Source organism: Mytilus californianus, unplaced genomic scaffold, assembly GCF_021869535.1.
Source record: "Mytilus californianus isolate M0D057914Y unplaced genomic scaffold, xbMytCali1.0.p SCAF_12, whole genome shotgun sequence".
NCBI classification, from domain to species: Eukaryota; Metazoa; Mollusca; class Bivalvia; order Mytilida; family Mytilidae; genus Mytilus; species Mytilus californianus.
The window spans coordinates 18571897-18686607 of NW_026262604.1; the positions used below are offsets into that span (position 1 = coordinate 18571897).

Consider the following 114711-nt stretch of genomic DNA (forward strand, 5'->3'; position numbering starts at 1 on the left):
CAGAGAAGAAGATTTTTGTAAAAGTAAACGACGACGGACGACGACGACGACGACGACGACGGACGTCAAGTGATGAGAAAAGCTCACTTGGCCCTTCGGGCCAGGGGCCAGGTGAGCTAAAAATGAAAGACAAGAACGCGGGTGGATTTTATAATCTTACAACGGAATATAATGTTTTTTTCGTTAATAAGTTATTGTATCACATTTTCAGACCTGTAAAAGTTTTGATACCCTTCTTTATAATCAAATGTAATATATTATAGGATTCAATATATATGTAACATTGCCATTCAATCGATTTGTAGACTAATTTATTATTGACTGCCTAGTATAAGCCACAGCGACATATATCAAATGGATCTACTAGACATATTCAAAAATGTATACAGTCAAAAGTGTTGATAAAAAAAATCAATCCATAACAACTTTATAAAAAATGAGTACCATATGATGTTATAATTATCATCACCCCAATGCTAACACTTATGTATACAAGTCACATTGTACATGAAGAGCTGTGAAAACAATAAAAGCGCTAGTAAATGTGATGAATTGAATCTGTTCTCATCTTTAATTACGCTTTCACTGCTTTCATTATTTCATAATTATCTTGCTTTCCTTCACCTATATCACCCTGCTCAGTCGCCCCATAATTCTCGTATTACGACTTTGAAACGTGAGCTGAACTTATCAGCGACGTCAACATGTCTGAGGAAAAGGTATCAGCGACATCACAATGTGTGAGGAGACGTTAACAAGCTTAAGTTCATCAAGCGTAAAATTTTCTAAATATAGAATAAAGAGGTGTTGAAATATAAAGAATAGAGAAAAATGGGTAAAATATATAACGAATAAAGAAAAATGGTCTAAAAAATAAAAAATTAAGAAATTAAGGACCCCATCAAGATCCTCACCAAGGACAGCAATAAGCATAAAGAGCAGACATATAGCACTATGAGGGCTAGATAATAATTTTTTGAAAATTTTTATATAAATGTATTGTAAGTTGCGTAAATATATTTATATGATTGAGTATACTTTAAGCACCTGCCTTTGTGATTCCTGCATTTGGATAACTATAATATCTATATAGAATAATGGCATTTCTGTTTTTGATACTGACTTTATCAGCAAGAATATTTTTTCCGTTTATTCTGCACTTTTTGCCCATTATTTTCACACGGGGAACTTTATACAAGAATTTACGACAAAGGAGACGATTTTTCTTTCACTCTTGTTAATTTTCTGTTTTTCGACAGTAATGTTCCTTTGGTCTCTTCTTACCGCATGTATATTTCACATTTTGTTCGCTATGCCCGTGTCTGTAATCGCGTTTTAGATTCCAATATTTTCAATAAACGTAATTTATGTAAACAGGGATTTCGTTACCACAATTTGAATAAAAGTTTTACTAAATTCCTTCACAGCTTCAAAAGATTGGATTTGGAATTACCTGTAGGGATATCACATCCTTATTTCTACGGTGACGTTAATAAAGCCCGTAAAATTCAGAACAATCTATGTAGATTTATTGACCTATTCTTAAGGGTTGCAAACTTAACACCGTGGTAAAATTTTTAAATGTTGCTTTATCTATATTAACTGATTTTGTGTTTGATAAATTTTAAACATTGATAAATATGTATTGCTACATATCATTAGTTACATAGTGTGCTAGTGACCTAATACGATATATATAGGGTAAGTAAATTCCATATGGGGTGATGGCGAACCTCGAACCCCATATGGAATTCACTAACCCCATAATTATATATCGTATTAGGTCACTAGCACACTGTGTAACGAATTTATCTTACCGACTATCTTAACATGTGGCATTTACACTAGTGGCCTATCAAAGTGATCAAGTCTTTAACATAAAGAATCTACTTTCATTTGTCTATACAAAAACAAATGCCAACAATAACAATTTGTTATCTTTTAATGTATTTTTTATGAATTTATTTCAATCGTTCATCATCCATTTCTTCATCTGTTGTCTGGGTGAAACGTTTTAGATTTTGCTTCTATGCCGAGTTGTTTTTTTTTTATATAAAAGGACGTAACACATTTACTAACCGTGTATTAAAACAAGCCACGCTAACTTATCCCATATAAAATATACACGGTATCCACGCGGTCGCTTTTAACCAATGATATTCCTCGAAATGTATAGGAGGTAAGATAAGTACAGTTATGTGTACGCATGATCCTTCATCCCATGGATACTGTTTATTTATAGTTTAGCATTGCTCAAGGTCATACTTTTCTCAGATTGTTTATGACGTCTTGACACTAAATTCTGATTGATACTTTAGTCTGGGAAAACATGATGTATAGTCGAGTGACATTAACTATAATATTTCAGTTTAAATGAACCCACCTAACATACGTTTTTGTCCGGTCATCAAATATTTTTACGTTGCAATTTCTGTCAAATCACGATGAAATGTCAAGGACGGACAGTTTCTTATTTTAGAAGGCATAGCATTTTTGCATATTCTGTCTTCTAAATGATAAAATACTGCATGAACATATGATGAACTTTTAGAACAGAGACTATAAGCTAATTATCAACCACACTTTAAAATATTAATGACGTATTTTTTTATAAATAGCGCCTTGTTCCAGAAATTCCAGTGAAATGATAAAAATGAGTGGAAACCAAAATGTTTGTCTCTGATTCAATTGTTAATCCCCATAAAACCTAATAACATATTTTATTTAGTGCTAAGGAAGTTTTTGACATCATCAAATAACTGCAATCACGCTTCTTGCTAATTACACAACCAATCATGACAACTCATACAGTTGCTCAAAATACCACCATCTGCAAAAAAGATAGCCTTTTAGCTGTTGTAGGTTAAAAATATATGTACGTAGTTAATATTAGGTTGAAGAAACACATTTAAAAGACGCAAAAATATTTGAAGGAAATAATACACGCTGGACTTATGCTTTTAAGGGGAATTTAGGGAGCTAAACTTTGATATTTGAATATGTAGTTTAATTGCCAGCCTGTCAAAAATATTTTGTTTGTAATTTATAATGAATATCATGAAAAGAAAATGGACTTTATATATTAAAATATTAAGCTAGCCTCAAAACTAGATACATGAATAGATAATTACATAGTTAGTAAGTTGATTAATGAAAAGTTGAATTTCAAACATTTCACTTATACAAATTAGAAAATAGTGCATTAACAAAATAGTAAAAACTATTATATTATAGACACTAAAAACGTTCTTTGTGCCAGTCCGAAGTAGCAAAACCCCATCAAATTACGTTATTTTCTTGTAAAAGATGAAATATTGCAGTTACATGCTGTTGCATGTTGTATTTGGTAAAACCTTTCGGAATTTTTGGTCCTCAATGCTCTTCAACTTCTTACTTTATTTGGCCTTTTGATTCGAGCGTCACTAATGCGTCTAGCGTACAAATTGTAAGCCTGGTATATATGATAAGTTTATTTACAACCTATGGGTAGGTGCAACTGCTGGTGGAGGTTTTGTCCCCGAGAGTATCACTAGTCCAGAAGTCAGCACTTCTGCGTTGACATGAATTATCACTGATATTGTCATAATTATAAATTAACTGTTTACAAAACATTGCAATTTTCAAAATGCTACGGATTTTCTACATTAGGAATAGATTACCTCAGCTGTATTTGGCAAAACCTTTCGGAATTTCGGGTCATCAATGCTCTTCAAATTCAGGTTTTTTTTTTGCCTTTTTTAACTTTTTTAATTCGAGCGTCACTGATGAGTCTTTTGTAAACGAAACACGCGTACAGGATTTTAAGCCTGGTATCTATGATGAGTTTATTAACATCAACTTACTGTGTCTGTATCTTTTGATTTGAAAATTCTAGTAATCCGAAATAATTATAGTTATAATCAAACTTTCTAAGCAGTTAAATTATTGCATGTAGAATGAATAATTATAAAGAAAGAAACTACTGTGTAGGTGTTAGACCAAAAATTCTACCAATCATCACCTAGAACATTTTGTAAAAGTAGGCAACCTGTGACAAACCATAGCATTGTTCATATTGCCCGTTAGGCCCTCTGTTGTTGACCTGGCAGCGATTGTTTGTCGATTTTCACACTTAGTTTTCGTATTAGAAAAGAAGAGGTTAATTCTATTTTGCGTTTTTTTTTCTAATCACAAATGTCGCGTATACTAAATAAATTAGTTGCCAAAATTAGTTGGTCTAAAGTATTGTCTTTCAAAAACTAAATTATAAAGAAAACCACTAAAATTTTATCCAAACACTAACATGAATAAGTAAAATGGTTTTTTTTCACATTCCAATGCTTTGCATGCTATAATCTGTTCGTTTGGTTTTCTCATGGTGCGAAGATCTCGTAACTGCAATAAATGTCTAATATTTAATTTATATGACATAAACAAAAAACATACAAAATGGTAAGTTTGAATGTGAGAAAAACAAGTATTAAAATGAGACAACTTAAAAGCAGGAATATATGTAATGGTGAATTTAAATTGCTTGCTATTTAACTCTATTTGAATGTGTATACCGGTGGTGATTGAAGTTACTCAGGCAGGGTAAATAATCTTCCATGATATCAATTTTCAGTCATATTGATAAATAAAAAACTAATTTAGTATGTATTAATGTGCTAACATAAAATAAAATACTCGGATTTGTGATTATAAAGCTCGTGGTGCAAATAGTATTGATTCGAATATTAAATGATTTTAAACTTCAGATCTTAACACGTCTTCCACTTTTGACATTGACAAATCATTTTTTTACTGTATATACCTTGTATGTTCCATAAGCACTTTTATCACCCCCTTTTAAAAATGGTAAATTATTTTCTCCTAATATTGACATCAATGGATGTGTTATATCTTAACAATGAAAAACAAAATGAACAATATTTGTAGATGTTGGTACTGATGGCAACTGCAAAAGCTTTATAAGAAGGCTGATTACTGGCCATTATTATATTAAGGATGTTTGCTACTCTGTTTCAAAATAACAAGCTTTTTAAAAGACTGTCATAAACTGATAGTGTATAAATAAATGAACTAGAAAAGCAGAAAAAAATCAAGGGTCCGTGTGTTTGTTTTTGACATATAAGCCATTGCAAATTTGACGGGAAATAATTCTCTTCAGATTTTTCATATAGTTAACATTGGCAGCTTTTTTATTTTAAAAGCAATGCAAAAATAACAAGGATTTTATAAGATTTTCAAAGACGGCTTTAGAAACTATATGTAATAAGATTATGAAAAGAAAAGTAGGGCTTACTGGGCAAAAATATCTAATGGCAATACATGGATAAAACAAGAGAATTCCGAATAACTGACAAAAATTCAAAAACAAGAGGAGCCAACATCCTTAATTGCAGTTTTCAATGACCAAAAAAAAACCTTCATCTATTAACGACAAATTAATTTTATTGTTGACATATAAATATTGATACCTAAAAATATTTTGCTTTTAGCGCAATTTTGTCATTTTAAAAGGATATTGTAAGAATTACCGTTTTCTGTAAATATTGCGCAATTAACTTTTTAATGTGCATTTTGATTTGGAATTATGGTATTCTGTTTCTACGATGTTCATATGATTTGAAAAAAATCTCATATAAAAACCATCAAAGGGAATCTTGTTTAATTTATGCGAAATTTAGGAAAGTTCATTCTTGACCTTTGACCTACATTTAACAAAAACTGCACCGTGCGAATTATTGATGACCGGGCAAAACAGAAAGTGGAGATGATAAGGTTTCGAATGATATATAATATAGCCGTATGTTAGGTGCGTGCATTAAAGTCGTTTACTAAGCGTATTTTTGGAAAATGTCACTCACCTTTTATTTATTAGTTGTAATTGTCTTTGAACTAGCTTTAAGTAACTTTGAGTACTCTTATAATATCTCTAATTTGTGTCTATTGTTTTTGTTTCGTATCGATCTATTGAGTAAAGCCATTTGCAACTGATTTTTACAGATTGTTCTTATGTTGTGCTGTAATACACTTGTCCAGGGGAGCCCGCCACATTATGCATGTGCCTTACCCAAGTCAGGAACCTGTAATCCAGTGGTTGTCGTTGGTTCATGTCTGTCATATTGTTTTTCGTAAATTGCATTGTATAAAATAGGCGTAAGATTTCTCGTTTGAATTGTTTCACATGTTTCATATCGGGACTTTTATTTTCGTCATTTAAAGTATAGTGGAGAGTTGTCTCATTGGCATTCATACCAAATTTTCTTATTTCTATAATAATCCTACAGGTAAAACTAAACATCACGTTTGTTTGTTGGTACACTATTCTATCCTTTGAGTAATTTCATCTCTTGATGATAGATTTTCTGAAGTCTCTGTTTAATCTAGTCAGAACTGGTTTAGAACATAGTGTACGTGCGATTGAGACACGTGGTCATTGTTCAAAAATCTATTTTGAATTATTTTAGATGTATTTTCCTGTTATATTTGTGAAATGTCTTTTTCGTGTCATGCTCTAATACTGGTATATAAAAATAAGGAGATGTGATTAAGATAAAGATAAAGATAGTTCTATTCCATTTGAAGGGACCATGATGAGCAAAGTAATTTATTACAATGATTTTTTAAAATTGAAAGAAACAAATAATTTTGACAAGCATATATAAATATGAATATAATCCAATGTGATATGATTGCCAATAAAAGATCGAACTATCCACAAGAGACCTAGAGACAAGGACGAAAGCAACTATAGGACAAATTACGGCTTTCAACAATGACGAAAACTCATACCGTGTAGTTAGCTATAGAAGGCCTCGACATATGATTAAATGTAAAACAATTTAAAGGGGCATTAGTTCATTGATTTTACTCAAATTCTCATATTTAACTTATAACATACTCAAACGTATATCAAAATTATAAAAAGTCTAAAATTAAACAATAAACGATGCATTGACTCGATACTATGTGAGTTTTTTAGTCTAGCCGCATCTAATAAACCATCGAGGTGACTCAAATGGTTTACCATTGTTTCACTTTCAATGTTGACATTCTTTTCCATTAAATAGCTGAACGCCTAGCTGATGCGTAACCAATCTATAGCTAAGGGGTCAAATTGAGGGTCACATGAATACGGATTCAATGAGGTTGAATTTTTAACTTGCAAGTGAATAATTCATCAGCGATGTTTCTTCGCTCATTTCGGTCAAACTGAACCAAACTGGCTGCTAAAAGCGAATTATTATTTCACTATTTCTCTTTCATTAATGATTGAACCAAAAAAAATCACTTTGTGTATATCTCGTAGCTAATGCCCCTTTTAACGAAAAAACCAACGGTCTAATTTTAAGACAAAACAAACACAACCACTGAATACAGGCTTCTGCCTGGCGCATTAATAATTTTGTAAGGTTAAACATGTTTGCGAGCGCCCAACACTCCCCTTAACCCGGGCCAGTGGTGTAACAACACAACATAGGAAGAAACTGAAAAATAAATTGGAAATTGCTAAACTCAAATGAATTGTACGAGGCACAAAAAATAACTGACATAAAAACTAAAGACACACAATACTGATTTAAAAATAATCGCAGTTACTTAAAGCTAGACTAAAGCCATGCAATTACAACTATTTGCTCTCATTTTAACATAACAATATATTCATACAGATTGTAGCTACTCATGTTAGAATAGGTATATAGCATGACATTTCAATTGTAGTAGGAAAAATTCTTTCGAGATGATGCGAGAACATAAAAAAAAGAGTTTCATGATTTGAATTAAGTGTAGAAATAAATAGTAAACTTTGTTTTTAAAGAACTTTATTGAATTGAACACAGAGTTAAAGGCTCAAAAAGTAAAGAATAGAGACAAATGGTCCAAAATTATAAAGAATAGAGTATGAAAGGGAGCAAAAATATAAAGAATAGAGAATAATGAGCTAAAAAAAAAAAGAGAATAGAGAAAAATGGCATCAAAATTAAAGAATACAGAAATGAAGGACCCCATCCATACTCCCTATTTTAATCTCTTGCGTGTTGTCGTTCAGATTACTTTTGACATTACATATTCAATTGTGACATCAAGAACGTGAAAAGTAAAATCACAAAAATACTGAACTCCGAGGAAAATTCAAAAAGGAAAGTCCCTAATCAAATGGCAAAATCAAAAGCTGAAACATATCAAACGAATGGATAACAACTGTCATATTTCTGACTTGGTACAGGCATTTACTGTTTACTTTTGGGTTTGTTTTTTTTCTTTATCAATCAAAATAGTTTTGTTTACTAAGCAAAAGGAGATGATCATATTATAACTTGTTTTAAATTAGCCGTGCAATTTGATCTCGTGTACTTTATATGTCTTTTTAATACGAAAATAGTTTAGTTTACAACGCAAACGGAAATTGTCATTTTAGAACGTGCGTGTAATTGATCTCTTTTTATTCACACAAGTGTGACGCTAGTAGTCAACGGACTAAAAAAAGTGACTTATCGTATTAAATTAAACCATTTATTTTTATTTCTCGCTGTAGCAAATTAATCAACCAATGCAAATTAGGAATCAAATTGACCTGAGTGGGAAAATGTGTTAATTGAAATATGACGAAAGTCCTTAATCCCAAATATTTGATATGCATTTTCTTTGCTCACTATTTAAAAAAGTATATAAATTGATGTCAGCTCATTCCATTTATTCAATTTATCATATACCCGTAACTGATCTGAGATGAAAACATCTTTTTTTGTTGGTTTTTATTTGATTCTGCTTTCGTTGATATTTGTGCAGTGCCAACACAGGCCGCTCTTTGATGCTTTAATAAGAAAGAAAGTTGGCGGTAAGTTTTATTTATTATAAACAAATTATCTTTGTATCTTTCTTGCATGGGCTTCGGTGACCGAATGGTCTAAGTAGTCGAATCCCGCACGTGGCAGGTGCGCTTGACTCCAATTTTAATTGACTAGGATTGTCAGTGTTCCTACCGTAGGTCGGTCGTTCTCTGAGGTCACTCCCTCACCAATAAAAACTGACCGCCACAAAATAGCACAATAGTGCTGAAAGTGGCGTTAAACACCAATCAATCAATCAATCAATCAATATATTTCCTGCTTAGCTTTCGAGCTTTTTAGAGAAATTATTTAGAAGAAAAATAATCATTCTAGAATTTATCAGTTTTAATCGAATGCGGAATTGATTTCATTTGATTGTTTTATTCAAAAGGTATACCTAGATATAGAAAATTAAATACCTTTACCTACCCATAGAAAAATCAAAGATAAAGAGGGTCATACGACTAAGGCTGTGCGGGATGTATTATGACAAATATAATATACATATACAAACATGTATAATCAGAATTGGGACGTTAAATCTGATGCCTCATGTAGAAAGAGTGCAAAACAAAACTCTGCTCGAGATAATCAAAACTCTCTATTGGTCAGTATATATAGGTGGTTTGTAGCGAGTACACATTTCTGTACTCTACACATATACCTTTACAGACGGACAGATTTCAAAAGTTAGTAGTAGCAGTGGTAGTAAAGTTAGGGGGCAGCTAGATATTGTAAATTGTTGTGAATAAGAGCAAGAACACATTTAATAAGGGCACATAAGTTTAATATTACAGAAAATGTAATATAAAAATCTTAAACGCCAAAAGAGGTATTATCCTTGCGCCAGTGTTTATGCTTTACCTTTGTAGGTAACAGAAAAAAGATCTTACGATAAAAAAATTATACTGAAATGTTCAGGACTTACGAGTATTTTTTATAAATGAGTCGCAGGACAGTTTGTTATAAGTTTGTATGAATAAGCGCAAGAACACATAAAATAAGGGGAAATAAGTTGAAAAAAGACGACTTAATGTTAAAAACAATCCTGCTTTAAAAAAAAAGGATGATCCATGACCAAAGCGCATATGATTACATATTTTTTTCCTTTGTAGATACCATAGTTAATAAATTCATCAAAATGCGAAATACTGGTGAAAGTATAAAATGTCCTCTAGATTTGTCCACTGGAGAGTGCTTCCATCAGTTGATGACAGTATGGATCAGACGTATGATTTTAACACATAAGCAGAACAATAACACGTGGCAGACCCGAATATTATAAACACTTGACCTTATGAAGACAGGAATTAATTCAACGCTGTACAATCAGCATACTCTTCAAAACCCATTGTGAAGAGCAGTATATCAAACCAAAACTAAAGTAGTAAAGAAACGTAAAGACTTGCGCAAAATCAAAATGGCCGCCTCCTGCTTGACAAACTTTTTCACATCACCATATTTATATGCTCACCAAACGCCCTCAGGATACCCACGAGTCGACCGTGCGAGGGTTTAATAGCTAGTCAAGCTCGTTAAACACCCCAGTAGAAGTATAAACATTAGAGATGAATACAATAAACATTTGCAATGTTGTGGCCCGAATATTATAAAAACGTGAGCTGAACACTATAAGCATTTGCAATACTAGTACTGTGGTATTTCATAAAAACATTTACCATTTGTTGCTTTTTTACGTCATGTAAAGTAATCATTCAAATAAAAAAATGATACAAATAAATAAAAAATACTTTATAAAGAAGCTTTTTTTTTCATTTACGAGTCAATTAATATTATCCTGCAAATACCTATTGCAATTCTTTGGCATTTTTTATACTATGTGAAATATTCATTCGATATAAAATAAGGAGATTTGGTGTGATTGTCATTGACAATAAATGAGACAACTATTATCCAGAGTCTGAGATTCCAACTTTACATGTGCACGATTTCAGTAGGACTATTTACTTTTGTCCCAGTCCTAACATTGCATGGGTGGCCAATCCCCAAGGCTTTTTCCATTTTCAAAATTTTGAATCCGCAACTGAATGAAATGGCAGTTTTCCTGTCGAAGATTTGTGGTTCTCTCCGCTTACTTCCATTAATAAAAACCTGCGGCCACGATATAGTCAAGAGTACTGAAAGTGGCGTTAACCCCTTCACGTATCCATTGGTACACTTGTACCGATAGGTTAAGTTATCGGGCAACTAGTTTGATTTAAGTCTTGATCTTTGACATTTTTTTGTACGTGCAGCAGTGGTTGAGGGCTCAAATCAATACTCTATATAACAGTTTTGTGATTCAAAACACAAAAAGTCGGCACTCACCGCAAAAGCTAACCAAACCTTTAAACAGACTTATTCAGAAGGGATATAGTTACGATACTGTTGTCAGGTCATGAAAGATGGTATATTTTGGTATTAATATTGATTCACTCATAGGGTCTTTGCATCGGAAATAAACACATTTATTCTAGAACCAGTTGTTGGCATGGTACGAGTTATGTTCTTCTCATATATTTTATGATGGTATGATACTAAACCCCTAACAGGAGGTAGTGTGCTTGATTTTCATATGATGAAGACATAATCTTCATTCAATATAAAATAATCTTTCATGACCTGACAACAGTATCGTAACTATATCCCTTCTGAATAAGTCTGTTAATTAATGCATCATTGTCATTTTGCTTAGTTTCTTCTGTTACCTATTCTGACATCGGACTTCTTTTAAACTGAATTTTACTGTGCGTATTGCTGTGTGTTTGTTTATTCTTAATTGGCTAAAGGTATAGGGGAGGGTTAAGATCTCACAAAACATGTTTAACCCCGCCGCATTTTTGCACCTATCCCAAGTCAGGAGCCTCTGGCATTTGTTAGTCTTGTATGTTTTTTAATTTAAGTTCATTTATATGTTTTGGAGTTTAGTGAGACGTCCATTTTCACTGAACTAGTACACATTTTTATTTAGCGGGATTTTCTCGCTGTGTTGAAGACATATTTGTGGTCTTCGGCTATTTTCTGCTCTATGGTTGGGTTGTTGTCTCTTTGACACATTCTCCATTTCCATTCTCACTTTTATTGTGCCTTAAACTTCTATGGAGTACTGTTTGATATTGAATTGCCTCTTATTCACCGAGCGTAAAATAAGGTTTTCCTGTGTTAAAATAAGCAAAGAGCAGGATACTTCAATTCTAATAGGACAATTCTTTCGAGACGGACGTATAATTCACGTTAAAAACACAGCCATTTTGATTTAACGAAGCAAAAACCTAAAAAAAAAATTTCTCGATTTGAATTAAGTTTACAAATAAATAGTAAACTTTCTTTTTAAAGGGACAATAACTTTTCAAATTCATGTTCACCGATTTAACTCAAATTCTCACATTTGATTTAAAACATGAAAACATATCAAAACGTATATGCAAATTACAAAAAGTCTGAAATAAACGATTAACAATGCATGGACTCGATAATATGCATCAGCATTTTGTGTGGATTTTAGTCTAAACGCCATCTTATTAACCATCAAGATTACCTCCGAAGACTATCTAAGGTCATAGTATCCGATATAAACATAAATATTAATATAAGTAGATAGCGACCACGTGCAATTGGATTTTTCTATGTCTGTTTGATTTCATGTTATAGGTTTAAAGAATATGTTAATCGTCGTTTTTGCTTGAATAGGAATCATTTTTGTGGATCGAATCAGTCAATCAAATGGTTCACACTTGTTTCACTTTCTTTGTTGATTTTTTTTCCTTTTAATAACTGAACAGGTCCGAGTACACAGTTATTTCGTAGTGCATTTCTTTTAGACAATAAATGAAAATTAAAAAAATCCAACCTGCGCTTTCTCAATAATATTTTTACAGTGTGTTGTACTACTTTTGGGACAAATTAAATCAAAATTATAGAAAACTTCATCGGCTCTAACTCAAAATATGGACAATTTCATGTTAAGGGGGTCTTCAAATCTTTTGACAGCTTCCGAAGTGCTAATTTTTAACATTTTTCAGCTGGACCAAATCACTACTTTACTTTAAAATTCATGACCCAAATTTTTTTACAGTGTCATTTCACCCCCCCCCCCCCCCCCCCCCCCCTACTTACTATTTGAGTCATAAAACATGGAGAAATAAATTTGGAAGGGGTATAAAAAAAATCGACAAGTAACACACTGTCCACACTAGGGACTATATTCGTGGACAACGAAAATCAAAGGACGATAACTGTGTACCCGGACCTAATAGGGTAGAAAAAGTTGACCAATCTTAATTAAACTTGGTATGACCAAAGCTTATTGAATTATAAGACTGCTTACAAAGTTTCATGGCAATAGGATATATATTATAGACAATATGACTAATTCTATATTCAACTTTGCGTCTTAAATTTAGACGTTAAAATTGAAAATTTTCAACTATCAACATTTGGGGCTTAAAAAATTAAAATATTGCAAAAAAATACTTTTGAAATACCTTACTATATAATATATTATGTATTAAAAGCAATAGAGTACTCATTTGATTTATCAGACTTATCATAGTTTATATGAGCCTGTGGCTAAAAATGGAGGTTTTCCAATGAAGGGGGGCCTTACATGAAGATGTAATATTTTCAAACAATTTTAAATTTGTAAAGCTTTTTGGTTATAAATAATCCTTACATATGTATTAAATGTACTTTAAATGGAAAGAAAACTTGCAAATAACATATCACATTAGTTTAAAAGGGTCTTAGGCCAAGTAAGACTGAAAATAATTTAGGGTCAATTTAGGCCGTATCACATATTTACATTTAAAAATGCATATTGAAGCTATAGGAAATAAAATTTTGTGTCTTTTCTATCATTTCTATACTCAGGTGACATGATACAACAAATCTTAGCACAAAAAAACTCTTGCATTCAACTTTTTTTGCAGACAGTATGGTCTGATACAAAGATTTTTCACTTTTTAGTGAAAAACATGCATGCAATTTTAGTCTCAACAGGTTTATATTTGAACCACTTGCTATTCTACAGAAGAAAAGAAAGATATTATGTGACATAAAACAGGTACAAAGGACATTATTAAGTGCTTTTTATACAAATTTAGTGAGGTCTTTATAATGGACTTCAACTTTTATGTTCCAAGCTCCTCACATTTAACTTGATCCAAACAGGGCGTTAGACGAGGATCATATATACAACACATTTTTCACATATTGTCCGAGATAATCTTCTTTTCTGTAGATTCAGAGTTCACAAACAAGTAATACAACTGGATTGAAGCATAGAAATACAAATATTGACACATAAAAACCTGTCAGATAGAAAGTCAGAATGCCACTTATGCATCAAAATTGAAAAAGCTATGAAATGCTTATTTTGACCATAAAATGCCAAAATTGGTCATTTTTTCAGAAATTATATCAAATAAAAGTTTAAATCCTTTAGTTTTATGCTATTTGATAAATTGACACCATCAAATCATTCAGGGAAGTTGCCAAAGTACAGATTCTATATTTCCTGATTTCGCCTCTTAGGTCCGAGTACACAGTTATTTCGTAGTGCATTTCTTTTAGACAATAAATGAAAATTAAAAAATTCCCACCTGCGCTTTCTCAATAATATTTTTACAGTGTGTTGTACTACTTTTGGGACAAATTATATCAAAATTATAGAAAACTTCATCGGCTCTAACTCAAAATATGGACAATTTCATGTTAAGGGGGTCTTCAAATCTTTTGACAGCTTCCGAAGTGCTAATTTTTAACATTTTTCAGCTGGACCAAATCACTACTTTACTTTAAAATTCATGACCCAAATTTTTTTTACAGTGTCATTTCACCCCCCTACTTACTATTTGAGTCATAAAACATGGAGAAATAAATTTGGAAGGGGTATAAAAAAAATCGACAAGTAACACACTGTCCACACTAGGGACTATATTCGTGGACAACGAAAATCAAAGGACGATAACTGTGTACCCGGACCAACACGCCAAGTATATGCGTAACTCATCTTCAACAAAGGGGTTTAATTGAAGGCCGTCACATGAATACGAATTACAAGAGGTAAAATTATTGACTTGTAATGTTTTTGAGCTTATTTTGACAAATATGGACCAAAATGACTGCTTAACGAAATATTATTTCAAAATTCCGCTTTTATAAACACTTGAAACAACAAGAATTGTTATTTAATTATTTGTCAAAATCGTAGATAATGACCCTTTTAAGCTTTTCTTGTCGAGATCTGAAGTTACATATTCAGTTGAGACATGACGAATGTGAGTTACTGTGTACTTTGTGTGGGTTTGTTTTTTGTTTTTTCTTTTTTAATCAGATAAAATTGAGAATGGAAATGGGGAATGTGTCAAAGAGACAACAACCCGACCAAAGAGCAGAAAAAAGCCCAAGGCCACCAATGGGTGTTCAACACAGCGAGAAAATCCCGCACCTGGAGGCGGGCTTCAGCTGGCCCCTAAAAAATGTATACTAGTTCAGTGAAAATGGGCGTTTCAGTAAACTCCAAAACATATAAATGAACTAAAATTAAAAAAACATACAAGATTAACAAAGGCCAGAGGCTCCTGACTTGGGATAGGTGCAAAAATGCGGCGGGGTTAAACATGTTTTGTGAGATCTAAGCCCTCCTCCTATACCTCTAGCAAATGTAGAATAAACAAACACACAGCAAAACGCACAGTAAAACTCAGTTTAAAAGACGTCCGAGTCCAATGTCAGAAAAGGTAACAGAAGAAACTAAGCAAAATGACAATGATACATAAATTAACAAAGGACTACTAGCAGTTACTGACATACCAGCCCCAGACCTCAATTAAACTGATTGAAAGATTATGTCTTCATCATATGAAAATCAAGCACAGTACCTCCCGTTAGGGGTTTAGTATCATACAATTATAAAATAACACATACCATGCCAACAACTGGTTTTAGAATAAATGTATTTATTTCCGATGCAAAGACCCTATGAGTGAATCAATATTAATTCCAAAATATGCCATCTTTAATGACCTGACAGTATCGTAACTATATCTCTTCTGAATAAGTCTGTTTAAAGATTAGGGTAGCTTTTGAGGTGAATGACGACATTTTTGTGCTTTGTATAGAATATTACCATAAAAGATTGGATGTGGAATACATAAACGTATAAGATGTCTGCATGTTGGTTAATATTTACGAATGATGTCCTTGTACCGATGATAAAATTTAGTAAATGTTTTGTCTAGTTTGTGATATCGAAAACCCTGGTGTAATAATTTTTCAATGATACAGATTTCTTTCGTTAAAATCAAAACGTTGTTACATACACGAGCGAATCGAACAAGTTGAGATATATAAACCCCATAAGATGGTGACAACATCTAAAAATGGATAATTAACAATAAGAAATGAAAAATTGTCTTTTCTATTGTAAATTTTGATATTAAGCTTCCCGTTCAAGATAAAGATATCAAGATCCAGGAAAGGGCAGTGTTCATTGTTAGTATTAGCTTCATTTAAAGTCAGTTCAACAGGATAAATCTCTTTAGTGTACATACTGAAGTCGTTATCATTGAGAGCCAATATATCATCCAAATATCCAAAAGTGTAATTAAAATTTTGTATCAGATGTTGTTTCGATGGATCTTTGCTGATTTTAGTCATGAATTGTAACTCAAAACAATACAGAAACAGGTCCGCAATAAGTGGTGCACAGTAAGTCCCAATTGGAAGTCCGATAACCTGACGATATACGGAATCTCCATAGCGAACAAAAATGTTTTCTAGTAAAACTTTAAGTGCAGTTATCGTATCAAAGCAGGTCCAATTGACATAGTTCTTTTGTTTGTTGTTACTAAAAATTGACCTAAAACAGTTTGAACATATATATTCGCATTCTGACTTTTTAAATGCCCGTTATATTAGATGTGTGAATTTTTTCTTAATGAGATTATGTGTCAAAGTGGAATATAGTGTAGAAAAATCAAAACTTTGAACAGATTCGAAATCATCAGTATAAGCATGCAATTTATCAAGTGCATTCAACGAATTTTTGACTCTCCAAAAGTAATTAATTCCACTAGTTTCAAATGCCTTATTTGAACAATTCATTACCAGGTTTTTGACTGTTCCAATTGTACTACTTACATGTAGTAGAATAGACAGTTTAGTAGTGGAACAATGGCTTGAAGACGAAATAAATCTATATTTGTAAGGTGTTTTGTGCAGCTTCGGAAACCAGTACATAGTTGGAACTTTCATTGTATTTGGTTCTGCGTGTTAAGAGGTAGCTAAAAGTTTATGTTTGTTACAGATGTCATTTTCCGAAAATAAAGTCAGTTTAGATGTTGATGAATTCGTGATTTTCTTTTGCAGAACCTCAATGCAAAATTTACGTCAAACAATAATGATAATATTGGCAGCCTTATAAGCCGTGACAAAAACAAATTTCTTGGCGAGTTCTTTTAGCTTATGTTTGATACGAGAAATTGGGCTATTATGGTTGTTGTTAGGAGTAAAATGTTCTTTAAACTGTTTAATACGAATATCAACTATGTTCATTACTGAATTAAAAAAAACATCTAAGGATTTTTTGTCAGCTTTTTCTCGTTTATCCATTTCGTGCAGTAAGTACGGAGTGAGTCGTGGATGATGTTACGACACTCATTCTAATTAATAATTGACGGGGGACGATATTTAGGTCCTTTGCTAAAGAAAGATTTCAACTCCCAGCCTTGGACGATATTAAGGTATCCTGCTATAACATGGGAACTGGGGCCATAAATGTATTTGGAATTACTGCAATTTCATGACGTAGGTGTATTGTCACTGATATCAACATCTTTACACACCTCGCCATAATTAAACACATATTTCCGGGTAGATTTTTTATAAACATAACAAATTAGAGGGAGCTCAGTATTATCAAAATAACCAGGAATTTGTTCTTTTACGGAATGGTCATTAAAAATACCAGCAATATTTACAAAAGCAAAACCTTTATTGACATATTCGATTTTTATGAAATGTTTTTGTGGTCTTCAGGGCGATCAATTTTGAACATAGTTTTGCTTACAAAACAAGGAGATGGTCATATGAGAACGTGTTTAGATTAGCCGTGCGATTGATCTCGTATACTTTATATGTCTTTTTTTATCAGAAAATAGTTTCGTTTACAATGCAAACGGAGATTGTCATTTTAGAACGTGCGTGTAATTGATCTCTTTTTATTCACATGTACGATGACATTAATGGTCAATGGTAAAAAAATATGACTTGTCTGATTGAATTTCAGCTTTTTTTTTAATTTCTCGCTAATTTAACTACCAATGCACTTCATTCGGTGGGAAAATGTGTTAACTGAAATATGCGGAAATATCCTAAATCCCAAATATTTGATATGCATGCATCGATTCCAACCTTTTTCTTGAATCATTATTTAAAAGAATGTATAAATTGATGTCAGCTCACTCCATTGATTCATTTTATCATCAACCCGAATCTGAACTGAGATGAAACAATCTTTTTTGCTGTATTCTATTTGGTTTTGCTTTCTTTGATATTTGTGCAATGCCAAAATAGGCAGTTTTTTAATGCCTTACTAATGGAGAGAGTCGCCGTTAAGTTCTATTTACTATGAACAAATCATTTTGTACATTGTATATTTCCTGCATATATTTAGTGCTTTTTAGAGAATTATCTAGAAGGGAAAAAATCATTCTAGAATTTTTCAAGCTTTTATCGAATTGATTTCATTTGATTGTTTTGTTCTAAGGGTTGACATGGATATAGAATTTTACTAATCACCTTTGATTTCTCCCAACTCAAAGATAAATCAAAGATAAAGAGGGGCATACGACTTCGTCTGTGCGGGATGTATCATAATAAATATGATATAATAATTATATAATCGAAACGGCGACGTTAAATCTGATGCTTCACGTATAAAGAGTGCAGTAGCAAGTACAATTATCTCTCAATGACATATACATTAAAAGACGGGCAGATTTCTAAAGTCAATAATAGCAATAGTAGTAAAGTTAGGGGACAGCCACCGTGATTGTCAATTATTGTGTGGGTAAGAGCAAGAACACATAAAACAAGGGAAAATAAGTTGAATATTACAGAACATTTTATATAAAAATCTTAAACACCATAAAAAGGGGAATAATCCTGGCGCCAGTGTTTATTATGTTTTCCTTTGTAGGCAACAGAAAAAACTCTTACGATAAAAAATGATCGTATTCTATACTGAAATTTTCAGGACTTACCGAGTACTTTTTCTCGTAAGATTTTTTGTGGAGTAATGTAGCAGGATAGTTTGTTATTAGTTTGAATATATAAGAACAAAAACACATAACATAAGAGGAAATAAGTAGACAACTTAATGTAAAAAGAATCCTGCTTATACACACAAAAAGGGGGATCCATGACCAAAGCGCATACCTGTTATTTCATATCTTTTTAATCACATTGCAATGGATAATGCTCTACTTGTATTTTCAAATCTGTCTGATACTGAAAGACTAGTAGTCCTGATAAATCCTTCAAATATAAACCAAGTGAAGAAAAAAAAACAGGACGGGGAACTCTTAGTTATTTTTCCTTATATATATATATCTATATATATATCATAAGTACGCCTGAACCAGTGACAACTCTAAAAAAATTATTTTGTGAACATGTGATGGATTCAAACATGTAACTCAATTGTATTTCTAAACGTGGTTTATGAGAATAAAGATATATATGTTAGCGGCAATAAGTGAAATTAGGCATTAAGCTTAAATCCTAGGCAATAAGCTAATGCATAGGCAGTAAGTCTATTGCTTAAATAGTGTTAGGCATTAATCTAAAATCCTGAAAAATGTGCCCAGGCAGTAATCGTAATGCCTAAAATGTAAATGTGAGTAGATAAAAAATTAAAAAAAACATTTGTTCAAAATTAAAACACATTTTAGTACATAATAACATGATAAGAACTGAAGTTTAAAATGTCAACTACTTCAAATAAAGTAACCAGATCTGGCCACTTTATTTTTAAACTCTGGTATAACCAAGCTGTAAATTCACGACCATTGTGATATTGCACTAAAAATTAAAAATATTAAAAACATGAAACCCTTAATTAAAACAAAAGTCATCTTTATTTAAACACATATTGACGTACAAAATCTAATGTTGAAAACTTTTGTTAGTTTTTGGTACACTATAAGACATTTATGGGTTCCATTTTGGTTTAATTGGAAATCCATTAAATCAACCTGTCCTCTACTGTTGAACTCTTTGGATAAAATGGGTTTCACTACTTTCCCTTCCCTAAATAATTTTTCTTCATGTTACAATTTTCCGAAGGTGTAAGACATTGTTCGACGGAAATATTTGCGTTGCCATTGAATCAGAAGAAATATTTATATTGACATTGTTGTATTCTTGTCTTTCATTTTTGCTTATGTACTTTGTCTATAAAGTTTCTATATGCCAATTTGTTTTTCATTGTTATTATTTTTATAGTGATTTAGATTATAACACAATGTTGACTGTTGTACCCCCATTTTTGACTTTTTTACCTAAATGTCTGTTTTGCTCAAACATTGTTGTCAATATAATAGAATTATATGCCACTGTCATACAAGTGAGAGGATTAGCTAGCTGTTTAACAAGGTTCAATCCATCATTTTCTACATAAGGAAATGACTGTACCAAGTCAGGAATATGACAGTTGTTTTCCTTTCGTCCTTGGAGCTCGGTATTTTTTGTTATATTACTTTTACAGAGTCACTACGAAGTTGTTTGAATCATACGGTCTCTGTCGCTATGACCTGTTTATATATTTAAAAAAAAAGGAGATGTGGTATACTTGGCAGTGAGACAACTATCCATAAAAATTCAAATGAAGTTGATGTAAGCAATTATAGCCAACACTACAGTTTTCAGCAATGAGAAAAACCTATACCATATAGTTAGCTATAAAATTAAGGCCCAAACATGAAAAATGTTGAATGTACCTTTTCCAAAGTACCACGATAAAGAAAAAAAAATAAATTGTTATTTTTTTCTCATCATTCTCCTTTACTCTACTTATCATTATTTCTAAGTCCCCTAAGGTAAAAAAAATGTCATTCTTTTTAATTGTAGTAGTCTATAGTTGCCGTCTTTTATGGGGATTCTAAAAGTAAAAAGTAAAAAAATATCATTGTAAAATCTGTTAAATTATACCAAGTGTATATTAATATTTGGAATATAATTTAAAAAATAATTTAAGTCAAGAATATTTTATTAATTGTATATCTACTTGGAAGATAAAACAAAAATCCCAAAGTTCACTTTTTGCCTGAAATGATGTTTGGCAATATGTTGAATAATCATCATTATATTTCAGGAAATAAGCTTAATGCCTGAAAATGTCAGGCAATAACTTAATGCCTAGGCGTTAGCTTATTGTCTAGGATTTAGGCTTTATGCCTAATTTTACTTATTGCCGCTCACATATATATATCTCTACCAAGAAATTTGTTTTACATGCACACGTATAAAAATTGCGGTTTTTATCCAACGCAATCATAGGTTTGAACGTTGTTTTCAATTTAGACTCGTTTATATTTTTTCGTTTGGGCTTGTATTATATTTTCCTTCGGGTTTATATGATCCGTTCATCCTATTTCGACTCTTTAAAATTCAAGAGTCTATCCTAAATTGAGGTAAATTATATGGTCTTCCAAAAACCGTTTCGATCCTTAACATCACTGAAGAGACATTAATTGTCGAAATCCGGATATGGTGTACAAAGTTTTGCACCTCATGTTTGCGGTATACCATCTTCTCCGCAAGTTTATTGTTTTCTGTTTTGTATTAAATTAAATATAAGATCCATGTTACATCTGGTGATCAATTTATTTGGCAATCGTCAATGGCAGTCAGCAGGGTTTAAGAACATCAGTTGTTCGACCTGTTAGTCAAATGCGTTTTGTTAAAATATACTTTTCACTGTTTTGGTCTTTTGGAAAATGTTGTTTGTGCTGTATCACGGCCGTCACTCGGCTAACCGAGAGATTGGTCGGTTAATCTATATTGAGTATGTGGCTATATCGGCGGTTGGTCTGTTAATTGGGTTGGCTAAAGTCTGTTAATCAGGTGTTATCGAGATAATACTTGCAAGTTCAGTATGTTTCATTGTGTAACTTTTTAAATATATTTTTTATCATAAAAATTATTCATGTCTGACAAAACAATGCAATGTACTGAATCCAGTGGTGTAATTATTTTTTTTCTAGCTTCGATAAACAATCAATAAAATGAAAAGGCAGGTTACACACCAATAAATTTATACACATTTTACACACACAAAATGTACACAAAATGACAACTTGGCTGAATTTACTTGCATGCAATATTTTGAACATCGAAAAAAGACAGGCATTATGTTTGTTAACCATATTAATATCATTGTGTGAAAAATCTACACGAAAATCTGTATTTTGGTGATATTAATCAATTTTTATTAAAAACCTGGTCTGTTAATGGGTCGGATGTATAAAACCCGGTCTGTTATTTGGTCTGTTAAGAGTTATGAATGGCAATGAAAATATAATTTGATTGCTTTATGGGGAGTTATCGGATCAAATGGGTAGGCTCAAGACGAGTGGCTAAAATATACGGAAACAACACATGAACAATGAAACATATATTTAGACAATGGAAATTGGAAATTGATAAAAATGGTTTCAAAAGTGTAATATTAAAGTAATATTAATTTCATTCAAGAATGGTCGCATATATCATGTGAATTCTGTTTCGTTGTTATGAATGACACCAATTTGTCATCTACATTGGTAACCAGTATATACATCATTTTTAAAGTTCGTTCTTATATTGTACTGTAATACCACTGTCCCAGGTTAGGGGAAGGTTGGGATCCCGCTAACATGTTTAACCCCGCCACATTATGTACGTATGTGCCTGTCCCAAGTCAGGAGCCTGTAAATCAGTGGTTGTCGTTTGTTTATGTGTTACATATTTGTTTTTCGTTCATTTTTTTTTTATATATAAATAAGTCCGTTAGTTTTCTCGTTTGAATTGTTTTACATTGTCATTTCTGGGCCTTTTATAGCTGACTATGCGGTATGGGCTTTGCTCATTGTTGAAGGCCGTACGGTGAACTATAGTTGTTAATTTCTGTGTCATTTTGGTCTCTTGTGGAGAGTTGTCTCATTGGCAATCATACCACATCTGCTTTTTTATATCAGAGATAAACGTCCTAATGTAACTAAACATCAGTAAGTAAAAATATATTGGGATGCTAAAATATAAAGAATAGAGAAAGAATAATGAGAAAAATAAATAAAATGTAGAGAAAAGTGACATAACAATTTAAAGAATTACAGAAATAAACAACAACCCCAATCCGGACCCTCATGGTATACACGAGAATCTGGATGGAGACGCAGAATATAGAATAATAGATAAGGACAGTAGAGAGTGATGCATTGCTAAAAAAGAGAGAAAAATAACAATTGTTTAAGAATACAGACATGAAACACCCCTTTTTACTATTTAGACCATCCAAGATGATTGTTAAAACAATTTTGGCATTTATTCCACATCTCCTTATTTTTAAATTAATAGTATAGACAACGATATCTATATAGATGCTTTGCAATTTTTTTACTGTATATCACTTTATGTTATTTGACACTGGAGTCCGATAAACATTGGCCTCCTGTCAACCGCTGAATCTGATAGCTCAGTAAATATTGTAAAGTGCAAACAAAACAAAATTTTAGGGGGAGGGGGTGGTTGAAACAGTAACGGATTGCGATGTACTCAAATTGGTGACAAATGCTAGAATTTAACAAGCGCACAACTGCAGTCCTCCTCTGCACTTATGTAGAAAGGAACTAAACGGAATAAAATGAATTAAAACTTAAGATAATCAAATGTAGCTGCATTCGCTTCTTTCCATTTACTTCTTTAGAATGTTTTGTAAACAACATATGATTAAGTAATAGTCTAAGAACAAAAGAACCAATTGGATGATGCTGACGAATTAGGGTTTAACGTCCAGTGGCAAATATAATGTCCATATGAGAACGACAACACGTTAAATGTACCCGGTGTTGTATAAGACAGACACTTTCAGTCGGATTTTTGAACGTGCTTCTTTGAACAGACACAAAAATCAAGGCTGATTGAAACCGTTAATAATAAATGCATGCATATTCCAGCGGCTAATCCATATCACACCTTTCAATAAAATGCAAAGAAAGTCAAAATAAAAATGCTCTTACTACAAGGATACTGTTGCACCGTATTGTCATTTTTTTTTTACTCAAGTACATCTCATTCTGTACTTTTATAATGGGAAATTATAAAGGTAGCAAAACTATTGTCGTGGCTACATAACTCTTAACTGACACAATTTTAATTGTCCAACCCATTAACAGACTTTATTCCCCTAATAGTCACTAAAACGTGGTATTACTCATTTATATTACAATTATGAAATATTTACTAATGTCAATTTATTTTTAGAACCAAAGTACTATTTTGTGTCCTTTAAATGATATCTAAAATTGTTTGTTTCGCCTTTTATTAAAACAATTGCTATGCGTATAAGCATAAATACCACATACTTGCGCGACGCCTTTTAGTTTTACTGAAGTTTGCGCAGACTATGAAATGTTTTTACAGGTGGAAAATGTTCTATGATAGATATCATTTTGTCAGACACTTTTCTTTTTTTTATTTGGTTCTCATAATATGCCAAAAATCTGTATATTTAACAGAGTTGAACATTTAAATTGTGCGTTTTACTCTTAACAGACGTATAACCGACCCGATTAACAGACCAACCGCCCATATAGCCGCATACTCAATATAGATTAACCGACCAATCTCTCGGTTAGCCGAGTGTCGGCCGTGTGTATTTAGACCCCTCTACCAAGAAATTTGTTTTACATGCACACGTATAAAAATTGCGGTTTTTATCCAACGCAATCATAGGTTTGAACGTTGTTTTCAATTTAGACTCGTATATATATATATATATATATATATAATTATATATAATAAAGGCCAGAGGCTCCTGACTCGAACAGCGGTATACTACTGTTGATTTATTTGGGACAGGCGCAAAAAATGCGGCGGGGTTAAATGTGTTTTGTGAGATCTCAACACCCCCCCCCCCCCCCCCCTTAATACCTCTAGCCAATCTAGAATAAACAAACACACAGCAATACGCACAGTAAAACTGTCCGATGTCAGATTAGGTAACAGAAGAAACTAAGCAAAATGATAATGATACATAAATTAACAAAGGACTTCTAGCAGTTACTGAAATGCCAGCTCCAGACCTCAATTAAACTGATTGAAAGATTATGTCTTCATCATATGAAAATCAAGTACAATCCCTCCCGTTAGGGGCTTGGCATCATACCATCATAAAATATACAAGAAGAACATAACCCGTGTCATGCCAACAACTGGTTTTATAATAAATGTATTTATTTCCGATGCAAAGATCCTATGAGTGAATCAATGTTAATTGCTATCTTTAATAACCTGACAACAGTATCGTAACTATAAAAATAACCCTTCTGAATAAGTATGTTTAAAGGTTTGGTTAGCTTTTGAGATGAATGACGTCATTTTTGTGCTTTATATAGAGATTGAATGTGAAATACCTGAACGTATAAGATGTCTGCACGTTGATTTATATTTACGAATGATGTCCTTGTACCGATGATAAACTTTAGTATATTGATTTGACAAGTTTGTGATATTGAAAACTCTGGTGTAATAATTTTTCAGTAATACAGAGATTTCTTTCGTTTAAATCAAATAAGTTGTTACATACACGAGCGAATCGAACAAGTTGAGATATAGAAACACCATAATTAAGATGGTAACAAGGGAACGTCACCATCTAAAAATGTATATATTTAATGTAATGTTATTTCTTAACGTGAACTCTTCTAGAACGAATGAACTGGAACAAAACCATCAATTTATTTAAGATAATTTAAAAAAAAAACATGAAAAATGTATGTTTAATTGTTTAGATGTATTTTTCTGTTTTATTTTAAAAAAAAAATATTGTGTCATGTTTTATATAAAAATACGGAGATGTGGTATTGATTGCCAATGAAACAACTATTTGAACCCACGACCTCCCGCAATCGAAGCGAACACGCTACCACGAGAGCGCCGAGGCGGTTCCAAATGGCGTAGATGTAAGCAATTAAAAGTACAGCCTTCAAAAATGTGCAATACCCATACCATATATATTTGATATAAAAGGCACCGACATGACAAAATGTGAAACAACTTAATCAAGCAAACCAACGGCCTGATCGATGTACAAAACTATTACGATAAAACAAATATGCAAAGAGCAACAAAGACATCAACTGGATAACATACTCCTGACAGGCACAATAAAATATGACGGCGGTCGTTAGTTAAACATGTTTGTCAGCGCTTAAACCTCCCCCTAACATTGGACAGTGACGTAACTGCACAAAAAAAGAAATAAACTGCAAAAATCAGTTGGAAATGCTTAGCTCAACAGATCGGTACAAAGTAGAAAAACAACTGACATCAAAACAAGCCACAGAGAACCGATCGAAGATAGTCCTGCAACATATGACCTCGGGGCGATATTTTCTTTTTCTGCTTGTTTTATGATATTGTCTCCTTGATTGTTTTGCTCTTTGATTTTTTTTTGATTTTCTTTAACTGAGACATTTTTACTGACAATGTGCCTCCCGAGTTCACATTAGAAAAAATGACAAATGAGAATATCAGTATAAAAACGTTAAAAATGAAAAAAAAGTATGCGAAATCATTTGTTGTAGGACAACGATCTAAGAGTACTTGCAAATCTGAAAGCTAGTTTAAAGCCCAAACCCTTATTATGTTCATTTTAACAAGTAAATATATTTTTACCGAGCTTAAAATAAGGTCTTCCTGTGTTAAAATAGGCATAGAGCAGGATATTTCAATTCTAATAGGAAAATTCTTTCGAGGCGGACGTATAACTCACGTTCAAAAGGCAGCCATTTTGATTTGATGAAGCAAAAACTTTTTACAAAAAAAAAACTAGTATCACGATTTGAGTTTAAGTTTACAAATACATAATTAACTTTCTTTTTAAGATATATTAATAATTCTATAGCGAGCAACTCCCACATGAGTGACTATTTTGATCTCTTGTGTGCCGTCGTTTTAATTACATCTGACATTGCAAATTCAGAAGATAGTATCGTTTACAAAGCAAAAGGAGATGTTCATATAAGAACGCGTTTTAAAATATGCTGCTTATTTGCGGATCTTTTGTACTTTATGTGTTTTTTAATCAGAAAATAGTTTCGTTAACTTTACAAACCAAAGGAGGTGGTCATATAAGAACGTGTGTGTAATTGATCTCTTTCTATTCACACGCACGACGAACTTAATAGTCAACGGTCTAAAAAAAGTGACTTGTCTGATTAAATTTCACCTTCTTTCATTTCTTGCTATAGTAGGTTAAATAAAAAATGCATATTAAGAACTGAATTTATCTGTGTGTGAAAAATGAGTTAATATGACAAGTGGTAAATCTCACAGCATATCACCAGCATCGACGCCTCCCATTTTCGTGGGTGACTATTTAAAAACAATTTTTAATAAATTGAAGTCAGCTTCTGCGATTTATTCATTTTATCACATACCCGACACTAACCTGAGATGAAGAAATCTTTTTTTGCTGTTTATTATTTTGTTATGCTTTCGTTGACATTTGTGCACTGCCGAAACAGGCCGCTTGTTGATGCTTTAATAACAGAGAATGTCGGTGGTAAGTTTCATTTATTAATAATTACATTACATGTATGTTTTATAACATACTATGTGGTTTTTTTTTCTACATTGACAAGAGGTATAGGGGGAGGGTTGAGATCTCACAAAACATGTTTAACCCCGCCGCATTGTTGCGTCTGTCCCAAGTCAGGAGCCTCTGGCCTTTGTTAGTCTTGTATTTTTTTTTGTATTTTAGTTCATTTATATGTTTTGGAGTTAGTGTGACGTCCATTTTGACTGAACTAGCACACAATTTTATTTAGGGGCCAGCTGAGGACCACCTCCGGGTGCGGGATTTTTTCGCTGCATTGAAGACCCATTGGTGGCCTTCGGCTGTTGTCTGCTCTTTGGTCGGGTTGTTGTCTCTTTGACATATTCCCCATTTCCATTCTCAATTTTTTTTATAAGAATACGTACTTTTGAATGACTGAAAACAATCGATAGGCATTCTAAAATAAGATTGACAGTGTCCAAAACAATCGATAGGCATTCTAAAATAAGATTGACAGTGTCCAAAACAATCGATAGGCATTCTAAAATAAGATTGACAGTGTCCAAAACAATCGATAAGCATTCTATAATGAGATTTACAGTGTCCAAAACAATCGAAAGGCATTCTAAAATAAGATTAACAGTGTCCAAAACAATCGATAGGCGTTCTAAAATAAGATTGACAGTGTCCAAAACAATCTATAGGCATTCTAAAATAAGATTTACAGTGTCCAAAACAATCGATAGGCATTGTAAAATAAGATTGACAGTGTCCAAAACAATAAATAGGCATTCTTAAATAAGATTGACAGTGTCCAAAACAATAGATAGGCATTCCAAAATAAGATTGACAGTGTCCAAAACAATCGATAGGCATTCCAAAATAAGATTAACAGTGTCCAAAACAATCGATGGGCATTCTAAAATAAATTGACAGTGTCCAAAACAATCGATAGGCATTCCAAAATAAGATTGACAGTGTCCAAAACAATCGATAGGCATTCCAAAATAAGATTGACAGTGTCCAAAACAATCGATAGACATTCTAAAATAAGATTGACAGTGTCCAAAACAATCGATAGGCGCATTCTAATCTGAGTTTGACACTGTCCAAAACAAGCGATAGGAATTCTAAAATAAGATTGACAGTGTCCAAACCAATCGATAGGCATTCCAAAATAAGATTGACAGTGTCCAAAACAATTGATAGGCATTCCAAAATAAGATTGACAGTGTCCAAAACAATCGATAGGCATTCTAAAATAAGATTGACAGTGTCCAAAACAATCGATAGGCATTCCAAAAAAAGATTGACAGTGTCCAAAGCAATCAATAGGCATTCAAAAATAAGATTGACAGTGTCCAAAACAACATTTCTGACAATTAATGTCTAGAAAAACAAATGGAAAATGTGGTATAACTCGTTATTTCACGATTGTAGCATAAAAATGAAATATTAGAATTAAATGCTTTTTTGGTAATTTTATAGGGTTTTAAAAGCGTTAAAAGCTCCTGCTCTTCATACAGAATGTGCTTCGGTCAACGCTTTTACACCCCAATAAAATCACAAAAGAAACTTTTAATTCTTAATGAACAACTAATCTTTGTATACCTTCTGAATATATATAGATCTCGTGCGTTTTAGAAAAGTTATTAAGAAGAAAACAAATCATTCTAGAATTTTATCAGCTTTTATCGAATTGATTTCATTTGATTGTTTTGTTCTAAGGGTTGACATGGACAGAAACAAATCAATCACCGTTGATTTCTCCCTTCTCACAGAAACATCAAAGATAAAGAGTGGCATATATATATATAAACAAGTCTAAATTGAAAACAACCTTCAAACCTATGATTGCGTTGGATAAAAACCGCAATTTTTATACGTGTGCATGTAAAACAAATTTCTTGGTAGAGGGGTCTAAATACAGCACAAACAACATTTTCCAAAAGACCAAAAAGTTAAAAAGTATATTTTAACAAAACGCATTTGGCTAACAGGTCGAACAACTGATGTTCTTAAACCCTGTTGACTGCCATTGGCGATTGCCAAATAAATTGATCACCAGATGTAAAAAATGGATCTTACATATTAATTTAATACCAAACAGAAAACAATAAACTTGCGGAAAAGATGGTATACCGCAAACATGAGGTTCAAAAAATGTGTACATCATATCCGGATTTCGACAATTAATGTCTCTTCAGTGATGTTAGGGATCGAAAGAAAAATATAAACAAGTCTAAATTGAAAACGTTCAAACCTATGATTGCGTATATACTAGTATATATTCTACATATAATTATTTTCGTGAATTATTTTTTTGTAAAATGTTAAAGAAAAATAGACGTGTATCTAGCTTCACGTAGCCTATATGTCTGCCTATGTGAAATGACAACTGCAAATTATACCTTGTCCATCGGATTTCTTATGATTAAGAAATACCGGGCGTTAGAATATGTATAAAGTGCCTATAGAAAATCAACCTAACGATGTGAGAGTAGATCTGTTTCTTTACTTCCTCCCCGTACTATATTTATATATATACATATACAAATCTAAATTGAAAACAACGTTCAAACCTATGATTGCGTTGGATAAAACCCGCAATTTTTATACACGTGCATGCAAAACAAATTTCTTGATAGAGGGGTCTAAATACAGCACAAACAAAATTCTCCAATAGACCAAAAAAGGTGAAAAAGTATATTTTAACAAAACGCATTTGACTAACAGGTCGAACAACAGATGTTGTTAAACCCTGCTGACTGCCATTGGCGATTGCCAAATAAACGGATCACAAGATGTTACAACATGGATCTTTTAAAATTATTAATTTAATACCAAACAGAAAACAATAAACTTTCGGAAAAGATGGTATACCGCTAACAAAAGGTGCAAAAATTAGTACACCATATCAGGATTTCGACAATTAATGTCTCTTCAGTGATGTTAGGGATCGAAACGGTATTTGGAAGGCCATATAATTTACCTTAATTTAGGATAGACTCTTGCATTTTAAAGAGTCGAAATAGGATGAACGGATCATATAAACCCGAAGGATTTATATATATATATATCATTTTGTTTTATAATATGGAATACATGCATCCTGACAAAATTTGTGAATAATATTGGCAGTAATGATTATTTTTTAAGTGTTATTGTATATGCATATATAGTCAGATGATCACTCAGAAACTTGTTCATCTTGCCGTTCCTCCTATTTATCAATCTAATTTGACTCAACGCTGCATAAGCAAGATAAACCAGAAAAGGCAAAATTATTTATTGATAGGGTATCGGATCAGATGTTGAATATTCATATTGTAATTTTGTTCGTATTTAATATCTTCTCCTATCCTGAACATGTTCCCCCATTTTCTATCTCTTTCTATCTAATAGAATCCCGCAACCAATGATAACCGATATGTGTTACGTAATAATTTCAAGATGGCGTGAATATCGTATGAAACTAATCGAAACGGGGACGTTAAATCTGATGCAGGAACACATAAAATAAAAGAAAATAAGTTGAATATTACATAGATACAGGAAGATGTGGTATGAGTGCCAATGAGACAACTCTCTACCGAACAGCAAGCTATAAAGGGCCCCAAAAAAACATTTAAGAACATTTAATTTACAAAAGAACATTTAATTTAAACAAATTAAACACAAAACAATCGGGGAATAATCTTGGTGCCAGTGTTTATTATGTTTTTCCTTTGCAGGCACCAGAAAAAGATCTTACATGAAAAATTATCGTAATGTATACTGTAATGTTAAGGACTTAGATTTCTCTCGTAAGATTTTTTGAGAATTGAGTATCAGAACATTTTGATATTAGATTGAATGAATAGAGCAAGAACACATAAAATAAGAGGAAATTAGTAGAAAAAAGACAACTTAAGGTGGTACCTAACACTACAGGGAGATAACTCTGTAAAAATCAGCTTAACGTTTTAATTACGTTGTAATGTTAAGAAAATATTAAGCTTCTCAATGATCAAAATTAGTGTTTGTCAAACTGCTATATAACCAAAGAAATTTTTCTGATAAAGTGGTTGGTTCAAATTTTTTGAAATTTTTATATTTTTGTCAAAGGGTCAAAGTAAACATTTTGTCAAAATTTTAGGAAAATTAAACGAGCCAAATTAATATTAGTCAAGGTGTTGGGTACCACCTTAATGTAAAAAGAATTTTGCTTAAACACCCAAAAAGTGGGGATCAATGGCCAAAGCCAAATGATTACATTATTGTTTATTCCTTTGTAGATAATATAGTTACTCGTTTCTTTGAAAAGCAAAATATTGGTGAAAGTATACAATGTCATCCATATATGTTAAACAGGGAGTGCTACAACAAGTTGATAACAGTATGGATCAGACGTATTATCTTAACACATAAGCGGAAAAATAACAAGTGGCAGACACGATTATTATAAACATGTGACCTGAATACTATGTAAAGTAATCATTAAAATATGAAAATGATAAAAATAAAAAAATAAAAATATACCGAGTTATCTTTTACGACCGGGTACCTTTCAATCTATTACGATGCTATTTTCATTTTCAAGTCAAGCTGGGACATACAATAGTGCCGCAGTCAAGTATTGGTATCTTGCAAATACCTATTACAATCTTACGGCATTTTCATACAAAAATATACATTTAATATAAAACAAGGATATGTGGTATGATTGTCATTGGCAATAAATGAGACAACTATCAACCAGTCCAAAATGACGTGGATTAAAGCTAGGACATAATATATTAAAGTATAATAGTCCCAGATTAAAGCAACCTCACTTCTATTCCAACTTTATTTATATGTGCACGATTTCAGCGGCCCTATTCGTTTTAGTCCCAACTCCTAACGTTGCACTCATTTGGTGGCCAATCCCCCACCTTTCTTCATTTTCAAAATTCTGAATCCGCAACAAAATAATTACCAGTTCTACTGTCGAAAGTCTGTGGTTATCTCCGGCTAACTCCATTAATAAAAACTGGCCGACATGATGTAGCCAAGAGTATTGAAAGTGGCGTTAAACATTAACAAATCACTCAATCCTTTTACAGAAATGTTAGTGTAAAAACTTCTGGATACTCAATCCCTCTTTTTGAAATTTTCTAGAAAGATCAATACTGATTCTGTCAATGTTGCAAATCTGGTTATAGATGAGTAAATTAAATAATATGTTCTTATCTAAAAACACTTCAACAAATATCTACTAATACAGCGTGGCTTTTTTTTTCTTCTTCAGAATACTTTTGGTAATTTTTTAAGTGTTAAAAGTGTACATTCCCGAAGAATATCTGTTCTTCATAAAATCGAGTTTATTGATAAATTTTCAATAAATGACTGTACAAAAAGGACATGAACACCAGGAATGTGTAGAAAATTACAATAGAGATGGAGGTCATACGTACGTCAATGAGACCAAACTTTGCAAAAAAAACCAAAAGACCTATTTATAATTGCTTACATCCACGTTGTAATTTGGGCCTCGGTAGATACTAGTAGATGACATTTTTGGAATTATATCGCGACAGGCGCGGTTACAAACCCTTGAACACCATGAAACGTTTACAGAATTAAAAAAAAAATCGAAAAAATTGTTCAACCCCGCCGGAACACCCCCTTGTATCCGCTAATGCGCATTTCCTTATTACTGTACGTAAACATAAGGCAACTAGAGCTAAGACACGGGTGTCTTACAATACGTAAAACTCTTGAGGCGTAAAAGCTATATACAATTTGAGGAACTTAATGTTTTATTATATTCAGGGTTGTTGATCTGTTCAATATTAAAACTGTCAAAATATTTATATGAATGTATGCATGTTTTGGCGTTAATATTGATTCACTTATAGGGTCTTTGCATCGGCACTAAACACATTTATTTAAAAACCAGTTGTTGGCATGACACGGGTTATGTTCTTCTCATATATGTTATGATGGTATGATACTAAACCCCTAACGGGAAGGATTGTGCCTGATATTCATATGATGAAAACATAATCTTTCAATCAGTTTAATTGAAGTCTGGAGCTGGCATGTCAGTTAACTGCTAGTAGTCTGTTGTTATTTATGTATTATTGTCATTTTGTTTATTTTCTTTGGTTACATCTTCTGACATCAGACTCGGACTTCTCTTCAACTGAATTTTAATGTGCGTATTGTTATGCGTTTACTTTTCTACATTAGCTAGAGGTATAGGGGGAGGGTTGAGATCTCATAAACATGTTTAACCCCGCCGCATTTTTGCGCCTGTCCCAAGTCAGGAGCCTCTAGCCTTTGTTAGTCTTGTATTATTTTTAATTTTAGTTTCTTGTGTACAATTTGGAGTTTAGTATGGCGTTCATTATCACTGAACTAATATTTGTTTAGGGGCCAGCTGAAGGACGCCTCCGGGTGCGGGAATTTCTCGCTGCATTGAAGACCTGTTGGCACCAGAAAAAGATCTTACATGAAAAATTATCGTAATGTATACTGTAATGTTAAGGACTTAGATTTCTCTCGTAAGATTTTTTGAGAATTGAGTATCAGAACATTTTGATATTAGATTGAATGAATAGAGCAAGAACACATAAAATAAGAGGAAATTAGTAGAAAAAAGACAACTTAAGGTGGTACCTAACACTACAGGGAGATAACTCTGTAAAAATCAGCTTAACGTTTTAATTACGTTGTAATGTTAAGAAAATATTAAGCTTCTCAATGATCAAAATTAGTGTTTGTCAAACTGCTATATAACCAAAGAAATTTTTCTGATAAAGTGGTTGGTTCAAATTTTTTGAAATTTTTATATTTTTGTCAAAGGGTCAAAGTAAACATTTTGTCAAAATTTTAGGAAAATTAAACGAGCCAAATTAATATTAGTCAAGGTGTTGGGTACCACCTTAATGTAAAAAGAATTTTGCTTAAACACCCAAAAAGTGGGGATCAATGGCCAAAGCCAAATGATTACATTATTGTTTATTCCTTTGTAGATAATATAGTTACTCGTTTCTTTGAAAAGCAAAATATTGGTGAAAGTATACAATGTCATCCATATATGTTAAACAAGGGAGTGCTACAACAAGTTGATAACAGTATGGATCAGACGTATTATCTTAACACATAAGCGGAAAAATAACAAGTGGCAGACACGATTATTATAAACATGTGACCTGAATACTATGTAAAGTAATCATTAAAATATGAAAATGATAAAAATAAAAAAATAAAAATATACCGAGTTATCTTTTACGACCGGGTACCTTTCAATCTATTACGATGCTATTTTCATTTTCAAGTCAAGCTGGGACATACAATAGTGCCGCAGTCAAGTATTGGTATCTTGCAAATACCTATTACAATCTTACGGCATTTTCATACAAAAATATACATTTAATATAAAACAAGGATATGTGGTATGATTGTCATTGGCAATAAATGAGACAACTATCAACCAGTCCAAAATGACGTGGATTAAAGCTAGGACATAATATATTAAAGTATAATAGTCCCAGATTAAAGCAACCTCACTTCTATTCCAACTTTATTTATATGTGCACGATTTCAGCGGCCCTATTCGTTTTAGTCCCAACTCCTAACGTTGCACTCATTTGGTGGCCAATCCCCCACCTTTCTTCATTTTCAAAATTCTGAATCCGCAACAAAATAATTACCAGTTCTACTGTCGAAAGTCTGTGGTTATCTCCGGCTAACTCCATTAATAAAAACTGGCCGACATGATGTAGCCAAGAGTATTGAAAGTGGCGTTAAACATTAACAAATCACTCAATCCTTTTACAGAAATGTTAGTGTAAAAACTTCTGGATACTCAATCCCTCTTTTTGAAATTTTCTAGAAAGATCAATACTGATTCTGTCAATGTTGCAAATCTGGTTATAGATGAGTAAATTAAATAATATGTTCTTATCTAAAAACACTTCAACAAATATCTACTAATACAGCGTGGCTTTTTTTTTCTTCTTCAGAATACTTTTGGTAATTTTTTAAGTGTTAAAAGTGTACATTCCCGAAGAATATCTGTTCTTCATAAAATCGAGTTTATTGATAAATTTTCAATAAATGACTGTACAAAAAGGACATGAACACCAGGAATGTGTAGAAAATTACAATAGAGATGGAGGTCATACGTACGTCAATGAGACCAAACTTTGCAAAAAAAACCAAAAGACCTATTTATAATTGCTTACATCCACGTTGTAATTTGGGCCTCGGTAGATACTAGTAGATGACATTTTTGGAATTATATCGCGACAGGCGCGGTTACAAACCCTTGAACACCATGAAACGTTTACAGAATTAAAAAAAAAATCGAAAAAATTGTTCAACCCCGCCGGAACACCCCCTTGTATCCGCTAATGCGCATTTCCTTATTACTGTACGTAAACATAAGGCAACTAGAGCTAAGACACGGGTGTCTTACAATACGTAAAACTCTTGAGGCGTAAAAGCTATATACAATTTGAGGAACTTAATGTTTTATTATATTCAGGGTTGTTGATCTGTTCAATATTAAAACTGTCAAAATATTTATATGAATGTATGCATGTTTTGGCGTTAATATTGATTCACTTATAGGGTCTTTGCATCGGCACTAAACACATTTATTTAAAAACCAGTTGTTGGCATGACACGGGTTATGTTCTTCTCATATATGTTATGATGGTATGATACTAAACCCCTAACGGGAAGGATTGTGCCTGATATTCATATGATGAAAACATAATCTTTCAATCAGTTTAATTGAAGTCTGGAGCTGGCATGTCAGTTAACTGCTAGTAGTCTGTTGTTATTTATGTATTATTGTCATTTTGTTTATTTTCTTTGGTTACATCTTCTGACATCAGACTCGGACTTCTCTTCAACTGAATTTTAATGTGCGTATTGTTATGCGTTTACTTTTCTACATTAGCTAGAGGTATAGGGGGAGGGTTGAGATCTCATAAACATGTTTAACCCCGCCGCATTTTTGCGCCTGTCCCAAGTCAGGAGCCTCTAGCCTTTGTTAGTCTTGTATTATTTTTAATTTTAGTTTCTTGTGTACAATTTGGAGTTTAGTATGGCGTTCATTATCACTGAACTAATATTTGTTTAGGGGCCAGCTGAAGGACGCCTCCGGGTGCGGGAATTTCTCGCTGCATTGAAGACCTGTTGGCACCAGAAAAAGATCTTACATGAAAAATTATCGTAATGTATACTGTAATGTTAAGGACTTAGATTTCTCTCGTAAGATTTTTTGAGAATTGAGTATCAGAACATTTTGATATTAGATTGAATGAATAGAGCAAGAACACATAAAATAAGAGGAAATTAGTAGAAAAAAGACAACTTAAGGTGGTACCTAACACTACAGGGAGATAACTCTGTAAAAATCAGCTTAACGTTTTAATTACGTTGTAATGTTAAGAAAATATTAAGCTTCTCAATGATCAAAATTAGTGTTTGTCAAACTGCTATATAACCAAAGAAATTTTTCTGATAAAGTGGTTGGTTCAAATTTTTTGAAATTTTTATATTTTTGTCAAAGGGTCAAAGTAAACATTTTGTCAAAATTTTAGGAAAATTAAACGAGCCAAATTAATATTAGTCAAGGTGTTGGGTACCACCTTAATGTAAAAAGAATTTTGCTTAAACACCCAAAAAGTGGGGATCAATGGCCAAAGCCAAATGATTACATTATTGTTTATTCCTTTGTAGATAATATAGTTACTCGTTTCTTTGAAAAGCAAAATATTGGTGAAAGTATACAATGTCATCCATATATGTTAAACAGGGAGTGCTACAACAAGTTGATAACAGTATGGATCAGACGTATTATCTTAACACATAAGCGGAAAAATAACAAGTGGCAGACACGATTATTATAAACATGTGACCTGAATACTATGTAAAGTAATCATTAAAATATGAAAATGATAAAAATAAAAAAATAAAAATATACCGAGTTATCTTTTACGACCGGGTACCTTTCAATCTATTACGATGCTATTTTCATTTTCAAGTCAAGCTGGGACATACAATAGTGCCGCAGTCAAGTATTGGTATCTTGCAAATACCTATTACAATCTTACGGCATTTTCATACAAAAATATACATTTAATATAAAACAAGGATATGTGGTATGATTGTCATTGGCAATAAATGAGACAACTATCAACCAGTCCAAAATGACGTGGATTAAAGCTAGGACATAATATATTAAAGTATAATAGTCCCAGATTAAAGCAACCTCACTTCTATTCCAACTTTATTTATATGTGCACGATTTCAGCGGCCCTATTCGTTTTAGTCCCAACTCCTAACGTTGCACTCATTTGGTGGCCAATCCCCCACCTTTCTTCATTTTCAAAATTCTGAATCCGCAACAAAATAATTACCAGTTCTACTGTCGAAAGTCTGTGGTTATCTCCGGCTAACTCCATTAATAAAAACTGGCCGACATGATGTAGCCAAGAGTATTGAAAGTGGCGTTAAACATTAACAAATCACTCAATCCTTTTACAGAAATGTTAGTGTAAAAACTTCTGGATACTCAATCCCTCTTTTTGAAATTTTCTAGAAAGATCAATACTGATTCTGTCAATGTTGCAAATCTGGTTATAGATGAGTAAATTAAATAATATGTTCTTATCTAAAAACACTTCAACAAATATCTACTAATACAGCGTGGCTTTTTTTTTCTTCTTCAGAATACTTTTGGTAATTTTTTAAGTGTTAAAAGTGTACATTCCCGAAGAATATCTGTTCTTCATAAAATCGAGTTTATTGATAAATTTTCAATAAATGACTGTACAAAAAGGACATGAACACCAGGAATGTGTAGAAAATTACAATAGAGATGGAGGTCATACGTACGTCAATGAGACCAAACTTTGCAAAAAAAACCAAAAGACCTATTTATAATTGCTTACATCCACGTTGTAATTTGGGCCTCGGTAGATACTAGTAGATGACATTTTTGGAATTATATCGCGACAGGCGCGGTTACAAACCCTTGAACACCATGAAACGTTTACAGAATTAAAAAAAAAATCGAAAAAATTGTTCAACCCCGCCGGAACACCCCCTTGTATCCGCTAATGCGCATTTCCTTATTACTGTACGTAAACATAAGGCAACTAGAGCTAAGACACGGGTGTCTTACAATACGTAAAACTCTTGAGGCGTAAAAGCTATATACAATTTGAGGAACTTAATGTTTTATTATATTCAGGGTTGTTGATCTGTTCAATATTAAAACTGTCAAAATATTTATATGAATGTATGCATGTTTTGGCGTTAATATTGATTCACTTATAGGGTCTTTGCATCGGCACTAAACACATTTATTTAAAAACCAGTTGTTGGCATGACACGGGTTATGTTCTTCTCATATATGTTATGATGGTATGATACTAAACCCCTAACGGGAAGGATTGTGCCTGATATTCATATGATGAAAACATAATCTTTCAATCAGTTTAATTGAAGTCTGGAGCTGGCATGTCAGTTAACTGCTAGTAGTCTGTTGTTATTTATGTATTATTGTCATTTTGTTTATTTTCTTTGGTTACATCTTCTGACATCAGACTCGGACTTCTCTTCAACTGAATTTTAATGTGCGTATTGTTATGCGTTTACTTTTCTACATTAGCTAGAGGTATAGGGGGAGGGTTGAGATCTCATAAACATGTTTAACCCCGCCGCATTTTTGCGCCTGTCCCAAGTCAGGAGCCTCTAGCCTTTGTTAGTCTTGTATTATTTTTAATTTTAGTTTCTTGTGTACAATTTGGAGTTTAGTATGGCGTTCATTATCACTGAACTAATATTTGTTTAGGGGCCAGCTGAAGGACGCCTCCGGGTGCGGGAATTTCTCGCTGCATTGAAGACCTGTTGGTGACCTTCTGCTGTTGTCTGTTCTGTGGTCGGGTTGTTGTCTCTTTGACACATTCCCCATTTCCATTCTCAATTTTATGATAGACATTTAATAAGATCTATAGTATAAAATATTTGAATATTTATCTCGAATAATGACTCGGTATATAAAAATGTTGGGAAGGATATACAAACTCATACAGAAAGTGATGGGTATTGGTATCTTAAACTTATTATTCACCTTATTTGTTAAGGATGTACACGTCTGAGGAGCCAAAAATTTCTTGAATTAAACTTTTTTGCTTAACCTGATTTTTGGGTTTATATGATTGTAACAAAGTAATTGATGAAGAAAAAATCATATGGTGGTGAACTTCTTTTTTTGCTACGGCCATTTGAAAGTACGCAATTTTTGATGATTTTCCAATTTTTCATCAATCTTTACTCCATTTTTTGGGCTATTATCATGAAAAAAATCATAGTTTCCCAATTAAACTTTTCTTCATACTTTCACTAAAGATGAAGAGGACCAATCTGAATAAATTTAACCTACAAAAACTATAGGTTGGTGTTGATATTAGAAATTTTTATAAAACTTTGTTGCTTTTTTGTGTCAAATTGATCATGCTGTCAATTTTGTGAACTTTGGGATTTTTCTATTTTTTTTTAACAAAAAGCATATTATTTCAACTTCTTTGTTATAAATGATTGAAAATATACATATCTTAGAATTTTGAATGGAAAGAAATGATATGGGATGTACAAATTTTTGGTAAAAATCATTTCTTTGTACCCTCACCCATTTTCTCAACATTTTGGCTGATGACACTGACCGGATTGGTTATAAAATTTGAAAATTTTATTACTCAAAAACTACTTATTGTAAGTATACAATTTTTTCAAAAAGTTTAGTTTGATTATAATATTCTTTAAATTCATTGATATTTTCCCCTTGTATCACATGTTTTGGAAATAATTCCCGAACGAAATTTCAACAAGACTGAAACATTAGAAAAATACATCCTTAATGAACTGATTTTGCATATGTGGCGATTTCGCCAATAACACAAAAAATAGGGACTAAATTTATCGGGATTTAACCCTTTTTCATAAGTGGGGAGAATTGGTAAACAAGAGGGGTGAGTTGGTGGAAATGTGGGGCGATTTGGCAGTGGGGCGAGTTGTCTTGCTACCGTCGTTGAACAAATAAATATGTATAGTTAACCTATACCAATTTAGTATCCAACAAATAATGAATCCTCAGTAAAACGTTTTTCAACATTTTACATATTTAAAAAAAAAATGAAAAAGTTACTCACAACAACATATAAGAGTTGAAGGCATTTTGATACAAAATTGCAAATTTTACATGTTTTTTTAATAATTAATTTTGCATTAAAGAACATTTCTAACTAAAATCTAATAAATTATGGGACAGGAATGTGTTAATTACAATTAGACATATCTGTCGTCAGCTGTGAATAAGATAGTCCATAACAAAAATCTATTTTTGTTGGCTTCCGTAAAATTTTCGAAGGGATTACCTCAACTTCTTCACTGTGGACTCTTTGGTTTAATAGCTTCCTTGTAAGCAGCAACCTAGATTAAGGAAATTATGGTAGGATATGAAAGCTCTTGAATATCATATGAAATGGGAGATATATACTCTAAAATTTTGAAATTAATGTGTGCATTTATTATTGTGAATCCTTGACCTTGATAAATGCGAAATCTATTAATGCGATTGCAAAAGTATTATGAAAGAAAATCACTACTGAAATTATGAATGCAAGTTTTTATTATTGGGAACCTGATACTGTCTCACTTTTCGCATTAATAAAAACATTGCAATAATTTTTTTTCTGAATTGATAGTACTCCATATGCAGGTTCTGCTGGAATGGTGCTTCATAGAAATGAACAATTGGAAAGCTGAAATCATCTATTTGGTCATAAATTTTTGTCAATTGATACAACTGCAGAGGTTGAACCCTGAACAGTTGGGACGTGTATGGACACTAAATTCAAGCCTGATACAGCTCTGAATTTAAATTGTGATTTAATATTTGACACAGCATAGGTTTCTGACACAGAATGAATGTGGTCAAAGAACTGAAAATTTTGAAATTGGACTTTTACCTATCATGAATGCTTCATCATTGTCGCCGTCGCTGGAAAAGCAATCCCTATGACTTTCATCGCAGGTGAGACAAAAATTGCTTGTTTTTTTATCCTTTTCTCCCCTAATTCCTAAGCGGATACAGCCATCACCCCCCAATCCAATCTTCCTTTTGTGGTATGGTACCTTGTGGTACAATTTCATACAAATCCATACACTTATACTCAAGTTATGTCAGGAATCCAGAAAAGTGTTTACTTTTGGCCCAAAATTACTACACGGTTAGGACCATAACCCCCTAAATCAATCCCAACCTTCCTTTTGTGGTATAAACCTTGTGGTACAATTTCATACGGATCCATACACTAATACTCAAGCTATTGACTGGAAAGCAAAAGTCTACAGATGAGGACATCGCTGTACCATTATACAGCCGAAAATTTTGCAGTCATATGAAAAGGAATGAATTACAGAATGAACTTTATTTTATTCAAAAAAGTATAACATCTGTGCAAGGTAAATATTCTTCAGCTGTTAAAGTTATGTCACATATTCATGCAAGATAGTCAATTTTTGTGTTTATATCCATTGTTATATCTGCCTGTGTGAGGTTTCATCCAAGTCGATGAAAATTGATTCGATTCTATCTATAGCCTCTTGTAACATGGAATAGCCCTACAATATACAAATTAAAGATTTAAATAAATATACAGAAACAAATCTTAAAACAATCATAAAGTTAATTAAGAATCCATATATCCTTAAGGGAGAGTCATTGGTATATATTTCCTCAGATAGAATTTTCTTATACTCTGCCAGAATGAAGATTTTTCCATGCTTTTTTCAAAAATATAATAAAAAGTATGGGTCACTGTGCTATTTTTCAAGCTACAAGTTGTGCAAAATTGCCGAAATTTGCATAGATTGTTCATGAAATAACACTTATGGTGAATAAAAAGAAATCTATGAGATAGCATTTGGAAATAAAATATGAGAAGATAGGTTTAAATATATGCTTTAAGAAAATAAAAATAAAAAATGGTGTCACCCACCTTGTTTTCTTGCTACAAGTACAAACATTTGTTATATGATAAATCAGTCTGAATAATGCGATAAATCACTTATTTTTCTTAATTCCAATAAATAGTCTGGACCATTAATTGTCAATCTGTCTCAAAATTTTCAGATTTAAACAAAGAACTAGACCTACTAATTTTCCCTGTAAATTTACCTGCATGTATATATTTCCTCGTAATTTTACCTGCATGTATAATTTTCCCTGTAAATTTACCTGCATGTATAGCTTTTCCCTGTAACTTGATAGTTGTTTAGGCGATGCTGTTTCTAAAAGTGGACTAAAACTTTCCAATTCCACATGGTGTGGAGGGAGAGGGATTGGTATAGGGGGCATAGAATCTTTCTGAGGGGAAGCAGCTCCTTTCTTTCTGTTTTTCGATGCTGAGGTGGCCATTTGCCTGCCGTGTGAGGGGGATAAAGTATTCTTCTGTTCATTCTGAAAAAAGACATTTTGAGGGTCTGGATAGGGTTAACAGAATAGAGAATAATGAGATACTTAAATGTAAAGGATAGACAATAATGAGATACTTAAATGTAAAGGATAGAGAATGATGAGATACTTAAATGTAAAGGATAGAGAATGATGAGATAATTAAATGTTAAGGATAGAGAATGATGAGATACTTAAATGTAAAGGATAGAGAATGATGAGATACTTAAATGTTAAGGATAGAGAATAATGAGATACTTAAATGTAAAGGATAGAGAATGATAGGCTAAAATATAAAGAATATATAAAAATGGCCTCAAAAATTTAAGAATCCCCTATAGAGACCCCCTCACTAAACCTCCATATAATGTGTAATTCAAAGTATCAAAAAACAGGTATCAAGTATACTTCAGAATGTAAGAAAATTTAACATGAAAAACATTCTATTGTCAGTGAAGTTTTTTTTTCTTTTGTCATAGAAATCACATATCAGTAAAATCTGGATTTCAAAATGGTTAGTTACAGACGGGTAGATTGAGAATTTTATGCTGGTTGGGGTTTCCATTCAATCAGAATTATGGATACTAAATTATTACAGTAGAATCAATTTATGAACTTTTATGCTGAAACAACATGTAGCTTGTATTCAGGGAAAGTATATGTTTTTTGGAAAGAAGACTATGGATTTTTATGCACCTGTCCTAAGTCAGGAGCCTGTTGTTCAGTGGTTGTCATTTGTTGGTGTGATTCATAGGTGTTTCTCGTTTCTCGTTTTTTCATATAGGTTAGACCGTTGGTTTTCCTGTTTGAATTGTTTAACACTAGTTATTTTGGGGCCCTTTATAGCTTGCTGTTCAGTGTGAGCCAAGGCTCCGTATCAAGGGTCCGGAAACGGTCATATATGCCAGACATGACCGATTTGGAAACTGAAAAGACCGAAATGATTTATTGGGATTTAGGTCTTTTTTTTTTTTTTACAGAAATAATTTCGGTCATTTCATTGAGATCAGGGTTTTATCGGTCGCCATTTTGAACTTATTTTTGTTTTCAGGTCATCAAGAAAAATAGATTTGTTTGAGACAAAATAAAAATTTTATTGATTTGTGTTAGTGATTTAATAATATTGATCATTAGTCTGTTGTTTATTCTATAATGTAAGTGAAAACAATGTACAGGACTCTGTCGAGTCACACCGTGGGGTAAGTCTGGGTTCAAGCCACTAGGTTTGTTTACATAGTAATTATCACCACTTGAGGATAGTAATCAATGTCCAGGAAGTTTGAATTCGGCTTGGGTGTCGTTATTGTCTTGATTAAAGCCATAAAGGCCATGTACACAAATCTCACCTGTAAACACCTGTTAAGCAATAAAAACAATATGGCGATTTGCTGTGCATCAAATTTAACGTTTTAACCATTCTGACCTAGATTTTCCCAAAAAGATATTATTTTATTCATTAAAGAAGTCAAATAACACTGTTGACTCGAGAATCTGTCCATTTTTATCCAAATAAAACATATAATCCATTTATAATCGATCAGCTGATTTGGTCAACGTTTGTTAAATATAGATTTATGTTTACTGAGTTTGCGCATGGAAAATGGGGATCAACATGGGTTAATTGATGATCTTATTTGAAAGATCGATTTTACTGTTAACTTTTCGGTAGGAAATGGCAGATAAAGATATTAATAGATTTACAAAAGTGGTAAAGCGTATAATTTATAGGAATGCAGAATTAAAAAAAAATGTTTAAAAAAGGAATTAAAACTAAATAACGTAATTTAGATTTGAAGCCATACAGCCTATTTAAGAAATATACTCAGCGAATGAACAATCTCGATTTCTTTTTGTTTTTTTTGCACTTCCGATTTTTTGAAACCATCTTACTCACAGAATGTAATGGGCGTTTTCCTTTCTTTTGTTTTCCTGGCTAAACTTCCGATTTTTACCCAAGTGAAGCCATACATTCTCTCTGGACTGTATTACAATGCAATTGTTTTTCATTGAACTGTTGTAATTGTGTACAAACTTCTGTTCAGATAAATTATTTATTTATTTAAAATCATGAATTTTATTATTAAATTCAATTGTTATCACTATACCAGACTTGAGTTATTTATTCAAAGAAAAGTTGAATCATAGTTTCCCCTTTTTGATCCTCTTATCGTAAACCAGGTGAATACACATTATCTTGTTGTGTATTAGGTAATCACTTACACTCATCCAAACAGCAGCAATTTGAACAATACAAACGATATCTTGTACATGCAATAAGAAACTCAACACAGTTTATTAATTGGTTTACATAACTTTATTTCAAAATGATGAAACATGCCGTAATTATTCCTCTTTTAATTTATGCAAATTTAAAGGGTTATGCATACGACCTCAGTGATGCAATACACAACAACAAAACTTCTCCTCGTGTAGTTTCTAACTCAGAGACATCACTGTTACTGTTAGATCAGGGTACAGTTACACTTGTTTGACCCAATACTTCACAAAAAAGGACTTTACTTGTCCATGTGCAAGACTTGTCACCCTCAGAAAAATGCATTATTGTGCATCACGATATTATTACATCACAAAAAAAAATGACCGAAATGACTTGGGAAAATTTCCGGATCCTTGCTCCGTATAGAAGGCCGTACTTTGACCTATAACTTTTTATACATTGTGACTTGGATGGAGAGTTGTCTCATTGGCACTCATACCAGATCTTCTTACTTGTATGAAGCGCATTTATCCTCAATATCTAATGCAAAATCATGGACAGGTAAATTTTTGTTCAAAATGGTCTACATAAATTTTGCTTTCACCAAAAGGTTCATTTCTGCAAATTTGTTTGTTAGTTTAAGCATTTGTTAAGTAAACAATGACATCAAAGTACTATTTTTTGTCAGGGAAGGGCTACTTTTACATATGTTCTAAATTGAAGTGAGTGAATTGGTGGTCTGACACCTTCTCTGGGAGAATATATCTGTCATGGCTATGTGCTTCCTTAAACTTCATTTGTATTTCACACTAGTTGAGGATGACAGCCGATAACTACAACTTACCCCTTTCTTTTGCTTTGGTAGTATAGAATTTCTCCTCTTGCTCTTTTTATCTGAAAATGAAATTTAGAGGTCAATTCTTAGCTAGAAGCATAACAAACAAACCAGATTCATTAAGTTTTCATCAAAGAATTCATAGCTCAATAAGTTTGTATCATACCTGCTAATTGTTTTTAAGGGATAAACATTTTTAAGTAATTTTCACATGTTTTTTTTCTTCAAATAGTGTCATCTCTTCATTTTTCTTTTTGATGATCAACTGGTTGTTTTATTAAACTGTAAGAATCTTGTACTTCTTAAAATTGTCACAAATTTGGTAAATATGATTATCTCTCAACCAATAAAAAACTCAACTTGACCTGTTAATTCTAATTGATTGATTGGTGTTTAACGCCACTTTCAGCACTATTGGCTATTTAATGGCAGCCAGTTTTTTTTGGTGGAGGAAGCCAGATTTCCCAACGCGAACCTACCACCTTTGGTATGAAAGCTGACAATACTAGTCAATTAAGATTGTAGTCAAGTGCACCTGCCACATGTGGGATAAGAAACTCACAACCTCAATGTTGACAGGCTGGTCAATTGGAGTACTTAGACCACTCAGCCACTGAGGATCCTGTTAATTCTTATGATATGACTATATTATACAAAATATGGAATCAATTCATTCATACATAACAGGGTAAAGTGCAGAACACTGATATATTATTTTATTACCTTTCTAGTAGGGCCACAAATTCTGCAAATATTGCTAAAGCATAAAGAAAGTCAAATTTGATCACTGAAACCTCTGATGATATGACTATAACCAAAATACCTACTAGTAATCAATCCATTCATGTTTACTGTGGATTCATTTATTTTCGTGGGCATGAATTTTTGTGGATTGAGGAAAATTTGTATTTTCGTGGATATTTGATTTTGTAGTTTTGCCAATCATGCATGCAAAGCCTATATAACATTTGTAATTCATTGAACATTTGAATTTGTGGGTCACCCGTGCCCACGAAACCCACTAAATTTGGTATCCAACAAATAATAATGAATCCACAGTAGCAGAAAAAGAGAGGAAACCGGTATTTTCAAAAGCACAAACAAGCACAAAGGCACAAAGCTTTCAAAAAGCTGCTCAACCAGACCAAAATTCAATCAATATATATGTTTCTTCCTAAGATATGACTTTATACAAATAATTTTTCAATGGGTTAAGGCATTAAAGAAAATATGTGTGGAAAACAGAATTTTTCTAGCAATTTGTCTGTAAATGGGCCATAATTTTGCAAAAATCCCTCAACTGGAATGGATTTAATGACAAAGCTCTAAACAATTAATTGCACCAAGATTTCAGAAAACTAATATTTTTCAGCAGATTTCTTATTCCAATACCTACAGCTTCTGAAGAAATCACTCAACCGGAATAAAACTGAAAATTAAATGTATCACAATGGGTTGTGTTTGAAAGCCTCATCACTTGGATGCCTATATATCACATACCTCTTTTTTCCTCATTATTTTCCTCTGGTTCCAGTGGATTGACAGGAAAACCAGTTTTGTAAGCCATTATAAAGGCTGAATGGGTGAAACTTTCTATCATCTCATGAAGCACTTGTTGACTGAAATTGATGAAGGCAAGCATCTAAAACATGTAAACCCTACCACATTCTTTATGTGTCTATTTCAAGAACAGGAAGTTGTAATCTGATGGTTGTTGTTGGTAGCTGTCTGCCATATTTGTTTTTTGTTCATTGTTGAAGTTTAAATCAGGCTTTTATTTCCTTTTTTAAAATTGTTTCACATTTATTCATACAGGTTTCTTTTATAGCTTTCTGTACAGTATGGGTTTTGCTCATTACAGAAGGTCATATGTTAACCCTCGAGTCTAGAATAAGTCATATTTTCCAGTCATGACCAATTCTTAAAAGTCCTCTGACAGAAATATATTTAAATGCATAAAATAGAAGCAGGATACAAGGAGTTTATATTGGAGGAATTTATGCTTTATTTGTTCCGTAGTTAATTCATGATGCATGTGAAAATGTATGGCACTGCCGATTGTTTATTTTCGTGGGTACCAATTTTCGTGGATTGAGGAAAACTTGCATTTTCATGGATTTTTTATTTAATGGTTTTGCCAAAGTTTGTATATAAGACTATAGTAAATGTGTTATTCGTTGAACATATAATTTTGTGGTTTACCTGTAACAACGAAATCCACAAAAATTTGTTTCCCACAAATAATAATGAATCCACAGTATGTTAATGTCAGCCTGATGACAAGTTACATGAAGGTCTGATTTGTAGTCCCCACAAAAATGTGCAACAAAAATTTCATATCATGTGTAATGATAGATGACTGCTTAACGTCCAATGGCAAATTAATATGCAGATTCAGGAGGAGAACATGTTACTGTAATATGAGTATTTACCCTGCTTTATACTGTACTGACACGCTGAGAAGGATTTTTAATGTGCTAGTTTACAAGGTAACAGTCCTCAGGAAGCCAGACACATTATTCTGACTCTGAGCCAACCAGTCTTTGGCAGCATGCTTAGTGGAGAAGCAGCAAATACCAAGTTTAAAGTCTTTGGTTTGACCCGGTAGGGGTTCGAACCCACGACCTTCGGTACTCAAGGCGAACACGCTACCACCAGACCACCAAGGGGGTTTGATATTAAGTGTAAGAAATATAAGTATCTTCAAACAGGAAGTTGATGATTGATAAATGAGAAAATGCATCAACAGGGTAAAGCATGTTCACATGAAGACCTACTAAAAGTAGTAATACTTGTTCATGGGACAGTTCATTTTAATACAGGCCATCTTTGCCTTCCCGATTTAAACAATGTTGATTTCCATATTTTTTTAACACTGTAGGTATATTGTATATAAATCTGTATTTGAATGATTTATACTCAACATGAGAGATAACTCTTATATTAACAATCAGAGGGAGATAACTCTTTTAACAATCAAAGACAGATAATAAGATTAAGACCCAACAAGAGAGAGATAACTCTTATATTAACAATTAAAGGGAGATAATTACATCTTACCATATATGATTATGCTGCAGGTTTATGTTGGTGTATGGTGAAAGATGTTTAAAAGACATGTCTGTAGTCAGAGTAGTGTATTCATTTGTTAGCAAAAGTTGTTTGGTGTACTTCTGTTGTAAAAACTCTTCATAATTATCATGATCTGCAGATGGTAACTCCATTGAATCCAGCATACATATTGCCTACCAAATAAAAGGAAAATTGTATGAGGGCTATTCCATTAAAATGTATGTGGGAGGGTAGGAAGGGACTTTCAAAATCACTCTACAACCAAGAATTATTTTTTAGATAATTTTGCATAATGGTCATAGAGGCATACTGAAAAAAGTCCCATGACCCACATTCAATGGAGGGGGGGTTTCCAGGGATTGGAACCCCCCTTTTTTTATACGATCCATGCTTTTGAATGGGGACATATGGTTGGGTTAATATCCCTAATGCGCCTCGAAATGAGGAACTCAAAAGTTGTGTGTAAATAAAAAATCTCTGTGTAGTGATATTGGACATGTTTCTATTTTTTACAAATGACTGAGCTTAACCATTTGTGGTGATTAGGAAAGTAGAGGAACATAGAATAAATGTGTAAAAACTATGGAGCTATTAAATGTGTTCAAAGTATTAAATTTTCAAAGAACTTATTGTGTTAAAAAAGGGATTTTTTACCACAAGGAGCCGCATCACGAAAGGATGTTCGGGGTATGCTAATTTACGGAAAAAGTAATCTCACTTCGTACCCCGAAAATTAAACCACATATGTGAAAATGTCACAGCTTCGAAATGAGCTATCATACATATCCAAGTTTACGATATGGACTGAGCTACAGGAAAAAAAGTTACCATTACCGCCTATGGAAAAACAGTTAAAGATATTGACCCAAATTACAAGAAGAATTTCAGCAGTTTTCAGACTGATTTATGGATGATGGCACCTTGTACACCAGAGAAAATTGTGAAAATAACGGTTAGTAGTCTTTTATTTATACCTAGTTATCCCAGCTGGTTTTAGATAAACATTATCAATAAAGATCAGCAAAAATTTTCGCTTTTGAAATGCATTACTTGCATGGGGCTGAACACTTCTTTTAGGCACAATCATAACTTTGTTTACCCCGAGAGATCCAAAAGGCACTTGTTATTTACTTGAAGAAGGCATGAACTGCTTATGGAAACATTTAATATTATTAAATTGTAAGTAAACATGACACAATAAAGTCTTTGTTATGTAATTATCATTCCGGTCTACAGGAATAACTGATGATCAAAGGAAATAACACTCTTCATACGAGTAAAGTGAGATACATCATCACATGTGCTTTTAACCAATAATTTGACTCCTGGTCATTAGAATTATATGCAGACAAACATGTATTTAGAAAATCATGAACTATTATATTTTAATGCACACTAGCAAATCACAAGATATTGTCTTTTCTCAGTGAAAAAGGGGGAGGGTCAAACCTTTTGAAAACAATAGTGCTGCACCTATTCAACTATTAATGCTACTATTCATTGCTCCTAATATAAAAGGTTTAAATGAAGGTTGATAAGCCACAAGGGAGAAGCATTTCTCTTTCTTTGTGATAAAACTTTCAAAAATTTGATTTTTTCTCTCTCAATAATACTTGTGCATTTAAATCAAATGACAACACAGCCTGAGTAAATTTTTTGTCTTATTTCAGTTCCAGACATATCATTACTATTTAACCTGAGACGGCAAACTAGAGGTTTTAAAAAGTTCTGAATAACTGGTAAGCATTTTGTTTTATTAGGCAAGCTCTAAATTGTTTATTTATGGTATTTATGCAATTGAAATTACAGTCAGTATGTCAAAAATATGCTGATATGAAAACTGTTGCTATGGTCTTGATATTATATAAAAAATACCATTACCGCCTATGGAAAAACAATTAAAGATATTGACCCGGTTGGAGCCCACCCTTTATCCTGGGATGGAACCACCCCCCCCCCCTTTTCCCCCTTTTAATAATGGCTTGATCCGCCCCTTCATGAAGCAGTATCTACCTACCCTTCTGATATCACCTCATGTTTTTAGCAAGGTTCATGTTTCTGTCTTTAATTCTAATGTTGTGTTTTGTTGACCTATTGGAATTTTAGCCTAAATTCAGAACTCCACTGAAACTTTAATGAATCAACAAAAATATAAAGAATAATATTCCACTGGATATTTATTGGAAAATCTTTGGAAGTTTCATTGGAAATTTCACTGATCTTCCATTGGAATTACAGTGTTTTGGATGAAACTTAAATGGGATTCCATTGGAATATTTTTTTCCACTGAATACCAGTGCAATTTCACTGGAAATCCAGTGGGATACCATAGACATTTTGAGAGGGGAATTGCTCGTCTTTCTTTGTATTTTCGTTTTGTTGCCGTAGCATTGTCACTTTCTTCTAAACTTTATATATATATGAGTTTTGAAATGTCTACTTGGTACCTTACGACTCTTTTTTTATACATATTTTGGTTAGCACAACATTCGCTTTGTGAATAACCATCATTGGGTAAATGGAAAATTAATAAAAATAATAATATGCACCTATAGGACAAAATGTGCCGCTCACACTATAAGATTTCCATATACAGTGAAGCGCCAAATCTGACACCAAAACCCTAATTTAACATAATTTGTTTTAAAATTTCACATCAAAATGAACATGTTAACAAAGTTTCAAGAACCAAATTTAGTAAAATTATGAACTTGGAAATGTGTTTTTTACTTGAATTTGTAGAGGTGATATTTTTTCATATAAATCTACCAGATATTTTTTTCTTCTAAACAGAATCTCAGATACCTGTGTTACGCTAGACTCTAAACAAAATAAACGTTTTTTACGGATTTGTTTACATTCACTTATCCAATATCTTTCATTTCACTAATTATGAATAAGCCGAAACTCTACCTGCTTCATATTATTAACTGTAAAAGATGCCTCTGGTTTCCTTGTCATGAGATCACTGTTACAAACAGCATCATGCAACTCCTCCATCTGCTTAAGCTTAGCACTGTGGTAGAAAAGCTGAAACACAATAGTTTATTCACTAATAATAATTCAAACTTACTTGAAATTACAAAAGAATTATCAATACTTTTAGTATATCAAAGAAAATAATAGATTATCTCCCCTTTTAACATTTCTGGGATTATAATCTTACATGCACATCTGCAGATAAAGCTCAACAACTGTGTAAAGTTTCAAAAATATCCATCTAGTAGTTGAGAGGTATCTGGGATTATAAGGTACATGGATGAACATCAGACATTTATGGCAGACAACAGTTTCCAAGCTTGGGATTATGACACATAAAAAATGTGGCAGGGTTATTGGTATACACAACAGAATTGATCAAAACCATTTTAATTATTTAAATTTCAATTTTCAAATTATCAGGTTTCAAAAAGCATAGTAAAATGACATTACTAGAACCAGATTTGATGACAAAATATTTGTAACAAATGAAATAATCCTATAATTCTTTGGCAAGATACCCTTAACACTTCATCATGTGTTTGGCCTTATCACTAATTTGGCAAGAAACCCTTAATATTTTTTCTTTGGCCTTCTCACTATTTTGGTAAGAAACCTTCAATATTTTTCTTTGGCCTTATCACTCATTTGGCAAGAAACCCTTAGTATTTTTCCATGGCCTTCTCACTATTTTGGCAAGAAACCCTTAAAAATTTTTCTTTGGCCTGATCACTCATTTGATAAGAAACCCATATTATTTTTCTTTGGCCTTATCGCTCATTTGGCAGAAACCCTTAATATTTTTCTTTGGCCTTCTCACTAATTTGGCAAGTAACCCTTAATATTTTTCTTTGGCCTTATCACTAATTTGGCAAACCCTTTATATTTTTTCTTTGGCCGCATCACCAATTTGGTAAGAAACTCTTAATATTTTTTCATTGGCTTTATCATTAATTTGGCAAGAAACCCTTAATATTTTTCTTTGGATTCACACTAATTTGGCAAGAAACCCTTAATATTTTTCTTTGGCCTTGTCACTAATTTGGTAAGAAACCCAGAAACCTTTGATATTTTTCTATGGCTTCTCACTAATTTGGCAAGAAACCTTTACATTTTTCCTTGGCCTTGTCACTAATTTGGCAAGAAACCCTTAAAATTTTTCTTTGGCCTTATCACTAATTTTGTAAGAAACCCTTAATATTATTTTTGGCCTCTTAATATTATTTTTGGCCTTATCACTGATTTGGCAAGAAACCCTTGATATTTTTCTTTGGCCTTATCACTAATTTTGCAAGAAACCCTTAATATTTTTTCTTTGGCCTTATCACTAATTTGGTAAGAAACCCTTAACATTTTTCTTTGGCCTTGTCACTAATTTTGCAAGAAACCCCTTAATATTTTTTCTTTGGCCTTATCACTTATTTGGCAAAAAACCCTAAATATTTTCTCTTTGGCCTTATCACTAAATTAAGCTTCATATTTTTTTCTGTAGCATACTTACGCCTGGATATGACTGACTAAATTCTTCTTCTAGTGACAAGTATGTTACTATGGGTGACAATAACCTTGTAGGGATCACGACCCTTGAAGTGATATTTTGTATGTAGGAATTAACAATATATGCTATTTCTTTCTGCATAAACTTTTTCTGAAACAAATAAATAAATGCTTGCAGCTATAGAAACTTAAAAAAATAATTGTAGACACAGATATATGTCTTGCCTGTGTAAAATGTTAATTTTTTTAACAAATGTTTCAATTGTATACCAAATATCATTGATCTACCACTACTGGTTCCTCTTCAACTGATCTCATCACAAATATTTGTTAATGCCTCTGTAATTTCTTTGAACAGATACAAAAGTTAACAAATTTCTTTTCTTTTATCTAAAACATTGTCACATTTCATTACTCTTTTATTTTTTTACAACAGTCTACTTTTCAATGGAACACATTCAGTAGAACACATTTATTAAAAACCATAGAATTTTTTTATTTTTTAATAATTTGCAGAAATGTAGTTTATATCATGGCTTTCTCAAATATATAATAAAAAGTATAGGTCACAGGGCTATTTTTTCAAGCTACAGGCTGTGCAAAACTGTCAGATTGTGTGAAGATTATTCATGGAAAACACAATTTTGTGTGATAGAAAGAAACTAAACCATAGACTATTAAGTAAAAATATGAGAATATATATAGCTCTTATAATGTAAGAACGTCCCCAAATTAATTTCCGTTCTCTAAAATTAGTTTGCCTCAACTAAATGTTACGACACTTATACACAATGCCACAAAACACAGATCAAGTTTGTATTTGGGTGGCGTCACTTTTACTGTTCAAGAGTTACGCCCCTTCATAAATCTGTGTCCCATGGATGCATTCTCCATTTATTCCTTTTATGTTTTGTAAGCCCATACAGACTTACAGACGGACAAGGGTAACATTTAATGACCCCTCCGCCGCCATTGGGGCATAAAAAACAAGTGAAACTACGAGCTACTGCTCACTGATGATACCCCCGCCGCAATTTTCAACTACTTGTCATATGTAAAATGATGTAAGTGTTCGGTAAACAGGAAGTTGTTGAGTGATGAATCTGAAAACGCATCACACAGTATAGCTGACTTATATAAACCCTGAAACCAAATTTCAGAAATCCTTATGATGTAGTTCCTGAGAAAGATGCGACGAGAAATATTCATGGGACGGATGGACAGACAAAGGTAAAACAGTATACCCCCACTTTTTTTAAGGGGGGAATAATAAAGGTCACAGGACTCGTTTTCCTGCTAAAAAACAAAACAGGTAAATTCATAACATATTCCAGTATAAAAGTTACATTATCTGAGTTATCTCCCTTTATATGGCAAAGTTTAAAAAACTGCTATATTACAATCCAAGATAGCGGATGACACCTGAGCTACCTTAACTACTTTAACTAAAAACTTTAACCTGATACAGGACAGACAGACAGACAAACAGACCAGAAAACACAATGCCCTACTTCTAATTAGTTCAGTCATAAACAAAAACTCCCCAACTGTACCTTAATTTCAGCATAAAAATCACAAGAAGTTCAGTCATATACAAAAAATCCCTAACCAAGCCTCAGTCTCAACATACAAAACACAAAAAGATCTATTAATCAAATACCCCCTAACTGTACCTCAATCTCTGCAACATGATCAGGATGTATTATAGGCTCAGAAGCTATGGCTTTAAAGTTGATGAGGATATCTGCTCCACCACAAAGAACAGGACGGGTCTTTAACTTCCATCTTTCTTTAAAGTTTCCAGGAAAATCTGACTTGAACATGACAGGAAGTTGTATATCACCCCCTGGTGGTAAAATACCTAAAACAGTACATATTTTTATTGTAAAATTTTTCTGCTATTTTAATGTAATTGCACATGCCTATGTCATTTAATTTGATATTTGATTAGAATAAAAGATAAAATTTCAAAAAAAGGTCAAATATGAGTTTGTGATTGCAGATTCTGTGTCCATGTTTTACTGACAAGGATCAGACACTGCTCTTATTTACTTTCCCATTTTTTGAGATCCTAAGGTTTCGACGTAATGATACATACCTTCTAAAATTGAACGCAAAAATCAAATCAGTTAATGTAAAAATTATCAGATTAATTGTTGATAAAATGCTACCAAATATTTCATACTTGTGCTTGACATTTTAAAGATGTCTGTTTTTTGGCAAAAAGGAAGAATGAATTAAACTGTATTGCAAAAAGAGATGAAGCTTGATGCCGAATATCAAGAAGCTTACACTAGATAAATATGATAGAAATGTGTTACTGACAGATAGGTCAAATAGGTAGACAAAAAGAGGAAAACCAGTACACCCCACCACCTTTGGTGCTTCGGTATAATCAATATTTGCAAATAGAGATATATGAATGTTGACAGGCGTGTATTCAGACTGGGGCACATCTGGCGCTCAACCTCCCCCCCTTCCCCCCCTGAAAAAAAGAGAAAAAATGCAAGTTATAGGTAAAATTATGGCCAATTTTTTGTCAAAATATGATCTTTCTAACTTCTTATTCTCAGTAGCATCCCCACCCCACACACACACTTAACCTCAAATCCTGGACCCAAGACCGAATGTTCTAAAATGTTTTTTTCCACAATAATATGCCACTTACCATCCTCTGTGAAGAAGTAATACTGTTGAAGTCTTCTCTTCACAAATCTAAATGGGTTCTCTACTGGAACTTTCTGCAAATTAAAGTTTATTAGAGGCATTTTCATCAATTCTATTTAACCATTCATGTGAAACAGAATTAAAATATTATATGCTCATAATCTTTCAATCAGTTTAATCTGGAGCTGGCATGTCAGTAACTGCTAGTAGTCCTTTGTTCATTTATGTATCATTGTCATTTTGCTTAGTTTCTTTTGTTACATATTCTGACATCGGACTCTGACTTCTTTTAAACTGAGTTTTACTGTGCGTATTGCTATGTGTTTCTTTATTCTACATTGGCTAGAGGTATGGGGAGGGTTGAGATCTCACAAAACATAACCCCGCCGCATTTTTGCGCCTGTCCCAAGTCAGGAGCCTCTGGCCTTTGTTAGTCTAGTATGTTTTTTGTCGAGCCTTCGACTTTTGTCGAAAAAGCGAGACATAGCGATCCTACATTCCGTCGTCGTCGGTGTCGTCGTCGGCGGCGTCCACAAATATTCACTCTGTGGTTAAAGTTTTTGAAATTTTAATTACTTTCTTAAACTATCCTGGATTTCTACCAAACTTGGACAGAAGCTTGTTTATGATAATAAGATTATATTCAAAAGTAAATTTTGTAAAAAAAAAAATCCGTTTTTTCCGTATTTTACTTATAAATGGACTTAGTTTTATGCCAGGAAACATTACATTCACTCTGTGGTTAAAGTTTTTGAAATTTTAATAACTTTCTTAAACTATCCTGGATTTCTACCAAACTTGGAAAGAAGCTTGTTTATGATCATAAGATAGTATCCAGAAGTAAATTTTGTAAAAAAAAAATTCCATTTTTTTCGTATTTTACTTATAAATGGACTTAGTTTTTCTGCCAGGAAACATAACATTCACTCTGTGGTTAAAGTTTTTGAAATTTTAATAACTTTCTTAAACTATCCTGGATTTGTACCAAACTTGGACAGAAGCTTGTTTATGATTAAAAGCTAGTATCTAGAAGGAAATTTTGTAAAAATTTTGTTTTCTTTTTTTTCTGTATTTTACTTATAAATGGATTTAAATTTTCTTCCAGTTAACATTACATACAGTCTGCAGTTTTAAGTTTTTAAAACATTTATTAGATTCATAAACTATCCTGGATTTTTACCAAACTTGGACAGAAGCTACTTACAGTCAAAAGATAGTATAGAGAGGAACATTTTTATTATTTTTTTTCCTCATTTTTGTTGAGCCTGCGATTAACAGCAAAAGTAGGCGAGACACTGGGATACGCGGAACCCTTACGAATTTTTATTAATTTTAGTTCATTTATATGTTTTGGAGTTAAGTGTGACATCCATTTTCAATGAACTAGCACACAATTTTATTTAGGGGCCAGCTGAGGACCACCTCCGGGTGCGGGATTTTCTCGCTGCATTGAAGACCCATTGGTGGCCTTCGGCTGTTGTCTGCTCTTTGGTCGGGTTGTTGTCTCTTTGACATATTCCCCATTTCAATTCTCAATTTTATGCTATTTAGAAGCTTGGAATGCCATATAAAATTAGATGACACAAATGAACCAATAATTTTGAGAATTATGTTCTTAAACTTAAGTTGACCTCTTTATTTTAATACAGGAATATTAGTTTGAAGGTATCATGTTCTTTTTTAAATAATTATGAATTTCCTTTTTGTGTATATTGTCTGTGTTGCTGTATATCATACTTGTTTTTCTTTTAGTTAGACCGTTAGTTTTCTCATATGAATTGTTTTACATTTGTTATTTTGGGGCCTCTAATAGCTTACTGCGTGGTATGGTTTTTGCTCATTGTTGAAGACTGTATGGTGATCAAATTTTTATAGTTTCTACATCATTTGGTCCCTGGTGGAAATTTGTCTCTTTGATATTGAGATAATGGAGAACTCAACAAAGGTCAACTACTTGAGGAGTGATATATTTTTTCTAGGTCAAAGGCTGGGGAAGCATGGTTACGCATGTATCAACAAAATAATTCTCACCTCCCAATAATACCGCAGCTGTGTACTCCCATAATTCATCAGTGGTATTTTCTTTATTTGAATCTGACCTAGTCTTGATCTAAAGGTCAAGGTCAATGGTCGCATAGGGTTTTCTCCTATAAGGTTTTTCCAGGTCAATATATGCTGACCGATAGCTAATGCTGGCCCTTTGCAACTGGAAAAAACATTTTTCCATCATAAAAAAAAAACTTGAGGCTCTCAAGAGCCTGTGTCGCTCACCTGATTCTACTTTGGTTTTGGAAATCATGTAAAAATAGATTAAAAGCATAACAGATACCCTAATAATGAGTGAGGCCAAATTTGGTTTAATATTGGTCCTGTAATTTAATAAAAAATCCTGGTGGCCATCTTGAACAGTAAATCGGCAACAAAGTAGCAACACTTAATCAGCACCTCATAAGAAACATTTATGCCATGTTTTGGTTTCATTCCATTCAGTGCACCTCTAGAAGAAGCATTTGTATGTATTTCCCATAGGGTCTTATGTTAAAGGAAGTCCCCCCATTGGCGGCCATCATGGATGAAGGATCAGCTTCAAAGTAACAAAACTTAGTCAGCACCTCAAAAGGAACATTCATGCCATGTTTGGTTTCAATCCATTCAGTATGTGGTTCTCTAAAAGAAGACATTTGTATGTATTGTCCATAGGGTCCTTTGTTAAACATTGTCCCCATCTGGCAGCCATCATGGATGAAGGATCAGCTTCAAAGTAACAACACTTGGTCAGCACCTCAAAAGGAACATGCATGCCATGTTTGGTTTCATTCCATTCAATGGTTCTCTAAAAGAAAACATTTGTACGTATTTCTCATAGGGTCCTATGTTAAACTAAGTCCTCCGCTGGCAGCCATCTTAGATTATGGATCGGCTTCATAGTAACAACACTTGGTCAGCAGCTCATAAGGAACATTCATGCCATGTTTGGTTTCATTGCATTCAGTGGTTCTCTAAAAGAAGACATTTGTATGTATTTCCCATAGGGTCCTATGTTAAACTAAGTCCCCCGCTGTCTGCCATCTTGGATGATGGATCAGCATCAAAGTGACAACACTTGGTCAGCACCTCATAAGGAACATTTTTGCCATGTTTGGTTTCATTCCATTCAGTGGTTCTCTAAAAGAAAACGTTTGTATGTATTTCCCATAGGGTCCCATGTTAAACTAAGTCCCCCGCTGGTGGCCATCTTGGATTATGGATCGGCTTCAAAGTAACAACACTCGGTCAACACCTCATAAGGAACATTCATGCCATGTTTGGTTTCATTCCATTCAGTGGTTCTCTAAAAGAAGACATTTGTATGTATTTCTCATAGGGTCCCATGTTAAACTAAGTCCCCTGCAGGCGGCCATCTTGGATTATGGATCGGCTTCAAAGTAACAACACTCGGTCAGCACCTCATAAGAAACATTCATGCCATGTTTGGTTTCATTTCATTCAGTGGTTCTCTAAAAGAAGACATTTGTATGTATTTCCCATAGGGTCCACGTTAAACTAAGTCCCCTGCTGGCGGCCATCTTGGATTATGGATCAGCTTCATAGTAACAACACTTGGTCAGTACCTCATAATGAACATTCATGCCATGTTTGGTTTTATTCCATTCAGTGGTTCTCTAAAAGAAGACATTTGTATGTATTTCCCATAGGGTCCCATGTTAAACTAAGTCCCCCGCTGGCGGCCATCTTGGATTATGGATCTGCTTCAAAGTAACAACACTTGGTCAGTACCTCATAAGGAACATTCATACCATGTTTGGTTTTATTCCATTCAGTGGTTCTCTAAAAGAAGACATTTGTATGTATTTCCCATAGGGTCCTATGTTAAACTAAGTCCCCTGCTGGTGGCCATCTTGGATGATGGATCGCTACAAAGTAACAACACTTGGTCAGCACCTCATAAGGAACATTCATGCCATGTTTTGTTTCATTCCATTCAGTGGTTCTCTAGAAGAAGTTCAAAATGTAAAAAGTTAACGCCTTGAACTTCAACTTCATCATAAAATTGTTAAATGGGCATACTTTGGTTCTTAAATGGATCTATTTCAAAAGCCTTACTACTTGGTTAAACAAATCTCTTTTTTAGTGTACATTCTCTGCTTTAATTTTTGACATCTCAAAAAAAACACATTTTTAACCCCAAAAATGTTGCAAAATTTGTGAAAACTAAAGTCTTGTATATCTTTGCATCTAATAACAATGTACCAAGTAAATGACCTTTTTCTAATGACCAATTGAAAATTGACTTGTGTCAGATTTAGATTTTTGGCTTTTGTGGTTAAAATCTCCATTGTCACCACTTAAGTGAAAATATCTATCTAAAATCTGCTTTAATTTCAAAATTATGCTTAAAATATACTAGATTTCTACTAATTTGTAGCAAAAACAAGAAATTGTAAAACTACTATATATGTCAAGATGTAGTGCGTTATTTGTTTTGTTTAGTATAAATACCTCCTAGGATCAAGATCCCTGACTATTGCCATAGAAACTGGACGATGAAGAGTTATGTGTCCTTGGCTTGTCTCTTCTTGAACAGATGGTACTGAAGTCTCCTGACTTTGACTTTTACCTTGAACCATAAGATCAGCAAGGTCCTAAAATATTTTAATGGAAGAATCTCATTTATTCTTGATTATAGAAGTTGGCAACTGCAAGGTCTATTGGACTCATCATTTTCAAAACTGGGTAGTCCAAAGATGCATCAAGATTGTAAAATGTTGTATTAAATGAGCACATATATCATCTTTTTCTAACAAAAGTTTAAAAATAATCTAAAGTCATTTATTTGAACTATTTGGTAATGAAGACTGAAATACTAAATCATATAGCAATAAAATTTCGTTTTTTCACTGTTGGACTTGCCATTGCCAAAAGTGATGAGTCCCTGGACTCTTTTTCAAAATTTATTAGTGAGAACTCTGGTCTGATTTACATCTACCATGTTTACATTTACACTTTATCTTAAGGTGGTACCAAACACCTTGACTAACATTAATTTGGTTCGTTTAATTTTCATAAAATTTTGACAAAATATTTACTTTGGCCCTTTGACAAAAATATAAAAATTTCAAAAAACTTGAACCACACACTTTATAGGAAAAATTTCATTGGATATATAGCAGTTTGACAAACACTAATTTTAATCATTGAGAAGCCTAATGTTTCCTTAACAATAGAACGTGATTAAAACGTTCAGCTGATTTTTACAGAGTTATCTCCCTGTAGTGTTTTGTACCACCTTAAAACTAAAGTGAGGAAGACAATTAAGATTAAAACTGAGGATATTATGATTTTGCCTTTTAATCCACATATATTGGTACCAGACAGAAAATAATAAATTCCATTAAACAAATGTAACTATCCAAGAATATTTGAAATGCTACTAAAAAACTGATAGTGCTTATAAATTAATGTGTTTGAAATACAGAGCACTTAAGCCAAAACAAATATAACAAGTGAAACTGCGAGCTACTACTCACTGATGATACCCCCAGCCCAAATACTTGACGGTAAACAGGAAGTTGTTGAGTGATAGATCTGAAAACGCATCACATGGTATAGCTGACTTATGTAAACACTGAAACCAAATTTCAGAAATCCTTGTAAGGCCAATTAAAATTAATTGATAGATTTTCATCCCCGCCCGCCCCTCTGAAATCGTTCCGCCCCAATTTTTTTTATTTTGAAAAATTTACGATTTCCGGATTTTGTTCATTTTCGTTACCGGTAACTGTCGATAATTTCGTTTCATTAATAACATCCTGTTTCAAATTTTGGTTTTTTGCATTTCTTTGTATGTTTGATTCGTTATACATGTATATACATGATAGAACCTTATTATTACACTTGCATATATGAAGAACACGTCACAAGAGCGTTTCATATCTAATAAAAAATAAAAAATAAAATCCTCCCACCCACCCCATTTTTTTCAAAAATTTGGATGAAAATCTACTAATTAAATTTACTTGGCCTAATGTAGTTCTGGAGAAAGATGCGACGAAAAATATTCATGGGACGGAAGGACGGACTGACTGACTGATGGATGGACAGATAGAGGTAAAACAGTATACCCCCTTTTTTTAAAACGTGGTATAAAAAATTTTAAGAATCTCATTTTGCACATAGTTACAGAAAATCAAATTAAGACTATTTGGCACCATCTAAATAGTTTAACCCCACCACATTCCGTATGTCAGGAGCCTGTAATTCAGTGGTTGTCGTTTGTTGCTGTGTAACATGTTTGTTTTTTTTCTTCCTTATTTTGTACATAAATAAGGCCGTTAGTTTTCTCATTTGAATTGTTTTACATTTGTCATTTCAGTCCATTTTATAGCTGACTATGCGGTATGGGCTTTGCTCATTGTTGAAGGCCATAGGTGACCTATAGTTGTTAATTTCTGTTTCATTTGGTCTCTTGTGGAGAGTTGTCTCATTGGCAATCATACCACGTCTTCTTATTTTTATATAAATAAGAGGCAAAACTTGCATTTTACCCCTATGTTCTATTTTTTGCCATGTCGGCCATGTCAGTCAAACTAGATACCCCAATGATGATTGTGGCCAAGTTTGGTTTAATTTGGTGCAACAGTTTCAGAGGAGATGATTTTTGTAAAAGTTAACAGATTACAACGACAGACACCAAGTGATGACACGAGTGATAATTATCATCTAATTATAATAAACTATAAATATCTTAGCCATTAAGTGTGATATACAAAGATGCATCATGCCAAGTTTAATGAATTAGCATATTGTATTAATTAGTAAAAACAGTACAAACAAATGAGAAAAATAAAGCCAATGATGAAATATTGTTTGCTTGCTGTTTACATTTATTTTAGTTTTTTGCCCAACAACATATAAGTTACATGTTTTAGACAAGAAAACAACATTAGAACAGGAAGAACTCTTTAACAAATTAAAGAGTTCCAATGTCCCCCGTGTTGCACATATTCTATCTATTCAGGGGCAATAACTAAAAAAAAAAACACTTTTTTTTTTGTTCTTTAAAACAATTTACAAATAAAAAGCAAGCGCTGGGGACAAAAAAGTTTTTTATATTGTATACTAAATATTTCAAACAGACCTTCAAGGGCATTACTTATAGTATACTATAAGTTTTATAAAAAATGGTACCTGTGAGAGTGCTAACAAGGCCATTTTCCAAAAATTTAATATTTCCAAGGGTCATAACTCTTTTAAAATAAATGGTGAATGTGTCCATGGGACACAAAAAATGCCCCACTTGCATACCATATGAAGTTATAAAGAGACATAAATGTAGAACGGTAAATCTGACGCTACCCAAATTTGTACTTGATCTGAGTTTTGAGGTACTAAGTATTGTGTATAAGTTTCATAACATTTGGTTGAGGCAAACTTAAGTTAGAGAACGGAAACCAACTTTGTGACGTACAGACGTAGGTATGGACAGACATACGGACATACGTACTGACAGACGGACAGACGAACAAGGGTAAAACTTAATGCCCCCTCCACTACGGCAGGGGCATAAAAAGTAGATCGTCCACCATTATAGAACTTGTCAGAGATATTGCTGATATATAAAAAATTGTACCCGTGAGAGCGCTAACGAGGCCATTTTCATTAAATTTAATATTTCCAAGGCTGATAACTCTTTTAAAAAAAGTCGATCGTCCACCATTATAGAACTTTTCCACGATATTGCTGATGTTAACCTATTGTATAAGTTTTATAAAAATCTGGCAAGAATTGTACCCATGAGAGCGCTAATGAGGCCATTTTCCATAAATTTAATATTTCCAAGGGGCATAACTCTTTTAAAAAAAGTCAATCGGCCACCATCATAGAACTGGTCGAGATATTGCTGATATTAACCTATAGTATAAGTTTTATAAAAATCTAGCAAGAATTGTACCTGTGAGTGTGCTAACAAGACCGGCATCACGGACACCCGGTATTTCCATGTCCCCTACAATGCGTTACACGGGGGGCAAAAATGGAAACGATTCGTGTCATAAAATTTTTTGAGTAGGCTGCTATTTAGTTGGGTAGGTAGGCAACATCAACAATGATCAAACAATCTTAATTTTATTTTTGGCCGTAATTAAAACAGAACAAACAAAGCAGAAAGCTGAAAGCCAATGATAACATATTGTTTGTTTGCTGTTTACATTTAAAAGTAACCTTGAAAAAAATAATATTTTAGAAAAACTGATGAACTGTTTATCAAAAATGTGGTTTTCTTTCTTTTTTATATTATTAAAAAGCAAATTAAAGAGAGACTACCTTGTCAGGGTGTGCAACAGCAAACTAACAAAGAGTGAATATAAATTCAGTACCATTTTAATTTTGCAGTACCGGTATACATATAAAAAAAATATGTTGCAAAAAACGGAAATAGAACCTTCATGAAAGCAAATTAAAATTCCATTTCAATAGAAATGTAATTGTTATAAGAATGTGCATGCATGAAATGATATATAAGCTTACAAGAAACAAACACCATTATGAAATATAAAACAGACATAATGCTAAAAATATGTGTTTAGGGTTTTGTGTTGTAGAATATCTATAGGGTTATTAGGTCAAGATCCTTTTTTTTCCTTGCAAGGGAAATTGCTGTCTTAACACAGCTGATTTCAAAATTAAGTGTATAGTTTTATCAAAAGTTCACCTTTTATAATCTATCAATGACCAAGTGACAAAAATTAACATGGTTTAGAACAAATCTGCCTCACTTTTTATAAAATACATTCATAGCAATTATAACTGATGATATGTTTGTAAATCTTTTTGTGAATATATCCTTAATCATTGGTTTTGACTTTAAAATTAGGGTTGGACAGGAAACCCTAAATACACACATGTCTTAAGCTTTATCTTGCCTAATACTACAATTAGTGCAACAGAGAAACACTATACTCACCTTTGTTATACTAAAATATAAATGGAGTATCTCCCTTTATTCAACAAAATATTTTCAAATCCATTTAGAGGCTTTTGAATCCATGATTCAGATCTTTATAAATCTTATAATGACTATACCTACCTTTGAAATTATTAAAATACAAATTAATTATCTACCTTTATCCATTATAATTATAAATAATCAACTTTTATTTAACAACAAAGGAAAAGATAAATATTGGTCAAAAAACCTTTATGCTTGTCCTTCATATTTTGTTTAGAATGCAAAAAAACAGAAATTATTTACTACAGTATTCATCGTATGGTTTAAAGCAATGAAAACAAATGCAAATTTGGCTGTTTTCTGCTCTTTGGTCGGGTTGTTGTCTCTTTGACACATTCCCCATTTCCATTCTCAATTTTATCTAAAACGTATAAGGAAATGTATATTTAAGGTCAATTAACTTGAACAATTATCCAAACAAAATATTTTTAAAATGCATTTTGCATGATTCTTATATATATATTTGCATTTCATATTAAACATAACTTACATTAGTAAGTTAAAATTTTACTGATATGTCAGAACAGGAGCAATTAAAGGATTTAATTTTAATAAAATTGTGCATGATGGAACAAACTATCACGATTCATCAAGAGTCATGGTCCAGCTAGAGGTTAAAAAAAAAACACTTTGAGACTACCCTTTAATACTTACAGGATGGTGTGGATTCAGTATGTGAATCACATCTTTGACATTTTCCCTCTGTTGGTTAAGATGGTCTGTGTAATATGGTTTGTATGATCTCTCTGGTATTATCTTTCCTTTGTCTAATAGAATATAAAAAATATCAAGAATATAAATGAGAAGACATAAAACAAAAAAACAATGGTACATATAATTTTTTCTCTTTACCCTTTGTTGTTTAACAGATCAAGATTAAAAGAGTGATGTTTTTAGTACATATAAAAATACTTATATCCCACAATGGACTGTGGTTAAGTTTTCTCATTGGCAATCATACCACATCCCCTTATTTTATATTGTCCCAAGTCAGAAATCTATGTTCTTTATAATGTAAGATGGATTCCGCAAAGCTTCAAACACAATACAGCTGTCTCTATTGTAATGCAAAATAAACAAATCATTCAATTTTAGTCATTTTCGGTGTTAAATTTTTCATTAAACCAAAATTTCGCGAAAATTATGTTATCTTATTTGGCACCTAAACTAAGTGACATCATGCTTCCGGTGTCAAATGTAATTACCGGGCATTTCTGGCTTCTGTCCACCTCAGAATACAATAAAATTTGATAAAAAGAAGATTTCTGGGTCCAGAATGTTGAGTTGTTTTGCTTATTATTGGAGAAAGTACACATCAATACATTCCAGAATTCAAAAGGTTGGCTTCCCTTAGTTACAGACAGGTAGATAGATAACCATAAGCTGATAAGTCCTCCAATCAGAACCATTGATACAAAATAATTGCATTAGAAAAACAATTTGAAGTTGTTTGTTTGTCCGTAATAATAAAAATAGTGCTACATGAGTACCAAATGGGGATTCATTTATTTTCCTTGGTACCAGTTTTTGTGGATTCAGGAAAAATTGTATATTTTCGTTGATATTAGATTTTGTTGTTTTGCCAAGGTCTGCATACAAGCTTTAATATAGAAATTTTGTACTTTGTTGATCATTTAAATACGTGGTTCACATGGACCAACGAAATTCACGAAAATTTGCATCCCAATCAATGGTGGAAGAGATTTTAGTCTAACCTTTTTCCAAATTAATCAGGTCTGGAACTTGTCTGAACTCTTGTGGACAACAGTCTCCTGTTTCACTATGTTTCAATGTTGACCTGAAAAGATAAAGAATAACCATGGTTACATCACAAAACATAAAAAGATAAATCATCTTGGAACATCTCTGAAGAGTTTATTCACATTACTGAAATAGTAAATATTCTTGTAAAAATTGTCAGTGGTTGTTGTTGGTTCATGTCTGTCATATTTGTTTTTCATAAATTATGCTGTTAGTTTTCTGCTTTGAATTTTTCACATTTTTCATGTCAGAGCCTTTTATATCTGACTATGCTATCAGCTTTTCTCATTGTTAAACACTGTACAATGACGTATGATTGCTTATATCCACATCATTTGAACTCTGATGGATAGCCGTCTCATTGGCAATCATACCACATTTTCTGTATTTTTACATTGTAGCTCCCCAAGCTTGTACGTATAATTCTCAGCTTTCAAATGTTTACATTTAAGTGTTCCTGATGAAGGTTGTTTTCATTATTTACAGCACTGGGTTGATACAGGGTTTGACACTAACTAAATGTATGTACTAGCCTGCAGGGCTAGTGAAATTATTATTCTACTAGTCCTCTATCAATTCACTAGCCCTCCAAGTGCCAAAGGCTCTTGGATCGTCATGCCACCGGCACAACACTATCTAGGAGGGTCTGGGGGCATGCCCTAGAAAATTTTTATACAAATGAAGCTTAATCCTGTGTTCTGGAGCATTTGCAGAGGGTTTTGAACATGTTATGTTTCATGAAATTTCACTAGTTTGCTAATAAAAATACCAAAAAAAAATATTTTCATATTTTAATCATCTATATTAAGATTGTGTTTGACTTATTTTGAAGACCCCTTTAGATCATTACTTCATCATTCTCCTCATTTCACTCATCATTATTACTAGTGTCTTTAATGAAGATGGATAACATGGATAAGTAAGGGATTTAAAAATACACCTACAAAACATCAAAAGAGGAAAGGTTTGTCCTTGCTGTTTTTTGTCACAATTCTTCATGGATTCCTTCTTTTCCCTTGTTGTTTGTCAGTTTTTTTTTTGCATGACTAGATTTTTTTCCTCAGAGATCTATAATTTAGTATATATGACAATAATAATAATCAGTGATATTGTTTGCCTCAAATTACATCAGAAATATGGCTTTTTCCCCAAGAAAATTCCCAATTACTAAAAAAAATGGCTTAAAAATCCTCCCAATATTAAAGTTGTACATTTTTCCCAAACAGTGATGGTATCAGTAGTAATGTATGTTAATTTCGTATTCATGTTATATTATTATTTTGATATTATGAAAGCACTTTTGAGATTGAGGTTTATGATTAGAATCATCACGACGTTTGTAACACACATGGTTTTCAATGTATTAAGTACCATCATTGTTTCTGTTTCTTTCCCCTCCCCAAAAAGTTCCTTTCATGTTAAAAATGTCTGACAATCAAAATATACGTGAATAAACTGTACAATAAGCAAAGGTCAGCAAAAAATCTGGGATTTGTTGACAATTAAAATTTTGTGAAATTCCTAGTTTTAAACAAAATATTGACTAGCCCGTCGGACTACTGTGATGAAAACTTGACTAGCCCTCCCCAATTTTTACTAGCCTCAGGCTAGCGGACTAGCGTTAGAGTCGAACCCTGTGATACCTCTGCTGGTGGACTATCAGACCCTGAGGGTATCATCAGATTAGTAGTCAGTACTTTGGTACTGACATGATTTAAAACAAACCTTTCCAAAATTGTCTGTAAATAAATTTTGAAAGTATAAGAAACTAAGGTTTCAACTCCTTCAGGCAAAGTTGACCTTAGATGGATGTGGCTATTTTTTAGGTCCTTTTTGGTGATATAGCTCTTCCATGGTTTCAGTTCTTATACATCCTTGGCTTTCAAATATTCGGCTTTGAGCGTTCCTGATGAAGGTAAATCCAGAAAAGCGCTTTGGATGCATGAAATTTATAATGTGTTGTTTTCATTTTTTTAATCTAGAAAAGAACTTGGAACACTCAAAATTTATAAAGTTTAATTTTCATTCAATAATCAAGAATAGACTGGTCAATTAAGGGTGGATTTTTTTTTTATTTTTTAAATGTCCAGTGACAAATATTTCATTCATATCAAGGATGAAAACAAATAGATAATGATTTCAATAGACTTCTGTTATTAAAGTGGGTTGACCCAGAGGAAATGCAGGCATTTTGATTGCGAAATTGTTGGTATATATATCTTGTATTTTTTTTAAATTTTGGTTCATCTATATGTTTCAGAGTTTAGTGTGTCATCCATTTTCTCTGAACTAGTACACATTTTTTTTAGGAGCCAGGTGAAGCCTGACTCCGGGTGCGGGATTTTCTAGCTGTGTTGAAGACCAATGGGTGGCCTTGGCATGTTTTCTGCTCTTTGGTCTGGTTGTTGTCTCTTTGACACATTCCCCGTTTCCATTCTCAATTTTAGACAAGAGCAGAAATTTTACCTTGCAACAGGCCTCAGAGTTGTTGAAAGGGTTCTTTTATATGACGAAAGTTTAGCACTCTCCCTACACTAGGCCTCAGAATTAAATTCCCCATTCTGACTGGACATGGCAAAAGAAGCACAAGTAATGAAGAGCTACAAATAAGCTTCTGTTAACAATTTTATTATCTCCATAAAGGTGAACCAACGACGAGGTGTTTACTTTAGGTGAAGAGTCCTGGAGTGGATAATTTGGTATGCAGAGTTGTCAAATAATGCAAATGAATGCAAAACTAAAAAATTAAAATTGACAACAACACTTCAAGTTTAGTCTTGTTGTCAATTTTAATTAATTTTACAATCTGGTTTAAGTACAAAAAGTAAAATAACAAAAATACCAAACTGCAAGGAAAATTCAAAACGGAAAGTCCCTTATCATATGGCACTGTGTACAAGGAAATTCATTTAATTCCTAAATCAATTTACCAGATAGCTGTGTCATCTTCATGTCCAAAATTTATGTGCTGTTTCCAAAACTGAGAATTCACTCGTTTTTCACCTGAAAAAAAAAAAAAAAAAAAACATTACAGGTTTCAAACCTGTATTAAAATTGGTTAAATGAATAAAAGTCTAGAACCTTTTGAAATTTTTTATAAAGAATTTTACAATTAATGAATTATACAGTTTGATAATATTGTCTTACAGTTTTCATTTTTTTAAATATCTTATCCCTTAATTCAATTCAGTTCAATTCAATATGCATAAAATTTTAATTTCAAAACACCATCAATCAATTTTTAACTACAAACACCTATTTTACATGGTATCTTTACAAACTATAGCCACTTCACTAGTCTTTTTCCATTGTATAGGGTTTACTTCTTTTGTTTTACATTCAGGATGATTTAATTAAGGATGTACTTAGGTCAGGTTTAGGATTTTTTGTCAGATGTTCAGACTCCTTGGATTTTTTTCTACGATACAGGGTAAAATATTTGCCCCATTAACACCCATTTTTCTTTTCATATAAGACTTCAATAGCTCATAAAAGGTAATTTACCAAAATTTAAGCAGATTCTAGATTTCTTTTCTTTCGATTTGAGACCCAAATAATACCTACGCAAATATAAGATAAAAGTCAGAGTCAGCCTTTTCCCGCCATTTTTAAATAAAATGCTCCGCTGGGCGCAGCTTGATACGACCGCAGAGGTCGAACCCTGAAAAGTTGGGGCAAGTATGGACACAACATTCAAACTTGATACAGCTCTGAATTTGTATTGTGATTAAATATTTGACACAGCATAGGTTTCTAACATAGAATGAATGTGGTCTAAGAACTTAAAATTTTTTAATTTATCTATTATGGTCCAATATCCAAAATCTAAATACATGGTTAGATTCAGCATATCAAAGAATCCAAAGAATTCAATTTTTGATGAAATCAAACAAAGTTTAATTTTGGACCCTTTTGACCTCAATTTGATAACGGGGCCCAAAAATCAAAATACATGGTTAGATTCAGCATATCAAAGAACCCCATATATTCAATTTTTGTTGAAATCAAACAAAGTTTAATTTTGGACTCCAACTTGGACCAACTTGAAAACTGGGCCCATAATCAAAAATCTATACATGTTTAGATTCAGCATATCAAAGAACCCCAAGAATTCAATTTTTGTTAAAATCAAACTAAGTTTAATTTTGGATCATTTGGACCTTAATGTAGACCAATTTAAAATGGGACCCAAAATTAAAAATCTAAATACACGGTTAGATCTGGCATATCAAAGAACCCCAATAATTCATTTTTTTGATGATATCAAACAAAGGTTTATTTTGGACCCTTTTGACCTCAATATGAACCAATTTGATAGCGGGGCCCACAAATAAAAAATCTAAATACATGGTTAGATTCAGCATATCAAAGAACCCCATATATTCAATTTTTGTTGAAATCAAACAAAGTTTAATTTGGACCCCAATTTGGACCAACTTGAAAACTGGGCCCAAAATAAAAAATCTAAATACATGTTTAGATTCAGCATATCAAAGAACCCCATATATTGAATTCTTGTTAAAATCAAACTAAGTTTTATTTTGGACCCTTTGGACCTTAATGTAGACCAATTTGAAAACTGGACCCAAAATTAAAAGTCTAAATACACGGTCAGATTCAGCATAACAAATAAATAAATGCGGTTAAAGATTTTACAAATCTAATGCGCCATACTGTGCAATTAAAGATTACTTCTTGAAAGGACAAGGTATGATAAGGGTTGTTTTTGGCCCCCTCTCCAAATAAGTTTATATTAATATCATTGATGGTCTTAGTAAAGAAACTTGAAAAAATAATGATTTTATATTGTTCCGGTGAAAGGATGGTTGCCAAGCAACGGTTTTAGTTAAGTATCTAAATTATCACATAGGAATTGCTTTATCTGTACAAATTCAAATATTTCAAAAATAATATTGTTTGTCCAAGAAGAACTTGAAGTCACAAATAAAAAGCCTCTTTGATTTCGTTTAATATATGCTTAGAAACAACCTAGCAACAGAAATTTTGCCTATCAACGGTTGAAGAATGTGTGTTTTTTCCCTCTGAAGCATGCATATAGCAGTTATTTGAAGATTTTACATTTCCATATGGTGTTTTATTCCCATATACTATCATATACATCTTTATTCTTAACAAATTCCGTATTGAGCATAGCAACACAAATGTTGCTTAGCAACGGGGAAATATGTTTGAATTGAAGACAAATACAAATCAATTAGTCATTTTATTGAACAAACTAAATGAAATGTAATGCAGACTGTCTGTTGATGAACAACTTTTAGTTAGAAATGAAAAGTAAGTTCAATTGTAGTTCACTTACTGCTTATCAACAACTAAGCAACATAACAAGTGCTTAGCAACTGTTCAATAATAGTTCTTAATGTTATCTGAAGTATGAATTTAGTCATTTTGAAAGAATGTACTTTCCCATATGGTGTAACAATATAATACAAACATCATTAAGAGTATCATTAATCCTTTTTTTACGAATTCCATATCGAGCATAGAAACCCATGTGTTGCTAAGCAACAGCAGATATTTTCTTAAATTAAAGACAACTTCACAGCCTATGTTTCAATGTGAAAGTCTTTTCATAAAAACACGAATTTAAAGGATTTACTAATTATGGGTGGGTCTGAATAGATTTTAAAGATAGTCAACAGTTAATGAAATGAAAAAGACTTGGCTTGTACCACACATAAACCTCGTAGGGAATATATATGGTTTAAGGGTTGAACATATGAAGCTCAATCATTTTACCAAGAACAAAACATCATTTATTTGACCTTGAGATTAACGGCAAAGGTCATAATGATATTAAACTGATATCTCATTGCTATACACTTTATGCCAAATATTATAAGTCAATGTCACAAAATTAAACAAGTGCGGGCTCGGACAAGTGTGTATGAGAATAAAATCCAAAAAAAGAAGAATACTTAAGTTAAACATAATGTATTAATTCAGTTCAACTTGGAAGAAAGGGGAAAATGACAAAAAATAGTGGGAACTGAGTACTGTATTAACTGCTGTTTCTTTCGATGAAATGAAATATGGAACGATTTTTTATCTGTAATTATGATGTGGATACTTGCGATGACAAACAATGATATCTCTTTCCTATCGTTGTCGATTGATTCGTGAAATATCAGGTAAAACCTATAATATATGTTTATTGTGCATTATGGTGTTTTCACAACGGATGACCGTGAGGGCATTCCGGTGTATTGCTATCGCCTAGATTTCCATTACGTATACGTAATATTCGTTTTGGGTTTTAAACCGATCAAGAAACATGATGAATACGTAGACATCATCAAGTGCAAACTAATATTCCTTATCGCTTGTTATACATTCATTTCTTCAATGAATACTTTTTAAAGAAGATAAATTAATAATACTAAAATGTTTTATTATATGTATATACATATATAAGTAAAAAATCATTAATAACTATGCACACACATGCGGAAGAATATCTCAAGAACGTTTGCAATCTAAAGGAACGATAACTGTGCATGGATGATTAAACTTTTTTTGCGGGAAAATACGAATGCCTACTCAAATCCATTCTATTAGAAAAATTGAATTATTACAAAAGAGTGACGTGTCCACCATGCACTTGCACTGCACTATTATTAATATAGTAGAATAGAATGATATACAAATGCATGAAAATTATATATACATGTAACTGTAATATACAAGTATTAATATAATATATAACAATAAACCAGAGTATACTGATTTGTATCACTACAATATAATAGTCATTACGGTGAGGATGCATTCGCTGTCATTAATTTATCATCCATGCACAAACTTGTCCCAGAAAAAAAATATATCTGTACATTAACCTCACTTTCAGGTATAGAGATGTGATTTTTTTTCTGAGACAAGTGCTTGTCGGACCATCTACAAGAACTTGCGGTCGTCCGATGTTCAGTACTTCAGTTTTGTTTTTGTGTTTTTATCAAAATGAACAACTGTACTTGGACATGTAAGATACTAATAAGAGTATAATTATGATCACAGAAGTCAATTTTTTGAGTTGAGGCTTATGTTTAAGCGAGGATTTGTATCAATAAGAAGAATTCATTTAAGTCGTTGTACAATTAAACAAGCATTCTGAGAGTATTGCATAGCAATACATAGTCCACCACCGGTTAAAAATTAATTGTACTGGAACAAAATGCTAACTTGATATATAACTTGCCATGGTGTAAACTTTCTAACAAGTATTAAGTCAATTTCTTCAAGCATGACGAAAATAAAGTGCGGAAAACTAATTATTTGAGCGATTTTTTTAAGTCCAAGGACCATAACTCTGCACAAAATCATCAGACCGGAACAAAATTCAAACTTGATCTGTAACTTGTCATGACAAAACTATATATCAATTATCACTTCAATACTTAGTTAATAAGCTGGGTTTCTGTTACCCCCCTTTTCATTTGAATTTAAAAAAAATGTATACCTTTTCATATATTGCGTAGGTTAAATTGTTACCTTTTCCCATATTGTTTTGGTTTCGTTTGGTGTGTAATGTAACAGTGGCCATGGAATACCAAAGTGCAAAAGGGAGAAAATTTGTTGATAAAACAAAGCCAGGAACACCAAAAAGATGACAGATGAAGTTTATTGACCTTATCATATATTTCTGATAGTTTTCCTGACATATTCACATATTTTCAAGATTAAAAAGGTGACCTATTCCAGCGGCATGTCCTATCATCTTATATATAGGAAGTGGACCTCCCAAGAAATTATCAGACCGGAACAAGATTCGAATTTGATCTGTGACTTGTCATGATAAAACAATACACCAAATATCAAATCAATATCTTCAAGCACGAAGAAAATAAAGTGTGGAAAACTGATTTGCTGGACTGACGGATGGACAAACAGACAGACGGATGGACAGACAGACAGACAGACGGACGGAGTGCAAACCTAAAGTCCCCTTCAACTTCGTCGGTAGGGGACTAATAAATTGAAGAAATGAATTGAAACTATGCAAAGTCTTCTTAAAACTGAATGCACATTTAATGTTTTATCAAATCGTGCAATTTAAAAAGTTGTAATAGAATGACATTTGGTGATCTCAACTTTTTATGATCAATAATCACATTACATGTATGTCTCATAAGAAGCCATATTTTGAATTGCATGACAACACTTTAGAGGCATTCCAAAATCAGATGTTATTTCCCCAAAAATGAAACATTTATGACAGCACATACTTTTCTTAACAACGTCACAAATAAGCATAGGAAAAAACAACGAAGAATTTGACAATACTCAAAATTTCATAGTTAAATCATTGAAATGTAATAACGCTTTGAATGCCTCTTTAGAAACTTCCGTGCTTCATCCAAAATGTGCTTCGGTCATTGCTTTACACCCCAATTACAAAAAGAAGTATTTGATTCTTAATTGGTCCACTAATTAAATGCGCATAAACATACAGCTAAGAATAAAAGTGATGATATGTTTATTTTTTTTTTTTTTCAAGTTAAAAATATAAACCATTTATAGTTACATTTATCTATTGTAGTTAATTTTCGAATGATCCATATTCATCTTTTAAAACACCATGCACATTTTGGTGCACAGTTTCGCTTTGTTAGTTATTTTCCCACCCAGCATTAAACTCATGAGACACCACCTCAGTTGTCTCGTTGAAGCGTCTTCACCTCGAGTACCGGATACCATGTGTTGGGTCTAACCAAAGACTTTGCTAATTTTCTGTATCACGTGGCTTTCAGGGGTCAGAGCAAAGACTAGTTGGTTCGGAGTCAGAATATATAGTGTCCAGTTAGGGTGATATGTTTTCCTGCGGACTGTAACTTTATGAGCACATTAAAAATAGTTACACAAACATCCCATGCAGTAACACAATGTCCAGTATAGATAGTGTTTATATCATGAATTATAATTGATATGGTCAAATCAATAAACTAACTGATTTAAAAAATTGAATTGTTTGAAAAACTACAACTTATCTATTCAGGAAAAGATAACTTTGGCTGTATTTTGCAAAAGTTTCGGAATTTTGAGCCTTTCATGGCCTTTGACTTGTTTTATTCGACCGTCACTGATGAGTCTTCTGTTCTTTGAAATATGTTTAAAGTCATAATTGTACTGCAATTTAAGAGGAGATATGATTGATTGAATGTTGTTTTTTGACCGCCCAGTGGCAAACACCTCATGCATACTTTTGACGGAAAGAAATATAGAGAGTAATTTTCAGACAAGACATACAAAGTAGCATGTGTTTTCCTTGAAAAAGATCGGATGCAAGGCGGTGGACAATTGCAAATAATACAAACTTCACAAACACACAAATTATACTCAATATACATACTAGTGTTGGATAGCTTTGTTTGATCTTTATTACTGTTACACTTACAAAATTGAATAATTAAATTTACCACATGGTTTCTTCTTATGTCAAATGAACTACAATATATGTAATTATTCAAAGTTTTGTAATTCATTTTCGCCAACCATAATCATTGCCTAAATGTTAACTTGGCATGCCATACTTGATAGAAATGCGGACGTGAAAGAAAGCACTTTGATAAAAGCGTCAATGCCAATGGAGATATTACATTCCAGGGCGTCGATTTCGTCATTTATAGAACAAAATACGTGTTTCTGAATGGGCAATTTGTACTTAAATATAATGTTGACATCAATATCGATCTGGTGAGTAAAGAATTTTGATTTAAAATGTGGGTTTGCTTACAGTTCTATGGAAAATACATGCTTAACAAATCTTTGCAGTTACGCTACAAAAGACATGTTTATGCTTCAACATGATTAACTTCAGTGTCACAGTGTTCTAAATATTGAAATTTTGTAAAAAAAGGAACTGTTATTAAATAACTTTCGTTTCATTTACATTCACAAAATTTCTCTGAGGTTTGTCAGATATCCTTCTGATTTTGTGTCAAAACTCGACCGTGTCTGCTAATATGTCTCTTTAAATTCATACAATAATAAATACAGGAATATCCTGTGATCCTTTCTCATAGATGGTAATTTTCGTCATAAAGAAACTAACCAGTATAGATCATTATAGCACGAACAAAATTTTGTCGTTGGATCCAGTTAATACCGGAAATCATCTCCGGTCCGTAGTTCGTTCAAATATTTCGATGATTCAATGAAAACTACGACGATTTTTTTTCACTTTTTTTATTTTTAACTATGAGCGTACCTACGGCCCACTTAGATATTTCAACTGCATCAACATTTATATTCAAGGAACATCTGGTATAAATATGATCGTGGGCTGTAGGTATGCTCATAGTTTAAAATACAGAAAAAGGTTTGGAAACTGCCATTTGTATGCCCTTTTCTCGAATCTTGAGGTGTTTACAGCAACAAAGCATGAATAATATCAACGGAAGTTGACAAATCTATTGATGCTAACAAAAATACAGGTTTTAAACTTTAAAAAAATGCTATTATAATCCATGGCATGTCACTTTTAATTTGAACGAAAATTGGGGGCCGTTCTCTGATGCTTATCGTACCTTGTCCTTTTTCAATATTTGAAATTTGAAAAAAAAATAATATTTGAAGAATAATTCTTTTTAATTTCTAAAATCTGAAATGAGAAAAAATTGACCCCCTACAATTTCTTTTTACCCTCCCCCCCTCCCCCCCCCCCCCCCCCTTTTTCCCCCAAAAAATCTTTCTCTCAAGATATGGTCATAATCTCAATTCAAATTTCCAGTGGAATTTGCAACCATAATTACCCATTTAAATTTACCATAGTGCTAACTTAATCTATTTTATAATAGAATTTAAAATATGGTGTCAAATCTTTCATATGGATTTTTTGGTAAAAAAAAAAAGATGCAACATTTGCAGATATTTTTACTGGTCTTCCTTTATAAATATGCATTTCTTTAAACATAATTTAAAAGCAGTGTAAGGGAAGTAATCAAAACGTTTTATTTGGATTACATCCCTAACACTATTTTAAATTGTCTTAATTGTTCATTAACCATTACTTTATACATAATTTAAAAGCAGTGTAAGGGAGGTAATTCAAATGATGTATTTGATTTATCTCCATTACACTGCTTTAAATTATGCTTTGTACTAAAGTATTTGTCCATTAACCAGGACAACCTTGTTTTCCCCCTTTTTTGCCCCTAATTCCTTAACGGTTTGAGCCATAACCCCCAAGAGCAAATCCTAAACATCCCTTTGTGGTATGGAAACTTGTGGTATAGTTTCAGAGAGATCCATACATCGTTCCATCAGTTATTGTCTGGAAACTAGAAAATGCTTATTTTTGGCCCCTTTTTGGCCCCTAATTCCTTAACTGTTGGTACCATAACCCCCAAAATTAATCCCTACCTTCCGTTTGTGTTATTCATCCTTATGGTAAAATTTCATAGAGATCCATTCACTTAAACTAAAGTTATAGTGCGAAAACCAATGTGTCTTCGGACGACGACGCCAATGTCATACCAATATACGACCACAAATTTTTTTTTGCGGTCGTATAAAAATTAAATATCTCGAAAAGGAACTCCATAACCTATCGATACTTTTAGCTTATTTTGTTCCATAACTTATGCACTTCCGACTTAAATTATCAATTTTAAATTCTAGATTTTTATAATTTCACCTAAAATGCCTAAGTACATCCTTAATTGTGTTTTATTGTACCAAAGTTTTCCGTTTTAACACTGAAATATCAATACTAGCTGGGTGGGACATTTGGTTTACATAATCAAGAAATGTATGAATTATGATAAATAAAGGCAACAGTAGTATACCGCTGTTCGAAATTCATAAATCGATTGAGAAAAAAACAAATAAGGTTACAAACTAAAACTGAGGGAAACACATTAAATATAAGAGGAGAACTACGACACAACAGAAACACAACATTAAAATGTAACACACACAGAAACAAACTATAATATAACAATGGCCATTTTCCTGACTGATAACACATGGAATTGCAGCCATTTTATTGCAATATCAAAATGTATCATTAGGTAGACAAATCATTACAGACTTTACTGGGTTTTGCTCATTGTTGAAGACCACAAGGTGACCTATAGCAGTTAACTTCTATGTTAGTCGATAATGAAAAAAATTATAAACAATTACTGTAAACCAGCTCATTTTAGCAAGCAATTTCGTGACTTTTGGGAATAGAAAAATAACATGAATATAAAATGTTATGATTATGTAACAATTGGACCTTTCCTTATATATATTTATACATCATGACAATTAGAAAATCGCTAAAGGGCTAAACATGAAAGTAAGTATCCGTGAAAATAAGTAGATTTATTGTATACTGTGAATTCTTTATTAATAAATAATATTCTTGAGATACCAGTTTAAAGAAGTACAAATCTTCTATAGGCTTGTATGCAAAACCAAGAAATGATTGATTGATTGGTGTTTAAACTGATTTCAACACTATTGTGCTATTTCGTGGTGGTCAGTTTTTATTGGTGGAGTACTGGGAGAGAACCAACGAACTTCTGTAGGAATACTGACAATACTAGTCAATTAAGTTGAGTGCACCTGCCCAGTGCGGGATTCAAACTCACAACCTCGGTGTTAACAGGCTAGTGATACAGTAGATCGGCTACTTAGGCCAATCAGCCACCGAGGTCCCACCAAGAAATGAAGTATCCATGAAAACACAATTCTTAGTTTATCAATCTACAGTAATACTACTCACATACCGTATCCAGACACTGTAGCTTTTAAAGCCTGAACAGTTTCTACCCTACTGTCAACCCAGGCAGGATAGACGTTAGCTGTCCTCATCAATAAATCTTCTACTGGTCTGTGTAATTTACCTAAAATACAGCATGATGTCACAAGAAAAGCTGAGTAATTTACCTAAAATACAGCATGATGCCACAAGAAAAGCTGAATAATTTGTCTAAAATACAGCATGATGTCACAAGAAAAGCTGTGTAATTTACCTAAAACACAGCATGATGCCACAAGAAAAGCTGTGTAATTTACCTAAAATACAGCATGATGACACAAGAAAAGCTGAGTAATTTGTCTAAAATACAGCATGATGTCACAGGAAAAGCTTTGTAATTTACCTAAAATACAGCATGATGTCACAGGAAAAGCTTTGTAATTGACCTAAAATACAGCATGATGTCACAGGAAAAGCTTTGTAATTGACCTAAAATACAGCATGATGTCACAGGAAAAGCTTTCTAATTGACCTAAAATACAGCATGATGTCACAAGAAAAGCTGTGTAATTTGTCTAAAATACAGCATGATGTCACAAGAAAAGCTGTATAATTTGTCTAAAATACAGCATGATGTCACAAGAAAAGCTTTGTAATTTACCAGTCAAGGGTGTAACTTAAATAAGTTATTAGAGAAAAATAACATACATGTGTTATTACAGATACTTTCATGAGTTGTCTACACTTTTTTCTTAATCTGTAGTAACATATGTTTGTTATCAGTTAAATGTATCATAAAAAATTTTATTTTCAGTGGGCACTTGGGAGTTCTTGAAACTTGTGCAGTAACTTAATACATAACCTTGAAAACTAAATTTTCCAATTCAATTAATACATTTTTGATCAACCATGGTAAATCAATGAGACAAGGCTTTTAAGTGATAAACTTAGCTGTAATAACAAGGCTTAGTTATTACAGGCATGTAACTAAATATATGAGACACTTGGGAATGATTTAGAAGCTTGCGCAGTACCTCATTACATGCTCTGATCATTATTTATTACAATAAATTAAAATACATTGTGATATATGTCTGAGAAAAGGCTTTGAAGAGATGTAGAGAAGCTGTAATAACACCCTTTAGTTATTACAGGCATATATTTTCTGTAATAACATAGGTGTACTATGCATGATTGGCAAACTATGGACTGTTATATCTTTCTAAAGTTTAGTATACATAAAGACAATTATAATATCAAAAGAACTTGTATACAATTTAACAAAACTAATGATGTATATTGTCCCTTTGAAACATGTAACATACACATGTTATCACAGATTTTTGATTTTTTAGCCCACTATAACAAATGTATGTTATTTTTCTCTAATAACTTATTTAAGTTACACCCTTGACTGTTTACCTAAAATACAGCATGATGTCACAAGAAAAGCTAACAAATGTTATTTACATAGAAATAATTTTGTTGAGAAATATTTCAATAAATGGTCTGTGTAATTTACCTAAAATACAGACTGGTGTCACATGAAAAGCTTATAAACATTTTTTCCACATAAATCCATTACTTGAAGAATATTTTAGTAAAATGTGTACATCAAGGTCAAAGGCCATTTCATACTAATATCAATACTCCAAAGGAACTTGCCCTAAATGATTTGTTTTGAGGCAAACATTTCATGAAGACAGGTGTTCTGAAAAAAAAATAAGACAGCCAGACATTTATTTCAAACAGTTTAAATCTCTTTTTGTTTTTATAAATTTAGGCATTTGGGCCAATCAAGGTAACTGTAAAGAGAGTCTCAAGGACAAAAATTTGGTCACAAAGCATGAAAATGTTTTTATCATATTTTGATGTTGGTTCTGTAATCAAAGTGGCAGTATCTTCAACTATCTTGAACATTTATATTCGCATATTTATTGAAAGAAACTAATTTGTCAGGCCAAATAAGACCCATTTTGAAAGCCATGATGTAAGGTACATTTGTAATTCAATACTCTTTTACCCTAAGAGAAACAGATCTGTGTTGAACAAAAAGCTGAAAAAAATTACGATCACTTATTAATTTTAAGTCCCTGAAGCACAAAATATGTTATTTTTGATGCCTGAATAATTAGAGTAGACGTTGCAAAATTTTTAGTAATGAGCTCCATAGCCAGTGAACTGAAGCTTAAATAATCAATACAAGAGGCTCTGAATGGTGGGGGGGGGGGGGATCCTCCATTTCTGTATTCTTTAATTTTTCAGGCCATTTTTCACTATTTTTTATACTTTTTGCCCATGATTCTCTATTTTTTATATTTTAGAACTTCATTATTCTCGTTTCTTTATTTTTTTGGTCCATTCTAACTAAAGAGGGTTAGCCATGTGTGCATGATTAATAGATTAATTTTACTTTCACTGATATTTCAGAATGAACTAACTAACCCCCCTTTTGCATGCATGGCTAACCCTCCTAAATTGGGTTAGTTTTCATCATATATATTTTTTATCAATTTTCCAGAATTCAAAAATATTCCGGATTTAAATAATTCCTTGTTTATATATGTCTCCCATTATTCTCTACTCTGTAAATCCCAATCCACACCCTCATACATTTTAAGTCAAAACACTTACTTGAAAGATAGTTCTGGGCTTTGTTCCATTCATCTATCCTTGTATTCCACTTTTTCAGAGAATTGCAAACTTTCAATTTTTTACTTGTTTTTGGTAAATCTCCTGCTGATGAATGGGTCTTTAGCAGATGCTAAAAAACAAGTAAATGAAGATTTTTATGATAATGTTTGTCTTTGTTTTCTTATCTTATAATCGATTCAGATCTGTTTTATCGATTTTATCAGATAAGAGCAATTTTTTAAAAATAAAATCAAGGAAATTTAATAATAAGAATACTGTATATTGGAAAATTTTTGTGTGTGTCCAATTTTTGTATTTTCTTAGAAATACATTTAACCATGAAATTTACTGTACACAAATATTTCACTCTATATATTGCAGATATTTATTTCTCTTACCATTTGAGAGCATTGTACAAAGCTCTGAAATGGGGGAAAATGAATACAGCAAAAATTTATGTCCTTTTACGGCCCAAACCACGACTGAAACCTGAAGTGAAAATAACCTCATGTACAGTATGTCTACAAAACAAAATTTTAAAAGATTACATCAATGATGTGACCACAAATTCAAGATAAAGTGCCTTGAACTTTGACCTGAAATGTTACAGACAAATGAACAGACACACAGACAGAAAATAAAATAGTAGACATGGTAGATGGGGCATACAAATCTCTCAAAAAAACCCTCTCAATTACTTACAAGGTTTTCTCCCCTTCTCTTAGCTTCTGTTCGAAAATCTTCAAGACTTCCCAGAATGCTGTGCGGTATGAACTTCCCATCATCTGTAAATCTTGGTCCTGTGTAATCTAAACAAAGAAAGATTATACAAATATAATTAAATTAGTGCATCTGACAAATACATTCCGGGTAAAAGAGGCAAGGTTTAGCTCTCATAAACATGTTTAACTCCACAAGATTCTTTATGTGACTTTCCCAAGTCAGGAGCCTGTAGTACAGTGGTTGTAGTTGGTTCATGTCTGTCATATTTGGTTTTTTTTGTTAGTTTTCTCGTTTGAATTGTTTCACATTTTTCATGTTGGAGCCTTTTATAGTTGACTATATGGTATGGGTTTTTCTCGTTGTTGAAGGCCATATGGTGGCCTAGAATTGCTTACTTCTACTTCATTTCAACTCTGCTGGATAGTTGTCTCATTGGCAATTACACCATATCTCTTTATTTTTCTACGATCAAAGTTGTTTATAAAGACTGTGTTTATGACACTTAGAAACTATCAAGATGAAGAGCAGCTATACATCACTTATCAGTTAGTGTGAAATTCTATAGACATGCTACTTCCTATCGATTGCATCAGGAGATATTATTAAAGATATCAAGATTCTTTTAAAATTTTTACTGCCTTTTTCAAGATTTTTTATAAATTTCCATTGTGAAATTTTTTTTTTTTAATTTGAAGTGTTTCAAAATAACAACTTGGAATAAAAAATGAGATGGTTTGATCTGTCTCATTTTTGATTATAGAAATCAATTAAAAGGTCAATTTTCAACACCTATATTGCTGGAAACAAAGCATCAGAATAAGTTCAAATGTTATATCTAAACCATATAATTTTAGTACTGGCAACTAGCATATAACTGTAGCTGTTGAACCATTAGTCAGCTTGCCATCACTCAATAATTTATAAGCAATCTAAAATCTATACTTTGGCACTTACTTTTAAAACATTTGTTTAGTTTATAGTGTACTATTTTTAGTGGATTTTGTAGTTCCCTCCAAGTACAAAAAAAATGTTTCCATTTCGTCTAAATTTGTTAATTATAAAATCAAGAACTTGAAACCTTACAAACCAACAACGTTTTTACAGATCAAGAAAAGTTCATATCCACAAGGATCAGTACTTCGATCACAGTATACAATTTTTACCGATTTTAAAATAAGGGCTTACTAATGACAAATTCCATTGGTCTAACAGCAACTTGGCAGTCAGACTCTACTGGTTTCATTACAATCACGGTCTTCCTATGAAAAGAAATATAACACACATCTGTAAAAATATGTTGAAACTACAATTATCTGTTCTAAAATTCCACCCAAAGTTAAAATCAGAAAAAATCTTTTTGTCACTGCACATGGATATTAAGGTGGTACCAAATACCTGGACTAAAATTAATTTGGCTTGTTTAATTTTCATAAAACAGGCCTCTACAATAACTTTTTTTCCAACTTGCCCAATAGGACAAGTACATACCAAAACTTACTTGTCCGAATGGAATTGTAACTTGTCCCAAAAAAAACCTTTATATTATCCTTTTTTGCATTTTAGATTGATTCAATGAACAAAATGAATTAAAACAATAGAACAGAATTTGATTTATATTTCTTAATATCCTTTTCAAAAATATTAGTCGAGAACAACTGAATCTAGTCATGTCTAGTCACAGGACTTAGGTCCTTAGGTTTTCATCAATGCCAAAGACTCTTCACATCAGGCACAGTCTGGTAGGCCTTCAGTCTACACTCTTTTGGTTTGTATCCTGGTCTTTTATGTTGATAAAATATTGATTATTATTATTAATGCCTTACTACAATCAGCTTTGTTTTAATATATTAAAATGTTTATTCAAACACAATCAAATATTGTTTTGTCTAAATATGATTATATGATTTTATGAATTTTATGGTCAATAATTTCTTCATTTTTATTTTAAAAATATTTTTGTTAAATACAATTTATCATTTTTTTATTATAAAGCAACAGAATAACATGGGGAAAAACGAGGTACTGGTTTTTCTTGGTACCGAAATGTCTCTAACAGTACCGAACTGTCTATTAAACATGGAGCCGATTCGTTTCCTTGCCGGTGCCGAACTGTCTTGTTACCTTATCTACAAAGCGCACCGCTGATTCCTATCAGTAAGACTGGTTTCGAGAATAGTATGCATTTTATTTGTTATAAAGTATCTGACAAAGAACCAGTTTTAAATTCTCGATCGCAAGTAAACATGTCAAATTACTATTTATTTTTATCCTCTTTTCTTGTTTTTTGTTTATTACTTTGATCATCAAAGTTGGATTTAATTAATTTTCTACAGAATGATTTTACTTGTCCTGTCGGACAAGCTTGATATGGCTTTTACTTGTCCGACCTTTTTTTCCTCTGGTACCGGACAATCGGACAAGCGTTATTGTCGAGCCCTGAAAAATTTTGACAAAATATTTACTTTGACCCTTTGACCAAAATATAAAAATTTCAAAAAACTTTCATTGGATAAATAGCAGTTTAAACAAACACTAATTTTGATCATTCAGAAGCTTAATATTTCCTTAACAAAAGAACGTGATTAAAACGTTCAGCTGATTTTTACATAGTTATCTCCCTGTTGTGTTATGTACCACCTTAAACAAACAACAATCAATCAATTATAAAATCTTTTAAAAAAAACTCTCTTTTTTTTCTTAAGCTGTATTTTGCAAAACTTTTAGAATTTTTGGTCCTCAATGCTCTTCAACTTCTTCCTTTTTCTTTGGTCTTTTAACTTTTTTGGTTCGAGGATCACTGATGAATCTTTTGTAGATGAAACATGTGTCTGGCATTCAAGCCTGGTATCTTTGATGAGGTTTTTTTTTAACATAAAATTGAGAATGGAAACGGGGAATGTGTCAAAGAGACAACAACTCGACCAAAGAGCAGAAAACAGCCCAAGCTATCAATGGGTCTACAACACAGCAGAAATCCCGCATCTGAAGACAAACTTCATATGCATACAATTATATGTGAATTTAAATAAAATCTTTTTAAAACATGATTTAAAAATATCTCCAAGAATGCTTTAGATTCTTGACTGACCTTTATGACCTTGCTGAAGAATTTTTGGTGCATGCTGTTTCAAATAGCTGTTAAAGTTCATACTTACTTTGCCATATATTTTTCTTTGGGTTTAAGTTTCCGCACATAATAATTTTCCACTGTGGGTTCCATCTTTGACATCTTTTTTCTTAAGCCATTTTTGTGTTGAATCTGAAGTGTTTAAATACAATGGTTCAATGACACTGAACTTGATGTACAGCCTAAATCTATATTAATTTAAAAACTCTAATGTTAAAACAAACAATCAATATTTTTAGTAATGTCACCTTTCTAATGATTGAACACACAATCCACACACTGGTGATGTTTTTTCACTTCGAATCACCAGCAATCACCTGTAACATTGTTAATGCGCAAAACCATTCTGTTTATAGATATAGGAAGATGTGGTATGAGTGCCAATGAGACAACTCTCCATCCAAGTCAAAATTTATAAAAGTAAACCATTATAGGTCACAGTACGGTTAAGCATGTTTAGGATGTATAATCAGTCATATTAGGAATAAAACCACTAATTCATAGCCCCATTGCTTTCTATGTTACATACTGCAATTTCAAGAATTAATGGCTACTTTGTCAATTAAGTTTAAATAAACTGGCAGACATTTCATGTCAAAACCCTACCTTGTTCTTGTGCTGAAAAACTCAACATACTATTAATTGCATATACATAAAATTGAGAATGGAAATGGGGAATATGTCAAAGAGACAACAACCTGACCAAAGAGCAGACAACAGACGAAGGCCACCAATGGGTCTTCAACGCAGCGAGAAAATCCCGCACCCGGACGTGGACCTTAGCTGGCCCCTAAATAAAATTGTGTACTAGTTCAGTGAAAATGGAAGTCTCACTAAACTCCAAAACATATAAATGAACTAAAATTAAAAAACATACAAGACTAACAAAGGCCAGAGGCTCCTGACTTGGGACAGGCGCTAAAATGCGGCGGGGGTTAAACATATTTTGTGAAATCTCAACCCTCCACCTATACCTCTAGCCAATGTAGAATAAAGAAACACATAGCAATACACACAGTAAAAATTGCATATATACATGTATATCAGAGCGCACTGCATGCACTGGTTCATGGAAGTTTGGTAGTACAAAAACAGGTACTTCCGATCATGCTGATCTGAACAAAAGGGCAAATGTGCCCTCCTGTTATATTTTCATATATTTTTTTTATCATTGAAAAGAAACTTTCAAAAAGGTGTTCTACAGTGATCCCAAGTCCTTAAGATTTCATTTAATACCAACAATAACAAAATATTTAACTTATTGACATAGTTACAGCTATGTGCAGGAACTATTTTGTTAGAGATGATTTCTATGGCATTAAAGACAACTTATGTGATGTCAGGAAAGATATATAAGTTATGGTTAAAATATCAAATTATCACTCACATTTTTAAGGACATCTGCGTCAATTGAAAACCTGCGACGCACATCATCTTCTTTTGGTTTTTCCTCTAGTGGTGATTCTAGCGTCATTCCTCTCCATTTCCCTAAAAAAACAATTGTAATGACAATGTCATTGTGTGATCCTAAACAGTATTATAGGCCAAAAATAAAATTAAAATAGTTGGTTTTGCCTTAGTCTACCCAAAAATTTTTATGACACAAATCATTTCAAATTTTATTTTAAAGTTTTCATCATGCTCTAACGTCATTTTCTTGTCTAAAACATGTATCTTTAATGTTGTTAGCAAAAAAAAAGTTCCTACCAACCTACTATGGTAGGCAACATCAATCAAAGAATTTGTTAAGGGTGGCCTTAATACCAATATTCAGAGTTAACATGATTAAATGCATTATTCATAAATACATTTTTATTGTGCAGTATTACCCTAGTACACTCTGGAGAAGTCCTGTATGACATGTATGAAGGTCTGGATGGGGTTTACAGAATAGTGTGGATTCATTTTAATTCATAGTACTAATTTTTTGGAGTTTAATGGGTAACAGAAAACCACGAATTAAGAATTCAACAAAGAATAATCCAGAGACATGTGTATTCAGTGAGATGTTTATTTCCGGTTATGTTGTGGAATTCTAGTATAGTGTTGACTTGCAATAAACATGGTAACATATGCATATGTTGTGAAATAGAAGTTCCTCCATAATATAAGTTCCAACTGGAAAAAATATTTTGGATTATTATTTCCACTGGAATAATTATTACAGTAAATGTTCCTAATGGAATAAATGGTATAGAATATTTGTTCCAACAGGAACAGATATTATGAAATTGTTTATTACAAGGTTTCCAGTGGAACTTCTGTTAGGCGGAACAAATATACAATGACACATAAAACATGTTTTTGAAATGAAATATAAAATTTACCTTTGGATTTTATGTCCATAAATGGCAGTTTAAAATTTCCTTAGCAAGAACAAAATTGGACTAGTCAATGCTAGTGGTATTCTCTTTCAGACAAGTAACCAGAAGGGACAAGTTATAAAAAAAGTTAGTGTTGAACCCTGTTATGGCTTCTGATCTACATGTATTAAAAACTAGTCCTTTTGTCAAGAATATAAGTTCCTCATAATATAAGTTCCAAATGGAAGAAATATTCTGATAGTAAAATCAAACTAAAGGCTCTTAAGAGCTTGTGTTAATTACTCACCTGCATCTTCAACAAAGGCGACTTTTGGGTAAAAATTATCATTATAGGGGACAGTCTGTCTATTAAGAGCTAACTTACGATTTCAGTCATGTTGACATATTTGTAGAGCTTGTCCTGCTGATTTTTGTTTTGCTTTTTAAAGATTCTATCTATATTTGTATCTATTATTAAAATACTTTTCAAGATAATAGGCAAAAACTAAAAAAAACTGGTAAAGAATTGTTTTCACTTTTCCAGAATAAGAGATTTTTTCTACTTGTATATATCTATTCTAGTTTTCAAAATTTTCAGCCAAAATGAAAAAAATTGTAAAATTTGACATTTATGGGCAATAACTCCTATATTTAGTATAAGCAATGATAAGAAGTCATCTGACAATTTTGGCCATGTTGACTTATTTGTAGATCTTGTCTTTCTGATAATTTCAACATACATGGGCAGCAGGTAGATCTCAACATTCTGAATATTTCTTCCTTAGTCAGATTATCTCTATTTAAGCTGTTTTCAAGATAATAGAAAAAACTTACATTTCACCCCTTTGTTCTATTTTTAGCCATCAGACACACCTTTTAAACTACATATGCCCTGGTGATGATTGTGGTCAGTTTTGTTTAAAATTTGGTCACGTAGTTTCAGAGGGGAAGATTTTTGTAAAAGTTATAATGAAGACAGATAATGAAGGAAACCGAGTGATCAGAAAAATGCAGGTGAGCAAAAAAATTGGAAATATAAAATAGCTAACTATAAATAAAATGACAATATCAAAAATAAATAGAAATAGAAAATAATACCCCAAGGGTCATGTTATCTATAGGACTACCCTCCCAAAAAAAAAGAGAAACATTATAAGTATCTCTGCGTTTCGTTTACCAGCTGCTGATAAAATTGGTGATTGTGTTTCAGTAACCTCCTTTACTGTCTTTTTCACTTTACTTCCTCTCCTCATTTTCTTCATAATATTGTCGAATCAAACTGTTGTCAACCATGGACTAATTGATGGAGATGCAAATCTCCAATGCTCATTGACATTGTGACGTCACATTAACCTAGTGATTTTAGCAACGAGAGAAAGCGTGTATACAGCTCGACACTAAAAACATCAGAGTTTTTAATGTTAAAATGCATGTATGATATGATCTTACGTTCTACATTCTTGTCTCGGCATAGATCTCTAATCAGTAGTCTCATGGCTTTACTTTCACTTTCTATTTATCCCGCGAAATTAGCCTCCTTTCAGATTAAACTTCCGGTTTCACTTTCATTTCAGCACGAGCTGCGTTTCTCTAGTTCCAACGATTACGATGTTCAGAGGATAAATTTACTAGACGTTGAAAGTCAAATATTTAGCTAGATTGTTTCTTTATATATTTATCAAAGGTACGGAACTATTTTACACAAAATGAAAACCTTTCAGGCGTGCTAGCTGTGCCCTTATTATTCAACTTCGTCTTTTCAGGTTTGTTTGTTTTTTCCCTTGCAGATTTTGCAAATTTTATCAATTTTGAATTTTGTTAAACTGCCAATGACTATTTTTCAAAGCTTATTTCGTTGTTTTAGAAGCTCAGTCAGAATGCGACCAACGTGACAAACAGCGAGATTTGATGTTTGCAGACGACGTTGATGGTCAAAGTTCAGGGAGGCTTAAACTGACAGGTTGTTGTGGTGATCATCTTTTAATTGATACATCAAAGGTTATAATTTTTTTTCAATTATGATAGATATATATGTATATATTTAGAGTAGATTCAAACATTCCATGCAAGCTTTAATACTGCCCCTTTTTTAACACGTGTGTGTGGGATGGGGGTATCTATTTGGAATTATAGTTATATCGTACCATTGCAAACTCGTACCAATATCACCTCGTACCACTAAAAACAAACTCGTACCAATGCAAACTCGTACCACTGCTAACTCGTACAACGGTAAATTTGTACCATTGTAAACTCGTACCAACTTATTAAAAGCATCACTTAAAAGCACTAATTCTCAATGTCTGAACACTGTCTATGTTCGGTTCTCTCATAATATAATGTTCACTAGTTGTTGCCTTCTGTTGTTAGTGCAGGGCCATTTAAACGCATAGTCTGTTTAAGAAGTTCTGCACTTGTGATGGAGGGAGATGTGTACTTTTCCCACAAGGTGAATATCTGTTCCTGAACAGCACGGACCTTCTTGCGTTGGCACCTTTTTAACTTGCCCTCACCAACCAGTTTCACTTGAAGTGGGACCTTCGTAGTTTCAGCATGTAGTAATTCAAGGAGTTCGTAGAATGGTTTGTTGGCCTCGACTGCCTTAATTTAATATATTAATTAACATGGTAATTAAGAAATTACATTCTTATTTTTTTCTAAGTTTTCATTAAAATCTGGTATAAAATTCAAGAAATTCAACTTTTTTTTATAAAGATTTAAAAAAAAATTCATAAAACATTCGTATATTGAATACATATTTTAATGGTACGAGTTTGCAGTGGTACGAGTTCTGAATGGTACGACTTATCAGTGGTACCAGTTTACGTTGGTACGAGTTGACTTTTAGTGGTACGAGTTGACGTGGTACGAGTTTGCAATGGTACGAGTTAACTTGCTTCCTCTATTTGTATATATATGTACGTCCAATTCTCTTATCCGGTGTGACGTAGCAGCTCCTTAGATACAGCATCTGGGCATCACTCTTAGGTGAAGCTTTTCTATCGATACGATGCTGAGGGGAACTTGTAATTATAGAACCTGTTAATCATTGGCAAGGGGCCTCGGTGGCCGAGTAGTCTAATTAGTTACTACTGTAATCACTAGCCACTCGACTCCAATATTAATTGACTATGATTGTCAGTTTTCCTATCGAAGGTCGGTAGTTTTCTCCGGACATTCTGGCTTCCTCCACCAATAAAAACTGGCCGCCACGAAATAGCCCAAAAGCGGTGCTTAAAAGTGGCGTTAAATCACCTAAAATCAAAATCAAATCAATCATTGGCAATAAACATTTCTTATCAGGTGACAACGGGTGTGAAAAAGATAAAATCTTTTATCTTTGTAAAATGTTAATCTGAATTACCGTGACTATTTAAAATTATTAATTAATAATTGTTTAATACAACATTTTTAGATGATGCATACATATACTGATATCTGTATATATATATTGAGAAAATGTGATGATTTTGAAGAAATCTAAATTGTATTAAAACAATAACATTTAAAAAATATCTCGTTTATTTATTGATTATTATATGTCATTTAAAAAAAGACATTTCGAAAATTTGGTAATGTCTTTCAAAGTTTCTGTAAAAGCTAATCGTTTACACAATCACTTAAAAGTATATTGTACATTTAGAGTGAACCTTAATTTAAAAACATATACAAGTAATAAATTTTCAATTATATTTAGATATCATATTTTGACCGATAGATAGATTTAATACAGAAATTATAGAAAACATGAAGGAGTTCCACGAAAGTCGTGTAACGCTAGAATTACTGACTAAACAGTTATGTTGGAAAACAAGAATTCCCACGTACCTGCACACACTGACTGAAATATAACTCCCTACATCATGTGCATGTTTACACACGCTAAAAGGACGATACTTGTTTTACAAGATGTATCTAGTTTCTCTATAGATTACAATGCATGCATGCCCTTATGTGCCAGAATTATGCTACACATACAATAAGAGAGTCAACCTGTACGGTGAATTCTCTAACTGCAGGAATTTGGTTACATGGTAGGGGATATGCGGTACTATTGAGTCTGGATGATCTCATAAGTTCACTTTCAGACACCCTACCACCAAATATAGAAGTTCAAAAAATATTGAAGGTATTGAAAAGGCACAACTAATGAAAACTTGAACAATACTGTGCTTTTTATGGTCTGAGAAACAATTTGCTTTGGCTGCCAATTTTTTTTTATCGATCTAGAAATATCTCGGAAGAAGTCTTTCATGCATGGAAGTCCAGTTTTCTTTAAGTAGATTCGATACTAGATCAGTCCATTGAAATGTCAAGTTCTGTATTCTTTAATAAAAAAAAAGAAGATGTGGTACTATGATTGCCAATGGACAACTATCCACCAGAGACATATGACACGTATAGAAGTTTATATCTATAAAAATGTAAAACAATTGATACGAGAAAACTAACAGCCTGAGTTAAGTATAAAACAATAAAGAAAAACAAATGATTATGATATATAGCAGCAAACGACAACCCATGAATGGCAGGCTCCTGATTTGGACCAGACACATACATAATTAGGCGGTGATAAACATGTTTTCTGGCGTCATTACGTCTTTTAACCCCCAGAACATGACTGTCATGAAGAAGTGAAGTAAGAATTCTACATTGTTCTGGCACATACTCGAATTTGTATAAAATCTGCTTGCTATGAGCCAGAAGACGTCTTATTTTGAACACCAAAAGAGAAAAAAGAAAATATCAACTTGAATGATTTTATTATTTTTAAATTGTATTTGATTATTAAAATACATGACAACATAGATTAAAGTGAAATGTAATAGACCAAAAATCTATAAATCATACACGATCAATTATTTCTGATAATAAATTTTTGGATTTTGTCTTGCTAGTCGCGGAAGGCGACGCATAGCTTTTGCTTTTCCGGCTAAGACATTGTCGTAATCGAGGGTGTCAACAATTGTTAAGCTTTCTGCTTAAGTTAGTTTAATAAGAACTACTAGTGATAGATCAATGATATATTGTATGAAGTTGCATTACTATCAGTACATTTCAGTTTGACAACTATTTTGAGGCCTGCCCCTAGGTCATGGTCTGGTAACTGATTGAATTTTTAATTAGGGCCCGCCAAAAGGCGGACGCCCTATAGTGATCAGTCTTTCCGTCCTTCCATCTGTCCGTCTGTCCCTCCGTCCGTCCTTAACAAATTGTGTCCGCTCTATATCTAGAGAAACGTTATGATTTCAAAGTTTATACTTGACATGTATATTAACCAACACCAGAGGGTGTGTCGTAATGTATGTACAACTTCCTAGGTCAAAGGTCAAGGTCAAAAACTTTGGTTTGAGTTGACAACCCCATGTCCTATGGTAAAGATCGTGTCCGCTCTATATCTTGAGAACCGTTATGATTTCAAAGTTTATACTTGACATGTATATTAACCAACTCCAGAGGGTGTGTCATAATGTATGTACAACTTCCTAGGTCAAAGGTCAAGGTCGTAAACTTCGGTTTCAGTTGACAACCCCATGTCCAATGATAAAGATACAAATTTTTTACCACACATTATTCACAGTGGGGCCCACAGAGATGGCTCCCATCTCAATGATATCTAGTTTTCCATGTTATGTTTTCTGCTTAAGTTAGTTTGATAGGAATTACTTACAATAGACAACAACATTTTCCATAAAGTTACATTATTGTCTCTACATCCTGCTTGAGGTAGCTGGGGTGTCTAAATGTTCGACGATAGATTTTTCTTAAACTTCTATAAAAGACTTCTGGGTCAATGTGCTTTCAAATTTCAATATAAAAACTGGGGGTCACAGACTTTGTTTTTTTTTGTTGTTAAAATACATCCAACATTGAAATTAATGAAATATAGGTTATTTTTATATTAAAAAATTGTTTATATATAGGGGAACTTAATGATTCCTTAATATTGAGGAAACATTAAACGATAGATTTAAGAATTGGCTAAAATTCGATGAATTACTTTTCATTTAATACTTCTGAAATAAATAAAAATAGGGGGTCACTTGCTATATTTTCTTGAAAAATCCCCAAAACACAAATTGTCCTATCAAATTCAGTATACCTATCTGCCCTTGATTTTGAAAGGAATGTTTTCTGAAAATTTAAATATACTTTACAAAATTTTATGATAGTTTAGTTTTAAATTTCAAGTAAAGGTATTTGTTGTATATCGAATGATACTTGGTAAAATATTTTTAAATAAGAAAGTAGTGCATGTAGTGCATTAACATGTCAAAAAAAAAAATGCTCTGAAAAAGACACCCCCATCTACCTTCAGTTAGTTTGATAAGAATAACTTGTGATAGATCGATGATATTTTATATGAAGTTGCATTACCGTCAGTACATATCAGTTTGACAATTATAAAGAGGCCCTGCTGCTCCCTAGGTCATGGTCCAGTGACTTTTGAATTAATTAGCAGTTTTCAGTGTTAAGTTTTCTGCTTAAGTTAGTTCTGATAGATTAATGATATTTTCTATAAAGTTGCATTACTATCAGTTTGACCACTGTTTCGAGGCACTGCCCCCTACCAGGTCATGGTCCAGCAACTTTGAATTAATTAGCAATTATGTTAAGTTTCCTGCTTAAGTTAGTTTGATAGGAACTACTTGTGATAGATCAATGATATGTTTGTATGAAGTTGCATTACTATAAGTCACATATCAACGACTACTCTGACTCCCTGCAGGTCATGGTCCAGTGACTTTCATTCAATAAGCAATTTTCAATGTTAAGTATTTTGCTTAAGTTAGTTTGATTGGAATTACTTACAATAGACAACAACATTTTCTATAAACAATGATAAAGCTTACATTACTGTCTCTACATCTCAGTTTGTTGACCATTTTAGAGGCCCTGTCCACTTAAGTTCTTATTCCAACGACTTTAAATTAATAAGCAAAGTTGATGTCCTTCAGATTGTCTTTTTCTGTATTTTATGCCGTCAGGTGAGACATATCTCAGTGTCAACAGTTTATTGTAAAATCATTCAAGACCCAAAATGAATCAGAAAAAATATTGTACACCAAAGTCTAGCATGTAAGTAACTCCATGCATTTGGACATAACTTTAAGGTGGTATCAAACACCTTGACTAAAATTAATCTGGCTCGTTTAATTTTCATAAAATTTTGACAAAATATTTACTTTGACCCTTTGACAAAAATATAAAAATTTCGAAAAAAACTTGAACCACAAACTTCATCGGAAAATTTCATTGGATATATAGCAGTTTGACAAACACTAATTGTGATCATTGAGAAGCTTCATATTTCCTTGACAATAGAACGTGAATAAAGCGTTCAGGTGATTTTTACAGAGTTATCTCCCTGTAGTGTTATGTACCACCTTAAATGATTATGGAAAGACTTATTGTATACAAATACAAAAACTTTATTTAGATGAACATGCTATTTATATATTTTGTAGATGGAGTTACCATTTGACCTCAAGATATCAGTCCAGGATGCTAATTTATGGTTTTCAATGCTAACTATAATGTTCAACCCTTTATTCTGGAATGTGGTAAGAAAACTAAATTAAAAAAAACATACATTGGTCTAGAAGTACATGTATTTCATATTTATTGGCCATCGCATAAACAAGACAATTTTATGTTTTCATTCTTTTAAAGAAGAAGTTAAGGTACCATTTCAGGTGGACGTTCTATACTAACTTACAACATATTTTCGAGAATACAGTATTCTTTATGACAAAAACCTTAAATAAAAGCAAACTTTTAAATTGATTGATATTTGTTGAAAGCTTCCTTTATTTCCTTGCTACACAATGCGGACTTTAATCCATTGTTTTATACCAATTATCACAAAGAACCAGAAGATGTGGTATGATTGCCTATGAGACAACTCTCCACAAGAGACCAAATGACACGGAAATTAACAACTATAGGTCACCGTATAGCCTTTAAAAATGAATAAAACCCAAACCGCATAGTCAGTTATGAAAGGCCCTGGATTGACAAATGTAAAACAATTCAAATGAGAAAACTAACGGCCTGATTTATGTACAAAATAACAATGAAAAATAAATATGATATAAAGCAATTTAAGAGCATCTATATGTACCTTATTGTTGCTGAATTTTTCGTTTCCATAATCTATCTTAAGTCAACCAAATGTTCTGAAACAGAGCTATTTCAATTTTGGGTGGCGTCACTTTTTCAGTTCTTGAGTTATGTCCCTTTATAACTTTGTTTGCAAGCGGGGGCATCATCTGTGTCCCATGGACTTATTCTCCATCTATTTTCTCTATTCTATATACATGTATATTTTAGCACCCCATTATTCTCTATTCTTTATATTTTAGCACCCCATTATTCTCTATCCTTTATATTTTAGCACCCCATTATTCTCTATCCTTTATATTTTAGCACCCCATTATTCTCTATCCTTTATATTTTAGCACCCCATTATTCTCTATCCTTTATATTTTAGCACCCCATTATTATCTATCCTTTATATTTTAGCACCCCATTATTCTCTATCCTTTATATTTTAGCACCCCATTATTCTCTATCCTTTATATTTTAGCACCCCATTATTCTCTATCCTTTATATTTTAGCACCCCATTATTCTCTATCCTTTATATTTTAGCACCCCATTATTCTCTATCCTTTATATTTTAGCACCCCATTATTCTCTATCCTTTATTTCTTTGACCTATTTTTATCTAACCTTTTTGTTTTTAGTCTATTTTCCTGTAGTATTGACCTATATTCCATATTCTTTAAACCTCATACATACATAGCTCTGAATTTTGCAGGTAGCTAGATGGGAATACAGACACCACACATTAACTAAAGTGTTCAGGTCTCCTCAAAGAGGATGTATATTCCTTGGTGCTACAATTTTCTCTCTGGGATTGTTCAGGGATTATAGGTAATATAGAGATGGGGTAGGATTGAAAAAGTAAAATAACAAAAATACCGAACTTCAAAAATGGAAAGTCCTTTATCAAATGGCAAAATCAAAAGCTCAAACTTATCAAATGAATGGAAAACAAACTGTAATATTCCTGACTTGGTACAGGCATTTCCTTATCGGCTTATGTAGAAAATGGTGGATTAAACCTGGTTTTATAGCTAGCTAAACCTCTCACTTCTATGACAGTTGTATAGAATTTCATTATATTGACAACAATATGTACACAAAACAAACAGACATATTAGGTAAAAATGTCAAAAATTAGGGTACAGCAGTCAACATTGTGTTATAATCTTAATCACTATAAAAACAAATAACTATTTCAAAAGAGAGGTGAAATATACCAAAGGGACATGTGTTCAAACTCATAAGATTTTTGATTTTTGATTTTTTTGTGTTTTAACGCCACTTTTAAGCACTGCTTTTGAGTTATTTCATGGCAGCCAGTTTTTATTGGTGGAGGAAGCCGGAGTGCCCGGAGAAAACCACCGACCTTCGATAGGAAAACTGACAATCCTAGTCAATTAAGATTGGAGTCAAGTGCACCCGCAAGAGCGGGGTTCGAACTCACAACCTCAGTGTTGACTGGCTAGTGATTATGTAAATGATCTTTTGTTCCGATGTTGGAAAGTTCCGGGCGGAAAGAACTAACTAGCCGAAAAGTTTCGGAGGAACTTATTAACTAGTTACTTTGTTCTTCCTCTGGTTTAAAAGTTCCACCGGAACAAAGTGACTAGTTGAAAAGTTCCAACGGAACATATCAACTAGTCAGAAAGTTCCTTTTTTGCCAAATTAGTCAAAACCGGAACTAACAAACTAGCCCAAAAGTTCCAACGGAACTTATCAACCAGGCAGAAAGTTCCATTTGGAGAATTGATGCTAAGTAAAAGCGCAACATATTATATTTGAAGCTTTCAAAGGGAAACCAAGATACTGATTACAAAAGTCAAATGAAACTTATCAACTAGCCACAAAGTTCCTCTTTGGCAAATAAGTCAAAACCGGAACTAACAAACTAGCCCAAAAGATTCAACGGAACTTATCAACCAGTCACAAAGTTCCATTTGGAGAATTGATGCAAAGAACCACATGAGGAGGGGGTATTCTTCCCTCTCTTGAGGGTACTATGAATACTAAATTTGCATGATAATGCAACTTATTCCGTTTTATGTGAGCTATGAAATACAACTTAAATTTTGCATATTTGTCCCCAAAGAAACCCCTTTCAGTTCGTTGGGTATTCTTGTAAATTAATGATTTGCGCTTATATATACTGATACTCATTCTTCCCCCTTTTTCCAGAAAAAGGACGAAATATGGTATATTCAGAACGATGTAACTAGTTGTTCTGTTCCGCCAAAACTATTTAACTAGCTACATTGTTCCGGGACTTTTCAACTAGCTACTTTTTTCCAGAACTTTTCGACTGCACTCGGAATAAAACAACTAGTTGGAAAGTTCCATCGGAACGAAATAACTAGTTGGTAAGTTCCTCCGGAATAAAGTAACTGACGGAACATAGGGGCTGCTACAATTACAGTAGTAACTACTTAGACCACTTGGCCACCGAGGCCCCCAAACTCATAAGATAAAAATAAACTGACAAAAAAGAAAAAGACTAACAGACATTCACAAACAACAGTACAAAAAACACAACATAGAAAACTTAAGACTGAGCAACACGAACCCCTCCAAAAACCGGGGCTAATATCAGGTGCTCTGGAAGTATATAAGTAAATGAGACAATTATCAACCAAAGACCCAAAAGGACAAGGATGTTGACAGTATTGAAATGGACATTTTCTGCAATTCTTAATAAATACTCTGAGGTGAAATTTATAGAAATGAAAATGGAAAGCATTAAGTTTAAGGGACACTCAATATTGGAATTAAGATGAATAGAGTTTAAGCAACATGAAAAGGATGGACACAAATGCAGACCTGATTGGTTTTTTGAGGAGAAATTTAAGTTTCCATTGAATTGCATCAATAAGGCCCATAGAGAATAATAGCTATTGTATTTATTCATGCACTGGTACAGTTCACATTGCAGGAATTCAATTAGCCAGGTAAACACTAACTGTTTCTGGGGAAAGTTTTATTTCATTTACAAATAAATTATTACAAGTCTTGAAAATTTGTGAATTAATTTAACAACTTCCGAGACTATGAAAGAACTACCAATGACAAAACAAATAATATAACAAAAGTCAACTACATTATAGTTTTGCTAAGAGCATAGATGTATAAACCTATGCTACGAGCTACTACTTACTGTATGGATGGGAGAGCAGTGGACACAGTGTTATGTTATCTACCGGTACTTTAAAAGACCATCCTGATCCAAATGGCAAGTTTTGTACAATTATTTTTGACATTTCAGGTTTAGTATTGCCCTTGATAGCCAACCTAAATGGCCTGTGTTGTATGAGAACTGGATTCTGCTGTTAGGATATGGTTGTATACTGTTTGGCTTGACTTTAGTTCTTACTAGTTACTGGGCATTAGGTTTCTATGGAACATTTTTAGGTAGGTATTACAGAGCATAACATGTATATAACTTCTGTGTCTAGTTATGTCTACATGTCTCTGGTATTTTTTATTTTAAGGTAGAAATATATGGCTATACCTTGTGAGTGAAATTGTTTTCAATTCTCTAGATATTGTGGGAGCCTCAAATCTTTCTTTTTTTTATTTTCAAATTCTCCTTCTGAAGTATTGCCTCCAGACAAAAAGTTCAAATATCTTTAAAGATCTCTGTCTGATTAAGACTTGACTCCTGAGAGAAAGGTCATATCTCTCAAAAATGTCTCTCTAAAGAATTTACTCCTGATCATGCTGATAGAAAGATAAAATTTCTTACTTTGTAGAAAGTATAGTTAGCAAGTATAGGTAACCAGTCAATGGTCTAACTTAAACAAGTTATTACAGAAAATAACAGGCATACACCTTTCAATTTCAGTTGTAGAATACACAGCGCATTGAGCAAAAAAACTGAAAACATGTTAACAAACAAGATGGGTCAAGCCAAAAATAACAACATGCTTGTTATTACAGTTTGAAGTTGTCTTCCCCAAAAAATCATTGAAAGTGTTTTAACAGGCATGTTGTTACTTCAGGCTTGACCCCAACTTTTTTGTAAACATTTGCGCAGTGACTTCTTTCTATAAATCCTAAATGCCCAGTAGATTTTATAACTGAAATTGTAAAATAAGCATTTAATTGTAAGGTATCATTGATGAATTGCTAAAAGAATCCCAAATACATGAAAACATTAGATTAATTCCACTAAAAAAAATATTTAAGATGAAGTAATCATCAAAATACAAAAAACTAGTTATCACTGTGCCCACGTTGTTTCACCCAAAATGGTGTGAATATTAATGTTAACGTTGAAATTACACAAGATCTTTACAATAAAATGAAAAGCAGTAAATTTGAAAGTATGATGACCCGATTTGCGTTTCACTTGACAAAAATGCCTGTGATAAATGAAAGGCATTATTACAGACATTGTTTCTTTGTACAATAACAGACATGTGTTATTTCAACACAATTCATGACAGGAGGAGATAACTCTGTCATAATTCCCACCATAGTTGCCAACTCACATGATATTCGCGTGTAATACACGCTTTTTCAACGGTTTACACACGAGGATTTTGTCACATGGTGTGAACACGCTTTTCGCCACTTTACACGCTATTACACGCTTTTTCGTTGTTTTGATTTTTTGGTCGTTAGTGAGATCGCGATTCACGGGTGTTTTCATTAATAGACGATAAATACAGAGAATTTCGAAAAAATTGTTATGTCACCATTGTTTATTTGCGATATGGACGAACAACAAAAGCCCTTAAAGGGAAACTCCGCAAAAAAATGAAAAATTTATATTTTGTTCTTTAAGTATAAAAAACCACATGTTCATAAATAAAAAACTTTTATTCTCTATGAAAAGAGAGCAAAATCGATTTTTGAAATTCACTATCAGTTCTCGACATATCGCCATCTTGTCGGCATGTTCGATCTAAAAAGTCACGTGATATCTAAAAACCACAAATACCAAAATGAATCAGGGATTTACCGACCGTGCGTTAAAAACTCCCACCATCAATCGGGGATTACCGTAGACGATCACTCAGTGTGAAAATGTCTTGTCAAGCGTACGGCTGTTCTGTCCGACAAGGTTATGACAAAAGTCTAAATAGTTTTCCCAAACCCACAAAAAAAGAAAGAATTGTATCAGACATGTTTGTACAATCTTAAACTAACAGCAAATAGTTGCATCTATAGCAAGCACAAGTTGATGTGTGAAGACCATTTTGAACAATCTTGTTTCGAGGGAGATTTGGTGGTAATTATACTTTTTTAAATAACAATATAACCTAGCAGTTCTGATAGCTATAGTTATCAAATCCATATATGATAAGATCTCGTTGATTAAAAAAAATATAGATTTGATGAGGAAGAAAAGTTTCAATTATAAGAAAGAAAAATGCAGTATTCTTGTAACAATCACTGATTTACAAAAGATTCATTAGTATGCCTCTTTTATATAAAGTGCATTGATTTATATAAAGAATAGTTCCGTATTTAGACAAGATAATTTTTCAAATTAATAAAGTTATACGATAAATAAAAATGTTTTACCGGTAATTATGATATTTAACGGCTATTGACAAGGAGCAACGTTAGGAAGAGGTTTTAGCTAAGACAAAATATGTTGATATAGTATAATATTCCCAGGTTATAGAAATGTTAACATCGAAAAATTGGACATCTCAATTTTTTATCTAAAGTCTTTTTTAATTTTATTTACGTTATCTTATTATATATATATATATATACATTTTGGCTTCCTCCCGAATTGATAATAGGTATGTCAGAATTATTGATAGATGTCGTGTCAGAGCGACACATTCAGTTAGTTATCCCAAGGACGTATATTAGATACACGTCCTTGTGTATTCCAGTGACATCCTGTCGACTAAAAATTCGTATTACACAATTATATAATACAGGTTCATGCATGGATTATTTACAGAGGTACCCGGCGTGCACAGGTAACATTTATTGAACCACATTTTTTTTGTATTGGACGTTGCTTATCTTGTGGGTGTTTGAAATTATAATTCCACCAGTCCTGTTAATGAATGATGTTCTGATAATAATATTATCCACTATTTTTTTCTGATAATAAGTTTTAAAATTTTATAAACATGACCTTATTTTTTGTGAAATAAATACTGTTTTGTCATGATTCTGGACCCTTCTTTTGAAAAAAAAAAAATTCTTCACACAAATCTGGGACTATTATACTAACAGTTAGTATAATAGTCCCAGCGCAAATACAAGCTTTTGACGATTGGCAAACATGCAGATGTAAAATAATGCAGCACTTATAGTCAGTATCAATATTTATTTATTGAAGATAAGAGAGCTCCTTCTATGTCTAATGTCCCTATCTTTATAAGGATTAGAACGACAGTGGAAATAGTCATTGTAAAGGAGCGGAGATAGAGTGGCATTGTGAAAAAAAACCTAACCGAATAGAGAACAATATACTATATAGAGAATGATCGACGAAAAGGGTAATAGTAATTGTAAAGGAAAAGAGATAAAGAGAGGCATAGTTAAAAAAAAAATGTTTGTTAGACAAAGTTACTGCTCGTTTGATATTTTTAGTTATACAAAATCACACATCGTGTTCCAAATTGGTATTCAGGTGCCATAACTTGATGCATAGAATGGTTAAAAATATTTAAGTATCCCATGCTATATCGTAGTGTCACTGTGTTTCTTTGTTCAATTTCTTTGTTCAATTTATTTAGTTTGTTAATGATTATGTAAATAAAAAGAGATCTGTATAAAAACTTCATACCCGTTTAGTTATTGCCTGTAGGCGTTTGATTATTGTTACATTTAATATATATATAGAACCTTTCATACATCATAAAGTAAAAGATGTGTCAGTCTGATTCAAACGACATGAGAAGCCTGTAATACTAGTACGACTCGAATATAGCATGTAAAAATTCCTACTCAATATGGTTGTATTGGAAATCTTTTCATACAGATAGATAACTCATGATCCGACATTCATGTAATATTTGCCATATGACGCTCATATTTCTTTCTACCATCATCATCTTATTCATAAATATTGCTGTAAACATCGATGGTTCACACCCAAACAAAATGGGAGTAATATACCTTTAGAGCTTCTTCGTGGTATACACTTGTGAAATATATAGACGAAATTCTTTATTAAAGTGAATCTTCATCTCACAAACACAATTTTTGAATTACGATTTTGAGTGAACACCCATCAAACCATTACAAAATGGCAAGATATAACCATGCAGGCATTAAGTTTCGTCAGACACAAGATAAATAATCACTCTCATAAACGTATATATGCATGCAGTTTCAAATATCAAGAACAAGCGGTCGATGTCTATAGATCATTATTAAGTCGGTTTACTAGCTGTTCAGAGTCAGACATGTCACTTGTACATTCTTGGCCTTCATATACCCCATCCGATGATGGGAACTCTTTTCTGATAGTGTTGACAACATAAGCTTGTATGGTGATTCTGTTTATCTGTACCAGTGGTTGGCCTCTCCTGCCCCCAAAAAAACAAACTAACGAAACGCTACTAGTCTGCTTTGTCTGTTAGAAAGAACCTCTGGCGCTTATATGTCAGAAAACTTACAAGTCTACTAGTAAAGATTGTTTCAAGAACAACGAGGTTGGGACGAACTGTTCTAAAATCGTCAATATCAGTTATACATTACTAAGATATGCCTTTTCTTACAACTACTGTATTTCTTATTTGGATTAATGACGGCTATCCTTTTCAGCATTGCACAAAATTATCATAGAATATAAAAAAAACTTGTTAAAAAAAATCCTCAAGCAAAATAATGTATTAGCTTAGATTTATAATGTATATGTATATCCATTAATGAAATAAACGATTTTTTTTACAAATAATTCGTTTAAGTGATTGGCAGATTAACTTAATTATGAAGAATGAAATGTTTAAAAGAAAATTTAAAAAATCATGCATGTTGTACTGTTGTATTTTTTTTTTCAATTAAAAACTGAAAAATTAAGATAGTTTTACGATTGTTAGCATTTTAACATCGCCAGATTTAAATACAAGTTAAAGAATTCCGGTAAAGTAAATTAAACAGATGTGCAATTATTAATTGGGAAATGAAACATTTAATTTTTAAGATTAAAAGTACTATTCTTTTAACTTCATATTTTAATTTTATGCAAATTGCATAGAACGTAATCGAAAATTGTTCCACTGTAATATTGTATACACTTCCAGAATTGAAAAAAAAATTGAATGTTTATTTTCAATTAATTTATACAATTTAATAATTGTTTCTCTATTGTCATCGGATATTTCATCTTGGTGTATTAAACACGGTATACTCTTTCTGTTAATCCATTCAAACTGACAACATACACACCTGTGTACGCTTGAATTCACACCTGTGTACGCCTGAGGCTGAATTGCTGCAAGGTAAAGTTCAAAGGAATTCTCAAATCGAGAAATAAACAATGACTTTACAAAGTAATATACACGTTCTGTTCACATATATTTTGCATTGAAATGGTTATCAAAGTTATAACGGTAAATAAAACTTTAAATATTTCAGTTCAATATCAGTAAAAATGTTCAATAGATATTTTATAAAACAATCTCAACAAAAATTTATGAAATTAATTCGAAAATATTTATATTTAGATAATTTCACATAGGAAGTTTTATTCAATCAATACAAAACGGTTAACGCGTATTCATTTTCTTTCATTCTTATATTGTGGTTATTAACTACGACCAACGATCATCTGTGCGCTTTTAATTACGTAAAATTCTGATAAGCAATTAAGACTTTAACAGATTTTATTTTTTCCCATGATTCAACAAATCGGGTTAAAACGTCACAACCCAGTGACGTAGGTCAACCAAAAAAGTTACAAATACTTGATTTTCTCCGTTATTAGAAAGAATATAAATTTAAAACTTTGTGAATGTGTTTTTTATGTTAAGATGAACATATTTAGATGATAAGTAAAAAATCGCGGACTTTCCCTTTAAGTTCAGGTAAGTTTGTAAGTAGGTTTTAAGATTTTGTTACTTCTTTCTCTCAAATTCACTTTGGTGAAATGTCCAGCAGAAAGTGGTCACTTTCTGGACCTGTACTGTCGTCTAAAGAGCCGAGTGCTAAGCGAAAACGATACCAGTGTACGTACCAAATAAGTTGGGAGTCCGTGTTAAAATCAAAAGAAAGTGATCGAGGGCCGAACAATGCATTGTGCACCCTATGTTACTCTCATATTTATATTGGGTCATCTGCAAACATTATCAATCAGTTGCAATCAAAACAACATGTGTGAGAGGATGTACTATTTGATAAAGCATTCAATGGTATTCAAATTATATTTTTATTCTTTTTCAGTTTCAAATCTAGCCAACAGATTTCCACAGGCCATATGGGAAGGGAGTATCACAAAATTGTTGGATCAGTTCTCTGAGTACCAGCTGTCTTCTGATGAACTACCCAGTTTTGACCAGACAATAGCAACATATATAATTTGTGGGGAGCAATGACAGACATAGATGACATTTTTGATAGCAAAAAAACCCATTATATATATGACATTCTTTCAAAGCTTGCTATTTAAACGTTAAAGCTATTTTAGTTTTGCCAAATAACAATTCTGACTGTGAGAGAGCATTTTCAATTATAAAGAAGTTTACACTGAATTCAGATCAGAACTCAATGATATATTGTGTGCCTTGTTATGTAAATTTAACAAAACTGGCAGTTATTTTGTATATTTGCCTAGTAGTGTTGTTTTGAAAGTAGCAAAAACAGGCCACTGTTGAATGCAATAAAAGTTTACAGTAGAATATTGTTGTTTTATATTAACAAATTTGTATAATGTTCATACTAAAAAGTCCGCAACTACATCACGCGTTTTAACACGCTTTTTGACATGTCATGTCATGTCATGGCATGATTTTTCATTGTCAGAGGTTGGCAAGTATGATTCCCACAATAACAGTATACCTGTTATTTTCTTGTTTAAGTTAGATCCTTCACTGGTTACTGTACAGCCTTTAACAATGAAAAAAAACCCATACATCATAACAAACTATAAAAGTCCTTGAAATGTCAAATGTAAAACAATTCAAACTAGTTTGGTTACAGCGATTATACACTCTGCTCTCTGTGGCTTCAGAAATATTTCAGAGATGCAGATTAGCAGGGGCAGAGTTAAGTCAAACACCCAAAATTTCAGTCTAGACAGACCGCAAAAGATAAATCAAGTTTTCTTTAAGAAAAAATATTCTCAATGCAATGCTTTTGAATGATTCAGATTAATCAAGGTAAAGTTAAGATTTTTGTTGTATTACGAAGGTAAAAAAAAAATTCTGAGAACTTTTTAAGAAATGGTGTGATTTGTTTAAAATTTGAAATTTAAATTTAAATTTCTTTTTCTGTAGGAGATTATTTTGGGATATTGATGGATAGAAGAGTGACAGAATTTCCATTTAATATATTTAACGATCCTATGTATTTAGGATCTACATTCAGTTTTCTAGGAACATCATTAATGTAAGTATTAGATACAAAGCATATGATAGTGAGAGAGCTACCCTACAATACAAAAAACATGTCATAATACTCTTCAATTATAAAGTGTATGCCACAGATATATAATGTAAATTCATAAATTTTTGTGATGTTTTTATTATTATGCTAATTTTTATGAGATGAAATTAAGTGTCACTAAAATAAAAACTTACATTTTCATTTTGATAACATTTTTGTATGCAGCATTTCCTAAAGTTGCAATAAATAAAATTGGATTTAGGTAGATTGTTTGTTCAATAGCAATAATAAATGGATACAATAATTTCTCAATTTACAGTATGTCAACGTGTACATTAGTTGACCGAGAACTTTAGAACAATTGTTCAATGAAGTTTTTCTGTTTTTCTGGGTACGATTGGATTTCACACACAAAATTCACATGAGTATGGCATAAAGTTAGGCATATTTGGGATCAGCAAACTGAATTTTGTTTTTTCAGCAGTGTGATGGGGTCAAAATAAAGAAATGTCAATTTTTTTATGTGGAGGAAATCTTAGGCTCTTAAAATCATTCCATATGCTTATATTATCCCACCTTTACAAAAAATAGGTGAATGCATATAAAGATGTCACTTGATAAAACCTTTCAATCTCTTCATTGCAACGACCATTATCCCTGAACTTTTGTACAATTGACTACATGTATCATTAATGATAAAATTGGGGAATGTGTCAAAGAGGCAACAACCCGACCATAGAACAGACAACAGCAGAAGGCCACCAACAGGTCTTCAATGCAGCGAGAAATTCCCGCACCCTGAGGCGTCCTTCAGCTGGCCCCTAAACAAATATATATACTAGTTCAGTGATAATGAACGCCATACTAAACTCCAAATTGTACACAAGAAACTAAAATTAAAAATAATACAAGACTAACAAATGTTTGCTACTCTGTTGCAAAATAACAAGCTTTTAAAAGACTGCTATAAATCTTTACTATATAAATAGCTGAATTTAAAAAACATAAAAAAATGAAAGGTCTGTGTCCTTGTTTTTGAGATATATATATCAACAATTCAAAAGTTGGCGGGAAATGATTCTCTCTAGATTTTTCATACATTTATTAAACATTGACACCTTTTTTCTTTCAAAAAGTTCTATGAAAAAATAACAAGGATTTTATAAAACTTTCAAAAATGGCTTTTTAAACTATACATAATAATATGATGAAAAGAAAAGTAGGAGTTAGAGGGAAAAATTTGTATTGGCACTATACATGGACAAAACTAGAGGACTCCGAATATCTGACAAAAAGTCAAAGACAAGAGTAGCGAACTTTCTTAATGTGGAAGTTTTTGTGAAGAAAATTTCATCGACACAATTTTCTAGAAAAATACCTCAAATCTGGAGTATACTGGACTCTATAAATGTTCATAAAGTCACTCTTTACTGCTTTTATCAGTTTATGAATGAATGGAGATATGACAGTCAGAGACAGCAACAAAAACAAATATATTTAAAAGCCATTATTTATAAGTGTGGTGGCAAGAACTGCTGCTTTTGTGTAGTTAATCATACCTTTTTGGTCTGTTTGCCAGATATTTTGTTCAGTTTCATGAGATTTGGCTGAAATTTGTTTTTAGCAATGCATTGATTCAGAATAGAAAAGTTATTACATGTATTTGTACTATTTGAAATCTTTGTAAATATATTCCCTCATTCTTTTCAAGTTTTGTACATTTAAAATCTTTTTTAAAATCAAGGATTGAATTGATATATTTAGACCAATGGTAAATATTCTTATACTTTCAGAAAAGCCAGTCAGACAGGAATATTTTTGACCATTTTTGTTATCATTTGTTACAGAATTGCCACATCTTTTGAAGGGTAATTTATTATCTTAGATAACCAATATATATAACATAGTTTGGTTTCAGACAAACTATGCAATCTGATTAAAATGCAGATCCTGCTTGCTTACAAGGATCTGAAAACACAGCCAATGAAAATCCTGCCTACAAGTTTTTGAAAGGTGTGTATCATAATGACAAAACCCGAGGATATCGAAAGGTCTTTATAACAGAATGTAAACCAGAACGTTTTGAGATCTTTGTAAGCAAAGTGTGGATTGATATAGCTGTATTGTAATCAGATTGTAAACTACATCATGATTTTATTCACCAAGGTACAATAGATATTTACGTGAGCTATTACAAAGTAATTCATTAGCCTACACTCTGAAAGGCTGAGGATATACTGGTTTGCATCTGTCAATGTCTCTATCTGTCCTTCCCATAAAATTTGGTGGTATTTTTCTGAACTACAAATCAGAGTGTCATGAAATTAGGTATGAAGCTGCATGTGAGCATGTTTTATTATGTGATATATTTTCAGATTCATCTCACATCGGCTCTCTGTTTTACCAAATAAAATGGCCATGAAAACACCAATCTGAAGTTGTTTTTTATGAATGAGTTACAATCTGTGGAAATAACGTTATCGAACAATTGGTTCTTACTGTAATGAATTAAGCATTGTGACTTAGGAAATCTACAGGAAAAGAGAGGCGAAAGATACTAAAGGAACATTCAAACTCATAAGTCGAAAATAAACTGACAATGCCATGACTAAAAAAGAAAAAGACCAGCAGACAAACAACAGTACACAAAACACAACATAGAAAACTAAAGACTGAGCAACACGAACCCCACCAAAAACTAGGGGTGATCTCAGGTGCTCCGGAAGGGTAAGCAGATCCTGCTACACATGTGGCACCTGTTGTGAAAAGTGCATGAATTCAAAATTCATCTATGAAATTCCATCACAATTTCTTGGGAACTTCACATCAACCTTCTTGAAATTTGTTATCAAGGTTCATGTCAGGATGCTAGCTATACCATGTGATGCATTTTCACATTCATCCTCCATCAACTTCCTGCTTACCGAATCCTTGTGTGTATATATTGATGTTCAGATGAAAGTTTGGTCATATTTTTGTCTGGAACTAGCATATCAGCAAATCCTAATAAAAGGCTTTCAGACTTAAGAACAATTTCAGACCTTAAAATCTTCTTAGTATAAAAGGACAGGAAGTACTGAAGAATAATTGTTTGTTCATCATTTCATTAATGATATTTTTTGTAATTTTGTTTTCCAGGCCATTTACAGCCTATATTTACAGCCAGAAGAGAAAGACATGAAAATAACAGCATTTGGTGGTGTCTTTGACTTTGAAATATGCTCATTCACATTGTCTCATGTTTTAATATGATTGTTAATCATTTTTTATTTACAAATATACACCAATCAGGTGTACTGTTAATTTTTATGAATACAGCATGAACAAAACATTGAGACTTTAATTTTTACTGTGAATTTGATTGCATTCATTGTCTAGAAAATGATATGATATTTTCTGGATCAGATGAACCACAAATTTTCATGAAAATAACAACTTGACATCAATTTGCAAGGTTAGAATTGCACCGAAAATTTACTAAGGTTTTGGATAACATTTTTCAGTACAATTTAAAATTGAAAATTAGTGCATAAAAAGGAATATCTAAAATTTATAACAGTACAACACAATCTGATTAAAGTACATCTATGACCATCCTTTGCTTACAAGGATCTGACAAAGCTCTGTTCTATTTACTGTTCTGATAATTATCACGTCAACCAATGAAATTTCTCCTTCCAAATATTTGAAGGTGTGTATCATTAAGACAAAACCTGAAATGGTCTTCAAAACAAAACGTAAAATTACAAAAATACCAAACTCCACGGAAAATTCAAAACGGAAAGTCCCTTATCAAATGGCCAAATCAAAAGCTCAAACACATCAAACAAATGGAAAACAACTGTCATATTCCTGACTTGGTACAGGCATTTCCTTATGTAGAAAATGGTGGATTAATCCTTGTTTTATAGCTAGCTAAACCTCTCACTTGTATGTCAAAGCGTTGTCAGGTCCTTATAAGCAAAGTGTGGACATAGAATCTGTATGTCAATCAAATTGAGTACCGTAATAACAGACCAAATCTAGTCCTTAAAAAAAAAGATGTACAAACAACAACGAAGAGCACATAGTCCAGATATCCCAAATGTGATGGCGGTAAACTTCCTGTTTTTTTCCAATCACTTGGCTTTCATCATCTGTCAACTTTTACAAAGATCTTTACGTCTGAAACTACTAGAGCCCAAATTTAACCAAACTTGACCACAATCGTTATTGGGGTATCTAGTTTAAAAATTGTGTCTGGTGACCCCGCCTTCCAACCAAGATGGCAGACATGGCTAAAAATAGAACATTGGGGGTAAAATGGATGTCTTGGCTATTATCTTGAGAACCAGGATAGAAAAAATCTTGACATTTACATCAAAACTGTCAGACAACTTCTTATAGAAGTTATTGCTTTTAAATGACAATTTTTTTACGTTTTTGCCTGTTGTCTTGCAAACTAAAATAGATGGATAGAATCTTTATATAGAAAATATGATCAGCAATACAAGATCTACAACTAAGTCAGCATATCTGAAATCTTCAGGTGTAATACCACCATTGATTTTCCCCTATTAGTCTTTGTTAAATTTGCACTTTTCAAAAAATTGTGCAGAATTTATCTTTGTTTCAAATAAAGAAATACTTGGAATGAGTAAAGTTTTATCCTGTCCAGTACTATAGAAAAAAATTCACATAACATTTCATTGCATATAAGAAAATAACCATCACTGGAAGTTAACCAATCAAATTTTCCCCCTTTTTTAACCTGTGTACAAGCTTAAGTAACCATGTAACCTCAAGTTTCCAAAATATTCTATAGAAACCCCAAATAAAAAAATAATGGTGCTTTGAAATACCCAAGATATATGTTTATGACCCAGAAATGTTTTACTGCAATGAAATGTAGGATCAATTACCTACAACTGTCAAATTCAAGGGAATATTTTTTTTAGACCTATTTTCGTATGCAACCGGATGTGACGTACTATGATTTGGTGGTATTACACCTTCAGTCAATTACTTATTGGAGTTATTTCCCTTTAATAAAAATGTTCACCATTTTTGTCGAGCTTTCGACTTTCGTCGAAAAATCGAGACATAGCGATCCTACATTCCGTCGTTGTCGGCGGAGTCCACAAATATTCACTGTGTGGTTAAAGGTTTGAAATTTTAATAACTTTCTTAAACTATCCTGGATTTCTACCAAATTTGGACAGAAGCTTGTTTATGATCATAAGATAGTATCCAGAAGTAAATTTTGTAAAAAAATATCCTGTTTTTCCGTATTTTACTTATAAATGGACTTAGTTTTTCTGCCAGGAAACATTACATTCACTCTGTGTTTAAAGTTTTTAAAATTTTAATAACTTTCCTAAACTATCCTGGATTTCTACCAAACTTGGACATAAGCTTGTTTATGATCATAAGATAGTATCCAGAAGTAAATTTGTAAAAAACAAAATTCCATTTTTTCCGTATTTAACTTATAAATGGACTTAGTTTTTCTGCCAGGAAACATTACATTCACTCTGTGGTTAAAGTTTTTAAAATTTTAATAACTTTCTTAAACTATCCTGGATTTGTACCAAACTTGGTCAGAAGCTTGTTTATGATCAAAAGCGAGTATCTAGAATGTAATTTTGTTAAAATTTTGTACCTGTTTATCCGTATTTTACTTATAAATGGCCTTAGTTTTTCTTCCAGTTAACATTACATATTATTATACCTCACGTAAAAATGCAATATTTTGATTGGCTTATACGAGGGTGTTAATTTACTCTATTCTATGGTAAATACTCTACTACCCTTCACGGAGATGCTTGATCAAGTGTGCGCTTTATTAAATACATCTCTATTCTATGGCAAATACTCTATTACCTTTCAAGGAGATGCTTGATCAAGTGTGCGCGTTATTAACTACAGATGGTTGTTATGTACAAGACGTCATAGTTTATTACTTTGAATTTAAAATTTAATCAACAGTAATAACAGAACATTCAGTATAATAAATTAAATAACACATATCTGAGAGGGTGATAGAGCAGATTGTTACCCCTCAAAAAAACATTGTCAACCTTGGCTTCGCCTCAGTTGACAATGTTTTCTCGGGGTAAAAATCTGCTCTATCAACCTCTCAGCTATGTGTTATTTATATACAGTCTGCAGTTAAAAGATTTAAATCATTTATTAGATTCATAAACTATCCTGGATTTTTACCAAACTTGGACAGAAGCTTCTTACAATCAAAAGATTGTATCGAAAGGAATATTATTATTTTTTTTCCTCATTTTTGTTGAGCCTGCGATGAACAGCAAAAGTAGGCAAGACACTTGGTTCCGTTGAACCCTTACAAATTTTTTGGTGTATTTGCCTATTATCTTGAAAACTTAAATACATATATATGTTTGCTGCAGAATGACAGAATGACCAATAAAGATTTAACTATATGGCCCCGACCACAAAGCCATAAAAATTTGTAATTGGTTTCCAAAGAGTAATAGTGAATCCGCAGTATCCACCAGAGTTCAAGCGATGAACAGAATATTTTGATTTATGTTACCTGTAGTGTCTATCTGGAATTACTAATACAAAGTTGCACCAGAAGCAAAAGATATATTGGCACATCCTATGCATATTGAGGTGGTTGCAAGAATAAAATGGAATGTTAGAGAAGGCACATGTTTTAATATGTTATTGTTAGCCCTGAACTAGCATCAGTAACTGTGAGGACTCTTAGATCAGTACTTTTGTCTTTTTAGTCTTTTTGTACTTTGTGACAATCTGATGAGTCCAGTCGCTTTTAAACTTATTTTTTCATGTTTGTTTTTTTTCATATGTTGTGTTGTTACACCTCTGTTCCAGGTGAGGGTGAAGTGCTCACAAACATGTTTATAACCCACATTTTGTAAGTACCTGTATTTCACAGGTTGTTGGTTGGTGTCCATGTTTGTTAAGTGCATAAATCAGGATGGTTTTTTTTCTCTTTTGAATTGTTTTACATTTGTAGTTATAGCTTACGTTCTGGGTTTGGCTCATTGTTGCTGGACCTTAAGCAGCCATCCTTCATCATTGTTGAAGGTGGTAGTGACCTATAGTTGCTTAAATCTACTTCATTTGGTCTCTGTTGGATAGTTGTAACATTGGGAATCATATCAAATCTTAATTTCATCTTTAAATCAGAGGCTATTAAAATTGCCTAGCAGAAAAACTTGCAGGGAGATATCATTAGATTGCCTCTATTTTGACAATTTAAGTCCCATTACTGTGGTAAAGCAAATCTTTTAAAATTGTTTCCAAAGGTGAAGGGAGCTTATTTCCTCCTATAGAAATAAGTCTAAATTTTGAAAAAAAATTGAATCAAGCATAATCAAAGTGGATCCGGTCAATATTGTAGGCGGGACATTCCACAATTCTGGAATGACAAATAAGTT

At 32.6% G+C, this 114711-nt stretch overlaps 2 protein-coding genes across 6 annotated transcripts; one reads left to right on the forward strand and one right to left on the reverse strand.

Moving 5' to 3' along the window:
* Positions 1 to 42101: 42101 nt before the first annotated feature.
* LOC127721487 (MYCBP-associated protein-like) lies at positions 42102 to 90229 on the reverse strand. 3 transcript variants are annotated; one of them, XM_052228241.1, is made up of 21 exons: positions 90120 to 90229; positions 87755 to 87855; positions 86396 to 86499; positions 84426 to 84499; positions 83220 to 83326; positions 82518 to 82647; positions 79912 to 80028; positions 70108 to 70180; positions 67132 to 67214; positions 66071 to 66183; positions 60910 to 61052; positions 58441 to 58615; positions 56411 to 56483; positions 55416 to 55603; positions 53747 to 53893; positions 52180 to 52296; positions 49255 to 49439; positions 47695 to 47813; positions 46204 to 46253; positions 42926 to 43147; positions 42102 to 42309 (listed from the first exon to the last, which is right to left on the reverse strand). In XM_052228241.1, the coding sequence occupies exons 1-21, from the start codon at positions 90163 to 90165 to the stop codon at positions 42226 to 42228; spliced, it is 2451 nt and encodes an 816-aa protein (XP_052084201.1). In that variant the 5' UTR covers positions 90166 to 90229; the 3' UTR covers positions 42102 to 42225. The 3 variants fall into 3 exon arrangements, with proteins under 3 accessions (XP_052084201.1, XP_052084200.1, XP_052084202.1); XM_052228240.1 differs by lacking the exon at positions 90120 to 90229 and adding an exon at positions 89848 to 89999; XM_052228242.1 differs by lacking the exons at positions 42926 to 43147; positions 90120 to 90229 and adding an exon at positions 89848 to 89999.
* Positions 90230 to 90233: 4 nt separating this feature from the next.
* On the forward strand, positions 90234 to 110625 carry LOC127721502 (uncharacterized). Of its 3 annotated transcripts, none has more exons than XM_052228265.1 (8): positions 90234 to 90354; positions 90535 to 90668; positions 96140 to 96235; positions 97494 to 97609; positions 100038 to 100183; positions 107188 to 107299; positions 109090 to 109164; positions 110435 to 110625. In XM_052228265.1, the coding sequence occupies exons 2-8, from the start codon at positions 90579 to 90581 to the stop codon at positions 110475 to 110477; spliced, it is 678 nt and encodes a 225-aa protein (XP_052084225.1). In that variant the 5' UTR covers positions 90234 to 90354; positions 90535 to 90578; the 3' UTR covers positions 110478 to 110625. The 3 variants fall into 3 exon arrangements, with proteins under 3 accessions (XP_052084225.1, XP_052084227.1, XP_052084226.1); XM_052228266.1 differs by having other exon boundaries at positions 90241 to 90433; XM_052228267.1 differs by lacking the exon at positions 90535 to 90668 and having other exon boundaries at positions 90238 to 90354.
* Positions 110626 to 114711: the final 4086 nt, after the last annotated feature.

Bases quoted from the DNA above. Each gene is read 5' to 3' on its own strand.
- LOC127721487 (XM_052228240.1), bottom strand. From the start codon at position 89,932: ATGAAGAAAATGAGGAGAGGAAGTAAAGTGAAAAAGACAGTAAAGGAG. The intron at 82,648-83,219 runs GTAAGTAATTGA...CTTGTTTTTTAG, and splicing joins AGAGAAGGGGAGAAAACCTT to CATCTGCTAAAGACCCATTC. The intron at 47,814-49,254 runs GTAAGATGTAAT...CATCAATTTCAG, and splicing joins CTGCAGCATAATCATATATG to TCAACAAGTGCTTCATGAGA.
- LOC127721502 (XM_052228265.1), top strand. From the start codon at position 90,579: ATGTTTGCAGACGACGTTGATGGTCAAAGTTCAGGGAGGCTTAAACTG. The intron at 90,669-96,139 runs GTTATAATTTTT...TATATTTTGTAG, and splicing joins TTTTAATTGATACATCAAAG to ATGGAGTTACCATTTGACCT. The intron at 107,300-109,089 runs GTAAGTATTAGA...TTATACTTTCAG, and splicing joins TTTCTAGGAACATCATTAAT to AAAAGCCAGTCAGACAGGAA.